Here is a 114,115-nt window from a genome sequence, read left to right as displayed (position 1 = left end):
CTGTGGGCCGTAGCTGACCGGCCTCGGTCCCGGGACCGGAAGGCTGGCTGTGATGTCAGGCTGGGGCACCTGTGGCAGCTAAACCACTGGTGGCCACCTGTGGCAGCTAGACCAGGAGCCCCGCGAGACAGCAGTCCCTCCCCCACTGCGCTCAGGGGGGCCACCCCAGTGCCTGGCCTGTGCTGGGCACTCATTTGACATTTACCAGGTGAAGGGAGGGAGGGAGACAGGAGTGGAGTGAGGACAATAAACGCTTCTCCAAAGCAGGCTTCATCCGGCCGTGTGGCTCCCCTGCCTAGATCTCACCCGCTCCTCCCCGTCCTGGGGTCGAGGCCTTGGCTGGCCCCTGCGAGGCCTCTGGTGCCCGTGCTTGTCTCTGCCTGGAACCCGCGCGCCCGGGCCCTCCAACCTGTGCTTGCCGGCTCCTTCCTATCCCCGCCCAAGCACCACCATCTCAGACACCATCTTCCCGTTTACCGAACCCGAGGACAGTGGTTTCGTCTCTTCTAGCCCCTTGTCCCTCCCCCACCCCTACCGCACCTGACGGTGACTCAGGGCCTGTGCTCCTCTTCTGGTTTCGTATTTCTATCCTATTTCTAGCAGAGGTGGTTCTGAGCCCAGGGCTGTCCCTGTGCTTTATAAATAAATGCTCAGTTAATCTTCATCACAACCATCACAAAGAACAGGTGCTGTTTTACAGGTGGGGAAGCAGAGGCACAGAGTGGCTCAGTAGCCTGCCCAAGGCCACACAGCCTGCAGTGGAGGAGCAGATCTGAGCCTGAGCTCGGAGCAGGAGGGGCCTGTGGGACTGGACCACAGCTGGGATGACCACAGGAGGAGTCAGCCCGGGCCCGGGCCACTCGGCCGTGAGCACCTTGATGCCCCCCATTCCCCACGTCCCAGGTCCCTCCCCAGCACCCGCTGGAGTGTCTCTGCCCAGCCTGGCCTCCCCCTCCCGCCCCAACCTGGCCCCCCTCTTACCCTTGGGTGCCTGGGAGGAGAGTCGGGAAGAAAGGGGTGGGAAGGAGGGAGGGGTGGGAGATGGGAGGGGGGAAACTGGCGGGGGAGGGGGGCCCTGGGGAGACAGACGCAGGAGCAGCTGGGCCTGGCATGGGCCGGAGCCCGGCTGGAGGAGGCGTGTGAGCAGCACTGCCCAGAGGTGGGAGGGTCCTGGAGTCTGGTGGGGCCCTCGACGCCACGTGCTCTCTGCTGGCCTGGGCCACGTGGACACTCAGAGTGACCACGGAGTGACTGCCCGAATCGAGCGGAAGGAAGCAAGGTGGCTGGGTGGCTCCAGCCTGCCTGGCCTCTACCTGGCGTCCCTGCTGGCTGGACTTCTCCATCGGCCGCCCGTTGATTGCCCCACGTGACCTTCCTCAAATCAAAGCCCCATTCGCCACTGCTGCTCTGAAACCCCAGAAGGCTCCCTCCTGCCAAAGACAGAACCTAAATCCCAAGCCCTACATGTTAATAGGACACCAACCCACTCCCCCTGCCACGTGGGCCATGTGACCCCCCCCCCACAAGCACCTCCTTTGCAAGAACAACCCCCACCCCAACCCTGGGACCTGCCTTTGCTCCCGTCCCACCTGCCCTGAGACCTGCTGGGTTTTCCCAGCTCCACGCCTTTGTGTGCCATTCCCTCTGCTGCGATTCCTCTTCTTTCCTCAACATCTGGCAAACTCTTATGCATGTTTCAAGCCCCAGCTCAAATGCCCCTTCCTCTGCAAGGCCTGACCTGAACTTCCCAGGCAGAAGTGGACTGTTTCCACTGAGCACCTGTCTCTTTGAGCGGCTGTCCGTTTATGAGTCTGTCTCCCTACCAGGCTGTGAGCCCCTGGGGGCACAGACTGCCTTGCTCACATCTTTTTCTTCCTTTTCCAAGCTGATAGAAGACAGTACATTCTGGGTGCTCAATTATATGTTGAATAAATGAATGAGTCAGATGGTGACAGCCTGTCATGGGGAGCCGTGGGCTGCAGCAGGACTCAGAAGAGCCTGTGTCGTTTCCATCCTGTCTCCCCACCAAGATGGGATCCATCTGAAACTTGAGTTCCATGCAGCCTCCGACATCCTGCCCAGCCCTGCCCCACCCCCGCGTGGACTGTCTGGCAGCAGGGAGCAAAGCAATCGCGTAAGATGCGCAAATCACCAAACACCAGCACGGCGTGTGAGATGCGCAAATCACCAAGCACCGGCACAGCGTGTGCCTTGGGCAGAGCCGGCCCCTCGAGGGGGGAGCAGGCTGGACTGCCAGACCCCCAGCCTCTGTGAGGGTGACAGTGCCCCGCGCTGCTCTCCCCAGTGCTCATCCAGATTTCTACATGCCAGACTCTGGGCTTTCCAGCTCTGTGGTGACCGGTGCACACTGAGGGGTCAGAGGCGAGTTCCGGGGCGACAGGGGGCACGCAGGGGGTGGGTCTGTCTTCGCCCCTCCTCTGGCCCCCAGCCTCCTGGGGTACCCGGGGGATGGAGCCTGCTCTCTGGGAACACTCGGGCCACCCCAGCTTCTCCCTTGCATGGGTGCCAGTACCCCCTGCCCGGGTCGCTCACAAGTGCTTGAACTCCAGCAGCCGCAGGGGGGATTTTCCCCCACCCTGAAGCCTGCTTGTCCCTCGCCGCCATGTTCACCTCTGGATTCCACCAGTGCAGCGTCCGTCCGTAACACCCTCCTCCCCCCTCCCCCGCCACTGAGCAGGTCGCACCACCTCCCAGGTATTGGCACCCTCTGCCCTCCAGCCACACGCAGCTCACACCATTTCCCCAAGAGCGCCCTCCCGCCCCCGGTCCTCTGTCCCTCTCCTGCCTCCGCCAGAAGCCTTCCCAGGCCGTGCGGGCTCTGTGTCCTCCCCATGGCAAGGGGCATCCCCAGCTCGCTCGGACCTCTGGATCCTTTGTCCCTGGTCCCCAGACCAGAGCACACTGGCAACACCACAGGCACCTGAGCTCTCCTAAGAATCGCCCTTTAAGCCCTGGTCACCCACTAATGTCTGACCCCAACTGCGATGGACCCTGTCACCTCTATCCCAGGGTCCCTGAGCCTCCATTTCCCCACCTCCTCAGGCCCAGCCTCAGGCCTCTGTTTCCCCATCTCCCCTCTCTTCCTCCTCCCAGGACGCCTCCATCCAGGCTGGTTGAGGGCTCGGGGCAGAGCTCTCTGGGGGAAGGGCGGATGTGGCCTTGGAAGGGGGCTGTGCTGAGTAGCCCCTCGGGGCTGTGCTGGGCAGCAGGGCCCTGGGTGGAGACTTGGCAGGGGGCACTTCCTAACTCTCGTCCAGGAAGGGGTCGTGTTGTTTCTGCCTCAGTGACCCCCTCTGCCCAGCACTAGGGCTGCACCCCTTGGTGTAGACCCCCTGCGCTGAACCTGCCACTGGGCAACTTGCTTTGCCCTAAAAGGGGCTGCTCCCACCCCCCACCTGCCGTGGTGCTCAGAGCTTCGAAACAGAGGCCCCCAGTGCCCACGTATCACCAGGGCCCTCAGCTCAGCCCCTCCCCCTCAGCGGCCTCTGTTGCCATGGAAATGGCACCAGCCTCCAGGAGCCCCACGGACGGAGGTGCTGATTCAGATCTGGGGCCTCTGAGGACCATGCATCCTCCAGGGTCACGTAGCCCCAGTGTGGCCTGGTGGGTCCAGCTCCACCCCGCTGGGATCTGAGGGGTATCAGGGGTCTTTACAGGTCCCCCCGTTACACACCGCCGGGGCCCATTCTGGTACCTCTTCCAGTGGCAAATGGTCCTGCCACAAGCCCAAAGGGTTTGCAGGGACCGGGAGACGCCCGTGTGTCCCTCCAGTGCCCCAGAGCCTGGACTGGGCTGTGTCAGGGTCGTCTGTCCTCCCCCAAATACCCACAGAGGCCAGAGCGACCCTGCGGGACCTCGTCTGAGAGCATCGGGCAGGGCCGAAGCCTCCAATGTGTCCCCACGTCGCTGCCACTCCCAGGAGGCCTGGTGCTGTGGGCCCTCCCTCTATAGTGGCTTTCTGGCTGCAGGGAGACTGGCCAGCTGCCCGCGCCCCCCGCTCTCCCCGAGCCCCGGGGTCCACCTCTCCAAGGTGCTGTTGGCATGGGGGCACTTATGGTAGAAACTCCCCCAAGTGATCGTCTTGTGGGCTTGCCCCCTGGGTTCCTCGGGGACCTTGCTGGCGGCTGCGGGGCCCCGAGAGCCGGGGTCACTCTTCTCGCCTCCCTTCTTCGTCCCCCCACCTGCCCAAGCCTCAAGCCACCTGCGGGCCCACCCCAGTCCAGCCCTCTGTCCGCGGGTGGGCGGGGGCCCTGTTTTATCTCAACGGTGTGTGGCTCTGAGGTTTCCTCAGCCCCAGGAATCGGGGAGCCACGCTGCCGGGCAGAGATTCCCTCCAAAGCATCCCAGACGCCAGCTGGAAACCTGCGACCCCCTCTCTGAATGGGCAGGGCGTCCCGGAGGAGTTATCCCTTCAGACTGCTACAAGAAAGAAAGGCGACAGGGCACAGACCCTGCTGCGGAGCTGCCCTGTGCTGGGGTGTGGGGCAGGGAGGAGGGTTTCCTACAATTTTTCAGATCCCTGGAGGGGTTGGGGGGCCCAGGCAGGGATGGGCTGCTACCCAGATGCCCCGCCCCAGGAGGGAGGAAGCAGCTGGTGTAGCCACGCCCCCAGCTGCGCTCCGGGGTGTGACCGGTGGAGGCGCCAGTCTTGCGGGGAGTACTAGCCGGGTCTGGCCAGGTTCCTGCTCTCCTGGTGGCTGAGAGCCAAGGCTGAGGTCAGGGAGGCAAGGGGGGGACCACACACTCTGGAAGGAACCCGCGAGCCCAAACCCATGGAATGAATGCAGGCGGGCAGCACCCAGCGCTGGTGGTGGGGACATGCGCCGGGCCCTGCCTGCTGGCTGGCGGGAGGGAGTGGGCGCGGGAATCCGGAGAGCGGAGCCTGGGGCGGCAGGGCCTGTCCTCGGGCCGCCACCGTCTCAGGGAACTGTCTGTGCCCGGATCGGATCATTCTGGGCCCCAGAGAAGCAAATTCAGGGCCACGCACCTGAAGGACCCCTCAACTGTCACTGGCAGCGGTTGGAGGATGGAATTCTTAGGCAGGGTGGCCTTTGGGAAGCAGGAACTGTGGCTTCAGGAGCCCTGGGACAGGACTCGACTCACAGAGGGGTCTTTCGGGAGGTACCCACCCTACCTATGCCAGCCCCCCCCATCCCCCGCCGCCTGCCCCCTTCTGGGCTCCCAGCGTCCCCAGACCCCCCCACCGCCAGGTGCCCATTCAGCTGCTTTGCTCAGAGAGTGACACCTGCCTGCCACCATTGGCGACATTGACCATGACGTTGGTCTGCCCACTTCAGTTGTCCTCAGTGGGCCCTCCTGACCTCAGAATGACCTTGAGAACCTGCACACACTGCTCCTGGTCGGGGCTGCTGGGTCTTGGGACCCTGTGGCTTGTTTCTGCCCCCACCCTGTGAACTCATAAAAGTCCTCAAAACCTCCTGCCTTGGCCGTCATCAGCCGGGCTTTCTCCGAATACCTTCCTCGCTGCTCTGCCGGCTGCCAGCGTCAAGTGGAAGCCGCAGCCACGTGGACCCAGGCCAACCCGCAGGGTCCTGAGTGACCTCGGGCACAGCCGCCTCCTCTCAGATGTCCACAGGGTGGGCAGCACGTTTACCACCGGCCAGAGGGGCTGGGGTCCTGCCCCCTCCAACCTCTCCCGCCACACCAGCCCCTCCGCGGCCTGAGCCCGGCATCGAGTCCTGAGCCCTCTCCATCTTCTCAGGACCCTTAAGGCTGCCAGGCCCTCTGGACCTCAGAGCTGGGCAGAGCCCCGTGCCAACTCCCCCTCTGGCCCCCTGCCCAGCCCGTCCCCAGGACCTAAGGTAGTGTCTGCTGACGTTTTTCTTTTTTTGCTTAAACCTCACGTCATCTTTGGTCTTAAATAAGTATTTTTCTTTTTCTCATAAGGGTAATCCATTCTCATTGCAGACAAGTTGGAATTTGAAAAGGGTACAGGAAGAAAAATCCCCCCACTCCCAACACCCAGAGATAACTCTTAATTTTAAATTAGAATCGTATGGTTTTTCATTCCACGTGGGATCCACCTCGTTCATCTTCAGAAACAGGATTTTGAACCACTGCCTCTTCCTCCTGTATTTTTGCACATGCGTGGCTATTTTAAACCAGAGAAGAATCCTTGAGTAGTGAATTTTGTATGGAATTCTCATTCATTCCATTGATTGAATTCCCAGAAGTGGGATTCTCGGCCAACTAGTGTGTGCTCCTGGGGGGGTCTTATCAGAGACTCCCCTCTGGGGGAGGCTGTTGTCTTTTATAACCTTTTAAACAATCATTACATTTGAATAGCACCTTCTGTAAGTGATTTCTGCGCTTGCCTGGAGCTCATTTCTGAGTCCAGGGTTGAGTCCTTCTCAACCCTGGAGGCACCTGACCTCCAGGCACCTGACCTGAGGCACCTGAGGCACCTGACCCTCGTGTTTGGGGATACTCTTCCCTGCTGTGAACGTAAAGCTTCAGGGAGACAGACTGAAGGCCCACCCTAAAGGGGGATAAAGGGAACCCCAGGCTTGGAAGGATGGGGAGGACGGGGGGTGGGGGGCACACAAGGGGCAGAAGGGCAGGAATGTTCCGGGCATTAGCACAGCTTGTGCAAAGGCCCCGTGGCAGTGGGAGTGGCAGGGCTGAGTGCAGGAATGGAAAAGAAGGCCTTTGTGGCCTTTGTGGGCGGGCCCTGGGGGCCAGCAGTGGCCAAGGCGGCAGGATGGGCAGGCTCCATGGGGCTGCGGCGGTTCCCTCCCTTTGACGGCAGAGGGAAGCAGGTGGAAAAGGAGGAGGATAGTGTTGGTGGGACCTCAGAGCAGCGGAGCTCGAGGCGCCCGCGCTCTCCCCTCCGCCATCTGCTTTACCAGCGGACCTCTGCTCTCCGGCCAAATTATCCTCTCTGGGGTTCAGTTACCCTGGGCCACCCTAACATTACCTCCTTGGGTTCACCGTCCCCTTTGCTGACTTGGGTCTTACCTCCGCAGACTCTTGCCCACTGTGACTTCCACCCCAGGTGTGGAATGGATGACAAGGGCCTATCCATCCTCCATGAAGGCGGTTTGGGGAACCAGTTTGCAGAAGGGGGGGTCCAACCTCCGGAGAAAACTGTCTCCTCTAAATAGGGCAACAGCCCCCCAGCCAAAGCCAAGAGCCGGTGTGCGTGGAGGCGGGCGCTTCTGTGGGCATGGCCGCTGAGGGGGCACCGCTAAGAGTCACACGAGAGTGGGGACCGCTGGGTGGGCAACAGGGCCGAGGGAGGCGTGGACGCTGCCACTGAGGGGGAAAGGGCCAGCTCAGGGGCGGTGGGGAGAGAGGAGGGTGGGGCAGGGCCTGGCACCTGGTGGGGCTCGGAGTGTGAACCCGGAAGGGACAGGGCCCTGGAGGGTCTGGACAGGAAGGGCGGGCCAGAGGTGTGGGTTCGGAGGGTGGGGCTGGGATGAGGGGAGAGAGGTGGGAGGGGAGGGAGACCTGTGAGGCTGCAGGAGTCCTGAGATGCAGGTTGGGCGCATTGAACTGGGGGTCCCAAGGACGAGGGTGGGCCCCACCCACCCAGGGCGCCGGGCTGGGCGGGGCAGCGTGCAGGGGTAGGTGCCAGGCGTTCTTCTGGGCGTCCTTTGGGAGGGAGGGAGGGAGCCGGAGCGTGGGCCGTGCGCACTCAGCTAGTGGGGGGCCTGGAGGGAGGTGCTGAGAAGAACGAGGCTGGGGCACTGGAGCTGAGAGGTCAGGGCCAAGAATGAATGGGATGGCGGCATCAGGGGGCATCAGGGTCTCCTGGGGGCCTGGGGAGAGACAGCGCAGTGGGATGGGCTGAATGGGCAGTTTCGGGGAGTCCTTAGGAATTACGGCTGGAAGGGAAGCGGAGGGAGCGGGGGTGGGGTGGTGGGTCGGGGCGGCTGGTGGTCACGGAGATGCCGCCTCCCAGGGGAGGAGCTGTGCTGTCGGGGCCCTGAGGGAGGTACACCTACCGGGTCTGCAGCCACTACCTGGGTCCAGGTCAGCGAGGGACCTGTGGGGCCTCCTCAGCCACCCGAGACGGGCAGCATCTTGTTAGAAACGCAGATTCTGGCCTGGCCCAGACCTGCCAGGCCGGAAGGGGCAGCGGAAAATAAACGCCTGCCACCCGTCATGCTGGGAAGCGCAGTGGAAGCGTGGGCGGGGAGGGAGTCCCAGCGGCCCCCAGGGGTCGGCACTGGGGTTGGCACCGTCTCCCAGGGCAGGTGACCTGTCCACCCGGGCCCAGACACCCGGGCGCAGTCTGGAGGTGGGGCGGGCTGGGCACCTGGGCTCTGGCCAGCGGGTCCTGTAGAGGCTCTGCTGAGCTCCTCGGGCCGGCCCTCAGCCCCCGTGCCTGGCGGCCCCTGTGGTGGCCACGCCTGAGCTGTGGGTCTAGGCGTGAGGGGCAGGTGGCCACTGCCATGTGGACTCCAGACTTGGAATCACGGAGCCGCTGGGGAAGGGAGCCTGCGGGGCCGGCTGGGGCCGAGGGGCCTTGGAGGACGGGCAGCGTGAGGGAGGAGCTCGAATGTCAGCCTGAGTTAGGAAACAACTCCTTGTCCTTCCCCAGGTCCCCTGGAGGCCACGGAGCCGCTGACGGACTGTGACGGCCTGGTAGGTCGGGGTGAGGACCCTGTGGCGGGAGGCTGGCAGGTCGGGATGGCTGACTGAGGTGGGGGACCAGGTGGGCTGGCCCTTTTCCGGCAGGTGTGAGCGATGTCGCCCACCCTCTGTCATCCCAGGACCCGTCCCCCAGGAGGGGCCGCTCTCGATGGCAGCCACCCCGGCGACGGCTTCCACCGCCCCCCTGGCGGTCCTACCGCCTCTCGCCCGAGAAGCCAGAGCTGGACACTGGTGACAGGGCTGGGCGGGGCCCCGGGAGGCCCGCTGAGCTGTCTCTGGGCAGCGCTGCCCAGCCCCCGGGGCTCCGAGCGGATCCCCTCTTCTGGGTCTTGGTTCCCATCACCATGGCTAAGCATTAGCTCTGTTCACACCCTCCCCTCCGGGATTCTCTCCCGACACTTTGTGGGGGAGCGGCAGACAGAAACTTCTGGAAGGGCTTCAGTGATCACCAGGGACCAGCCTTACAAGGCAGGCGAGGTCCCCCCCGTCACCCTTGAGCCCAGCAAAGGGCCACAGCTGTCCCTGCACCCAGGAGGTGAGCCCAGGGGCCTGTCGCCCGGGCTGCGAGGCACCTGGTCCCCCCTCCGTGCCGCCCTTCCTCTCCCCTGTGAGGGAGGCACAGGACAGTTACCCATCACCCTTCGAACTCTGGGGGCACAGACCCTCCCCAAGAGCCAGGTAAACACGAGCCTTTTGCATTTGTTTGGGGCTCCAGGGCCTGGCAGCTCAGTGCCAGCAGGGAGGCCACCTAACAAGCGCCCCTGCAATGTGACGTGGCCCTGGCTGTGGGTGGCAGCTGGGGCCTTCCCAGAGCAGACCGCCGCCTGGGCCAGCACGAGCCCAAGGCGATGGGGCTGGCTGGGGAAGCGTGGGGCCCTGCAGAAGGTGGGCGACACTCGCACCTGGCCACAGGTGGTACCTGAGAGGGCGGGGCCCGTGTTGCACCTGACCACCTGACTTGTTTCCATTCCCAGCGGGACACTGGCTTCACAGCCCTGTTTTTTTTTTTTTTTTTTTGGATCAAAGAAATATTGATTATCTTTGTGAAAGTGAGGGACAATTAGAAACCCGTCCTCACCGTTATAGAGCTTCCAGGCTTTCTTCTGTCCATGAGAGAGGAATCCTATCAGCTGAGTGGTCTGAACATGCTTTTTATTTGCATTTGAGAACGGTTGCTAAATTATCTTCCAAACGAATGGTTCCTCCTCCCACCCCCAGCCGCATGAGGCGGTCTGTCTTCACACTGGTTCATCTTTGTCTCGCTGACAAGAAAAGAGCCTCTCTCCTCATTCCAGTTTGTGTTTCTTTCCTCACTGGTGAGGGGACCCCCTTTTGGTTTAATTATTGGCCAGCAGGATTTCTTCTGGAAGCGTCCTCTCCATCCCCTTTGCCTGAGTTTGAAATGATGGTGCAAATCCTTACCAACTGAGAGATAGGAGCCTTTTATAGATTGGTAGTAACCCTTTGTTATAGATGTCACAAACATTTTTTCAGTGTTTAACCAGTAAACACTGAATATAAGGCTTGCTTGGGCCCCAAGTTCACGTCGCCAGCTCTACAAGTTCCTTCCCTTCGGTTTCTGCCTTTGCGCCATATTTAGAAAGCCTTTCTCTATCCCAGGATTCAGAGATACAAACCCCTCGGTCTCCTCTGAACATTCACGGTTGTAGTTCGGAAATTCAGATATCAGGACGGTCTGCTGTTTACTTTGGTGCGAGGAGCAGGGTTGGGATCCAGGTTAATTTGGGCCCCAAATGATTAGCAAGTCCTTGGCACCCCCTTCTCCCCTTCATCGGAGGTTCTGAGTTCCTGCCCTGCACCGTGTCCCCCTTTCCTGGACTGGGTGCTGGTTCGGCACCGCGCCTCCTGATTGAGTCTCAGCGTCTGGGGAGGCGTGGGCCCTCTGATGCTGTGTTTAGAGTTTCCTGGCTACATTCACAGCAGATGCCTTGTGCACCAAGCTGGGCTGCTGTGACTTGGGGCTCCAGCTGGAGCTGGAGCCGGGAGGCCTGGCTCCTCCTCGGTGCCCCCAGCACTGCCGCTCTGCTTCTCTGGGCTCTGCAGACCACTTGGGCAGCGTGACTCTGCACAGGCCCCTGAGCGGCAGCCCGCCCGGGGAGGAAGCCCTCGTCAACGAGATCAGGACCCGGTCAGCCGTGGAGAGGAGCTGGTGTCGGAGTGCATCCTCTGCTGCGTCCAGCAGCGCGGCCAGGTGGGCCGCTGAGAGAGGCCTGTGCCCTCGCGGAGGCTCACACCCCCCCCTCTGCCACTGAGGGTGGGGTCTTCTGGGCCTCAGGGTCCACTCCGCCCCTTGGCTACCACTGGCCTCGGTAGTCCCTGAAGCCCCTGACCTCCTGGCACATGCAGGGGAAGGTTCCCCAAGGCAGGAGGAGTCAGGGCACGAGTGGAGGGCAGGTGGGCACACGACCCCACACGTCAGTGCCCATCAGCCGGGCGAGGGCCTGGGCGCCACCTGGAGCCAGGGCCCCGGGGCCCTGGGGGCTCCCGACGACTGGGCGGCACTGGCCCACCTCTGCAGCGCGCAGGAGACTCCTCGGCTCGGGCCTCCTGCGGCTGCTCTCAGACCGACGCGAGGGGACGCCGCCCGCGCTCCGGCCCTCTGTCCAGCGTGAAGGCCTGGGCTGCCACCGGACTTCATTCCTGTCCCAGATTCTCTGGGGGTCTGGGGCTGATGGACAGGACCAATGGGGAGGGGTCACAGCAGGGCACGTGTGCTTACAGAGGGGGACAGGCTCCAAGCATAGCTCGGCTCTGCCTCAGGGGAACCTGGCTGACGGCTGACCCAGGCACAGGAGATCTGGCTCGGGGTGGGGAGAGCTGTCCAGCCATGGGAACAGCCTGTGCAAAGGCCGTGAGGCTCGAGACAGCAGCACAGAGAGGGGGAGTACTCTCTGCAGATACTGCAGGGCCAGGCCGGTCTCACCAGCCACATCAAGGGACTGGGCCTCCGTCCTATGGGTAGCTGGCTGCCAGGGGTCAGGCAGGGGTGGGCATGGCCAGAATCCACTTAGAATGAGCGCCCTGGAGGGTTGCTGGAGGGGTAGCATCCTGGCCCTCGCCTTACCCGTTCTGGGAACAAGTTGTGTGTTCTTTGCCTGCCCAGGGGTGACTGCTGGCCCTGGAGATTCCCAGCGGACTTGGCCTCCAGCTCCCTGTCTCAGTCCTGGTGGGGCCCTGGCTGCCCTGTGCACTCTGGTCTCTGTCCCGCCAGCCTTGGGGGTGGGGGGTCTGAGCACTGCGCTCTGCCTGCAGCTCATCAGGAGGGAGAAGGTTCTAGATGCCAGCATCCAGGAGCTCCTGGAGCCCTTGAACCTGGACTTCAAGTCTCCTTTGGAGAAGGTCGGTGCCCAGGTGGGGCTGCCAGGGCTTCCCACGGGTGTGGCTCGGAGACCCCTGGGGGGCTGTGACTGCACAGATCACCCCCCCGTTCCCAAATGCCAAGCCCGGCCCGGAAAGTGCTGGAAAGAGAACGGAGAGGCGTTGCTCATACCTTGGCAGCTCCAGGACACCCAGACCCAACCAGCGGGGCAGGCCACCACTTTCTTTGACGTTCAGATCTGTGAAAACAAAGCCAGCCAGCCATAAACCCTGCTCTGGCCTTCCCCATCCTAGGAGCCCCCATCACTGAGAGACAGCAGATGGGGAGGCAGCCAAGCAGGCACCTGGGCTGGGCCCCTGGGAGCAGACTGTGAGCTGGGAGGCCGGTGTAGATGTTAGAAGACAGGTGGGGTCCCAGGAGAAGTGGGCCACCTCTGGCCCTGGGGACACTCAACTGGGGCATTGTCCAGCCCCTGAGCTGACCAATCACTGGCTATGGCTCCCTCGGTAAAGGGGCATAATACTGAAGGGCAAGTCCGAGCTGTCGGCAGCCAGGAGTGGGTGCCTGGATCCTGGAGGGGGCCTGGGCCAGCACGCACGTTCACCCGTGTGTCTAACTGGAGCCAGTCCTGGCGCATCGGAGGAAGGGCCACGGGACGTGACACTGGGCAGGCACTGGTTTTGGTTTTTTAACAGATTTGACAGTTGAGGTATAACTGGCATACCAAAAACTGGACATATTTGAAACGTACAATTTCACACGTTTTGACCTATCACTGTGAAATTATCACCCAAATCAAGATAATGAGCAGATCCATGACCCCCAAAACTTCCTTGTGCCACTGTGGAACCCCTCCTCCTCCCCCCCTCGCCAGTGAAACCACTATCTGATTGCTGTCACTATAGATCAGCTTGCATTTTATAGAAGCCTGTACTAATGGAATCGCACACACACAGTTACCCTTGCCTGGGGTCTTCTTACTCGGCACAATGAATTTGAGATTCGTCCACGTTGCACGTGCATCAATATCGATAGTTCACTCCTTTTATTGCTGAGCAGTATTTGATTTCATGGCTTTACCACCATTTGCCGATCCACTCGCTGGATCATGGGCGTTGGTTTTGCTCCCAGTTTGGGGCTGTTACACACAACGCTGCCGTGGGATTCATGTAAGGTCTCTGTAGAGACATATGTTTTCACCTTTGTTGGGTGAGTCCCTAGGGGTGAAATGGCTGGGTCATTTCAACCAGTTGCCAAGTGTCCTCCCACCCCTCAGGAGCGAGACTTCCTGCAGCTCCAAATCCTCACAGAGACGCGGTAAGGTGGGTCTTTTAAATTTGAGCCGTTCTAATGGGCTTGTAGTGGTGTCTCGTTGTGGTTTAAATTTTCATTTCTCTACTGACTAACTTGGGGAGCATCTTTCCATGTGCGTTTTATGTCCTCTCTGCTGAGGTGTTTGTTCAAATTTTATGCCTAAGTTTTAAGTCGCTTTATTTGTTTGGCTATAATCTCTACGTGAGCCCTAATCAGTTATGTGATTTGAAAGTATTTTCTCCCAATTAGTGGCTTGTCTTTTTATTCTCTCACTGTCTCCTCTGAAGAGCAGAAGTTCTTAATTTTGAGGAAGTTCAATTCATCTATTTTGGTTTTTGGTATCGTACAGTTGACCCTCTGCATCCATGGGTTCCACATCTGCAGATTCAACCAAACTCAGATAGAAAATATTTGGGGAAAAAAATTCCATAAAGTTCCAATAAGCAAAACTTGAATTCGCCAGGCTGGCAACTATTTCTATAGCATTTACACAGCATTAGGTTACTTATTACTTATAAGTAATCTAGAGACGATGTCCAGTGTATGAGAGGATGTTCATAAGTTGTGTGCAAATCCTGCACCATTTTATACACTAAGGGACCTGAGCATCTGCGGGGGTCCTAGAACCAATCTCCCACAGATACCAAGGGATGAATCTATCTAGGAAATCTTTGCTGAACCCAAGACGAGAGATTTTCTCTATATTTTCTAAACTACGTTTTCTTCTACAAGTTTTGTAGTTTTAGGTTTAACACTTAGGTCCGTGATCTGTTTTTTTTTTTTTTTTTGCGGTACGCGGGCCTCTCACTGTTGTGGCCTCTCCGCTGCGGAGCACAGGCTCCGGACGCGCAGGCTCAGCGGCCATGGCTCACAGGCCCAGCCGCTCCGCGGCCTGTGGGATCTTCCCGGACCGGGGCTCAAACCCGCGTCCCCTGCATCGGCAGGCGGACTCCCAACCACTGCGCCACCAGGGAAGCCCCCGTGATCTGTTTTGAATTAGTTTTTATATGGTATATGGTATGGGTTGAGGATGAATTTTTTGCCCGTGGATACCTAGTTGTTCCAGAAACCCACTTCTCTATTGAATTAACTCTGCACCTGTGTCAAAAATCAATTGACCACATGTCTGGTTCTGTTTCTGACCTCTTTATTCCGTTCCACTGATCTAGAACTGTCTTTATGCCAACACCACATTGTCTGCTCATGGCAGCTTTATGATAAGTCTTGGAAGTTGAGCGCTATGAGTCCTTCAACTTTGTTCATCTTTTTCAAAGCCCCTTCTGCTATTGTAGGTTCCTTGCGTTTCCATATGAATGAGAATCAGCAGACTGGCCGCTACTGAACAGCATGCTGGAATTCTGTTTCATCTCTAGATCAGTTTGGGGATAACTGACATCTCAACATTGTTTTACCTTGTGCTCTGTGACCTCTATCCACCTCTCCAGTTACTCAGGCTTCTTTAATTCCTCCAGACCATGCTTCTCATTTCTTGCATATCTTTTGTCAGATCTTTCCAACGTATTTCATGCTTTTTAGACTTTGCTGATGATATTTAAAGTTTTTATTTTCCATAAAAATTAAAAAAAGAAGAAATATTTTAATTTCCAGTTGTGCCCTGTTGGTATATACAAATGCAATTGATTTTTGTATATTGATCTTGTACCTTCCTGCAACCTTGCTCAACTCACTTATTAGCTTTTTGGATTTCCTGTAGATTCCATAGGATTTGATGCATGACTTCTGTGCATAAAGGCAGTTTTATTTAATAAAGTCTTCCTCTCCAATCTCAGTGCCTTTTCTGTCTCATTCTTAACTTCCTGCACACGCTAGAACCTCGAGCACAGTGCTGGCCAGCAGTGGTGAGAGCAGACCTCCCATCTTGCTCCTGATCCGATGGAGAAGGCACCTGTCTTTCCGCTCAAGCATCTGCTAGTTGTGGTTTGTGGTGGGTTTTTAGAAGCTCCTCGTCAGGTTGAAAAACTTCCCTTCTGTTCTTAATTTGCGGAGAGCGTTTATGAGGGTGGAGGTTGGACTTTGTCAAATGCTTTTGCTGTATCTACTGTGATGATCGATTTTGATATGTTGTACTTTCCTTTTCACTTAGTTCAAAATACTTTCTAAATTCAGTTTAGATTTTTAAAAATTTGTTCTATGACTTATTTAGAAGTACGTTAATTAGGTTCTAGTTTAATTCCTTTTTTTGTCAAAGAAAACACTTTATACAAGTGTGAATCTTTTAAAATGTATTAGCCCAGACTACAGCCTGTGTCGGTAAACATGCTGGGCAGGCTGACAAAGGCGATGCCTCCCACTCTCCCTGAGGCGAGCCCACGAGAACGCCAGCCAGGTGAAGGCGGGGGTAGCGCTGTTTAAATCTTCTGTGTACTCACCAGTTTTGTCTCTTCTATCGGTGACTGAAAGGGGTGTGGAAATCCCAGTACAACTGTAGATTGTCTCTTTCCTGTAGCGGCATCAGGTTTGCTCCATTTACTTTGAAGCTCTGTTCCACAGGTGTCTTAGGACACCTGTCCTCTTGGAGTAGGGACCCCAGAACCACCATCCTCACTACGGGTCTGTTCTTTGCTCTGGAGTCGACTTTGTCTAGTGTTAATGTAGCTTCTGATGGTGTGAGCATCACAGGCCTTTTTCCTTTTAACCTATCTGTGTCTTAGAGTGGGTTTTTTTTCATGGGAAGCATAGAGTTGGGTCTTTGCTCTTCGGATGAACTGCCCATAGGGGGAGGGGAAAGAGGGTCCTCCTGTGATCAGGAGGTGCTGGAGAGGAGGTGGCCCTCCCCTGAGGAGCACTGCCTCCCAGGGACAGAGGTGTGAGCCCCACAGCACCCTGGCAGCATGGACTCAGCGGGAGAGGCTGAGGGCTTTGCAGAGCGAAGACCAGTCAGGTTGTTCCCAACTCAGCAAGGAGGGAGAGGCCAGGCTTGGGAATGGGGCCTGTCTTAGCCAGCTTGGGTTGCCGTAATGAACCACCACAGATATTGCCACTGAGATCCAGACCTCGGCAGGGCTGGTTCGCCTGAGGCCTCTCTCTTTGGCGTGTAGACAGCCATCTCCTCCCTGTGTCCTCACGTGGTCATCTCTCTGTGCGTGTCTGTGCCCTGATCTCCTCTTCTTATAAGGGCACTAGTCATACTGGATTAGGGCCGCTCTCATGACCTTGCTTTAACTTAATCACCTATTTAAAGACCTTTTCTCCAAATACATTCATATCCCGAAGTACCGGGGGTTAGGACTTCAACACACAGGTCTTGGCGACACAATTCTGCCCATCACGGAGATGCAGGGACTCTCTAAAGGGGTCGTGAGTCCAGGGCCCGTGGCTGTTGGGGACTGGTGAGTGAAGGGCCAGCACTCTTTCCTTGGGCGCCCGTCCCCTGGACCTTGAGAGAGGCCGTCGGGGTTGGGAAGGAAGTCTCCGTGGCCAGGGCGCCACTAGCCTCTCTGGAATCTTCCTGTGAATCGGAACAGGATACCCACGGGGCTTGGGGAGTGCAGACGGTCATCGGGGCACCGCTTCCACCCTCGCGAGCACAGCTGCGAGTGGGGTGCTTGCCGGGCCCGGGGCCTCAGGCAGGGCCAGGGGGCACGTGGGCCCCCGCCCGATGCCGACCCCATCTCCCCTCCCCCCCGGGTGGAAAGCAACTGCAGCAGCTACCACCAGTTTCTCATGCAGGCGCTGGTGCCCCTGGACAGCCCCGACAGGCGCCTGAAGCTCACGGCCATGCAGCTCATCGGTAGGTGCCGGCCGTCACCCCGCCTACGTGGCAGCCACACTTCTGGGCCCTGGGGTCCACTCCAGCGGGCGGTCCCGTCAGCCAAACACCAGCCTCCTGTCCGTGCCCGGCTCGCCTGCAGGGGCACCACACCTCCACCCTCCCTCCCCGCGGGGGGAATCCTGCAGGACTGCTTCACCGATCTCTGCTTCTGCCTGAAGAAGGGTGACGTGAAGACCCTCAAGAAACGTAAGCACGGGGCCACCCTGAGCCGGGCTGGGACCCCACACAGGGCCTCTCGTCTGACGCTGGGGGGCCTCTGCTGGCTTGTGTCCAGCCTCAGCCTCTCCCGCGGGCAGGCCAGCATCTTGTCCTTGAGAACTGCTTCCGGGACAGGCCGTGACCATCCCCCGACACACACACCCCACGTGGGCCCGGGGACAGGCCGGGACTCCCCCATGGACCCCTGAGACAGAGCCCCCTGGAAGGGCAGTGTCTGCACAGACCGAGGTTTCCCGTCCCTCCATCCGTGCCTGCCCTCGGCACCACAGCAGGCCGCGCTGCGGCGGGAGTGGCCGTGCAGTTGGGCACTTGGGTCTCCACTGCAGACTTTGAGATGCTCGAGCAGGACCCAGGCTCCGTGAGCCGTAAATTCTATAAGAGCTTCTTCGAAGACATCGTTGAACCGTCCCAGCATGTGCTGATCTTCTGAGTCCGTGGCTGCTGATGGCTGCGGTTGATTGCGTTGTGTTTTTTGGTTCGGTATTAAATGTGACAAATTCCCTCCGGCCTCCCCGGGCTCTTCCCCCGCACCCTCCTGCTGCCCCTTCCTCAGCCAGGCCCTGGCGGCCTCCCTCCAGACCCAGACACTAACTGGCCCTGGGGCCCAAAGGGCCTTGCGACACAGGGTCCTCAGCAGCTCGGCTGGGTGTTTCCTTTGGTCGCATGAGCCAGGGTCCCACCCGCGGGCACTGGGCCCAGAGCCTTGGGGGTCATCGTTGGCACCCATTCCCTGCCCCTCCCCGGCCTTTCCAGATCCAGGGATGCTTTCTCCCAACTGCTAGAATCTTCCCACATGCTTCACGTTGGTCCAGGGCCACGAGCCTCCTGCCCTGCGCCCATGCATTTCTAAATGCATGTCCCACCCCACGCCTGTCCTGCCCTCAGGGTCCTGTTTGACTCTGGAGCGTGGCCCTGGGACCCTTGGCGATCTGGTGCCCGCCTTCCACTGCCTTCTGGCCTGAGGTCTTCTCCCTGCCTCCCCAGTGCCCAGTGGGCAGTGCTTGGCCCTTTCCAGAGCGGTCCTGCTGCCCGACCTAGGCTCCACCACTTCCAGTTCGGGGTCTTCCCTCCTGCCCCAGGCCCAGGTGGGGTGCCCTCGAGCAGTGCCCCACGGCCCCTGAGCTCCCCAAGGCTGGTCTGGGAATGGCATCTACAGCTGCTCCGAAAGCTCCTGGCCCGAGGTCATCCCTCAGTGAACGCGAATCCAATGAACGAGTGAAGACGGTGCCCGGGACGCGGTTCGTGTCTGCACGGGGCACCACAGCCCTTTTGGGGAGAAGCACAGACGCGCCCCGGACAGCTGTGGGGAATGGACCGTGTCGAGGCCCCGGCATCCCCAGAGACTTCCACATCCAGCCAGGGCAGGGAGGGAGCTCGGTGGGAAGGGCCTGCTGTCCCCGGCCTGGAGGAGGTCCACACTGAGGGACAGGGGGTGCTGGAAGGCGCTGAGCTGGGAGCCCGTCTGGGCAGAAGGTGCTGCTTGAGGGGAGGGGAGGGTGGATTGTGGGAGTCCGGCCGGAAGGGCAGGCTGGGGCCAGGCTGGCAGCTGAGGGTGCCCGCCTGGGGGGTCTGGACCTGCGTCTGCTGAGGATGTGGGCCCGCGCGGGCACTGGGCGGGAGAAAATCCCCCCACGGCCCTTCCCCGACGGAGGCCAGAGCGCTCCTCCTAACAGTGCTGGTCCTTGGGTGCTCGGCCGGCCCCACTGCGGCATCCAAGCTCCGTGTGAAGGTGGTGCTGAGGGGCGGGGGCACCAGTGCACCTGGCCGGGCAGAGAAGCTGAGGGCAGCAGGTGTGGGCCTGGCGAGGGAGCTGTGGAGAGGCGCCTGCAGCACCAGTGCACCTGGGCCCCAAGGAGAAGCAGGCCGGCCAGCATCTGAGGAATTCCTGCTTGTCAGGGCTGGATGGAGGAGAGCAGCCCAGCGGGGACGCTGCCTGAGAGAGGAGGGAGCGGGGCAGCGTGGGGCCTCAGGAGCCGCTAACGGACGCATCTTCAGCCAGACGGGGGGCGGGCTGTGCGGAGCGCTCCCGAGGCTGGGGATGAGGAAGGCGAAAGGGCTGAGCTCTTCCCGAGGTCACTTCGGGCTCAGCAGGTGGGGACAGAAGTTTCCCACCTCCGCGGTGCACAGACTAGATGCTCTGAAGATGCCTCCCACCAAAATACAGCCAGATCTTGGATAAAGTACAGTAACTGTACTTTTTAATGTATTGCTGCCTCTCAGAAACACTGGTGTGGGCAAGTGGAGAGCAATCTGACCCCTAGACCAAACTAAGAATACACGTATCTGATGACCCAGGGATCCCACTTCTGAGTTTACAAAACAAAGCAATCCCTGTCCAAGTCCAAAAGGGGCTCGTTGTGAGGATATACAGCACAGCAGTGCTGGTGATGGTGAAGCGTTTGAGAAGCGGACAGACGGAACACAGGGAAAGCGTGCCACGTAGATCCCCGCCCGAGACAGTAAGAAATAATGGACGAGGGCTTCCCTGGTGGCGCAGTGGTTGAGAGTCCGCCTGCCGATGCAGGGGACACAGGTTCGTGCCCCGGTCCGGGAAGATCCCACATGCCGCGGAGCGGCTGGGCCCGTGAGCCATGGCTGCTGGGCCTGCGTGTCCAGAGCCTGTGCTCCGCAACGGGAGAGGCCACAACAGTGAGAGGCCCGCGTACCGCAAAAAAAAAAAAAAAAAAAAAAGAAATAATGGACGAGAACCAGCCCCGATCTGGGCAAGAGGGGATGAGCGCCCTCCACACTGCTGTCCTGTGAACGCAGCTAAAATTCCTGGACCACGTGCACGGAGCAGCTCCCTGAGGACTTTGCAAAGTAAATACCAGCATGTGGATTGTGGAGCTCCAAGTACCGCTGAACTGGTGATAAATGTCCTGCTTTATCCTCTGGTATTGCCAGACCTGGATGCGTTCACCAGGTGTAGACAGAAAGAGCTTCAAGAGAAACCCTCGAGGTCTGGTCCAAAGAGCTGGAAATTGGGTTCCTACGTGGCAGGGGAAGAGGTGGGGGCGTGTCAGGCTTCTGCTTGTTTTCTGTTCTCTGCCCCACAGGCCCCAGGAAATCTGCAGTGAGGCGTGGCTGTGCCCGAGCCTCTGGCAGCACAGGCACCTAAAAGCGAGTGTGGGGAGGGAGGGCCCATTGCTTTTCTGTTTTGCTCTTTCTATTGTCTTGGCACTTGGTGTGGGAGAAAGAACCACTCGCAGAAGGTGCACAGCAGGGCGGGAAGCTGAAAGCCCAACTTTCTAACCAGAAGGCCAGGATGGGGGTGGGGGGGTCCCCTAAGAGCCAGAAAGTATAGGGAAATCACACAGAGGGTGGAGTTCAGGGGAGCAAACACACGAAGTCGCATGTGCACCCTTGGGCTCCCCCGATCTCACTGTTTGCATCCGACCCTAAACAACATACCATAGCCTTTCAGAATTGATCTAAAGGGTAGACCACTGCTCAGGTCCCAGACTTGCCAGTGGGTGGTGCACACATAAGACACATCTGAGTAGATCTGGAAACCTCTCTGACCTGAAAGCGGGACAGCAGCTCACAGAAATTGGGACCAGCAGCTGATTGCCCACAAAAACAAACCCCCAAATCAACATTCTTCATGGAATCTGAACAAGACCCAGAGTCTCACAACCAAATATTTACAATGTCCAGGATGCAGTCCAAAATTACTAGGCATATGAAAAACCAAGAACATCTCAACTGCAAGAGAAAAGGCGTGCAACAGATACCAACTAAGAGATGACACGGACGTTGAAATTGTCAAAGACTTTAAAGCAACTGTTGTAACCATGATCTAAAAAGCAGTGCCGCGAACAGAAACCTAGAACAGAGAAATGGAAGACAGACGAGAGTAAAATGCCAAGACTGTGGCATTGGCGAAAGAATCCACACATGGGTCAATAGAACAGAACAGAGGGCCCAGAAACAGACCCACCCAATTACACTCAGCGGATACTCGATAAAGGGGAAAAGTCAGTTCAACAGAAAAATGATAGTCTTTTCAATAAATTGTGCTGGAACAATTGGACATCCATAGCAAAAAAAAGAAAAGAATCCAGACACAGCCATTCACAAAAATGAACTCAAGTGGATCTTGGAGCTAAATGTAAAATACAAAACTATAAAACTTCTAGAAGTTTACATAGAGAAAATCTGGATGACCTTGGACATGACAATGAGTTTTTAGGAAGAACACGAGAAGCACAATCCATGAAAGAAAAAAATGATGTTAGAGTTGGTTTTAAAATTAAAAAATCCTGCTCTGCAAAAGATACTGCTGGAAGATTGAAGAGACCAGCCAGGGACTGGGAGAAAATACCGGCAAAACATATATCTGATGAAGAGTGTTGCCCAAAATATACGAGGAACTCAAACTCAACAATGAGAAAACGGACGCTTCCGGGCCCCACTTGTGTGAAGGTTATGAGTGTCTCCCTCTAGACCCCACCCCAGTCCTACTGGCTGCGAGAGTTATACGTTGTCAAAACTCATCAAATCCTTAAAATGGGTGAAGCTTCTTATATATACATTGTACCTCAACGAAGCTGAATAAAAAAATGTAAAATTCAAGGATATACATCAGCATTCGTTATTATGCACAGAGAATGCCGTTACGTACAGCTCCATGTAATCTGTGCTACACGTTTGGCAGGATTTTTTATTAAAAGAAACTATGTCAAGAAAAAAAAGAAAAAGAAATAACAGATCAGATGCACACATAGCAACCCAGATGGATCTTTAAGAAAAAAAGTGCTTAGTGGAAAAAAAGTAAAAACCAGAATGAGATATATAATTTAGATAAATTTAAAATATATCCCCTTGGTCATTGTACTGTGGTTATAGAAGATGCTCACATTAGACGAAGATTGCGAAGGGTGTAAGGAAACTCTCTATACTATCTCTGCAACTCTTCTTTTTTTTTGGTTAAAGAAGAATAGTTTTTAATATTAATTAATTAATTAATTTTGCTGCATTGGGTCTTTGTTGCTGCGCGCGGGCTTTCTCTAGTTGCGGCGAGTGGGGGCTACTCTTCGTTGTGGTGCGTGGGCTTCTCATCGTGGTGGCTTCTCTTGTTGCGGAGCACGGGCTCTAGGCACGTGGGCTTTAGTAGTTGTGGCGCATGGGCTCAGTAGTTGTGGCGCATGGGTTTTGTTGTTCCACAGCATGTGGGATCTTCCCGGACCAGGGCTCGAACCTGTGTCCCCTGCATTGGCAGGCAGATTCTAAACCACTGCACCACCAGGGAAGTCCTATCTCTGCAACTCTTCTGTAAGCTAAGATCATTTCAGAATAAAAAACTTTCAGAAAACACTTCTTTTTTTTCCCCAAGAGCACTTACAAACCAAAAAAGGCACATTAACTAAATTAGGATAGTTGCTTATAGGTTGGTGGGAGGATTACGGGGATAAAAGAGAATAAATAAACACATAAATAAGCCGGAATGGGACACGCGTGGGCCAACGGTGATAACGTGCCAGACTCCAGTCCTCTACTTGCGGAAAGAAGAGAGCGTTTACCATCAACAGACTGAAGGACTCAGAAAAATGCACTTCAGGAAGAAGGAAGGAGGCATGAGATGTATCAATAAGATGACGTGCTGTGATACGGTGATTTATAGTAAGAAACATATATTTGGTCTTCCTCCTTTTCCTGGCACAGAGTTCCCCAAACCCTTGGAAATTACTAAGTGATGACAGCTTAGAGGAGTCTTTCGTATGCTAAAGAGGTGACTTTTGGACCACCAGAGGATGGGGCTGGTTGCCAGGAGAACTAACCTTGGTATCAGAGGGCTGGAACTTTCAATCCCACCCCCACCTCGGGAAGGGAGAGGGGCTGGAGGTTGAATCTTCTGCCAAAGGCCAGAGAGTTAATCAGTCGTGTCTCTGTAATGAAGCCTCCACACAAACCCAAAAGGATGGGATTTGGAGAGCTTCCACGCTGGTGAACACGTGGAGATTTGGGAAGAGCAGGTGTTGAGAGAGACCTTGAGAGCTCCAGGCCCTTTTCCCGTGCTTTTCCTCTGCATCTTCCAGCTGGCTGTTCCTGAGCCTTTCCCTTTTATCACAAACCAGTGATCCAGCAAGTGAAATGTTTCTCTGAGTCCTGAGAGCTGCTCTAGCCCATTAATCAAACCCGAGGTGGGGGCGTGGCAACCCTCAACCTGTAGCCGGTGGTCAGAAGCACAGGTGATGCCCTGGACTTGAGATGGGCGCCTGAAGTGTGGGTTGAGGGGGCAGCCTTGTGGGCCTGGGCCCTTAACCTGTGGGAGCTGGTGCTATCCCAGATAGATGGTCAGAACTGAGTTGAATCAGGACACCCAGCTGCTGTCTGGAGCATAGCTTGTTGGTGGTGTGGGGAAACACCCCCCTACACACCCACAAATCGGAACTGGGTGCAGAACCCGGTTAAATGGTGAGCAAAGAAACTGTTACACACATAAGTAAATATAACCAAATGTTGCTTATTGTTTTACAAAGATGATAATAGTGTCTAACTGATGGCAGTAAAAAAAAAAATACAGGACGAAAATCATAGAAAATGTTACCATGTAAGCCCCAAGAAAATTATTTAAATGTTCTGAGGTCCTTGTATTGTATGAAAGGGGGTAATATATTGATAAATTTTAGTCCTTGTTAAGTTATATAACTGGTTAAATTTCAAAGGTAAGCTGAAAGGGAATAGAAAGAATCTGTACAGTTTACTGACCAATAAAAAAGTGAATTCAAACTAAATATTTTAAAAATGTAATCACTTCAAAAAAATCAAGAAAGAGGATTTTTTTTAAAAAAAGGTAGAATGAGAGCAGGGCCAATATAGAGCACTAAAGTAGATGGGACACAAGCCCAAAGAGGTCCGTGATTATAAAAAAATAAGTGAAACACCAAGCCCAGAGTTTGTGCTTTATAACTGAAAAACAAGAACAAAAGAAAAGAGAGGGCGAAGGTGCGATTCAGACAACGAGGGGTGACAAAGGGGACCCAACTACAGACACGTCAGAATCAAAAAGCAACGGGAATATTATGGGCAATTTAATTCCAATACATTTGAAAACTTAGTTGAAATAGATGAATTTCTAAAAATACCTGCCTTACTAAAAGTGACTCAGGAAGAACCAGAAAGCCTGAATAGTTCTGCAATTAAATGCTGATGAGCAGGACTAGTTAAGGGAGACGGAGAAGAGAGAGGGGGAGGGGGAGGGGAGGGAGAGGGAGGAGGAGGGGGAGGGGGAGGGAGAGGGAGGGGAGGGAGGGGAGGGTGGGGAGGGAGAAAGAGAGAGAGGGAGGGGAGAGAGAGGGAGGGAGGGGGAGAGAGAAAGAGAGGGAGAGAGAGGGAGGGAGAGAGAGGGAGGGAGAGAGAGAGGGGGACAGAGGGAGGGAGAGAGGGAGAGTCAAGAGAGGCAAATCCCTGGTGTAAAGGGCAGACAGGCGGAGTGGAGGGCGTCCGGGCACGGGCACGGGGAGGGGTGCGGGGAGGGGTGCGGGGAGGGGTGCGGGGAGGGGTGTGGGGAGGGGTGCGGGGTGGGCAGGTGGAGTGAAGAGAAGCTGCTGTTGCCCTCCGGCCTGAGACCCGCATCAGGGCCAGGCTTGGGTGCAGGCGAAATGCACGTTCAGTTGTGCCCAGATGGCCAGCACAGTGTTGTCACTCCACTACCTGCAGGCCAGTCTTCTGTGAAGGCGGATGATAGGAGCAGCATGTGCCCCGCTGCCACCACCCCTCAGTCCCAACAGACGGTCCTGTGATGGCTCTGGTCCTCGTTGAGGTCCACCCGCTCCAGGAGCCTCTGCCAGGAGCCCTGCACCCACCGTCACCGCCCCTGCAGGCCTGGCGCACAGCAGGCACCGCGTCGATGGGCCAGTGAGACCAGCGGAGCAATTTGCCTGGACTGAGGCTGCCTTGGCTTCGAATGTCCGGAGCAGCCCATGCCCTGGAGGCCTGGACGCCGGCCTCTGCCTGTCCTGCCTCACTCTGCTGTCCCCCTCCTCTGGCGCACGCCTGGAGGCAAGTAAAGGTGGTCTGGGGACCCTCCCCAGCAGGCTCCAGGGGCTGCTCCCCCAGGTCCTCTCAGGCCCCCGCAGCTGTCTGGAGAGTGGATCCCGGCTGCCTGCTGGGGTTTGGGTTGGCCCCTGTCCCAAGGGGGACCGGACGCCCAGGCCAAAGCCTGATGCAACACGCGGGACTCTGGAGAGACTCAGGACCAGGGAGGGGCAAGGACGGGAAACTCCAGCGAGACTGGGCCAGGAGAGCCTCTGGCAGCCGAGGGCGGAGACTGCTGGGGGCTGGCCCGCCCTCCCGGCGTGGGGACGGGACTCGGTGTTTCTGGGGCTGGCCGAGCAGCAGTCCTGGACCCAGCGTGTGACCCAGGCCACACCTCCCTCTTAGCCACTAGGTGGTGACCTGGGATGGGCCCCAGAAGGCTCCTCATTCCCCAAGGGCCGGGGTCCAAGAGTGGACTTTCTGTCCTCCCAAGTGCTTGCACCCACCAGCGGGCCCCAAGTCTGTGTTCAGGCGGCCCACCTGGGTGTCCAGCTCCCGCCCCACCGTGCTGCGGGCTCAGCCTGTCCCGTCCTCCAGGAAGCCTTGGTGGCTCACGTCCCTGTCCTGGCTGCCCCCGCCGGCTCTCAGGGTCCCATCACCAGCCGGCCTCCCCTTCCTCTCCTCTGAAGAATCGGCACCCCAGCACCTCTCCGTCCCTCCTCTTTCCTGTCCGGGACCCCTGCCCCCCCCACCCCCCTCTGGCGCAGAGGCTGCCTTTAGGAGAGACTGGGGTGGAGTCTGTCAGCTGCTTCCCCTCTACGGGTTGGGGGACGCTTAGCCTGGAAAGGATCTAGCAGGACACAGGAGGTAAGGCGTGGGGATGGCAGATGAGGACAACTGCGAGGGGACGGGGCCCCTGAGGCCACCACCACCCACCATCTGCCACCCAAGGAACTCGCAGTGGCGGAGGGAGGAGGGAGCTGCCGGAGGAGGAGGGAGCTGTCGGGGCGCTGTCTTCTGCCTCAGGCTGACTCCTGTTGGGGCGGGGTCCACATAGCTCCCGGAAAGCATTCTGAGCAACACCTCCTCCGCCTTCCTGGGCCGGCTGGGCCCCACTCCCCCGCGGCGGGCTGTCTCCATCCCTAGTCGGGGTCCCTGCTGGCTGGGAGGGCGGCTGGGGCTGTGGGTGTGGGGAGGGGGCAGGAGAGGGGCCCTCCTGTCCCCTGAGCTGGGGGGAGGGGTCTGAACTTGATGGTGCTAAGATTCCACAGTGTAAAGGCAGGTTTCCAGACCATTCAATGTAGGTTCTGTGTTTTAAATTCCGGGAGCCAGTGCTTTTTCATCAAGCAGTGGTGCCCAGCCCAGGCAGCCTCTGGGCATCCAGCCTGAGCCCGACTTCCAGGACCCCTGGGCCGCACCCCGCCCCAGGCCTGACTGCCTTCTGGGAGAGCCCTGGGGCTGGCATCCCTGGGAGGAAGTTTCTGGAGCTGCACAGCTGGGAGCTGACGTGAGCAGTGCCAGCTGGGGGCTCGCTTCCGACTCTGCTGAGGCCTTATTTGGAGGTGCTTCCGCTCCGAGTGGGGCAGCGACTGGCACAGTCAGGAGTGTTCAGAGACACCCCTCCTCTCCTGGTTATTCTTAGGGCCTGACAAAATAACTCGGGAGCTGCTGCTACCCACGCGCGGAGACGCATGGAGTCAGACTGCGGGCCCGGAGGGGTCTCAGCAGCTCAGCCCTGCTCCCCACACCGCTGCGGGGGAGACCGGCCTCTCTGAGCAGACCCGGCCAGGGGAACGGACGCCCCAGTGGGCAGCGGTGCAGCAAGCGGGACGCATCGGAGGACGTCCTGCAGGGGCCAGACTCACCCCCACCATCTCCTATGGGTCTGCAGGGAGGGGGCTGCGGAATCCCCGCTCTGCGGGGCGTGAGAGACCTCCCCGGCCGCAGACAGCAGGTGGCAGAGCTGAACCCTCACTTCCCTGACTGGTGCACTCTGAGGTCTGGGGGCAGCTCCAGGCAGGGCCTTGATGCCCTCCCCAGGGCCTGGGAGTGAAAGGATAAAGCCTTGAGCCAGGACACTTGTTGGGGCCTGGGAAGGATGGCAGGCAGCTCAGGCCTCCAATCTTACGTTTATCAGAAAGAGCGGCCTGGTCGCCTCCCAGGGCGGCAGATGGCCGAGATGTGGCACTTTCCGGGCTTCTTCAGTGGGACCCCAGCTGCCTTGTCACCTCGGGGTGTCACACAGCGAAGGTGCAGGGAGGTGGCAGCTCTCCCAGCCCTACATTCTCCGACACAGGGCCTGGTTTCAGGAGGTCACGGTGAGCTGGGGACGGATGGAGCAGGGCTGGGAAGGACACTCCCAGCTAGTGGAAGATTCTGGAACAAGTCCTGGAACATGAAGCGCACGGTGGATTTGCTGTGGGAAGCCTGGGGGGTTCCGTCTTTCCTCTTGAATGAGACCTAGAGGAGCCAGCAGAGGCTGTGGGGTGCCCTACTGGTGGTCACGGAGCAGCCCAGACGGCACTGAGGGACTGGTTGCCAGGCTGCAGGGAGGGTGAGAACTGAGTGCATGTCATCTAATGCGGACACGAAGCTTTCCCACTGCGGCATGAATTTAGACACAGGAAGGACTTCCCGACAGAGAGTGTGTTTGTGACTGCGTGAGGCCAGGAAGTAGGCGCGGAGAGGCGGGTGACCAGGTTTGGCCAGATAATGTCTCTACCTGCCTGGAGGGAGGGCCGCCCCAGGGAAGGGGGGGGACTTCTTGGGTCTCCCTCTGCTCCTGCACTGTTGGCGTCGGTGACACGAAAGGGAGTGAGCAGGTGGAAGCCAGGTGAGGAGCTGCCTCCCGTCTCAGGAGTGTGGGTGCTGATGGAATGCCAGCACCTGGCAGCTGCCACTCCTGGTGGCTCCACCCCCAGGTGACTCAGAGGCTCTAGGCACTGTCCTTATGCATCCCTCCTTCCACCTACCAACCCATTCACCCTCCACATGCTCCCAGTCTGTGGGCGTTGGGGACAAGGTGACCTGGTGAGATCCTATTTTCAATCCCAGAAGCCTCACCATCAGCAACATAGATCATGGTGGCTGCCATCTTAGGCATAATCAGCACCAAGATCACTCAGCACCATCAGTACTTCCATCTGCAGCTCCACCAGCACCATCAGCACCACCAGCACCACCACCACCATCACCACCACCACCATCACCATTACCACCATCACCACCACCACCACCATCACCACCACCATCACCACCACCTTCACCACCATGACCACCACCACCATCACCACCACCTTCACCACCACGACCACCACGACCACCACCACCAATACCACCACCACCATCACCATCACCATCATCACCACCACCACCACCACCACCACCACCATCACCACCACCACCATCACCATTACCACCATCACCACCACCACCACCACCACCTTCACCACCACCACCACCACCATCACCACCACCATCACCACCACCTTCACCACCATGACCACCACCACCATCACCACCACCTTCACCACCACGACCACCACGACCACCACCACCACGACCACCACCACCATCACCATCACCATCACCACCACCACCACCACCACCACCACCACCACCACCACGACCACCACCACCATCACCACCACCATCACCACCACCTTCACCACCACGACCACCACCACATCACCACCATCACCATCACCATCATCACCACCACCACCACCATCACCACCACCATCACCACCACCTTCACCACCACGACCACCACCACCATCACCACCACCTTCACCACCACGACCACCACGACCACCACCACCAATACCACCACCACCATCACCATCACCATCATCACCACCACCACCACCACCACCACCACCACCATCACCACCACCACCATCACCATTACCACCATCACCACCACCACCATCACCACCACCTTCACCACCACCACCACCACCATCACCACCACCTTCACCACCATGACCACCACCACCATCACCACCACCTTCACCACCATGACCACCACGACCACCACCACCAATACCACCACCACCATCACCATCACCATCATCACCACCACCACCACCACCACCACCACCACCATCACCATCACCATCATCACCACCACCACCACCATCACCACCACCACCACCACCACCACCACCACCACCACCACCACCATCACCACCACCATCACCACCACCTTCACCACCACGACCACCACCACATCACCACCATCACCACCACCATCACCACCACCACCACCATCACCACCACCACCACCACCACCACCACCACCACCACCATCACCACCACCATCACCACCACCTTCACCACCACGACCACCACCACATCACCACCATCACCATCAGCAGCATCACCACCACCAGCATGACCACCAAGACCTGCAGCTCCATCCACAGAACTGTTACCACCACCCTGGACTGCACATGTCCCTGCTCGTCATGGTAACCACACCACACTCAGCCCCCACCCCCCCTTGGGCATGGTGGTGCTGCTGATGGCAGATGAAGGGTAGCAGAGGACGTGTTCTCAGCTTCACCAGTGACAGGTGGCGTGGCTGCCCTTGGGTAGTCTACCCATTGAGGGGAGGATCCAGGAATTAGAACCAGGAGAGCTGGGTTCAGACGCAGTCCCACCCTCACTACACGTGAAGCACCGGCAGCATCCCCTCGCCGCCATGAGTTTCAGCTTTCCCATCTGCAGATCCATCAGGACCAATGCCCTTGTCCTGCGTCGGGAGCCCAGCAGTCTGAACAGCTGGATGAATACAGAGGCAAACCTCAACCTGCAGTGGTCCCTGCCCCAGTTCTGAGCACCTCACTGTCTCTGGCCCGAAATGCTGCCCAGCACAGGGCTCACCACCAGAAGGTGATGGAGGACCCGAGGCAGGGCCCGAGGGTTTTGGCAAGTCTTGTGGGAACATCCCTGGCAGGCTTCTTGCAGTGAGAGCAAGAGAGCAGAGAGCAACTTCTGTGACTGGTCACCATGCCAGGCTGTCACAGAGCATTGAACCGCTGTGAACGTGGGGCCCAGGCAGAACAAAGTGTGTGGCCTATCTCAGAAAGACACAGTCTTCTTGCAAAGAGGACCTAGGATGGAGGGGAAATTGGAGTCTGGTCACAGAATGATTCTGACCTGGTCACACCCTGAGCCCTGACCCTGGTCACATGCTGACACTGACTTTTGTTCCATGCTGAGCCCTGACCCTGGTCACATGCTGAGCCTGACCTTTGTTCCACGGTGAGCCCTGACCCTGGTCACATACTGACCCCTGAGCCTGGCCTCTCACTAAATCCTGAGGCTGGTCCCACGCCAAAGCCCTGACACCAGCGGTTCACACCACCAGAGTCACTCCTTTTGGAGGCAGGGAGTGTGTGGTTTGGGTGCCTCTTGTCTTTTTTGTTTTTCTTTCCGTTTTTCTTTTGCACGTGGTGCTGGGCATGAACAGGGCAAGGGAGGTCAGGGAGCTGGCAAGACCTCGCACTGGTCACTCCGCAAGGACGGTGGCGAGCCCTCTGCAGGGAGCCAGCCTCGCAGACCCTGGCCTGGTGCTCTGTGCTACCTTAGCAGAGGGCATCGCTGGGGGCTTGGGACATCGTCCTGGACCCTCTGCTCCTAGGTACCCTCTGGCTTCCTTCTGTAACAGCCAGAGGACGAGGAAGCCAGCGCAGGCCACGGCCCTCATCTGAATACCCCAGACCAGATGGGCTTGGGTTTAGAGCTAGTACAGCGCATGTGTGAGATTTCACCGAACACCCCGGGGGGAACACGCTAAAATGTGCATGCGTGCGTTTAGTGGTTCAGATGAGCTGTAACAAGCTTCAGTTGGGGTCAGGTCTTGCTGCCAAATCTCACCGATTTTGGCTTTTTGAAGTGTTGAGAATCGGACTCAGACACCATGTGCCCTCGTGAAGCGCTGGTTCCCGAGCGCTGGCCGCGTGACCGGAGGGCTTAGCATCACGTCCTCCTGCTGCTGCTGCTGTGGCCACACTTCCCTCCCTCGCTGTTGTCCACTCATGTAGGGCCACTTGTGGTCACGGTCACTCAGCCCCTCCCAGGCACGCGTGGTCACCAGTGTCTCTCTCCATCCTCGGTCATTCGTGATCACCCGCGGGCACTGTGGTCACTCACGCAGGAGGCAGCACCCAGCGGGCCCCTCCCCATCCCATCGTCACCTGCTGGTGAGGACTCTGGATGGGGGGTGGGTCACAGGCGCATCCACGCCCGGTGAGATTCCCTCAAGCTGAGCCCTGAATGGGGAGAGCAAGGCCGCCATGGGAACCCTGTGCTAGGCAGTGCCCCCGGCCTTTCTGCTGGGCCTGCCATCGGTTTCATCTTGGATCACATGGTTGGGGGCCCATAATCTCGGGGTGCTGGGCCTCCAGATGGCCCACCTGCACACCTCCTCTTTGGACAGGCGGCCTCTGTCTGTTGCCTCTCGGAGCCCAGGGGTTCTGTCTGGCTTCCCGGGGCGGGGTGCACAGCCTGAGGGGAGGGGATCTGCATAGCCGCCCTCCACCCCCAAGCCTGGAAGTTCTCCAGCCAGCTCCCTGCGGCGGCTCCGGCTGCCCCCTGCTGGAAGCACGGAGGAGAGGTGGGATCCCGCACTTGCACTCTCGGCGAGCATTTCAGAGCTCAGGCTCAGAAATGGGCCTGACCGCAGGCGGGGCGCAGTGCCCACTAGGCCTCCCCAGCCCCCCCGGACCCAGGGACCGAGGTCAGCAAAGACTACCCCCAGCCCGCCAGGGTGCTGGCTTGCGTGCTGGACAGAGGAGGGCCACACAGTGAGGACGTGGGTTTTTAATTCTTTTTATTGAAGAAAAGAAAAGGAGAGAAAAAATAGATTCCCCACCCCTGCTTCTTCCCGGAGTGGGCTTCTGGTCCTGCCCCTGGGGTGGTGTAGGTGGGAGGGCTGTGCTCTCCGCCTGGGTCTGGGGAGGGGCCCCTGGGCCCTGGAAGGGTGCGGGGGGGCTGGCTGCTTCCCGAGGGGTGGGGGGGTCTAAAAAACGGTGCCAGGCTGGCCAGGCCAAGCAGGCTGGTCCTCTGCTGCAGCAGCTCAGGTGGGCACCCCAGGGATGCTGGCCGCACCCGGCCTGGCCATTGTCCACGGCGGCCTGCCCGCCCGCCGGGGCTGGGCCGGAGGAGGGCAGAGTCTGAGGCACCTTTGGGCCTCTGGAGCCCTGTGCCCACCGGAGCCGCCGCCTCCTGTCCCGTCTGGCTCTGGTCCCAGCACTGCGGGCCTCTGCCTGGCCGCCGTCCGAGCGCCCTGAGGCCGGGGCGCGGGTCTTGCCCGCCGCCCGTGAGCGTGTCTGTGCCCGTCCTGTGGCAGGAGCGGGCAGAGCAGCATCCCTCCTCCGTGGCCCGGTGCGTGGCCGCCGCCCGCCCGCTCAGACCTCGGTCTGGAGGTCAATGATGTCCTGACCCACCAGCGGGATGGTGGCGCCTGACTTCTCCCACTCCACGCTCCGCAGCTCTAGCGGTGATGGCGGCAGCGGCTCCAGCTCTTTCTTCACCCAGGCGGGGGGCCCGTGCGCTTTTCGGAGACTCTCCCAGGGCCGCTTGTTGGGCGTCTGCTGCTTTTCTGGCTGCTGGCCGGTGGGCAGCGGAGGGGGTGAGGGCCCCGACGTAGAGACACAGAGCAGAACAGATGGGGAGTGGAGAAAAGAAGGCGAATAGTGAGGAAGGGACCAGACAGGTAGGTGCGGGCGGCAAGGAGACCCCGGCACGGACGGGTGAGCGCGGGCGCAGAGCCCTTCCTGGACCGCGCGAGGGTCGCGACCCCTGCCGTTGGGTGAGTCGGGCTGGCCTGCAGGGAAGGGCAGCTGGAGGCCGCCTCCCACCCAGCACCCCTCGCTTGGCTCTGAGTCCAGCTTACCCAGGCTCCCCCAGCCCAGCCACAACCCAGCTTCTAGATGGCCCCTGGGACAGACCCATCCACCTGCCCTGTCCCTCTAGGGTCTAGCATGGGCTGGGTCAGGCCAGTCCTTGGGAAGGGTTGAGTGAAGGAACAAATGAATGAACGAAGTAGGGCCGGAGGAAGGAGAGAAGAGCTTACCTAAGGGCTGTCCCACAGCCCCGCCCAGGCTCCGCCCCTGAGACCCTGCCCCCCACCCCTCCCCACCCTCAGCCCCGCCCTCCAGACCTTGCTGTCCGGGCCCAGCGGCGCATCCTTGTCCTTCTCCGCGGCGTGCTGCAACTTCCGGTTCAGGTCCTGGAACATGTCCTGGTGCCGCTTCCGGGTGTGCATGATTTTCTGCAGGGGGAGGAGGGGCGGCGGTCCTGAGCCAGGAGAGAGGCTGCCCTGCCCCGCCCCCGAGCAGCGTAGGCTCCTGGGGACTGGCCTCCCCGTCAGGGCAGGGTCCTCCTCCCCAGCCCCTCCCTGCTTGTTGGAAGGCCTGGGCCCAGGTAATCCGGACAGGGCACACCAGGACCCACCTCGAAGTCCAGTTCCGCATAGCGCGATTTCCGCCGCTGTGGGGAGAAGGGTTCATGCACGCTCGCAAGCAGTTCCCCAAATCCCCCAGCCCACAAGCTCCTGCCTGAGGATGAGGGAGGCCAGGGCCCCCTCACCCCCGCCCACCCTTGGTCCTGGCAGACACACCTCTGACTACACTGAAGCTATCGGTCTCAGTGCCCAAGCCCCCTGTAGGCCAGCCCTGCCCGGAGACACCGGGAGCCCAGCCGGGGGCCCTGGAGGAAGAGGGTGGATAGAAAGAAGGGCCACTGGACGTAAGGAAACAGAAGCCCAAGGACCCAGAAGGCAGGGGCACCCTGTGGGCGAACCCTCATTCACCTTCTGTGCCACCCTGAGGCCAGTGCCAGGGCTGGGCAAGGGTGTCCAGCTCAGGCGGCCCAGGACACGCTCCCAGGCACAAGGAGACCTGGACAGAGGGCCGTGGCACTGCTGGCCGGCCACAGAACTGGTACCCGGGGCTGCATTCACCAGAGGCCATGAGCCAGGAGGTGGGAGCCCAGCCTGGGGAGGGTGGGGCTCCCCGAGGGTGCTGGGCCTGGCTGCTCCCCACCCCGCCGTCTCCGAGCCCCTGTCCTACAGGCTGAGCAGGGCTCGGGGGTCAACTGCAGGTTTTAGGTTGGTCTAAGGGAGCCTTGCTGCCGCTGAGTGCCCAGCCATGGAAGGAACTAGACTCAAGCCGCTTCAAGTGTAGCTCAGTGTCCAGGCCGAAAGCTCTCGAGCCCTTAAGTGATGGCTGAGACCAGCACCGAGGGCAACCACCTGACAAGTGGCCATTTCAGCACAGGCGCAAGCTCCCAGTCACGGTGGCCCAGCAGGCCCGGCGGTGCGGGGAGCGTGGCTGGAGAACAGGTAGATGCTGCCCCCTCCAGGCAGAGCCCTGCCACTCGCCCGCAGGGGAAGGGGAAGGGGAAGGGGAAGGGAAGGGATGGGGAAGGGGAAGGGAAGGGATGGGGAAGGGATGGGGAAGGGGAAGGGGAAGGGGAGGGGGAGGGGGAGGGGGAGGGGGAGGGGGAGGGGGCGGGGAGGCAAGTCCTCCCCTACACAGGCCTCAGGTTCCCTTCCTGCCAACAGGACTCATTCCAACAGGGGTGATGCCGGCCCCGGGCTTCCCAGGCCTGGGCTCCTTGAGGGTGGCTGCCAGCCCCACCTGTGGAGCCACCGCCCAAACCCGCAGTGCCCACAACGCACCTGTCCCTTGTCCACTAGCCCCCAAGGCTGCCCTTACCTCCAGGGAGCTCGCGGACAAGGTGGAGACGTTCTCATTCTTCGTCCCGGCCCCCGTGCTGGGCCCCGGGTGGGCAGCGGGGTCCCCAGCCTCCCCCAGGCTGGGGGGCGCTGACTCCAGGGCGGGGGGCGGGGGCAGGGGCTGCTGAGGGGGCGGGGGCGGCGGGGGCGGGGGCGGGGGGGGCTGGGTGGGGGGCGCCTCAGGGGGCTGGCGGGAGGGCGGGCTGCGGGCGGGGAGGCCGGCGTCGGGCGCCATGTTGAGGTGGATGAGGCGCGTCTGGGGCATCTGGTCGATGTGGATGCTGTACTTGGGCTCCTCCTGGGGCTTGGGCCGCAGCACGGCTGTCGCCGTGGGCAGGATCACGTAGCTCGTGTCCAGGGCCTTCTCCTGGGCTCGGCTCAGCTCCGAGTCCAGCTTCTTGAAGATGTCCCCATCGCCGACAAAGGACGACTTGGGCACCCTGTCCTTCTTGAGGGTCAGCGAGTGGTTGGGGAAGTCGGGCAGCGGGCCGCCCGGGCAGCGGGGCGAGCCGTGCAGGTGCAGCTTGGACACGTTGGCCGGCAGGCTGTTGAAGTTGGGGGGCGCCTTGGCGTGGGCTAGCTTCAGCTTCTCTTCCTCGGGCACAGATGGTCGCTTGAGCGTGCCCGTGATGGTGGCGGTGCGGCAGGCTGCAATGTCTTTGTTCAGCACTGTAGGGACAGGCGAGGGGGGTCAGGGCGGCCGGAGGCGGAGGGGCTCCGGGTCCCGCTGGGTCTGACCTGCTGGCAGCTCTGGGCACCCGCCCTGTGCTCGGTGCTGCCGCAGCTTCTCTGTCCTTTCAAACAAGGCTGGGACGCAGGGGCGCCTCTCTGTCCTCTCCACAATCCACAAGAGGACAGATGACCTCCACCCGCAGTAGCTGGGAAGGGCAAGTGAGAGGCGGCCCGAGCCACCTGGAAGTGTGGGGACCCAGCCCCTCACTGTGGGCGGGACAGCCGTTCCCAGGGGCCAGCCTCTCTTCTGTTCAGCAGTGGGGACCAGGCTGCCTGGACCTCCGACCTGGGCTCAGGCTTGCCAACCGCCCGGCTCGCCCCTGCCAGTCAGTGCAGCCTGCACTGGCCCACAGAGGGCCCAGAGCTGCAGTCCACAGCCCACTCGGGGCTGATCCTCTGGAAACCCTCTCACGCTGGCACTGCTGGGTGGACAGGCCCCCACGTCACACCCTCGCCCGGCCTCCAGAGCTCACCAGCTGCTCCCCGCGGCCCACCTCCTCAGCACACACCCTCCGAGCTGCCCAGGCCGCTGGTCACTTGCCCGCCCTGGTCCTCCTCCTCCGCCTCCCCGATGGCCAGAGGTCTCGGGCCCCTTCTCTTCTCCACCCTCCGGATGCCAACACCAGCACCCAGGTCTGCAGTCCTGCTCTGCCCCCAGTCCCCGTGGCCCAACGAACCTACCATCTTCCCTGCCAAACCTGCTTCCCACCCCTCGCATCAGGGTCAGGGTCAGGGTCAGAAAAGGCTCCCTCCCTCGCTGCCTCTCCCGTGTGTGTCCCTTCCCGCCGGCTGTCTAAGTCGGAGCCAGTGTCGAGCCCCGTGGGCCTTCCCTGCTCAGATCCAGCTGCAGGAGGCCTCCTGTGCGCTCGCCGGGGCCCCCAGCTGCCCTGTGCCGGTCCCTGCCTTCTCTCCACCCAGCACCACCCACCCACAGCTGCAGGCCGCTCACTCCTCTCGAGCCCAAGGGCCAGGCTGGGCCATGTTACTAATGACGAAGGAACTGGAGGCTCAGAGAGGCCGGTACTACAAAGGGCTGTGCCCAAGCCCCCAAAGGCCCCTAAGTCTTGGGGTCACCTCTCCTCTCAGGGAGGTTGGCTGGAGCACACAAGACTAAGATGGGGCAGGAAGGATGCTCTGTTCACCTCCTGTCCAGCCCAAGCCAGAGGTCACCTCCTCAACGAAGGCTTCCTGGGGTCCACCTGGCAGCAGCAGACACTCCCCACCCAGGGCTGTAAGCCCCTCCCCACGGCTATCTCTAGGAAAGATGCTCCACAAATATCTGACAGAGCAGAGGAACCCAAACCAGCTAGTCGTCCACAGCCCCAGACACGGCCTTCCACTGCCGCAAACGCCAAAACCAGTTAGTCGTCTACAGCCCCAGACACGGCCTTCCACTGCCGCAAACGCCAAAACCAGCTAGTCGTCCGCAGCCCCAGACACGGCCTTCCTCTGCCGCAAACGCCTGACTCATAAGAAACGACGCCTGCCAGCTTCCTGCTATTAGGCAGTTGATTCCCTTTTTGCACTTTCTTCCAAGAAGCTGATGGCTAGCCTGGGGCTCAGCAGCGGGTCCTTCTCACTGCTCTCCTCCTGCTTCCACTAACGGCCCCCAATCTGAAAGCTCGACCAAACCCTCTTCCATGGCTGGAGTAACAGTGAAGAAAAGGAGGCAACACAGAACATGGGCCCTTGAGGGAGGGCAGGCAGGGTGGGGGAGGCGGGGCAGGGGGCAGGGCAGCTCCGGGACTCACAGAGCTGGCCCAGCCTCACTGTCCCTACAAGGAGGCTGGTGGGCTGAGGGCTGGGGCGTGCTGAGGGAGAGGAGAGGGCCAGGGCTGGGGCGGGGGAGGCCCCAGGTGGTTCCTTCCAGCGCTAAGGGCTCCACCACCACTGGATGGGCCGCGCACCTGCCAGGCCTGAGCCCCAGGACAGTCTTCTGCTCCTGCCCCCACAGACCTGCCGGCAGCCTCAGGGGAGCGGCTGGGGGATGGGAGGCATGGAGGTGGTTGGCGGGGGTGGGATGAGGACAGACAAGCAGACAGACGCACAGAGAAAAGAAAAGGCAGGGGGCCCGGGGAAGGGCCACCTGTCGCTCTCACCTGTCAGGCGCTCACCTGATCTACAGGCCAGATCCACATCCTTCTCGAAGTCGGTCTGCAAGGCAGAGACGGGGCAGAGTGAGTCCGAAGGCGAGTGGGCAGGGCTGGGCTGCTGCCCCGCACACCGCGCTGCCTGTGGGCTGCGGGCAAGGGCCGCCCTGGAGCTGCAGCCACGCCTCGGAGCGGCGCGTATGATGCCGTGTGTGGGCGCGCGCGCGCACGCTCCTGAGGGCCGAGGGTGCCCACGGGCTGACGTGTTCACCCACAGCGAAGCCCCGTGCGCCGCGTGTGCACAGCTGTGGGCGTGTGAACGTGAACGCACGTGTGAGCACGTGCTCCCTCCAGTGCATTCGTGGATTAGGCAGAGCTCACTCATGCCCTTGGCCTCGAGTCCCTCCAATGGGACGGGGCACACAGAGGGCCCCACGCCAGAGGCCCTGCTGCCCAGGCCACCACCACCCACTGATGTGCCGGGAGGGGGGGCCTGTCCCACATCACCCCTTTGGTCCTCACCACAGACCTGGGGACGAGGAAATGGAGACCAGCTGGCCCAGCAGAGGCAGAGTGGGGTTGGGACGCAAGTGTCCAGTGCCAGGGTGGGACCAGCTACCCCTGGAGCAGTGGCTGCAGTGCCTGCTGCAGCACCTGCCCCGTCCCAGGCTAGGAGCTGGGGGAGGCGGAAGTGGGTGACCTTGGCCCCGCCCTCAGGGAGCTCGGCCGGTTGGGGAACCCAGCTCGGGCCACCCCAGGCTGGAAGGTGGCCTTCTCCAGGGACTGTGGGGCCTCAGGGGATGGTGGGGCCCTCAGTCAAGCCTGGAAGTTCCTTCCTGGCAAACGCAGACGTCAGGTTGTCGGGAAGATCACAAGATCTTTGCCCAGAGGTCAGGGATCAGGCCAGGAGAAGTGTCAGGAGGTCCAGAACCTGGCTTCCTCCCACCGTGGGCCCCCGCCTCACCCTTGAAAACGCCTCCCTGAGCCTGGCTGCCGGCTTCTGCCAAGGCCCTGCCTGTGACCCTCACAACTGTCATGAGGTGGCCAGCAACCTAAAGACCGAAGGAGCACCTCCCACCTGTCAGGGGGCACCCAGCGGGCCGCAGGCAACAATGACAGCACAGGGAATTCCCCCAGCACGTTACCAACGTCTGAACAGGTGGCCTGATGGGGGTCAGGGAGGGCTGCCTGGAGGAGGTGACACCTACAAAGTGGGCAGCAGGAACAGACAAGGGTGTGCAGTGCCTGGGGCTGGACAGTGTGTGTAATGCCAGAAGACCAGGGAGTCAGGTCCTTAGAGGATCTGGTTGAGGACGAGGCCATGGTGGGGTGGGGAGTGAGTGGACAGGCTAGGGCCCGTCCCGGGTGGAGCGCAATGAGAAGTCTGGAAGACGTACAGAGTGGGGCAGGAGCCGAGATGAGGGCCGGACACCCAGAGAGTGGTGTCTGGCCAAAGGGCACAGCTGGTACCAGGGGGTAAGCTTGGGTGGACGCCAGCCCCGCCCAGATCCCTCGTCACCTGCACCCTGCCCATCCTCAAACCCTGGACTGGGGACTTCACCTCGGCGAGCCTCCGTTTCCCCAACCTTAAACTGGGCTTGGAGGTCCTCCTAATTGGGCTGCTGGGGCCTGGTGGAGACGCCCAGTGGGGGTGCCAAGCAGGGGCAGCCTGCGTCCCGGCCCCGAGCCCTACCATGAGCTGGGCGTGGCCATTCTGGAAGGAGCCCCCCGAGTCCCCGTTGCCCTCCTCCTGGCGATCCACCACGCGGCACTTCACAGCGTCCTGGACCTGCGGAGCAGAGCAGAGGCGGTCGATGGGCAGCCCGCCCCCCGCGACCGCGACGGCAGGAAGGGGAGGCTGAGTCCCACCAGGGCAGCATTTCAGCGAGGGGCAGCCCTGCCCCCCGGACGCACACGGGCCCACGTGCCGTGGGGAAGGGCCTGCAGTGTGGGAGGGGGTGCTCCCAAGAGCACAGGCTCATCAGCGAGCTGGAAAAGGGACAGCGGCTCGGGGCAGCCTTGCCAGCAGCCAGCCTTGGGGCCCAGCCTCTCCTCTGACCTTTGACACCTTCTCTATGCCCGTTTTGGGTGAAAACTCAAAATCATGGAGCTCTGGGCCCCTGATAATACGCTGCAGGCCCTCCTAGCCGGAATCTGCCGTTAAGAGCCCACTGTTGGCCTAAGTGGGTCACCTGGTGTCCAGACCTGTCCTGAGTCACCGTGACCTGCACATCCCTGAATGTCCGGGGCAAGCTGGGGTCAGGCCCCCATTCCCTTATCCCTGAGACCAGTGTGCTCCACCAGAGGGAAATGAACAATTACGGCCTCGGACTTTTCAGAGGGGATGGTAAGGGAGGCTCCAAGCGAGGGGCCGCGCAAGCAGCCAGCCCAGAGCTGGTCAACAGAAAGGAGCTGCCAGAGGAGGAGGAGGAGGCCCGTGTATCCAGGGACGCTGCCGGTCAATGCGGGCAAGAGCCACGGGTGGCACCTCCACCTGCCATGGAAGGCGCCGGGCACTGGGGGCAGCAGTGAGCAAAGTGCCCGTTCTCAGGGAGCCGATGCTTCAGAGGTCACCGAGGGAAGCAAAGGGAATAAACGAAGGGGCAGCTTGCTCAAGCACGGAGGGTGGGGTGGGCTGAGCACAGAGGGCTTCCTGGAGGAGGCGTCCCGAGTGAAGGTGGGGAGAGCTGAGAGGAGGGCTCCCAGTAGACCCACCATGGACCCCCGGACTTGGTCCCACTCACCCCGGCCACTGAGCCTGTGCTGCTGTGAGGGACTTGGTCAGAGGCAGGGCCAGGGTCTTGCCGGCCTCAGAGCTCCGGACACTCAGAGCAAACCCACCACAGGTGTGCCTTCCTCCCATCCTCGCACTTGCTGACCCGGCTGACAAACACCTGCTAAGCCCTGCCACGCGCCCAGCAGGGGTGGGCCTGCACCCAGGGGACGGCAGACGTGAGAGCACGTCCTACGCTGGCCTGAACAGCAGTTGGGGTTCCCCGATGCCTAGCGTCCCCACTCTGCCCCCCTCAGGACATCCAGGCTCTGCTGGCGCAGACGAGGACCCTGCTTGTCCACCTGCTGGAACGCTCCATGCCCCCGGGGCCGGCCTCTGTCTGCCCCTCCTGGCCCATCTTCCCCGGCATGGCCGAGCTGGCCCAGGCGGCAGGGCCCCTGAGCGTGGCCCCTGCACACAGGACCCTAGAGCTCACAGAGGGCAGACAGAGAAGTCTGGCCCGCGTGTCCTCTGGCCCAGCCCCCGCGGGCGTGCTTGGGGTCTTTATCCCGACCCCACCTTCTCGTTTCCCGATGGAGCGGCCCGGTGCTCCAGACACCCCCGCGTCCGTGCTGGCACCCGGCAAGCCCTCCCTCTGCACCTCCTGTTCTCGCTCGGGGCTCCTTCACCCGACCCCACCTTCTCATCACTTTCCGTTTTCCACCTTCCCTCCTTTCAGGGACACGGCCCCTGTCTGCCCCGTCTACTGAGCATTTCCATTCCTGCTCTTGTAATTCCTACAGGCTCTCTTTCCGTTCTCGGGGTGTCCTTTCGTCCCAGCTGTGGGCCTTGCTTCACAGAAGCGAGGCAGCTGAGAACCACGAGCCTGGGTCAGCCCCCCTCCCGCCCCGTCTGTCCAAGGGGAGCAGGCAGTAGCTGCTTTGGGGGGCTGTCCTGAGACTCCCTAATGCGAGGAGGTCGGGGGCCGGGGGCACGAGGGCGTCAACGTGGGTCTGTGAGGTCGCCTCCTCCTGGGCTGTCTCCGTGGCTCCAGTGCTGGCGGATCCGCGGCTTTCCCGGGGAGACTCTCCTCAGGCCCTCAGGACTTGAGAGTGGACGCTCGGGACCGGCTGGACATTCGCAGGTGGTGGAAACGCCGTTTCCACATGAGAAACGTCAGGTCTTCACTCCTCCTGTCTTTCCTGCAATGGGAGCCCCTGGAGAGGGGTGGCCCGTCTCCCCCAGGTGTGAGCTGGGGGGACACTCAGCTGTTCCCAGCGTGGCATCCCCATCTTCAGCTGTGCAGGCCCCCAGGCCAGGGCCCTGGTGTCCACCCCCTGGACAGGAAGTTCCAGGCAGGGGAGGCTGGGTGGGCAGCGCTGCCTCAGCAGACAGATGCCCAGTCGTCCACTCCAGACTCTCCCTTGGCATCCGGGGACGCTCCGGCCTCATGCCCCTCGGCTGCCCTGTGCTGCCCACTGCTCTCCCCACGACCCTGAAGCGGGCTCCCACGCGCCGACGTCCAGAGGCGTGGTTTTTCACATTCCCACCCGCCTCACATAGGGGCTCATCCCGAGCCATTGCTACCGGTCAGGGAGCAGTCGGGATGGTTTGGTAAAAACCTTCTCTTGAACCTCCTGGAGAAGCCCAGAAAACGCCAGAACGGGAGTCTCAGGTGCCACAAGAGCTGTTCCCACCTCTGGCGGCTCCCATGCTCCTGGGCCCCGGGAGGACAGAGCCCACCCGCTACCTTGGTCTGAGCCAGCGCGGGGCACCAGGGCGTCTTCTAGAAGAAGCTGTCACCTTAATGAGTGACCATTCCTGGCAGCCGTGGCCGCGTGCTGGGCCCAAGTCCAGCCTTGCGGAAGAGTCTGGGCCAAGGAAGCAGCCCCTCCCCACTAGCGGGCCTCCTCCCAGAACCTTCCCGCTGCAGCACGTGGGGAGGTGGCGCCTGGAAAAGGCTGACTGCCCGCCCGTCGGCCCACCTCTCTCCGCAGGATGCAGTGCACCATCACGATGACGAAGCCCTCCAGTGAGTCAAAGACGGCAAAGAGGATCTGGAAGAGGGCGGATCGGCGGTCGGTGACAGCGAGCACGGCCGACATCCAGGTCAGCGCCAGCAGCGGCAGCACCACGCAGGAGCTCCACAGCGAGGCCCTGCGGACGGGGCGGCGGGCGGGCGGCATGAGGGCTGCCCTGGGCCCTGCCACCCACGCCGTGCCCCTGGGAGGGGCCACCCAGGCCGGGACCCGGCCTCAGCCCGACTCCCTCACCAGGGCCGGGGCCGGGGCCGGGGCCAGGGCCAGGCTGCCCGTCCCACCTGGGGCACATCTCCCTTGGGGCCCCACTGGGCCTTCCCTGCCCTGGGCTGCATCCTCTCCTCCCCATCCCCTTAGAGACCCTCTCCTACTCAGTCCTGCTGCCGCCTCTCCTGGGGAGCAGAGTTCTGCCCCAACACCCCCAGCTCGAGGGCTCCCAGGGCGGCTGGGGACTCAGGACGGTGGTCCCAATGGGCTGGGCAACAGTGAGGGTGGGGGTGAGATCTCTGGAAGACGAAGGTTCCTGACTGTCCAGGAGGCCCCAGGGAGCGAGGCACACTGGAGGGAGGGGGGACAGCTGGGGGAAGGGGGAAGAGGTTTCTCCTCCCAGAGCCCTCAGGCCCCCAGCCAGGGGTCCAGGTCCAGAACTGCAAGATGGCCACAGGGGAGGGCGTTTGGTGAGGCCTCTGAGCTCTGGACAGAGAGAAGCGGGGTGGGGGGTGGGGGGAAACCAGAGAACTCCTCAGGGAGAAGGAAGGAAGAAACCTGTGAGGAAAGAAGACAGATGACAGACAGACAGGGCCAGGCAGGGAGGGCATGGGGCGGACAGACAGACAGACAGGAACAGAGACGACAGGCGCTTCCTCCTCTTGGCGGGCCCTGCTCTGCCCTCCCCAGGGGAGGACCTGCCTTTGCTCCGAAGCCTTTGCCCCTTCTTCCAAGTAGTGCTCCAGGAGCACCCCCAAGGCAGGCATGGCCCTCTGCAGTCGGCCCCTCCCTGCACCGCCTACACACATGGCCACTCTGAGCCTGTCTCCTGGTCCGCACAGCAGGGACACTACACCAGCCAAAGGGCTGCGTGGGGACAGAAAGCGCACCCGCAGGATGCCTGAAGTACAGTGTCGGGAACCTGCCTGACCCACCCCAACCCCATCCCCGCCGCTACCACCAGTCTCAGGGCCACTGCGGCCTGAGGACCATAGCCAGGGTCAGCTCTGCCCCCCGGGCCGGCGACTGCCTGCAGGGGCTCCCGGCGTTCCTGCCACTATCACCAGGGGGGGGCATCGGGACCCCCTCCTCCCTCATAGATCACCCTGGTCAAAAGGAGAGGCAGGAACAGGTGGGACAGAACCTCAGGGAGGCCACCAGGAAGGAGCTGGGGGCACCGGGACTGGGGGGAGACAGGCTGGTATCCGGCCAGGTCAAGGACCCCCAAACCAGCGGGGCCTTGACCGGGGCGGGGGCAGAGGTCCCCCCCAGACTGTACACTCTGTTTCTCCACCCTCTCCAGCCTGGCTCAGCCACTGAAGCCGTGTCACCCCTGCAACTGGACCTGCAAGGGGCCCAGCCCCATGGGGAACTTCTGCCCTCCCGCCCCTAGGCAGGGCCCTGGGCCTCCACGTCCGCCTCAGCTCGTCTCTGTGACCCGGGTCCCCCGTCCCAGGGCCAGCCCCGTATCTCCTCCAGGACGCAGCCTCTAACCCTGCCCCTCCCAAGGCCTGCCCCAGCTCAGGGGACAGCTCTCCAGCCCCTGCCCGGCGGCTCAGGCCAGAGCCACCGCTCACCTTGAGGCACCCACGCCTCTTCCCTGGGCACAGCACGGGCCCCAGAACTAGACCGCGGACCGCTCTCCTCGCCTCCCCTTCCAGGGCCCTGCTGCCCCCCGGCACTGAGGACAGGCGATCCAGGCGGAGGCCTCCGGGGCGGGGTACCTGCACCTGCGGGCGTTCTCCCCTCCATACCTGCTGTGCCGCACCTGGCACAGGGCCTGAGAGAAGGGGGCCTTCCCGTGACGGCAGCCTGGCCTCAGTGTGCCCACCACGGCGGGTGGGGCGCTGCAGTCTGTCTCCTCCCTTCCAAAGCAGGCCTGCTCGAGCCAGAGCCCTGGACACGGCTCCTCGTGTTCTGAGCAAGAGGCGCAGACCCCCCCCCCACCCACCGAAACTTCCCATCCCACCGTGAGTCATCTTCCCTTGGGCCTGAGGCCTGGCATTTACTGCCTGATGCTGCAGCAGGCTGGCAGATGGCCGGGGCTTGGGGACCGTAAATTATTCAAATTCTTGCAGCCCAGCCTCTGCAGTTTCTGAAACATTTCTGCAGAGAGCCTTGTGGAGGGGTCACGCAGGTCCAGGCGTGACTGCTGGGGAGGACAGGAGGCGGGTGGGGGAGAGGCCCGGCAGCTGCACCACCCGCCCCCCTTTGGAAACTCAGATGCCTCTGGGGGAGGGGCTTTGAGTGTGGATGGGGGCAGGGGGGCGGGCAGGGCCGCTGGGAGGCTGTGTCCTCCACCCCACAGGCCTGCGTGTGTAACAAAGGAGACCCAGGGCGTCTGGGCCGTGGACCCCAGCACGGAGGAGCAGCCCGCCCTCCCGGAGGTTTCTGGCTCCACCGGACAAGTCCCCACCCCGGAACCGTGTCCACCTCTGCTCACTCGCTCCCCGCGGCCAGAATGCCCTCTCCACGGGGCCCCTGAATCCCAGGAAGCAAACAGGAGGGTCCCAGGGGACCTGTGTGTCTGGGGACAAGACGACCACTCTCGGGTCATCTGAGCCAAGGTCCCTCCGGATTTGGCATCCACCCTGGACCCCAGGTCGCACTGGCCCTGCCCTGCTCACAGACCCCTGGTGGCGGCCCGGGCTCAGCGAACAAGCCAGCTGCCCCAGCACGTCCTGTTTCCAAGGTCACGCCTGCCTCTCGCGCTCCCATTCAAATTCGTGACCGACACGCACACGCACACACGCCGCACCCCTGCACACTCATGCAGAGCGCTGCGACCCCAGCGTGACCACACGCTGATGACGGCCACCAGCTGACCGTGTTCTCACGGCCCGAGGCCTGGCCCAGCTCCCTGCCCTCCGGTCAGTCTGATACCGCGAGGCCCCGGAGGATGGACGGGGGGAGCCTGGCCGGGGAGGGGTGGGGGCAGGGCAGGAAACGAGGTGCCAGAGCATGGGGAGGGTGGGCAGGGGCTGCCTAGGCCCCCTGGGGTGGACGGCAGAGATGACAGAAATGACAGAAAAAGCTTAAAACAAACAAAATGTAACTGAGGCGAGCAGAGCCCGGCGGGCGGGCGGACGGGCGGGCGATGAGCGGCACTAACATGGCGTTACTGGCGGCTTCGGAGGTGGCGGCGGCCGCAGAGAGGGCTCCACACTCGGCACATTTGAGGGCGCGCCCGAGGGGGGCCCGGGGCAGCTGACTGCAAGTGAAATTAAAAGACTGAAACGAAAGCAAAACTGTTCTCGCAGACATGGGGTGGGGCGGGGGGCGGGGACAGCAAAAGCAACCAGATGGCGTCCAGCCCGAGCCTCCCCCGGCGGGGACAGGGTCCCGGGGCGCTGTGGGCGGGGACGGGGTCCTCGGGCCTCTTTCCACCTGACGCACCCGGAGCCCGGCGGGGGCAGGGGTGGAGAGCGGGGCGCCAGCTCTGTGGCTGGACGCGGCTGGCCTGAGGGCAGGGCAGGGCTGGGACCGTGCGCGTCCACGTCCAGCGGGAGGGTGACACTATCCGCCCACATTCACACAAAAAAGCAGGACATCTGGGCGCAGCCACTGTCCCTTCCCTCTGGTCGGCCCACATCTGGTCTGACCAGGCACTGCCCCCGCCAAGGAGCGAGGGGTTCGCCAGACGGTCAACGGGGGCGTCTGTGAGCTACCTGGGCAGTGGCCTCCCTGCCAGCCCTGAGCGTGTGCCTGTGCGCGTGGGCACAGAGAGCACGGGGTGCCTCCTGTCTGGGTGGGAGCAGGGCTGCTGCGGCCTCACGGGCGGGTCCGCGCGAGCTTCCGCGCCGTGGCACCGCTGCACCTGGGGACGGGGCCCAACGGGGCAGGGGGCCGCCCGGACACACTGGGCTCTGATTCAGCGCCCAGTCCTGCTCCACCAGCCGCTCCCAGGCCTCAGCCTCCGTCTGCTCGGCTGTGAGTGGGCACAAGACAGCAGACCCTGCCTCAAGAGTTACCGCAGGGAGCAAATGAGACGGTGCTGCGGGGTGGGCGCGCCGCGCCTCACTGGCGCCCTGACCCCCTGCGCACCCCGGGGCCTCCTCCGTGTGTGACCCACTGTTCTGGGAGCACGTGTGGGTGGCAGTGTGCGCTGGGCTGGGGGGGTGGTGAGCCTGCCAATCCCCACTTCACAGACTCAGAGAAGAGGCCCAGAGAGTGTAGGACCCAGGCCCACAGACGGCCAGGACAGGCTCCCAGCCACCGCAGGCTCTCCAGGGTCACACTCCTCCCCCAAAGCAAGTTTCTAACCAGGACAGAACCCACCAGGGACCCAAGGGGAAGGATTCCAGAAGCTCTCGTTCCCGGGGAAAAGCAAGAGCAGGAAGACAGGGGGAGGGAGAGAGACAATGAGAGACAGAGACCAAGCAGGACTGGCACGGAGGGGTGGTGGAGGAGGGGGTGGGGACCCCCATGCAGACACCAGTCAGGGCAGAGGGACAGACAGAGCAGCGGGCAGAGGCGAGGTGAGGACGGCTCAGTGCTGGGGCAGGAGAGAGGGGGCCTGTCCCAGCCCACAGTTGGCCCCACCCGTGATGGCAGGGCCGCCGAGACCAGGGTGCTCCTGTCCCCCGGCAGCCGGAGGAGAAGCGCCCTTCCAAGCTTGCTCCTCCCCCAGGGCTGGGCACCACAGCCACTCAGGACCGCCCACCTGCAGTGCTGTGCGCCCTCTGGCCAGGCACTGCCCTCTCTGAGCTCAGCCTCCCAGGTGGGAGGAACATCCGGCCCGGCCCCTGCACTGTCCCCATGCTGAAGGCATCACAAGGATGGGCAGGCCACGTCCTGGTTCAGGGTCATCCAACCCCACGGTGGGGAAGGGAGAAGCCCGGGGCACCCTCCCCCTACTCTGGTGGGCCTGGGGTCTCCAAAAGTGATCAGTTCCACCGTTTCTGAGAACTTACGGAGGCCCTGCTCTGTCATGGGGCAGATGGGGAAAGTGAGGCACAGAGCAAGGTGGGGCTGGCCACGCAACCCTCCGCGCCTCCGTTTCCTACTTGCTTGGGAGGGGGGTGGGGCTCGAGGGTGGCTGGGCTCTGGGTCCTTTCGACTGCAGGTGGGGCGTGGCGCGGCGGCCCCGTCCTACCCTGCTCTCTCCTTCAGCTTCTTGTCAGTGATGCCGTCCTTGGACACGAGCTTGTTAAACACCAGGATGCCGATGACCATGTTCACCTGCGGGGCAGGGAGGGGCGGCTGTGGGGGGCCCCCGGGTCAGGAGAGGGACCATGTTCACCTGCGGGGCAGGGGGGGGCGGCTGTGGGGGGCCCCCGGGTCAGGAGAGGGACCATGTTCACCTGCGGGGCAGGGAGGGGCGGCTGTGGGGGGCCCCCGGGTCAGGAGAGGGACCATGTTCACCTGCGGGGCGGGGAGGGGCGGCTGTGGGGGGCCCCCGGGTCAGGAGAGGGACCATGTTCACCTGCGGGGCAGGGAGGGGCGGCTGTGGGGGGCCCCAGGTCAGGAGAGGGACCATGTTCACCTGCAGGGCAGGGAGGGGCGGCTGTGGGGGGCCCCCAGGTCAGGAGAGGGACCATGTTCACCTGCGGGGCAGGGAGGGGCGGCTGTGGGGGGGCCCTCACGCTGTCGTCCCTTTACCCCGCCGTCTCCTCCCACAGCCCCAGCCGCTAGGTGGGGTTCTCCGTGCCACACGGTCCCCCCCCACCCCGCCCAGGGCTGGGCACCGCGGCTCGAGCCTCCCACATGACGGGTCCCCAGGCCCATGGCCATCGCCACTGGGGTCGGCAGTTTATGAAGCTGGGATTCCATCAGGGATGGAGTCCAGAGGTCAGAGGTCGGGCTGGGGTCACGGTGAGGCTGTCCCTGCCCGGAGCGGGACTGACCAGAGCAGTCAAACAGGCGAGCGGGCTGGCCGAACCACGCTGCTGGGGCACTTGTCCCACTCAGACCACAGAAGGGACCTCAGGGGACCTCCAGTCCAGCCGCCGCCCACGCCCAGGCTCGCCCCGCGTCCCCTCCTTAGCGCCCCTCGTGCGCCTTCCACACACGAGCTCACCCAGCTCAAGCGGGACCTGACGCCTCGGGACACCTCCTGTCTGGCTCTGCCGGGGCCACACTGCTCTCCGCACCGCGCAGCCCTTTCGGGACCTTAAGCCAGGGCTGCCACCCCACAGGCGTCTTCCCTCAATCCCCCACCGCGGGGCATCCGGCCCTGGAGGTGCTTCTGGGTGTTGAGGCTACTCTCCTACTGCCCCCCAGACTGCCGCCTAGACAGAGAAGCTGCCCCAGCGTCCCAGCCATCCAGCTCCTCCACGGCCTGCAGGCCCTGGTCTCCCCTCCCCTCTGGCCTCCTCGCCTGCGTGGAGGGGGCTCCCAGCGCACATCCTCACTCCCCTAGGGCTTCCACTCTGCACAGAGGCTGCCTGACCCCCAGCCACGTTCCTGCGTCTCAGGCGGGGACGGGGACTCCATGGGTCCCTGGACCCAGAGGTCTGGGGAGGCCGACTCCCCGCAGCCCCCCAGAGCCAAGCTCGTGGCCGCACACACACCCCAGCCCTGCCTCCTGGCCGTCTGGGTGAAAGCAGCTTTCCCGGGTGGCAGCGCTGGGGCGGGAGAGGGCAGGACACCAGTGGCCGCCGCCCCGCCTGCAGCAGGCTCTGTGCCTGCCTTTCCCTGCATGTCCCCGTGTTACGGGAGGAGCCCCGGGCAGGAGCACACGGCGGGTCAGGACCGGCCCTGCCTTCCAGATGCTTTGTGGGAAGGGACCTGGGGGGCTCCTGCCTCTGACATCCCCCCTCCTGCCCCTCCTGGGGCGCCTGCCCTTAGAAGGCCTGGCCCACTGCCTAGTGGCATTCAAATGCCCGGCCCACTGCCGCTTCCCTGCCCGCCGTCTTCTAGGAATAAAGGAGCTGGTTCCGGCTGGGGCTGGCCCACGGATTCTGCCCACTAACGCCACCCCCACCCGGCTCCCCCAACTCATGCCCCCTGCAGGCTCAGCCTCCCCTGGGTGCCCTGGGCTTCACTTTCCTCTGCCCTGTCCAGCCTGCGCCCAAGCCTGGCTCGGATATAGCAACAAGGAGGTGTGGCCCTGCCCGGACAGCAGGACTCTGCAGATGTGATGCCCTTTCCTGGGGGCAGGCAGCAGGGGAGGGCGAGATGGGCTCTGAGCCAGGCCTGGCAGAAGCCATCGATCTCGGGATACCCCCCAGCCTCGCCCTGCTCATCCGTAACCGGGTGACAATAACCCCGTGTGCGTGTGGCACCGTCTCTCAACCCTCGCTGAGCGGACGTGGGCACAGCAGAAAAAAACACCCACTGAGGGTCAAGCAAGGGGAGGTGCTTCCCTCCTCCGGGGGCGACGGGCTCCCCATCGAGGGAGAAGTCCCAGGCCCAGCCGCGCCCTGCGGCCCCGGTCGTCCGCCTGTCCGCCTTCCCCGCCCTACGGTCACTCGCTCATCAAATCCGGAAGGCCTCCTGGCAGGTACACCGCCGGGGTCCAGCCCTCAGGCAGAACGTGCTCAGAGAAGCACAAGGCTGCCAGCCCAGCCGCGCCTCCGCACCCCTGCGGCAGGTCGGGGGCGATCTGTGGACACCACCCACCCCTGGTGACCAGGGCAACCCTGATGGGGCAGCAGGTAAAACCCAAGTCCGACCCAGGGGGAGGCGAGGGGCTCAGCCTGGGATGTCGGGACGGGGGTCAGTACCAGCACGACGGCCGCGGCCGGTCCCACGAAGGCATACAGCAGTCCCCCCTCCAGGGAGAGCCAGCAGCTGGGGAGGGAGACAGGCTGGTTAGCGGCCAGGCGTGAGCCCCCATCCAGTCACACCCTGGGCACCACCAGCTTCCCAGGAGGGCGGCGTGACGCTGAGAAGGGGCAGGAGGAAGCCAGGTGACCGCACGTTCTTTAGCTTCAGAACCCACGGGAGCCCCCAGGCAGCTGACAGACGAAGTTTACGGATGAAGAAGCAGGTCCAGAGCAGGGGACCACACAGCAGAGGGCCAGGCCGCCAGAGGAAGGGACCCTGACCGTCCCCCTCCCCCGACTCTCCCCCCAGGCCTGGGCTCCCCAACTTGCCTCACAGACCCTCCCCGATCTCACGTGCAGACCCTCTTTCCTGACGTGATGCCAAAATGTTGGGCTGGGTCCCCGGCCTGGACTTCCACCCACCCACTCAACCCAGGCCCTCTGCATCAGGGCCCCTGCTCACACCATGACCTGGGCCCTCCACCAGACTCGGTCACCAGCCCCAGCCTTACTTCCCCAAATCTCCTGGGCACCACCCAGGGCGTCCACAGGAGCCCTGAGCCCAGTGAAGGCTGCTCGGTTTCCTGCACGGCCACACCACGTGCCAAGTGCACAGCTCTCCACCCTTCAGAACCCGGCTGCGACACCCCGCCTCCTCCCGATGCACCCCTGAGCCCGGCAGGCTGGGTGCTCCTTCCTGTCAGCCCTGGGGACGGTGTTCGTACTTCCTTCCCAGTACTCACCCCACGGGTCCTCATTCGAGTGCAGGGGGCGCCTCAGGGCCTGGTCACGTCCTGTCCCCCTGGGGCTCTGCAGTGGGCCAGGCCTGCGCAGCCCTGCCGGCCCCTCCTCCTGGCTCTCGCTGCCCGTTTTTCCCCACATCCACAGCCATGGCCCCCTAGGCTTTGGCTCCTTTCCCCCCCGTCTTGGGAAGCCACACGGCCTCCAGGATAACCCTGAGCTTCCTGGCTTGGCATTCGAGGCCCCTGGAACTGACCCAGCCGACCCTTCAGGGCCTCAGTGACTTCATCTGTGAAACGGGCACCCCCACCTGCCCCGCCTGCCCAGGGGCCATACAGCCCCCCTTATCCCCACACCGGCGCAGGGGCGCATCCCCTATCGTGCGGATGGGGAAGCTGAGGCTCTGAGAGGCTAAGGCATCTGTCCAAGGCCATGGAAGGAGGAAATGAGGCTCCAACCGCCCCAAGCCCTGTTTCTCTTCACCCCGCTGCCCACTGCCGGGACGAGCTGGCTGATGGGAGGCAGGTGCCTCCCCAGGGCCCGGCCTCCAGCTCCCGGGGCCCTCACTCTCGCCCAACCTTGACTCTCTCATCTGTGAGATGGGCGCCCAGCCAGCCCTCACCTCCTAGGGCAGGGGGAGGGTCTGGGGGAGCCGTGCGGCCTCCACCACGTCCCCACCGCCCCGACTCACTAGTTCATCGTGCTGTACCCTCTGGCCTTGGTAAATCCCACGGAAATGGCCACGACCAGCGCAGGAAGCCCTAGGGGAGGAGCAGAAAGAAAGGGTCGGTCTCCCCACTGCCCAAGGCCCCGCCCGTCTCAGGAAGGGGAACAAAACGCACCTCTGAAGCCCCTGAACAGAGGGTGACACTGAGCATGTGAGAAAGGGGACAGGAGGTGGACAGGATGAGGACCCACAGAAATGGGGGGGGCGCCGGATCAGCAAGTAAGATGGGACGCCTGGCCGCGTCTGAATTTCAGATAAAAAATGGGAAAACTTTCTATCAGAAGTATAGCCCCAATACTGGATGGGGCGTCCTCATACCACAGAGTTATTGCCTCACCTGACATTCAGACACAACGAGGCAACCCCTTGGAGTGGAGGCCTGGAGGGAAGCTCAGAGGAGAGAGAGCTGCCAGGGGCCAGGAGGAGGGCCGGGTCAGAGAGGGGGGCCCCGCCGCCCGTGGGCCCTGTGGCGCTCACCCCAGCCCAGGCACAGGAAGCGCTTGCGGACCAGGCGGTTCCGGAGGCGGCCCGTCACGGCCATGTAGGACTGCCAGGCCTCGGTGAGCACCCAGCAGAAGGAGGACAGAAAGAAGAAGTGCAGGAAGGCGGCCACCAGCGTGCACACCACCTGAGCGGCGGGAGAGGCGGAGAGGTGCTCGCTCACCCGACCCCGCCTGCCCCGGCGACCCCGCCTGCCCCGGCGAGGGCCCAAGTCCAGCGTCCGCACAGTGACCAAATCAACTCCCCAGGTAGGACGCCAGCCAGCGCTCACCCGCTCCACCACCCTGCGACGGGCTGTGGTACATCGCGGTCCTGGTGGGTGCTTGCGCGACTCCACCCACCAATGCCAGGGACAGACACCCCTCTCCCCGGCTTCCTCACCCACTCACACATGCACCGAATGCCGCAGGAGCCCACCCAAAAGCCCCGGTGTGAGCCCACCCGCTCAGCAGCTGGTCCCCCGGAGGCCACACGGCGACAGCCTGGTACCGATGGTGGGCCGGGGCCGGGGCTTGAGCGGGCTCGTGTCAAAGCGCCAGTCCAGCTGGAGGCTACAGACACCGAGTCCCCACCCCTGGCCAGGTGACGGGCCCCTCCGGACTGAGCCACGCGGCTGCTGCGGCCAAAGGACAGCAAAGGGGTCCGCACGGCTGTGGCACCCTCCTCCCTAAGCTTCCGCGTGGAGGCTCACGTCACCGCCACCGGCGCCCCCCAACCTGGGACGCGGGGCGCGCGCGGCACAGCACAGGCCGCTTACCTTATTGCGGGTCTGGGTCTGCCCGATGAGGATGAGAGCGTTGGAGGAGATGATGGACAGGCAGAAGTTGATGAGGATGACGGACCGCTCTGAGCGGATGTACCTGTGCGAGAGGGTGGGCGGCCATGATCGGCGCCCGGAAGGGTCTCAGCTTCACAAGAACCGGGGTGCTGTGGCCACTAAGGCCAGCGCCCCCTCCTCCCTGCAGGCACCGCTGCCAGTACCAGCACCGTCATCCCCACCATCTCCAGCTCCACCACCACCACGTTCCCTCTCAGGGTCGCCGACTCCACGGGGTCCCGAACACAGCTCACAGGGAAGGAGGTGTTTGAAGACCGTGGGCCAAAACCTCAGAACCACAGCTGCCTCGGGGGAGGGGCTGGGCCAGGGGGCCAAGCACGCCTCCAGGGGATTCAGGACGGATGGTCTGGGCAGGGGCTGGTGGGGGGGGCACTGGATGTTTCCGGGTCGCTGACCCTCTGGTGCCTCTGACCTTGGGCAGGATGGGGTGGTGGGGGGCAGGAAAGCAGAGGCCACCCCTCCCCCAATGGCCACATCGACCCCTCCTCGCTGGCCTCTGGCTGACATCGTGCTGCCCTTGGAGCTGACACACTGGGAATCCGGCTGGGCCCAGCGGGTGGCTGCTGGGCGGGTGACCTTGGCTTGACCCTCCCTGTCCTACTGTCCCAAACCCCTGCTCCTCCGGGCCCAAAGTGGGACGCTTGGGGGAAGGGAGTCTGTGCACACGTGTCCCTTGCCCCAGGGCTGGCGACCGGCAGCGACGGGGTCGCCCCACACCCCAGGGGCCAACACTGGTCAGACAGCACCCAGGGCACAGGGGTCTGTGAAGAGGCCTTGTGGCCTGGGGGAAAGGGTGTGGGGCAGGCGGCCCAGCAGAGACCCCCATCCTGACACTTGACCCCGGGCTTGGGGAGTGACCCTGCACATCCACATGACAGAACAGACAACAGGCAGGGAAGTCATGATCTTGGGGTCCCCGTGGTCACGGGGCAGGGTGCTCAGCTGGGGAGTGGGCTTGGGGCGCACCTGCCAGCCCCTGTGAGCGGTGGTGCGGGCCCAGCGCCATGCAGGAGCAGGCAGGCCTGGCATCCCTGGCCTGCACCTGTGCCCCCGCCATCAGCGCCACGCAGCCTCCACGGAGCAGCCACCAGGGCGGGCGGGGTGGTGGCGACGACGGAGTGACAGGTGCTGCTAACTGGGAAGCTGGGGAGGAAGGATGCTGGGTCCCCGCCCCCCACGGCTGCCCTTGATGGGAGAAGGGATGCGACTCGACCCCAGTCAGCCCCTTCCTGGGAAGTGCCTGCACCGCCCGCTCCCCTCCCCCTCCGCTCCCCTCCCCCCTCCCCCCTCCCCTGGCCCGCCGGAAGCAGCACCTCCACACGGACACGTAGATGATGATGAGCATGAGCAGGGTCAGGGACGACACGCCGCAGCCCACGATGAGCGCCACCGACGGCACGATCGCCTTCTCCATGTTCTGGTGGGTTCCGGAGCCGGGGACAGAGAACAGGGTGAGGGGGCCCAGGCAGACATGCAGACTGAGGGTCCTGCAGGCCGTGGGGGACGCCGGGGGAGCCTTCCCCCTCCACCCCTGCATCCTCCGCAGGCGCCCCTGCCCAGCAGCCCTCGGCTGCCCTCCTGCAGCGCTCTGAGCCCCCCCCAACGCCAGCACCTTCTGGCCTGGGCTGTCCCCGGCGAGGGGTCTCATCCCCTGCTGAGGGCAGGGTCTTTGTCTGTGCCCCGCCCCGGCCCCACTGGTAGAATGAGTCGTGTGCCCAGCCTGGCAATACGCCCCCCTACCAATCCCAGGGAAGGACTCCCCCACCCTGAGTCACAGGTGAGGTCACGGAGGCAGCAGGCCCAGCGCCCCGCCACGGACAGCTCTCCCCGGCTCCGTGGCTCTGCAGTTCTGGCCGCGGGCAGAAGCCACCGCTCTCTGAAAGGGGCCCAGAGCTCCAGCTGCATCTAACGGGGCACTCAGCGCCCACCCCTCCAGACCTGGCCCCTCCCTGACAGCCGCTCCACCCACAGCCTGCACCAGGCGCTCATCCACCTCCTCCCTCCAGTGGGCCCCTTCCGTCTGGGCTGGGCCTCTGCCCTCCATGCCCCCAGGCCAGCCCCCGGGCTCTTCCCCAAGCAGGAGCCAGTCTCAGAGTCTCCCATGCCACCCCACCACGGCCCAAGCTGTGTCCGAAGGTCCCAAAGGCCACCAGGTCTGGCCCTGCCCCCCTTCAGCTCTTGAGACCAGCCCCCCGCACTGGGCTGCCCCCTCGTTCCCACTCCGCGCCTGGCTCAGCCATGCCCTCTGCCAGGAAGCCCTGCCCAGCCGTTGCGTGGCAGTGCCTCGGGCCATTCTGGTCTTGTCCCCTCTCAGAGGGGCCAATGGACCCCACTGCTCCCCACCACGTGGCCCAGCGCAGCCCTAAGCACCGGCTGGTCCTTGCTTACGCATCCCTGTGTGCCCCCCGACGTGACCGCGTGAACCACGGCCACACCACAGCCCAGTGCCCGACACACACGGCAGGCGGACCGCGTGTGCTTGCCGAGGAATGACCCAGGTCCCTCTGTGTCCAAAACCCGAAGACAAATGGAGGGACTGGAGAGAGCGAGTGCCCACCGCTTCCAGGGCTGGAGATGACGGGAAAGCTCGGCCAGGGGACAAGGGGCTGCTCGTGGGCTTCCCCACCCCAGAGCTGACACCTTCCTGCCCGTCCCAAGTCTAACTTGGCCGACACCCTTCAGACCCCCTGCTGACCCCAGCACGTGGCAGAGCGAGACTCCCACCCACTTCCTAAAGCCACGGTGGTCCTTTCCGCCCTCAGATGCGACCTTCCACCTTCCTTGGGAGCCTAAGGTCCCGGGGCTCCTGCACAGGGCACCCCAGGGCCCACCCCACTTGACACAGCTGCCTCCCCCCCCCCCCACGGTGACCGTGCTGTGCTCCCCATCCGAGGCCTGGGCTGCCCTTCCCCACACCGGAGGTACCACCTCCCGCCCCCAGGTCCCTCTGCTGTCCCTCTGTCCCAGCCGTGTCCCATGGCTGGGGGTGCCTGTCTGTCCCTGCAGCCCCGCCTCCTCATGTCTGTGAGCCCCCCGTGGGCAGGCCTGGCGTGGACGCTCGGTCAGTGTGACTGGCTGGATGAATGGAGACCAGGAAGGCAGCGGCTCCGGGAAAATCGAGAAAGTCGTTCAAGGTCACCCAGGCATCCGCGATCCCTGGGGGCCTGGCCCGGGTGAGGCGCCAGCACAAACTTCTGCGTTTCCATACAGGCAGCTGGAGGGCGCCGGGTTGCGGCCAGCACCCCTGCACTCACCCGGTAACCTCAGAGGCCCGGCCAGCCACGCAAGTCATGGGTGGCCGAGTAAGTGGCTCAGGCCTGCTTCGTGGCTGGCTCCGGCCCCGACCTCCGTGGCCATCTGCCTCCATCTGCCCTCATTAGGCCTGGCAGCCGCACGCCCGCCAGCTCGCCCACCTGCCCTCCTGTGCCCTCCTCCTCCTCTCCGCCTGGCTCATCCATCACTCCTGATAGCCCTAGCCCTGCAGGTTCTCAACAATGTGGACAGGGGTGTCAGGGATCTCAAGGTCTTGTTCGGAGGGCTGGACCGGAGACCTTAAGGGTGAGAGACTGGTCCCAGTCCACACAGAGATCAGGCAGAAGCAGGCCGGCCTCCTGCTGGAGACTGGCTCCCCAGTCAGGCTCCGAGCCACCCCAGGGCCTTTGCACATGCTGGTCCCGCCACCCAGCGCTCTTCCCCTGACCTTCACACGGCTGGCACTTCTCTCGCCTTGGCTGTCACCTCCGCACACAGGCTCTCGCTGGACATTCAAGCTGAGCCAGCCCCTCATCTCTCTGCCCGCCCCCTTGTCTTGAGTCTCTTCAGGGCACCAGCCCCCCCCCCCTTTACTTGTTTGTCATTTACGTGGTTGTTGTCAGTTTCCACCACGTGAATTCCCTACCTGCAATCTTCTCCCAACTCTTACATGTCTCATGTGCCCTAAACACTGATTTCCTTCCTATGGTGCTGTCTTTATCCCGTCTCCGCTCCAACACCACACGTGGCTCACAGCTACCCACGCGAACGAGCCCTACTCCACACTGCCTGACCCCTGATCCCGGGCACACGCTGAGCCTTGATTCTGGTCAGATTAGCAGCCCAGTTTGGGGCACATCACAGAAGCGATGCCTCCAACAACTACGCCTTACAGACTGTTTACTACACGCCAGGCTGTGTGGATGCTGTAAATACCTCACCAGGTTCGGTCCCCACCAGGCTGAGGCAGGTGGCCTCGCCCCCTCAGATGTGACTCAGAGCAGTTACTCAACCCTCCGTGGTCACAGGCCTGCAGCGGCACAGCGGGACCTGACACCCCGGCTGCACGCAAGCGGGGGCTGCCTAGGCCTCATCTTCCTGCACTCCGTGCCCCCGGGTCTAGCCCTTCCCTGGCTCCTGGGCTGTGACCACAGCACCCCTTCCCTTCCGTCCTCTCTGGGGGCCTTGCTCTGGACTCCCGTCCCGAGACCACTCCATACCCCGAGATGCCAGCGGCCTCTGCCTGCTCAGACTGAATCCCCACGCCCCGCGCACACACCCGACTCTGCGGGTGGAGACGGGCAGCATCCGCCCCCACCCACAGCCCAGCTCTCTGCTGCCACCACCCCACCTGCTGGTGGGTTATTCTGCCCTCACGCCTGCTGGGATCCCTCCAGGACCCAAGCCCACCACCTCCCAGCCACCCAGCTCCCCGGACCTCGGGCTGAAGCTCTAGCTCGCCGGGCCCCCGCCCTGCCTGCCCGCCGAGCTCCACCCGATCTTCCGCTTGCTTCTTCGCCCCGTCCCTGGGGCGACCATCCCTCCTCCCCGCCAAGCCTGCTGGGAACTCCTGCTCACCCCTCAGGGCCCTACTCCACACCTCCTGCTCGTGCCCGTCTCCCAAGCTACCCCTGGAAGGAAGGAGGCTGGCGCTGAGCCCCCAGAGCACCTCCTCCCTCCAGCCTGGGCTTGTCTCCCCGTCAGGCCCCGTGCCCCTCGAGGGCCCAGCTGCAGGCACTCAGAGGGGTCGGCACAGCGTGATGGGCTGCAGGCCAGCAGTCTCTCTCTCCCTCTCAGCCCTTGCCCGCTCAGCATCTCTGGGGCCAGAGCTGGCTGGGAGAAGAGAGGAAGGTGGCGATGGCTCTGAGAGCAGGTGAGCACAGGCGAGCAACCCAGCACAGGCCAAGCCCCCCCCCGCCCCGCGCCCTCCCAGCATGCTCCTCTGAGCCACGCCCAGGCCTTCAGGGGGTCACAGGGTCAGCCAGAGCCCACTACTGTGCCATCGCACAGAGGAGGAAACCGAGACTCCCAGCGGCCAGGCAGCCTGCCCTTGGTCCCAGGGCCAGTGGGTGGCTCTGTGGCCACTGACGGCTCCCGAACCCTCAGACTCAGCTGCCTCTTCTGGGATGTGGGGATGGGGTGCCCCGACCTGCCAGCCTGCGTCTCACCCTCCCGTGCAGATCAGGCTGACACCAGATGCCCCTCTGACTGCAGCTACTGAGCGCCCTGCCAAGCAAAGCCTTGAACCCTTCAGAGACCAAAGCTCTGCCGGCCCATCCTGGCACAGGGCTCCCGTCCGCGTACCCTCAGAGGCACCGCTACAGGTCAGCCCTTCCGAGAAAGGCCCCCTGGGCATCCCACTCCTCCACCCCCGAGTTCCACCAGCGTCAGCTGCTCACCCCTCACCCAACACGCTCTCCATGCCAGGTGGCCCTGGGCTCAGCCCCCGAGCGGGATGCCACCTCTCGAGGATGCAGTGGCCCTGCCACGCTCCAGGCCCCGTCCAGGAGGGTCCCTGTCAACCGGCGAAGCCCTCGCAGCCACCCGGAGCAGCATGGGGCCATTTCCATTTTACAGGTGAAGAAACCGAGGCTCAGAGAGACTGAAGGCCAGTCTAGGGTCACCGTGTGTAAGGGACAAGCCTGCATTTCAAGATTCGACTGGCACTGACCTCCTACAGGCCAGACCCTGGGTTGGGAGAGGGGATCTGGGCATGTGTCCCGCTCTGGAGCCCCCCTGCCCCCCAAGGAAGGGCAGCCCCCAAGGCGGGCCCTGCCCTGCTTGCTCCGGCCTCGCAGGGGACCCAGGAAGTCCCAGCCCCACTGGTTGCTCCCCTGTGCAGAAAGCCATCTCCTCTGGGGAGCCCCCAGCCTGGCCCCGGCTGCTGCCTTCAGGGGCGGGTTCCCAGAATCAGTAACACCGACAGTCCTGTCACAGGGACAGCCTGAGGGGGAGGGCACACTGGGATCTGGGCCAAGACCACAGACCCCTCCAGCAGAGTCACCCCAAGACTCTGAGCAAGCCCCCCACCCCAAGCCTCGATTTCCCTGCCTGTCGATAGAAGGGTTAGTGGCAATGACCTCTAAGGTCCTGTCCAGCTCTGACCCTCCAGGGGATCCTGGCTGACAATATCGCTCTCTCCCCCCACGTCTCAGAGGACAAAGGAGGGGGGCAAACTGTTCTCAGAGAGGCCTGGGACCATCTTCCACATGGAAACTGGGGTTCCATGAGCAGAGAGCTGCGCTACCCCCATCTGACGAGGGCCAGCCACCCCAAACACCCCCAGATCGGTGTCCCACTCCCAGTCCGCCCTCCATATCTGCCGCCTGAGGACACTTCCACACCAGGCCGGGGCCAGGGGCCTCAATGAGCAAAGACCCCTACCCTTTCCCTCCTCGGGGGGCCTAGTGACCCGGCTGGGGGATCCGGCTTTCCTAGATCCAGCGAGTGCAGCTTGGCCCTGGGCAGGAGCGCCCACCAGCCCCAGTTGGCCGGCCCCGGCCAGCAAGCTGGCCCCAGATGCTGTCGCCATAGAAACTGGCAGCCCCCACAAGAATCACGAGAACAAAAAGGAGGCCCCTGAGATGATGGGGCCTTCCTGGGGAGGGCTGCCAACCTGGGCCAAGCCCAGCACCCTCTCCACCCCCGGGACCCGTACTTGGGGACGCAGCTGCCTCCAGAGCCCACGGTCCACTTGGGGTGGGTGGGGAAGGACTCCAAGGAAGGTGGCAGCTCCTCCCCCTCCGTGTCCCAGGCAGGCCAGGAGCCTGCAGCCAGCTGGGGGAAGGAAGCCCACTAAGTGAAGGTGTCTACCCGCCTCTGCCAGGCCAAGCCTTCCTCCAGCCCCTAGGGCCGGGGGCCCAGACTGCCCGGCTCCCCTGAGGATCGGCTTCCTCCAGGGTCCTAGGCCCCCAAAGAGATTGGGTGGGGGACTCACTCACCCATCAGTCACTCTCTGGGCCCCGGCCTGGCTCCTCCCAGGTCAGTCCCCAACTCCACATCGCCACCCACTCAGCTCCCACCCGCCCTCTCTAGAGGCCCGGGTCCCGCCGGCCAGGCCACGGGGGGCGGCGGGGCGCAGCCGCCCTTCCCCACGCCGACCCCGGAGGCGACAGTCGGCCCCGGAAGCCCCCGCCCCGCGCGCCCCCGCCCCGTCCGCCCGCCCGCCGCGCGCCCGGCTGGGGTCTCACCGCGTCGGCGCTGAGCTGGGCTAAGATGGCGAAGGTGGAGAGCCGGTCACAGAGGCAGCGCGTCCGGAGGGCATCGAGGGGCACCGTGCGGCAGCCGCGCCACGACCAGGGCCCGAGCTGCGGGGGGGCGGGGGAGGAGGGTCTGGGGGGCGGGACACACGGGGGGAGGGGAGACAGGGGCGGCGTGAGCGGCTGCCGGCCGCGCCCGGGCCCCGCGTCCCCGGCCCGCGTCCGCACCTGCGCCCGCCGCCGCGCGCGCCCCGCCGGCCCTCGGAGCCCTGCGCCCCATGGCCGCCGCCGAGCCACGGGAGAGCGACTCGCGGGAGCGCGGGCCTGCGGGGCCGGCGGGGTGCCGAGCCCTGGCCCCGCGCCCGGAGAGCGCCCCGCCCCAGCGCTGGGCCGGGAGGGGCGCGTGGGCGCACGTGGAGCCGGGCGCCAGCTGGGGGGCGCGGCAGCCTGCGGTGCGCGCGCGGGCCGGGGCGGGATGAGGGGCGCCTCTGCGCCTCCGCCCCCGTCCCCCGCGTCGCGCTGGTGACCTTGGGACCACCCCGCTCCCACAGCCACCTCCCCCGGCCCCGATCGGCCTTCTTCCCGCTCCCCCCCCACCCCGGGGGTTCGGGGAAGCAGCCTGAGCGTGCCCCCTGCCGTCTGACCCAGGGCCCTCCTGCTGTTTGCCGCTGGGGTGGCTCTGGTTCCCTTGAAACCAGCGCTTTTTAGGGCCTCAGTGCGCCGGACTGAACTACTCTGCGAACCAGTCGCTGTTGATCTAAGTCCCCCACCCCCATGCCGGCCCACTTGTCTGGCAGCGTCCAGCCAGGCGCGCCCGCAGAAGGTGCCCATGGAGTGCCCTCCCCAGGGCCCTGGGCCTGCAGGCTGGAGGGCTCCAGGCTGGAGACTGAAACCGCTGTTCGGGAGCCACAGCTGGGAGTGGTCTCCTTCTGACCCCAGGGCCGAAAAAGCCCCCTCAGCCCCCAAATAACTCAGACCCGGTGTCTGCCCCGGGACTTTGGGGGGGAAATTCCAGGTCTCTGCGGCAAGGGTCCACCCCCCGCCCGCCCTAGATCCCTCAGCCCCAGCCCCAGAAGGAGGGAGCTGTCAGCCTGTCTCCCCCATCCCAGGCCCTCTGTATGGAAGGCGGGCTGGGGGTGTGCACTCCCAGGGGAGCCCTGACCCCCACACTCTGAGCGGGCGTCTGCTCAACACCTGGATTTGCAAGCAACCATCCTGGGCTACCTCCTGGCTGTGTCACCTGGCAAGTCTGCTACCGGCCCTAGCTTCAGTTTCCTCATCTCTAAAATGGGGAGGAGACGGTCGGGAGGTTGACGGTGGGACACCGTAAAGGCCCCCCTGCCCCCCAGCCCAGCACCTGCAAGAACGTCTTTAGGAAAGCTTAGGGTCTCAGCTCTGGGCATCCCAGAACCCAGAGCTGCTTCTGTTGAATTTGGGATGTTATACAATCTCCTCTCTGAGCTTCAGGCCCCAGGGGAGAAGGGACACACTCTGGGCCGGTCGAGTCTGCTTTTCTCTCTTCATTTTCCCCCCAAGGGAAGGGCCTGCCCCTGTGTTACAGAGGAGAACTGAGGCCCAAGGTGACAGCTAGGCAGAGGCTAGGCCCTGGCTCCGTGGGGTGCATCAGGGCTCTGTGGCATCCCTCTCACTAGCACTGGCCCCTGAGCCCATGGGGGCCAGGGTTTGGGGGGCCCAAACCTCAACCATCGTAGGGGCCCTCATAAAGAATGCCACGGGAGGGCCCCCGGGGCTTCCACCTCTTCGGCTCCCGACCATGCCTCCACCTGAGCCTTCCCACCTTGGCCCACCTGAACCCGTGCTGGCCCCGGGAGGAGCCGAGGTGTGCCTGACTACACAGCACAGCAGTGCCCAGGCAGGCCCAGGGCCAAGGCCACAGCCTTGACCGCAGCCCCTGGGATGGAGGCCAGGGGCTCGGCTGCCTGTGTGGTCCCACCTCCTGGGCCGCCATCCCGCACACCCGGCGTCCCTGGCGTGGAGTGGAGCAGAAGTCAAAAGCTATTAAGGGCCCGGTAGAGACCTCTTCTCCCCTTCCTTCCTCTAGAAAAGAAGACCCCAATGACCACAGAACCAGAAACAAGACCTGGGGGATGGAAGGATCAGGAAAGGGAGTGCGGGGCCCTGGAGAGTCCTGGGAGATCCAGCGTGGTCCCCCCGCACCCTCAGCTGTGCTGCGCACATCGCACTCCTGTCTCCCCTCATCCCCCAGCACTACGCAGAATGGGCACAGAGTGCTGAGCCCCAGCTGCCCTTGGTCCCTCCCGGCCCCAGAGCACCCCATTCTCACTCCTGGGGTGCGCGTGCAAGCCACTGACCAGACGCCAAGATGGCCAAGGAAGTGCAGGCCAGGAGTCCCCAAGACCCAGGACGCTCCGGGGAGGAGGCCTGTGGGCTGTTCCGGCCTGGAGACAGCGCCTCCCTCTCTCTCAGGCTTGTCCACGACATTGGCCACGTGCCCGCTCCTAAGAGCAGGAGTCTGTGGCCGGCCGGTCCTGGGTTCAAATCTCAGCTCTAGTGTTCTCACAGTCCAGCCACGACGCTGCCTCAGCCCTCCTACTCTGAGTGGGGGGGGGGACCCCGAACCCATCTTTTCCGCCTGCTGAAGGCTGCTGGGAGGGTTGGGAAGGGACAGCACCCCAAGGGCCGGGGTGAGGGGAGCCAGGCTGGCTGGGGCCGGTAGGCTGGCAGGTTCCCAGGCAGTGCTGGCGGGTCTGCAGGGCGCCAGGCTGACGGCTGCTGGCCACCTCCTGGGAGAAGTCCAGCCCAGCCTGCTGGTTCGCCCCACAGGACTCCTGCTATGGGCACCAATTAGCTTATCAGTCTCCCAGGGGAGGCGACAACAAGGAGCAGGGCCCACCCTGCTAACGGGTTCGCCGGGGCCTGCCCCTGCAGCCTCAGGCCACGGAGGGCACGAGGAGGCGTCCGCCCCTGGTCCAGAGGACCAACTGCTGGGGCTGGCAGCCTGGGAGGTGGGCAGCTCCTGGGCTCACCCAGACCCTGCAGGACCTCTGCAAGCTCCCTGGCCTTGGCCCCTCCCCACTCCATGGTCCCCCTGGCTCTGGCAGGCCATTGACACGCGACACAGGGACAGGGACCCTCTCCTCGTCCCCTCCCCCACCTCACCTCAATATTAATCGCTTCCTGTGCATTTTATCATTTAATCTTTGCAATAATCCTCAACTCAGCTGTGTAGATAGAGAAACTGAGGCTCTGAGAAGTGGTGTGATTGCCCGAGGCCATGCAGCAAGACAGCAGGAGAGCCAGGATTCCAGTTTTTTATCTGTCTGACCAACCTACAAGGCCTACAGTATTTGAGCCACTGAACTCTGCGGAGCAAATCTGAAAGGGACCCTCAAGGATGGCCCAAGGCCCAGACCAGGCGGAGGGGGGGGGCCTGCCTCAGGCCCATCCCACACCAGGGCAGAGCTCGGTCAATGGAGCTCTCCCAGGCCATTAGCTGTGCTTTCTGTGTTGCGCTGGGCATCAGTTGAGGGCTGGCTGGAGCAGGACGGGTGGTCCCTGACCCGTGGACCCTCGCTTGCATCGTAGGCACACCCTGAACTGGGAGAGGTCGGGGACCCTCAGCCCTCTTTCTTCAACAAAACCTCTAGGACGTATCCTCTTATACCCACAACATCTGGAAGTTCTTCACCGTGTCTGACCGAAATCCCTTCTGCTGCAGGTGACACCTGTTACCATCTCTGCAACACAGGCAGGCTGTTCCCTCCTCACACACACTCCCACATGTGGGAGACCATTGGTCGCCTCTCAACTGAGCTTCAGAAACTTGGAATATCTGGGGCACAGAGCCACGCCCCCTCCCAGGCCCAGGCCCGAGGAATCTGGGTCAGTGACACCCACCTGCGCCTCCCCACCCCCAGGTCCAGGGCGAGAGAAGGAGCTGGAGCCGGGGCCCCTGCCAGCACGAGGAGGGCGGGAGCCCCTCCCTGCCTGAGTTGACGGGAGGTTGCAGGGGGCCCTGGGCCCCTCAGGTCAGAGCTCCCAGAGAAAGCCTGTGCCTCCCCCATCGACCAGGGCCCCCAGGAAGGTCCAGCCATCACCCACCCCTCTGCAGGCCACCAGTTCCTCACCACAGGCTCCTCCCACCCTGCTCCTAGCAAAGCCCCCGAGTCACCAAACCCAAGGGACAATTTCCCGTCCCTTTTGCTCCACTTCTGAGCTCTGAGCTGGCACCCCTCCACACGGGCCCCCACTGTGCGTCCTGACCCCGAGCTGAGACCTGAGTTTCCTCTGCCGCCCCCGACCCCTTGGACGCCTTGGGGTCAGTCCTGAACACACGGTGCATCCTCCCTCCACCACCACGCCACCCTCACCCACCCACCTCGCTCCCTGGGCAGCTGCCTCCTGCCCCGGCCTCCCCGGCCCCAAGTGCTCCTTGAGAAAGCGTTAGGCCAGTCACCGCCACGGTGAGCACGGCCCCTCCGGTGGCTGTCCGTGCCCTGCACACCGGCCAGCTGGGCCCGGCCTGGACGGCTCCGCCTCCACGGCCACAGCCACGGGCCAGCGCCCTGGCTCTCACGGCGAGGCCGTCCCTGACCCGTGGCCTCCATCCGTGGGTCCTGCCGCCTCGGCCCGGTTCTCCCGCCACGTGTGATGGCCTGATGCTCCCACCTGCATCCTCCTCTGGGAGGGCAGGACTGGGGCCTGGCTGGCTCACCCCGCTGCCCGCACCCCAGTGGGGTCGGGGTGCTCAGCCAGGACTTGCTATGGGTGGACAAGCAAGGCCCCTCTTTACCGCTCCAACCTGGCGGCCGCCTCCAGGACCCTCCCTCCCTCCTTCCTTCTCATACCTACAGACCCATCTGCAACTGACCTTCTTTGCACGATGCACTGAGAGTCTCACTTCTGCTCCCCACGCTGTGGCTGCCACCCTGGTGGGACCCACCACTGCCAGCCTCCGCCCTGCCCTCCACCGCCTGTCCCCGCGCCACCATTTGAAATATCCCAGGACGTGTCATCCTCTACTCAAGACCTTCCCCCGGCTCCCTCCTCACTCAGGGACCCACAGCCCCTGGGGACTGGCCACCCCCTCCCTGAGCCTCCCCGCTCTCCCCCTTGAGCCTCCCCTCCAGCCACGCTCAGACCGCGAAGCCCAGCTCCCCGCAACTTGCGCCCAGTGCAGACCCGCCTCACGCAGCGCCTGTCCCAGAGCCACAGCCGTAACCTGGTGCCCAGGTGAGTGGCTCAGAGCAGGCAGCCGGGCCCCCGCCCCGCGCAGGAGACCCCGCAGGGACCTCCCCTGGGGCCCAGGCTGGGTGGGGGCCAGGGCATGTCGGAGGCCCTGGGAGGAGGCTCGGCCTATGGTGCCCCTCCGTCCCGGTCCCTGCCGTGCCCGGACGTGCTCGTCCATCCCCGCCCCGGGAGGAGGAACTGGGCACCTGAGGCCTTTTCCCACCTCTGGGCCAATTCCCTACCGGCCACTCAGAGCTGAGCTGCCTCCCCTATGAAGTGGGCATAAATCCTCCCCCACATGCTGTCCAGGGAGACCACAGGGACACAATGCCCAGCACAGGCCCCAGCACACTCGTGGGACATCAGGGGACAGTAACAGAGGGTGCGTGGAGAGCCCCCCGCCGGCCCGCTGAGCCAGGGCCTCCGCTGCATTCAGGATGCCTCCTGTCGGCCCACGAAGCAGGTGCTATTATGGGACTGTGTGCATCAGGGTCCCCTGGGGTTTGATGGGCTAATTCACACTGGAGTGTGAGTGACTCAGGTGTCCCCCCACACAGCAGAGAGAAGCCAGAGTGGGCACAGCTCACCCCAATGAGGGAACAGGGAGTGGGCAAGGTGTCTCTGCAGGCAGGGGCTTCTAGGAGCCCCTGAAAACTCCTCAGACTGGCCGTTGTGCTCCCCAAACCATGCATTCCAGGCACAAGCCCTGCTGAATCACACTTCACACATCCAGGGTGCCTACCTCCCACCTCTGCCTACTGACCTCTGACCCACAGACCAAGGCTTGTGCTGAGCCTCCTCTTCCAGGGAGCCTGCCTGGATAAGCCGTGAGTTCCTGAGTGCTGCACCTGGCTCCTCCAACAGGTCCTACCCTGCCGCCGTGCTGGGGCTCCCTTCTTGGGTCCTACCTCACCCAGCGGCTGGAGCTCATCATGACTCCCAAGCACCCCCTCACCCCCACTATCCCAGCCCTGGCAGCCCTGCCTCCATGCGCCAGCCCAGAGGAACCACCGGTGACTCAGAACGCAGGCGCCCTCTCCTGCCTCCAGGCCTTGATCTTGACCAGTCCCTCTGACCACACACCCGCCTGCCCCCTGGCTGACTCAGCCTTGTCCTTCGGGGCTCCCCCGGGGCATTGCCATCTCCAGGAAGTCTCCTCAACCTCCTGCTCTGTGCCCAACCCCCTGAGCTGAGACCTGAGTTTCCTCTGCCGCCCCCGACCCCTTGGACGCCTTGGGGTCAGTCCTGAATACACGGTGCATCCTCCCTCCACCACCACGCCACCCTCACCCACCCACCTCGCTCCCTGGGCAGCCAGAGTGGGCACAGCTCACCCCAAGGTGAGCTGGTCACTGGCCTGTGAGAACCCCCAGGGCAAGCCCAGGTCAGCTCCATCCCCTCTTGGCTCAGGGCCCGGGGGCAATGCCTGTGGCCCTGGGGATGCCGGGGGATGGATATCCACCTGCCCTGGGTCTTGCTGAGTGCATCGCCAGGTGAGACCCATGCCCCCGCAGGCCTGCGTCCCTGCGCATGTGGGGCTGGCTCTCGCGGCGCTGATAGTGTCTCAGGCTGGCTCAGCATCTGTGGCGCTGTGACCAGGGCCTCCAGGGCTTCTCACGTTCCCCACGATGCCAATCTCCTGGCTCCCCCCTGGCACCAGCCACGCTCTGAGTCAGGGCTTCCGGCCGCAGGCCTGCCCCCAGGCTAGCAACCTGGCCATCCTCAGGGCTCAGCGGCTCTTCGCCTGGCCCACCCCACCCACCTGGGCAAGGCCCCTGGGGCCCCTGAGCTCCCCAGCCTCGCAAGGAAGTCATCTGGCCTGGGAGGGCCAGGGTCCCGCTAAACCCCAGCCTACCTGCCACCTCCTCCCATCTCAGAGCCCGGCACCCCAGGAACCCTCCCTGAGCCCTCTGCCCCTCACTCAGACCTTCGCCTGGTGCACCTCTGGCCCAGCTCTGTCCAGCCTGTCACCTACCCCACCAGCTGAGGGGCCAGCGCCTCGACACCCCACCCCCTCACGCTCCAGCCGCTGGTGCAGCTGGGGCTCAGGCTGGTCCATCACTCACTCATTCAGCAAGCGCGTCCCTCGCCCGCCTGCTCAGGCCCTGTGCTGGGCACTGGGCACCTCCACAGGCACTTCCCTGGCTCCAGGAGACCCCAAACCTCACCACCCTCAGCTGGCCCAGCTTTGCCTCCTCCAAGACACCCTCCCAGACTGCGTGGCCTCGCGAGCACTCCCCTCTACCCTCCACCCCGCCCTCTCATCTCCTCGGGCTGGCGTCTGACCCTGTCTGCTGCAGTCTACCTCCGAAACTGTGCCATGGGAGCGTCCTGGTTCCCATGGGGGGGCTTCAAATCCCCCAAAGAGCTGAGACCACCACCACCTTAACTGTCACCACAACCTCCACCCTCATGGCTCTCACTGAAACTACCACCAACATCAATAACATCACCATCACCATCACCACCACCATCAACATCAATACCAGCACCACGTACCAGAGAAACGCAAATCGAAACTACAGTGAGGTATCACCTCACACCAGTCCGAATGGCCACCATCAAAAAATCCACAAACAATGCTGGAGAGGGTGTGGAGAAAAGGGAGCCCTCTTGCACTGCTGGTGGGAATGTGAATTGATACAGCCACTGTGGAGAACAGTATGGAGGTTCCTTAAAAAACTAAAAATAGAGTTACCATATGACCCAGCAATCCCACTACTGGGCATATACCCTGAGAAAATCATAATTCAAAAAGAGTCATGCACCCTAATATTCACTGCAGCACGATTTACAATAGCCAGGACATGGAAGCAACCTAAGTGTCCATCGACAGAGGAATGGATAAAGAAGATGTGGCACATGTATACAATGGAATATTACTCAGCCATAGAAAGGAACAAAATAGGGCCATTTGCATGGGCTTCCCTGGTGGCGCAGTGGTTGAGAGTCCGCCTGCCGATGCAGGGGACGCGGGTTCGTGTCCCGGTCCGGGAAGATCCCACATGCCGCGGAGCGGCTGGGCCCGTGAGCCATGGCCGCTGAACCTGCGCGTCCGGAGCCTGTGCTCCGCAACGGGAGAGGCCACAACAGTGAGAGGCCCGCGTACCGCAAAAAAAAAAAAAAAAAAGAAAGAAAAAAAATAATAAAATAAAATAAATAGGGCCGTTTACAGACATGTGTACGGACCTAGAGACTGTCATACAGAGTGAAGTAAGTCAGAAAGAGAAAAACAAATATCATATAATATTGCTTGTATGTGGAATCTAGGAAATTGGTACAAATGAACTTATTTGCAAAAACAGAAGTAGAGACACAGATGTCCAGAACAAATTTATGGAAACCAAGGGGGAAAGAGGGGGTGGGATGAATTGAGAGATTGGGATTGACATACACACACTACTATGTATAAAATAGATAACTAATGAGAACCTACTGTATGGCACAGGAAACTCTACTCAGTGCTCTGTGGTGACCTAAATGGGAAGGAAATCTAAAAAACAGGGGATATATGTATACGTGTAACTGATTCACTTTGCTGTACAGCAGAAACTAACACAACAGTATAAGCAGCTATACTCCAATAAAAATTAATAAAAAAATACAATTACTACATTGAAAAAGAAACAGCATTACATTATCAACAGCCCCACCACCAGCATCAAGAATGACACAATAATACCACCACCATCCACATCATCAGACCATCATTACCACTGCGTCACCACCATTGCCACTACCAACACCACCAATATCATCAATACCACCACCACTTCCACTCCATCGCCACCATCCCCACTACCAACACCACCACCATCACCACCACCAACACCATCAGCACCACCATTACCACCATGTCACCACCATCAGCAACATCATTAACACCGCCACCACCACCAACAGCACAATCATTACTACCACCACCACCACCACCAATGTCATCAGTACTGTCATTACCACACATCACTGCCATCGCCACTCCCAACACGATCAACTTCAACACCACTATTATATTATCAACAGCACCACCATCGTCAGCATCAAGAACGACACAGTCATACTACGACCATCACCATCATCACCATCACCATCATCACCATCACCACCATCATCACTAAGACAGTCATTACTCCCACCATCACCATCATCACCATCACCAACATCACCACAGTCATTACTCCCACCATCACCATCATCACCATCACCACCACCATCACTACAGTCATTACTCCCACCATCACCATCATCACCATCACCATCACCACCACCACCAACATCACTACAGTCATTACTCCCACCATCACCATCACCACCACCACCAACATCACCACAGTCATTACTCCCACCATCACCATCACCATCACCATCAATATCATCATAAGTACCGCTACCATTTCCACTCCATCTCCACTATCCCCACTACCAGCAACACCATCACCACCACCACCACCACCATTATGTTATCAATAGCATCATCATTACTACCACCCTCACCATCATCTCCACTACCAACGCTAACAGCAGCAACAATAACACAACCATTATTACCACCATTGCCACCACCACCACCAATCACACCATCAGCAGCGACACTACCATTGCACCAACATTATCATCACCACCACCGTCATCATCTTCACTACCATCAACAACACACCATTTCCAATGCCGTCACTCTCACCACCAATACTACCACCACCAACAGCACAATCATCACTGCCATGTCACCACCATTTCTCCATCTTTTTGGTCACCACAATTACATGATCACCATGGTCACCAGCCTCACCTCCGCTGTTAGCAATACTACTCTGACTGCCATCACCTCTGAACCGGCACCATGTCTGTGGACCAGCACTAGGGTGATGGTAACCCCCATCACCAACACTCAACCCGCCACGTCCAGGGCACCGTGTAGGCGGGACCCGTCTTGCAGGAGGCCTCACCACCAGCCCCATCAACCATGATGGGCTGAACCCAGGCAACCACGCCATTGCCATTATCCATCCCACCCGTGACCACACCCCACCCTCCAGGCATCTCCTAGCTCACCTGCCTCCCAGGATGAACCTCAAGTTTGTTTCATCATCCCCCATTTCCAGGTGCCTCTGCACCAAGGCCAAGACACCCACGGTCACCCTGCCCTCTCTGCCAAGTTTTCCTGTGTCTACCCCACATCTTGCCCTCCCGCATCCCTAGTCAGCTCCCTGCAGAGATGAGGACATTAGTCCCTGCCCTCCCAATACCACACCAGCAAACCACTGAGCCGCCTGGCAAGCTGGTTTTTTTTTTTTTTTTTGCAGTACGCGGGCCTCTCACTGCTGTGGCCTCTCCCTGTTGCGGAGCACAGGCTCCAGACGCGCAGGCTCAGCGGCCATGGCTCACGGGCCCAGCCGCTCCACGGCATGTGGGATCCTCCCGGACCGGGGCACGAACTCGTGTCCCCTGCATCGGCAGGCGGACTCTCAACCACTGCGCCACCAGGGAGGCCCCAAGCTGGGGTTTTGATTAAGACTTTCCTGCCTCAGGAAACTAGCAACTGCACACCCCGAGCAGAGGGGAGAAAGTGTCTCGAGGGAGGAGGGTCACCGTGCGCCCTCCAGGCCCGCCCCAGTGGCAGGGACCCTGCAGTCCCCCAGCCCTGTCCTCACCAGGCCTCTTCAAGATCACTGGGGCCATCCGGGTTCAGGGCTTTGCAGGGTCAGGACCCGCAGGCTGGCTGTGGGACCCGCGCAAGCCTCCCGAGCACTCTGAACCTCAGGCCTCTTGCGTGAGGTCTGGGGCCTGGTCTGAACTTGGAGTGAACTTTTGGCAGAAGGACCAGGCCCAGAGCAGGTGCCCAGGAAGTGTCACTCTGTCCTTCCAAAACCCAGTCCCATTCTGCCTGTGCTTGATTACCTCAAGGCCAGAGAGCTCACCCCTCTCTGCTCCTAAAAAGAGGAGCTGGCGGAGGCCTCCAGGCCCCCTCTCACTGGACCACTTGTACCCCAGCACCCCAAATGCTCTGCCTCGGTGCCTTTGCACATACTGCGCCTTGGGCATGGGGGCCCTCTACCACCCTCCTGCCCCGGGACTCCAGCTCACCCTTCACCATCAGCCCAAGCTCCCCCTCCCCAGGAAGCCCATTCCTAGAGGTGGCCCCTTATTCCCAGCACGTGGGGCAGCCGTGCCCCTCCCCCCCGCCCCCGAGGGCACGTGCTTTGCCTGAGTGGCTCACTGCTGTCCCCCCGCAGGCTTCTTGGAACGGGGCTGGGGGGGGGGGTGGTAACGACAGCGTCTACTTGCTGAGCATTTCCTGGTCCAGCTCCTTAACACAACAGCTCATCAAGGAATCGCAGCCGCCCCTTGGACAGATGCAGAAACTGAGGCTCAAGGAGGCTAAAGGGCTCGCCCACAGTCACCCGTCAGTGAGAACAGGGCCAGGACTGGCGTCCAGGCTGGAGGTTAGAGCTCTGCCCCGCACCTCCCATCTGACACAACCGCGCAAGGAGCGGATGGAATGACCCTGGGACACTGTGGGAAGAGCGGGGGCCAAGGCCTGGCAGCCCGGGCGTGCGGGGGACTCCGGGAGGATGCGAGGCAGACGGGGGCCCTGCGGGAGGTGGCAGGGTCTGGGCAGGGGCAGCCCCTGCACTGACCCCTCCTCCTGGGAGGACGAAGGGGGCCCAAGTGCTGGGCGTGGGTGAGTGCTCAACCGAGGGCTGACTATGAAGACACGGAGCTCGGGAACATCGAAAACAGAAGGACAGACAGACAGATGAAATCCCTGCCAGGAGCAGCCTCAAGTACCTCTGTCTCCAGCCAGGCCTGGTTCTTCCCGGAGAGGCCCCTGCTCTGTCCTCACCTGCGCCCTCCCTGCACCAAGTGGCCCAACAGGCAGCTGTCCCCCTCCCCCTAGGCGGCCCCTCTTGGAGCCCCCAGGTCTCAGTGGAGGAGGGAACTGAGCAACCTCCCCACTTCCTGGCACTGCCCCGTGCGCTCAGGGCCCGGCACTGACCTCCCTGTGGGCGCCCCCTCCTCCCTGAGGGCAACGCCAGGCTCTCCTCCTTGTCTCCCCAGCGCCGCCATCACCAGTGCGGGCACAGGAGGCAAGGAGGAGGCGAGGCCTTGAAGGGGCCCCGCCCAGCCCCAGGCCCCGGCGGTGCCACACTCCGCTGACCCCTCGGCCACTTGACCAGGGAAGACAACGTGGTTGACTCAACCTGCCCCCACCCGCAGCTGCCTGGGGCACCCTGGCACCCTCCCAACCCCGAGCCACCCAGCACTGCCCGGCGTGGCCCCTGCTCCCATCCAGCAGCCCCCGGGAGCTCAGGGCTGGCCACATCCTGTGCCTCCCCTGACCCATCAGCCCTGGCGCCTCACCCTCGAGTCTCCATGGACACCACACTCATAGGGGCGCACACCCACACCACTGACACAGGGGCACCCAGACACACGGGGCCCCGCATTGGTGGGAAAGCACAGGGATGGGACGCAGCTGGACACGCCTAGCAGGAGACTCGTGGGCCCTGACTCCGCCCCGGAAAGCCCCCCACACTCAGGATTCCCCCGCCCCCGAACCTCGAGCACACGTCTGTGATGCTCCCAGCCTTCTCCTGGCACCGGACCCTGCCCCCCTCCCCAGACGCGCCTCACCAGGGCGCCACTGGCCCAGCAGTGCTCTTTCCAGCAGGAAGAAGAAGAGGGCGAGGGCAGGGGCCGTTAGAATGAGCCCTCCCGAGGGCTTCCTGTGTGCCCGCTGGGCGGAGGAGGTGGCCGGCTGCATGAGGAGACCCAGGCCCTGCGCGCGGCGGGCCTCACACTCTGCGGATACACGGAGTTGCTGCAAATGGGGGTCAGAGCTGGGAGGAAGGGGACAGGGCTGGGGATGCAGAAAAACAGGCAGAAAGGCCTCCAGGAGCAGGTGGCTTTTGAGGCCGGAGAAGAGCGCACGGGGACCACGGACAAAGGCGCCAAGTGTTCCAGCGGCACCAAAGCGGGGAGTGGCGAGGGGGCCCATGGGGCGGCCGGCGGTGGCTGCGGAGCTGGGCTGCCAGCAAGGCAGTGGGGACGCTCACTGCCCCAGGTTCAGAGCACAGCTGCTGTCCCTGGGCCGTGACCTCATGGCTGTCTGTCCCTTCCAGCTCCCAAACCCGGCAGGGAACACGCAGGCCCGGGGCTCAGACGCCCCTCGAAGAGAGGGCAGGCCCACCGTGGGCCTCTGCCAGCCTCCCTGCTCCCCAAGGACGAAGTAGGGGACGGCTCAGAGAAGGGACAGGCACTGGGGAAGGGGCTGGGCTGAGTCCAGAGCAGAGGCTAGGACGGGTGGGTGGTCTCGCCTCTGGGAGCAGCTCTGCACCCCTCCCCCAGCCCCAGCCCCCATCCAGGTGGGGGGAGCAGAGCACATCCCCCCACCTCCCTCCCGTGCTCACTGGTGACGTGGATCCCGAGGCCCTACCCAGGCCACCAGGGAGGCCTTCTGTGTCGAGCCGTCTCCTACCCCATCCCCCTCCGTGTCCCCCTCTGCCGGCCTCCTCTGCCCCCATCAGGAACCAGCCGGCGTGGGAGAAATTGGGCTGGGAACCGGCTGCTGACAGCGACCTGGGGACCCTGCCAAGACTCCCTTCCGCTTGCCCCCCTCGGCCTGGCCCCTCACCGCCCTCTCCAAGGAAACCAAGGATGGGGGAGGGGCAAGGTTCTTAAAGGGACCAGGACACGTACTTGGGCAAGGACCCCGGGGAGGGGGCTGGGCCTGGGTCCTCAGCGTCCCCCAGGACAGCTGCACCCAGCAGGGCTGGGGGTCGGCACGGGCAGGGAGAGGGCGACCCTGGGCTTGTCACTCTGAGCCCCGGTCCTCAGCCGGACAGAAAGCTTGTGTGAGTAAATGAGAGGGTTCCGAAGGTGCCTGGAGTGGGCTCAGGTTTCGGGAAAGGACCCCACAGACTCTGCGGGAACATCACGCCCTCCACCAGCCTGTCCCAGCGTCTGCTCTGCCGGCTCAAGTTACAGAGTAAGGGTGCCAAGCGCCCCACCCGACTGAAGAGGCTGTTGCAGGACTTCTCAGAGCCTTCATAGCTGACTTGAGTGTGGGCCCGGGAGCCCAAGACACAGTGGGCATAGGACCCTGCCCTCCCTGGAGCCCACGCGGGACTGGTATCGGGCGAAACACCTCCCGAAAGAAACGCTGGCGTAGCAGGACGAGCACCGTGGAGCGCGTGTGGCCCAGGCCTGGCCTGTCCTGACGTCCCCACACCGGGCCTCAGCTACACCATTTTCAAGCGAGGGCAGAGCAAATGATTTGAGGATCTTGCCAGCTCTGACTTTTATGCTCTATGTAACACTTGGCTGTTTTTAAAAAGGAAACTGCAAAACATTTGCAGCTTCTACCAGTGAGAGATCCAGGGAGCTGTCCTTTCAGAACCACAGAACTTAACTCCAGGGATGTGCTCCTGCCCTTCATCAACCCCCGTCACCACCAGCCCACCCTCCCTGCACCCATCCTCCATCCACCCACCCATCCACCCTCCATCCATCCATCCACCTACCGACGCCCCCATCCTCCACCCCCCCATCCACCCCTCCATCCCCCTAAACATTTGAGAATTCTGCAAAGTCCCCCTTTCCCTCCTTAACAGCCCTGCTCCCAAGGCCCTCATTGCCACAGGTCAGGCTGGCGTAGGGGTGTGGGGGTGGGGAGGGGTGGCCTTGAGCCTCGCTGTGAGCAGTCGCCTCGGCTGTAAATGTTGTCTGTGTGTGTGTACAGCTGGGGGCGAGGTAGGAGGGGGTCTGCCCTGTGGGTGGAAGCCTCTGACTCAGACTTTCCAAGACGACTGTGTCACATGCTGGACTGTTACGTGTGGCTGGAAGAGGAGGCAGCCCTCCACGCACATGACACGTGAATGACTACACGTGAACATGCGTGATGACTCCAGATGAGACACAGGGTAGGGCTCAGCGTGGGACCAGGGTCAGGGATCAGAGTGTGACCAGGATCAGGGCTCAGCGTGGGACCAGGGTCAGGGATCAGAGTGTGACCAGGATCAGGGCTCAGTGTGGGACCAGGGGTCAGGGCTCAGTGTGGGACCAGGCTCAGGGCTGAGAGTGTGACCAGGGTCAGGGCTGAGTGTGACCAGGGCCAGGGCTCACAGTGGGACCAGAGCCAGGGCTCACAGTGGGACCAGGCTCAGGGCTCAGAGTGTGACCAGGGTCAGGGCTCAGCGTGTGACCAGGATCAGGGCTGAGAGTGTGACCAGGGTCAGGGCTCAGCGTGGAACCAGGGTCAGGGCTCAGAGTGTGACCAGGGTCAGGGCTCAGAGTGTGACCAGGGTCAGGGCTCAGAGTGTGACCAGGGCCAGGGCTCAGAGTGTGACCAGGCTCAGGGCTCAGCGTGGGACCAGGTTCAGGGCTCAGAGTGTGACCAGGGTCAGGGCTGAGAGTGTGACCAGGGTCAGGGCTGAGAGTGTGACCAGGCTCAGGGCTCAGCGTGGGACCAGGGTCAGGGCTCAGCGTGTGACCAGGGCCAGGGCTCAGTGTGACCAGGGTCAGGGCTCAGAGTGTGACCAGGTTCAGGGCTCAGAGTGTGACCAGGGTCAGGGCTCAGCGTGGGACCAGGTTCAGGGCTCAGAGTGTGACCAGGGTCAGGGCTCAGAGTGTGACCAGGCTCAGGGCTCAGCGTGGGACCAGGGTCAGGGCTCAGCGTGTGACCAGGGCCAGGGCTCAGTGTGACCAGGATCAGGGCTCAGCGTGGGACCAGGACAAGGGCTCAGCCTGGGATTGGGAAACTAGGCTCCTTCAGTGACCGGGGCCCAGTCATGGGTCAGAGATCACTACTTCTCAGCTGATGGTCACTGACGGCTCTCACCCCCCACTGGCACGCCCCCCACACACAGAATTCTGCAGACACGTGAGACCCTTTCTCATCCAAACACACACAAACACAAGCCCACACCAGCACAGACCTGATCCCTGGGCACACTGGTGGAAACAGACCTGGGGCCCTGTCCCTGGTCCCCATTTCAGGTCACCTGGGAAACCCTTGGCTCCTTTGAGCCCATTTATGTGAGAAGGGGCCCCGCCCTGTGGTGGAAGGAGGTGCTGTCCCGCACAGAGCAGGGGGGAGGGCGGGGGAGGGGACAGGGCCAGCCCCCCTCTCCCGTGGCCCCCCTCCCCCACTGTCAGCCTCTGGGTCCCAGGCTGTCCAGTCTGCATCAGATGCCTCGTCCCCACTCTGAGCTGGACCACAGTCCTTCTGGAGCCTCAGATTCCCCAGCGGTAACAGGAACAGTCAGCAGGGCTCCCAGGGCTGCACCCAGAACTGAACAGGGAGCTTGTGGGCAAAATGCACTTCAGGGGGCTTCAAACACAGCACAGCTGTTGTCACCTTCCCACTGTCCTCGGGGCCCTGGAGCGAGGTGCAGAGAGCTTAACAATCCCATCTATCCAGAGGTGACCAGCGGTGAGCAAAGCAGGCCTGGGGCAGTGGGTGGGCTCCCCACACCTGAGGGAGGAAGGGCAAGTGGAGGCCACGGCCAGGGGTGAGCACCCCACGGACCTGGCCACTGTCCTTTCCCCCACTCTGCTCTCACACGCAAGCAGGCAGACTCCGCCATGGGGATGGAAGGCTGAGGCTTCTGGAGGGTGGAATCTGCCCCAGACTATGCAGCCCCAAAGGACAGTGAACTTGACACTGGGCTGGCCAGACCTCTCACGACCTGCTGCCCTGGGAGAGCAAAGGGGACGGGTCCACCTCTCTGGAAAGCAACTTACTACCAAGACCCTGAAATGGTCTGGGGGACTCAAAGCCAAGGAAAAAACCAGAAATGTGAGCAGCGCTGTGCAAGCGAGGATGCTGGGCCGCTGGGTGAACCGGGCACCGCCGGGGAGCTGCAGGCAGCCTTTGAACAGCCTGTTGGGAGGGTTTCTGGGCTGTGGGGAGGGGCTTGTGCTGACATCAGGGATGGACTGCAGCCGCTGCACAACCTCCCACGATGGCCAGGGGGTCCAGCCTGGGTACTGTGAGAACGTGGGCCCTCTTTCTTGTTTTTTCTTTTTTCACCCTTTTCTGATACCCCATCTTGTACAAAGAGTTTATGCCGCTTGCGAAATCCAGAGAAAAACAGTCGACGACAACAAAAGCCAGAGGGCCAGTTTCCCAGGGTTCCAGGGTCCGCCCCAGCTCTCCCCCAGCCCAGCTCCCGGCCCCAGATCCTGTCCTCACACCCTCAGAGCCAGAGTGGGAAAGGGCAGCGCAGTCTGCCCTATGGCCTGCACACTCCCTGCACACACGGGGCCTTTGCACTGCCTGTTCCTTCTGCCAAAATGCTTGTCCCCAGACACCCATGTGTACAGTGCTGTGTCAGGCCTCTGCTCAAACACCACCCTAGAGAGGTTTCCGTGAACCTGCTCTGAAAGGCACCTCACCCCACCTGCCACTAGATCTACTGCCTCCAGTTCTTGGCACGTGGCACGCCCTGACAGTTTCACAGGGATCTATACGTTCCTAATTTCCTGTTCCTACTCATCAGGCACAGGAGGAGGCTGAGGGCCAGGACCTTGTAGAGGAGTGCCTTCTCAGTGGTCAGTAATCACTGGGGGATAGGTGGGTGGGTGGGTGGGTAGATGGGTAGATTGGTGGGTGGGTGGGTGGATGGATGGGTGGATAGATGGATGGGTGGATGGATGGATGGATGGGGGGGTGGATGGGTGGATGGATGGGGGGGTGGATGGGTGGGTGGATGGATGGATGGGTGGATGGATGGGGGGGTGGATGGATGGGTGGATGGATGGGGGGGTGGATGGGTGGATGAGTGAGTGGGTGGGTGGATGGATGGGGGGGTGGATGGGTGGATGAGTGAGTGGGTGGGTGGATGGATGGGGGGGTGGATGGGTGGATGGATGGGGGTTGGATGGGTGGATGGATGGGGGGGTGGATGGGTGGATGGATGGGGGGTGGATGGGTGGATGAGTGAGTGGATAGGTAGATACGTGGGTGGGAGGATAGGTAAGTGGGTAGATAGACGGATAGAAGGGTGGGTGGGTGGATGGATAGATGAATGGGGGATGGGTGGATGGATGGGTGGGTGGAGGATGGATGGATACATGATGATCACATCCCTCCCCAACAGTTCCCATAGTTCCTGACACACTGCCCCTACAAACTGGCCCCATGGCCCTTGCAGCCTCCCTGCAGCCCTGCACCTCTCTAACTGCCTGTTCTTCCTGGCCACGCTCCATGTTCCCCCTGTACCTTCCGACCTCCACACTTCTGCTCAAACTGTGCTTCTGCCCGAGACCCCTCCCTCACGTTCTTTTCAGGGAAAAGGTGTCCTCCTTGAGTGTCAGCCACTCCGGGAGCCCCCCCTGACCTCCTGGGACGCACCTCCGTCACTGCACTGCCCATAGTACGAGGGACTCGCCGCATGTACCCCCTGGCCCGGGTGCTGGCCTGGGGACTGGCGGTGCCAGGGCTGAGGGAGGCGGGTGGTAACAATGACACGCAGCTCTCTGACTACCCCTTGGGGGGAAGGCCCAGCCCTCCCCAGGCCCACCTGGCCCATCAGGAGCCTGACGTTAAGCTCTCTCCTGCCTGGTCTCCCCAGATTCTGACCCTCCTCCCCTCTGAGGGCCGCCCCCACTTTAGGGCCTTTGCAAACTCTTCCCTGTGAGTACACGAGACCCCACCCACCTTTCCCTTTGCCTCCTTGTGTCTGGGAGGACACCCTGCGATGGGTGCCCACACGGCCCCGTGACCCGAATCACAGCCCGGCCAGTCCAGACCGATGCCCCGCACCCACCTGTGCTCTCCGCACCGCGCGCAGGCCTGCGCCACGTGCCGCACAGGAAACTGGGCCCGGGACCCCAGAAGCCCCCGCCTCTGCTTCCTCTCTGACCCCTCTGGGTGTCACCCAGCTGCCCTGGTCAGTGGCGGCGCTCCTGGTCCGGGGGACTTCCACACCCCTCGGGACCCCTGACCGTGGACTTCCCTGGGAAGAGTGTGAGGCCGGCTGGGTGGGCCCCCTGCTGCCTCAGAGCCTGAACTAGGCGGGGAGAGACCGTGCTTGACAGACGGGGTCGCGGGGACGGTCGGAAGCCCGGAACCCGAAGCCCGTGTCCCTCCCCTACTGGGTCAGCCTCCTCCCCCATCCGCCCACCGAGTCGGGCCGAGGCCACAAAGCCCAGATGAACTTACACATCCGTCTCATCCCACAGGATACAGGTCTGGTTGGTGGTGCCCTGGAGAGAGGGGAGGGGTCAGGCCACCTGCCGCCCTATGAGCCGCACCCGAGGGTCACTGTGGGGTCCACCCGTGGGCGTGCCAGGCGCCCTCCCTCCGCTGTTCCCCAGAGACAGAGTTTTAGGAGGAGGAACTGAGGCCCAGAGCAGGGAAGGGACTGGCTCAGCCCCTAGCCCTGCTGTGTGGCTTTGGGTATCTTCTGTCCCCTCTCTGAGCAGAGCTGGGCAGCAGCGGCCGAAGCCCCACTCTAGACGCCCCACTGACCAGTCCAGCTGAACGCAAAACGGGCTAACGCAGAAAGCCTGGGGCCGGGGGCACAGGTGGGGCTCAGCAGACACCCCCATCCCGAGGGCTGCGGTGCGGTAACAGCAGGGTTCCCACTTGTAAGGGAGGGAAGCCAAGGCACAGAGAGGCTGAGCAAAGCCCCAAGGCCTCACAGCGGGAAAGGCAGGCCCGGCTCTTCCCACAACCTGGCCCGGCGCTGCCCTGTCCTGGCTGGGTAACCGGGGCGGCTCCCGGCGCTCGGCTGGTCCCAGGGCTTCGTGGCGCCGGCTGCTCTGAGGCCCGAGGGAAAGCCCCAAGGAGCAGGGTGTAGAGGGTCCGTGAGGCCGGGGCAGGTGCGTTTCTCAGCAGAGGACGACTCTCTCTTTCCCGAGGGAACGGCCAGGCCGACGGGGCTGGGTTGAGCTCCCACACGGCCCTGCTGGGTGACCCTGGGCAAGTCCCCGCAGCTCTGCCAGCCTGCATCCCCACCTGTCACTTGGGCGTAAAGGAGCTCTCCCTCAAGGCTGATGCGAGGTGGGGACGTGTGAGCACGCACCACACGTGGGATCAGGCAGAGGGGCACGCGCACGCAGACGTGCACACGGAGGGCACTCACGTTGTACATGTGGGCGAACTCGATCTCCAGGGGTGTGAGCAGGGAGCGGGGAGGGGGCTTCACGGTCACCGAGATGACCTTGGAGTTCAGGACGGTCGTGTTCCTGGGGGAGAGCCGGCGGGCCGTGTCGGGGTCGGGAGCCCTGCGCCCTCACCTCCCCCAGGCCTGGCCTCCCTGACCCCCACCCCGCGTGCCCGCGGTGCCCACCTCTGCAGCGCCAGGAAGCTGCCCAGGTTTCTGTAGAGCACGGTGCCCACCACGAACACGGACGAGTCATCAGCCTCTGGAAGAGAGCACCGCGGTCACCCTCCTCCCGGCCACCCACAAACCGGGACCCTGCTTGGGCAAGGGGAGTGTGTTTCCCCCCACCGACTGCGGACGCAGCACTGCCTGGAGCTGGGGGGACTGCCTGGGTCCCCCTGAGTGACTCCTGAGACCCGGGGGCTGGCAGGGCACAGTTCATCTTCCTGGGAACCAGAGTCACCTTCTGTGTGACCCAGGCAAGACCCTCTCCCTCCCTGTGGTGAGGGCGTCCATTGGTCCATTCAGCCAAGATTGCCTGGGAGTCTCCCAACACAGGGAGGGCAGGGAGGGCTTCCTGGAGGAGGGGGCAACCTGGGGAACACTGAGAAGAAACGGACGCCACCCTAGCTCTTGAAGCAGCAGGCCAGACTCCAGAAGGAACTTCCTGGGGGGTAGCCTCGGACCCTGGGGGGCCCCTCCCACACCCCGAGGCTCCTCACCTGCCAGCCCCGTGGAGAAGACACTCTTGGACACAGTGACCCTGTCCTCTGGCACCTTGGCCCAGTCGCCCGTGGCCCGCCAGCCCTTCATAGGGAAGCTGATGTCCGTGGCTCCACTGGCCGGGAGCTTGTGGATGCTGAGAACTGGGGTTCGGGAGGGAGTGAGAGACGACAGAGACGAAGGGAGACAGAGACAGTGAGACGCAAAGCCGGTTCACGAGAGGAGCCTCGGCCCTGGAACGGGGAGGGGGCCCTGGAGCCCAGGACCATGACACGGGGGTGCTCCTGGCTCAGAGTGGGTGCAGCGCACATGGGGCCACCCAGCCAGGCGGGAGCCTGACGCCAGCCTCCCCATGAGGTCCAGGGCCCAGGCGGCTTCCTGGTTCCTTCCAAGCCCTCAAATGACACTCCCACCCCAGCAGGAGCCCTATGGCCCTTATGAGGACCCAGGCCTGGACCCAGTCCCCGTGGCCCCAGAGGTGCCAGAGACGGGTTCTGCGGGCAGGTCTGCGGCCACAGAGGGACCCACAGGGCGTGGTGTCCACCTTGGTGCCCCTCCCTGGGACACTGGAGCCCAGCCCTCCCCCTTTGGGCTCTGCTCTGTAACAGGGACAGGGACAGATCCCCCCTCACAGGGCCGGGACTGTAAAGGGGCCAACAGATGGACCAAGGTGGAGTGGGGACCCGAGAAGGAAGGTGCTGGGTGTGGGGAAGGGCTCCACTCAGGGTGGAGGGGGACGGGCTGCGGGGACACAGCACGTATGGGGAGAGGCCAGGGCAGGGAGAGCTGGCAGCATGTAGCTGTTTCTCCCGAGCTCTCCCTGTGGGCGCCTGGCAGGCCTCCTGAAGACACCAGCCCCAGTGGGCTCTGTCCAGCCCGCCCCAGGCTTCCCAGAGGTGGAGCGGCAGACGGGCCTGGGAGGACAGGAGCGGGTGGGGTGGGGTCCCATCGTCTCTGAGCCCCTTCATTCCAGGCACACTCACTCCAGGCAGACACTGCTCCCCTCACCCAGCACCCACGGCCTGGGTTGGGGTCTGCACCGGGGCGGCCTTAGATGTAGGGGGAAGGGGTAGGGGCTTAGGAACCAACAGCCTCACCTGCCCAGCTGTCACCTGGCCTTCCCCCAACCCTGGGCTCTCTTCCCCAGCAAAACCCCACTGACCAGCTGATGCCCACCTCCATACCTTTGCTTGTGCAGCGCCTGCCCGCACTCCTGTACCCCTCCAGGCCTGGCTTACCCGGACGTGCCCCCCTCCCCCACTGGCCATGCCCTCCCTGCACCTGTGTGGTCAGCTCTGGGGCCCAGGGCACCTTCCCTGCAAGAGGGACGGGCGCCCCTCTCTGGGCGCCCAGCCCAGCACATGGCTGGCCCTCTGTGGCTGAGGCCCTCACCAAGGACAGAACGAATAAGCAAATTCATCCGCGCCACACGCTTCCGAACCCCAACCATGTGCCTGGGACTGTTCTAACGCTGAGGATGCAGAGGAAAGCGAGACCCTCTCCCAGAGCTGACAGGGAGCGGAGGAAACAGACAGTGACCCAAGTAGGGAAGAAATAGATGGACTGTGGTCTGTTGGGCAGTGATGACCCCTGGGTGGGGCACTTCCAAACAAGATGGTCAGGAAGTCCTCCCTGAGGAGGTGGCCTCCGGAGGACCCTGGAGGAAGTTAGGCTGCTTGGATTCCTGGGGCAGGTGTTCCAGCAGCAGGGCGTAGGGAGTGTATGATGTGTAGGGCGCATGGGGTGTACAGGGCGTATGGGTGTGCAGGGTGCGTGGGGTGTACAGGGCGTATGGGTGTGCAGGGTGCGTGGGGTGTACAGGGTGTATGGGTGCATAGGGTACATGGGGTGTGTGAGTATATGCGTGGGGTATAGGGGGTGAATGGGGGTGCATGGAGTGCACGGTGTGCGGGGTGCGTGGGGCGCACGGGGTGTAGGGTACACGGGTATGTGAGTATATGACGGGTGTAGGGGGTGAATTGGGGGTGTAGGGTACACAGGGTGCATGGGGTGCATGGGTAATGTGTAGGGTGTGTAGGCGTGTGGGGTACATGGGTGTGTGAGTATATGGGGGGGCTAGGGGGTGATCGGGGGTGTGAGGGTGCGTGGGGTGGGATGGCTAGTGAGGACTAATGGGAAGGACTCCAGGGCCTCCTCTGGTGACAAAGGGTGGGCCCTGAGCGCCCCTCCAGGGACCACGGGCGGGGCTGGGCGGCTGGGGAACCAGACTCCACAGTGAGGTCCTGGGCCAGGGGGGCTGAGAGCTGCAGTAGCCACCCGGTCCCATGCCCGCTCACGCAAGGCTGCATGAAAGCCCTCCCCTCTCTGGGCCACTCCCATCTCACCGTGAAGAAAGGCCCAGTCAGCCCAGCGAGGAAGGGAAGGAAGGCAAGGAAGTCCCAGCCGGCCTGGTGCCACCACTGATCCCACCTGCCAGGTGACCTCCATTAGCACCTGACCCCCCAGGCCCAAGTCTCCCCACCTGCGAGATGACGGCTGTCCCTGATCCCCTGGCCTCAGAGGTCTCCCCAGCTCTGGGGTCCTGAGCTCTAAGGCAGAAAGGCAGGGCCAGCCAGCACTCTGGGAACCTGCAGTTTAGCAAACGTTTGTCCCGGCCCAGGCAGGTCCCCAGGTGTGTGCTAAGGCAGCACAGCTGAGCTAGGATATGTCACTAGAGGCCCGAGTGTCTCTGCAAGGGATGCGACAATCTCCCTCCTTGGTGCTGTCAGGACCACAGCCGGGTCCAGCGCCCACTCCTGGGTTCCCCACCGTGAGGAGGAACCCTGACAATGGAGACTGTCGGGGGAGGCACCCCAAAACAGGGAGGACTTGACAAATGAGGCCCAAAAGAGCTATTTAAGAGGACGCGGATGACAATCGTTAAATGTAACTGCTCTAGTATTTGTGCCGACGGTCGCCACCGAGCTCTCAGGTCCCGGCCCACTTACTGCTCCTTCGGACCCACAAGGCCAGCGCCCCTGCCTTCCCATCAGAGAGAGTCGCTCAGTGCCACGGAGCTGGGTGGAGCCAGGCCCCTGTGACGAGGCACTTCGGGGAGCGGAGGACCACGGAGTCCTGCCTTCAAGGTCCCTGCACTGGGGGCCCCGGGGCGGGGTGGGGACAAGTACAAGTGGGCCCCCAGCCCCAGGGAGGTGGAAGCAAGGGACTGGCTGTGGCTGGGACTTCCTGGTGTGTCCCACGATTCGAGCTCTCCAGGACCTTGTATGGGTCTGAGAGCCCCTACACCGACCCCCTCCCGGGGTCACATCAGACCATCATCAGAAGACTCGGGTCTGTGCACCTGAGGATACAGAGGTCATCTTAGAACCCGGCCCGGGGGTCCTGCAGGAGGCACCTGGCGCTGCTTGTTTATAGACAAGGAGACTGACCGAACCGCCCTGCCCATGACTGCGGGGCAGGGGCCTGGAGGTCGGCGCAGCGAGGGCTGGGCTTACCCAGGTTGTCTGTCACCTGGTACGCGTCCCGCAAGTCCTTCATGCGGAAGCCGATGACGTCCACGAAGTCCTCTACCAGCCGGAACAGCTCCTTGGCGTTGGGGCCCATCTGGAGGGGAGGCGGGGGTCAGGGACATAGCGGGGAGCAGCTGCGCCGAGAACGCCGACAACCGGAGCTCAGGGTCCCCAAAGACCCCTGTGCCCCAGCAGGGACACGCCCTCTCACTGCTCTGCCTCCGCCGGCCTCCTTCCCTCGTCTGTTCCCTCCTCATCAGGGTCCTGTCGGTCACTCCCTAGCCCCGCAGGGCTCTGGACCTGACTTGGGAAGCAGACGGGGACCTGAGTCTCCATCGCCACTGTGTGCACGGGAACCCTGAGCCCAGAGAGGCCGCTGCGCTCCAGCCCGGTGGCCAGGGGTCCAGCTGGGAGGAGAGCGGAGGGTCTCCGGCCACTGCGGTCCCCACTCCGGGTGCTGCCCTGGGCACAGGAGTATTGGCAGGTTCCAGGTCAGCCTGGGAGGAAGGGAGGCGGACCAATTTCTCCAGATGAGAAAACGCCACGTCCCGGTGTGTACCCCACGGCCAACACGTTTTCTCATGCCCCTCCCCAAGCCCCGCGTGGTGCGTCCTCTGACGGGCGGGGAAGCCGAGGCCAGGAAGGATAAGTGACGTCCTCAAAGTCACGAGACTGGCAGAGGCTGTGCTGGGATTTGAACCCAAGACCCCACCCTGAGCTGGCCTGGGGCTCAGGGAGCCACCAGAGAGGCCCGCGCCCATCCTGCTGCTCTGGCCGCAAGGGTCCCGGACTGGCATCCCTACCAGCTGGGCCTCCTCCCACTTGTCCCGGTTCTCCTCCGCCAGCAGATTGCTGATGATCTGGACAAAGTTCTGAAAGGAAGAGGGAGAAAGGCCAGTGAGCAGAGGATGAGGCACAGAATCACGGCCCAGACGTGACCAGGGTCAGGGCTCCATCTGCGGTCAGGGCTCGGTCTAACGCTGCGGGGGAGGACCGCCCTCCTCGGCGCCCACCTGTACATCCCCCGGGGTGGGGCTGTAGTACGCCCTCCGGAAGATCTCTGTCATGTTCCTCAGGACATCGATGGTGGAGAGCAGGTCCCCGCTGTAGCTGGTCCCGTCCTGGGAGATCTCTACCAGTGTCTGGATGACCTCGGAGACCCCCTCTCCGGGCAGCCCGCGCTGAGCCTTTGCCAGGTGCTCCCGGGTCTGGGGAGGTGGAGGGTATGAGTGCCATGATTCTGCAGGTACCAAGGACCTCCCATGCCCAGAGGGTCCTCTGCAGCCCGCAGCCAGTGGCCGTGGCTGACTCACGTCCACAGGGTGTGCCACTGGGGACACAGGGCTATGTCTGAGGACGGAGGGCAGAGGCGAGCCCTGGAGTGACGGGTGGGGCGGGAGACCCCGGGGCCGGCCTCACCATCATCTGGATGTTCCGGTAGTCGATGGAGACACAGCGGATGTAGGTGGGGGGCTCCCAGTAGGCGATGCCCACCTCGTCCAGCTCACAGCGTCGCAGGATGAGGCCTGCGGAGACGGGGGGTCAGCTCCATCTCCCACTTCTCTGGTAGATGCCCGTGTCCCGGGTGGGAGGCCCACCCCGGCTCCCAGGCACAAGCCCCTCTGGATGAGACCCTGCAGCCCTAGGGGCAGGGACTCGCCTGTGGCCTCATTCCAAGAGCAGAGCTGGCGTGGGGGCCAGGCATCCCTTAGTCTCTTTCACTCAAAACATTTCTTTTTTTAAGTGTTTGTTTGTTTGTTGCTTTGTTTTGTTTTGTTTGGCCGTGTGGCTTGTGGGATTTTAGCTTCCCAACCAGGGATTGAACCCCGGCTCTCAGCAACGAGAGCTCGGAGTCCTAACCACTGGACCGCCAGGGAATTCCCTCACTCGAAGCATTTCTGAGCAGACGCCACAGGCCAAGCACTGGCACCTGGCAGGAGCCAAACCTGCAGGCATCCCACCGGCGTGGAGGCAGAGCCCTGGGCCGAGTGAGGGGCTTCAGTGTCCAGCCCAGGGCCTCTCCTCGGGCCCCTTCCTATCCAGAGCCCCAGGGAGAACCCAACGGCCCGGCCCCTGCCTAGCTCCACCCCTGGGATCAGGGAGCCCCCGATGGCCCGGTGTGCTGCGGACACTGGGCAGCCTCGGGGCTGACTGGCATCAGGTGTCGACGGCCTGGAACACAGGCACAGCCTATGACTCAGAACTTACTCCCAGGGAGCCAGGCACAGCTGTGCACACACAGCGGTGATGACCTTAGGGAACTGCCACAACCCTGTCACCCAACAGGAGCCACGGGGCAGGACAGGACACCACACCTGCTGCACAGCATGGCGCAGAGTCCAGACGAGAGGTCGCACATGCAGACAAGAGGCCAGGGGAGTCACACCAGTCCGTGACGTGTATTTATTCATTTGGCTTCCCTGTATTTGTAAGACGCTACCCAGAACATGTATTATTCTGGGTAGGGGGGCTACAACCACAGCTGGAAATACACAGCCTCTACCACGTGGACCAGCCCTGTCGGGTGGTGGGGAACTCACAACACACTTGTTTTACAGAAGGAAAACCAAAGTTCAGAGAGGTTTAGTCACTTCCTGGATGTCACACAGCAAACAGGGGTACAAAACTGCATGCACTCCTCAGATAAGAGGGGCAAAGAAAACCAAGCCAAGCTTGATGCGTCCGGCCCCTTCTGGGAGCCCACCCTGCTTCTTCCACACCTCCCATCACTCCACAGGGCTGCACGGGGATTAAGATGACCGTGTTCAAAGCCAATTTCCTACTTAATGGCCCCCAAGCCCAGGGCAAGTGTGTTAATTCCTCTGTGCCTCAGTTTCCCACGTGTAAATGGGTGACTTTGTGGGACATCGCACTAAAGGGCTTCATGCTGGCGCTGGCTCCTGGTGAGCTCTCAGGACGCGGCGGCCCCGGACCCCCGCCTGTACTGTGCCAGCCTCTGTGTGCACAGGGCTGCCTGGGCAGGGTCTGGGCCACGTGCCCTGAGCTGACAGCTCCGTGGGCGGGCCTGAAGGGGCATCTCGGTGCCTCCCCTGCACCTCTGTGAGGAGAGGACAAGAGCCCCGCACAACACCTGCCCCACCGGCCCTCACCTGTGGCGTTGCGAGGACACCGCACTGCAGCCACCTCTCCGGCCGGGGTCTCCTTCCAGATCACAGCGCCCAAGCTGTCCTCAGCGCAGATCTCATGCGGCTCTGCCAAGGGGCTAGACACGTGAGTGGGGGTGGGGCACGGGGGGCGGGCTGAGACCTGGCAACAGGGTCAGGAAGGCCAAGGCCCTTGCGAGACATCTACCCTCACGAGGGGGAGTCCTTCCCCAGCAGAACTAAGCTCCAAGCTCCCTCCCCCGCCACTCAGGAGGCCCCTCCCCAGAGTCCAGCGGTGGGGTGGGAGTGCGGGACGCTCACCGGGACACCGCTGGGCACTGCACTGCCGGTATTCATCTTGTGGGCCCCGGCAGGCTGCTCCCCCGAAGAAGGGCCCCAAGCAGGCGCGCTCCCGCCGCTGCGTGCCACCTCCACACGTGACGCTGCAGCCGCCCCACGGCGTCCAGGCCTGCCACTTCCCGTCCACTGTGGGACACGGCCATGCACAGAGCCACGAGGATGGGGGTGAGGAGGGTGCGGACACAGGGACGCAGGGGCAGGAAGCCACGAGGAGAAAGAAGTCGAGACCCAGGGCGGGGAAGCCAGAGCCCAGACTGATACAGGATCAGACAAATGCCTCCTGTGCACTGGTCCCTCACGGTCACCCCCCCGCCCCCCACACCCCCAGGGCCGTGTACAAGGGCCCACCAGGAGCCCCCCGAGGTCTCACCCCTCCCGAGTGGCTCACGCCCACCAGATCCCCCCACCCGCAGGCCCTGGAGCATGGCCCTGACCTGGACACTGCTGCAGGAAGCAGTCTCGCGTTTCCACCCAGTGGCCCTGGCACTCGGCGCCCCCGTACGAAGGCCCGTTGCACTCGCGCGTGCGCTGCTGCCGGCCCTGAGAGCAGCTGGCGGAGCACGAGCTCCAGCTTGACCACTCATTCCAGTTTCCATCCACTGCCCGGCCCAGGGGAGGAAGGGGACAGGAAGGCAGCGTGAACACCCAGGGCCCACACCCAGCCTGGGGCACAGGTGTGAACACCCCACAGGTGTGCCCCCCCCCACGAAGTCTGAGGCATGGGTGTGACACCCAAGAGGGCCCATCACCCCAACGCCCACGGTACGCGAGTGAGAACGCCCCAAGGTCTCCAACCTTCAGCCTGATCACAGCCTGAGCTTCCAACCTGAGCCCCCTAGCAGGTGGGTCTGAGCGGGCAAAGCGGGGCTCCCAGGGCAGGGCTGGCCGGTGGCCCACTGGGCCCTTCCCTTCCCTTCCCGCCCCTGTCCCACCTCACCCAGCGCCCTCCCTCTCACCTACCAGGGCACAGAGCGATGTTGCAGAACTTGGTTTGCTTCTCCGGGCCCTCACAGGGGTTGCCTCCAAACTGGGGTGGCCTGCAGGTGCGCGTGCGGTCCCGGAAGCCGCGGCCGCAGGTGCTGGAGCACAGGCTCCAAGGCGACCACTCGTCCCAGGCGCCATGCACTACGGAAGGAACAAAGCACTCTGCGACCCCTGTCTGCCCGAGCCCGCAGCCCGGTCACCCGCCCCTGATGCCCCGCCCTCTGACCCGGACGCCCCGCCCCCTGCTCCTGTTATTCCCCCGCCCCCCACGGCGCGCCGCCCACCTGGACACACAGCGGAGTTGTTGCACAGCCGCTGCTCCCGCAGGGGCCCGCTGCACTGCGTGCTGTAGGAGGACGACACACAGAAGCGCGTGCGAGTCTGCCAGCCCTCACCGCAGGTGCTGGAGCACACGCTCCACGGGGACCACTCCTCGGCCGCGGGGTCACCTGTGGGCCCAGACCTACAGCATCACAGGCCTGCTGCTGCCCCTGCACCCGAGCTACGGTCAGACCGTCAGGCGGCCGCAGCAAAGCCCTTGAGCACCCCACCCGTTTTTTATTCTCGACAGTCCCCTTCTCCTCACACCACTTCCCCTAAATCCAGTGTGCCTGGAGACAAGAGCCTGGCACCTGAGAGGTTAGTCTAATTATGGAAAATTATTACAGTCATTACTTAGAAGCAACAGCAATTAATAACGTATAGTACTTGCCCAAAGACCTAGTCCCCTGAAACCAACTTTCCCCACTTCCCAGGGTTTTAGTGCATTTGCGTTGTCAGCCCCGCCCAGCCGCTGCCACTCACCTGTCTGCGGGGCAGGAAACCCAAACTGCTGCAGCTCGTCTCCCAGCTCCTCGCGCCGCCGGGCATCCGTGGACCGCAGGGACTGGCTCCGGGAGTTGGTGCGCCCGGCGGCTGCAGGGCGGGTTCAGGTAAGCGTCCAGGCCGTGGCCTGCAGCCCCCGCCCTGCAGCTCTAGAGGGGCGCTCTCGGCCCTTGGTCCCTCGGTCCCCAGCCGCAGCGGGGTCCGGGCTTGTCAGCACCAGGGCCACTTGGCCGCACCGGACAGGTGGGAAACTCGGGACCAGGGCACCCTGGCCTGGCGCCAATCCCTGTCTGGTCCAGTCTCCCCTGCCCTGCGCCCCTCCCTCTCTTCCTCCGGGGCCCGCAGGAGTCACCTGCGGGTCAGCACGTCTGAATGGCTACTGCTCTCCGCTGCTGAGCATCCCGGCAGCGATCCTGCCCCCCGCGGCCCAGCCCCGACACCCCAGGGCCCTCTCCAGGCTTCGGAGATGAGCTCCTCTCCCCAGGAAAGTTCGTCGGGGAAAAAACAACCCGAAGAATGACAATCTCATTATAACTTGATTTAATTTTATGGAAGCAGCTAAAATATGCATGAGGTCATTAGAGAGCCTTATTAAAGAAATACATCCTGGAGGCAGCATCCGGCTGGGACAGTCGGGTCTGGCCAGGGCTAGGGATGGCGGTGGCGGAACAAGCCCCTCAGCCGGCTTTCCACGTGCACCCCAGAATTCCCAATCCACAGTTGCTAAGAAAGGCCCATCCAGTCCTAACACCGGGTCCCACCCTTCCTCCTGGGCCCTTACTTCTACTGGTCCCGCCCCTGGAAGGCTCCACCCTCTGACCCCGCCCCTGTCCCAGGTCCCGCCCCTCGTAGCCCAGGCCTTGCCTGGCCCGGCCCCGCCCCGAGCGCCCTCCCTCCCTCCCTCACCTGGCCAGGCCCTGCCCGCCCCTCCCCGCCCTTTTCCCCGCCCGGCCCGGCCCAGTCCTGGTTCCTGCCTCCACCTGACCCCGCCCCGAGCCCCTCCCTCCCCCGGCTCCGCCCGGGACCCGCCTGTCCGCGCACTCACGGCCGCAGGCCTTGCGGTTGCACAGGCGGCCCTCCTCCAGCACCCCCTCGCAGCCGCCGCCTTCAATGCCCGGTGCGGGCAGGCAGGTGCGCGTCCGCGTCTGCAGGCCTCCCCCGCAGTCCCGCGTGCACTCGCCCCACAGGGACCACAGCTTCCAGCCGCCTGGTGGGGACCAGAGGGCAGGGGTCAGGGCCAGGGGCAAAGGGCTGCGGTGTCTTTCGGGGAGTGACCTCTAGGGGTCTCCCAGGCAGGGATCTGGGGCACAGCAGCCCCTGCGAAGAGGCCTCCGCGTCGGAACCAGCATAGCACCCTGGAGGGTCAGCTAGGAGGCAAGTGTGGGCCTGGACGGGGTTGGTGATGGAGTGTGAAGCAGAGGCCGACAGGGCCGGGAGGGGCAGAGGTGCCAGGCAAGTTGTGGTCCGGGGCCCACCCCACTTCTCTCTGGAGTCTCTGTGCTCTCCGGCTCTGTCTACAGGCACCTGGGCCAGGGTCTCCACTGGCTTTGAATCCAGGTCCCCAGTGTGGGGCTGGACACAGAGCTGGAGCCCCAGGTGGGTCTGGAGAATGAATGAATGGATGAATGAATGACACCCCTGCCCACCCCAAGGGCTGCCTTATATCGAGGGCCGGGTGATGGGCTGGGGGCAGAGGGGCTCTCCTGCCTGGCACCGAGCCTCGCGCCCTGCTGAACCCCCTCCCCATGGTCCTCAGTCCAGTATCCTCTGAGCCTCAGTTTGCTCATCCCCCCATCCCCTGCCATGACCCATGTGCTCATTCCCCCAGCTCCCGCAGGGACACCAGAGGTGACCGAGGTCCCACCCCTGGTAGCCGAGTGGGGTCTCACACCCAGGGCCCCGCCAGACGGAGCGTCCCCCAGACCCAGCAGACACTGGCTGCTGAGGGCCTCCAGGCCCCTATGGCCACCCTCCTTCAGCCCTCTCAAGGGTCTTCTCCATCCCGGCCCCGTCCCCCCAACCATCATGACCTCGTGCCCCTGAAGTTCTGAGCCCCTTGGTGGCCCCAGTGCCACCAAGGACACTAAGAGGGACAGCCTCAAAGTACTGGGGAGCCATTGAGGGGTGAGAAGCAGGGAGGCCACACATCTTGGGCCAGAGCTGGAGGCTGCACTGATTCGCTCAGGAAGGGGCCGCTTCATCCAGGCTTTCTGTTCAAAGGCCACACTTAAGGTGCCCAGATCACTCCTGCCTCGAGGGACTCTGGTGCCGCCACCCCATTTGTCCTGGAGAACCCCAGGGCCCCTACACTCCCAGCATAGCAGGGTCAGGGCAGACTCAACAAGGGCACGCAGCCTCACCGAGCACCTACTTTGCGCCGGGCACCCTGCACACAGCCAGCCCCCCCGACACGGCACCCATGTATGAGGAGGCGAGGAGATGGCATTGCCAAGGCCCAGCACTGGGAGCTGCACTAGAGCTGGGCCACTGCCCCATGCTGCCTGCTCACCCGGGGCTGGAGCAGGGGAGCCAGGCTGGCCGAGGGCAGGTCACACCTGGCCCAGCAGGAGCGTCCCTGATGCCTCCTGGAGGCTGGCTTATCTGGGGAGCACATAGGGTGGGAATGAGGACTGTGCAGATCCTGGAGGGTGGGCACTGGAGCCGAAAGGCCAGGTTCACATGGTGGCCCCAGCACCCACGACCATGGGATGGTTAAGTCCACCCTGCCCTGGCCTCACACCCCTCGCCAGAGGACGAGGGCACTACTTCCTAGGACTTACACCTGTGAGGGTAAATGGCAAGAAATGGCTGGGCGACGACAGGTGTGGGCGTCACTGGGGTCGGAGTCGATCCCAGAGAACTCTGATTGGCAGCAACTTGGGCGTCCAGGTGCTCTGGTCTGTGGAGGGCCGCTTGAAAGGTGCCAGAGCCCCTCCCAGTGGTCCCTGCGCCTGTGCTGAGAACCGACCAGCAGGGGGCGCCGGAAGCAAATGAACGGGAGGCGGGGGAGGGAGCCCAATTTCCCCGGTTTGGAAGGCGGGGCTCATTTCTCCCTCCACGCCCCCAAGCCCTTGAGGAATCTTCTCTCCCCTTGCAGAACCCACCCTCCCATACGTCTCACTTCCCCCTGAGCCCAGAGACGAAGAGCATCAACGGGCCAAGGGCACACAGAAGTCAAGCCTCCTGTCCTCCAGACTTGCCATGCTGGTGGGTCACGCAGGTGGGTGGGGCAGGTGGGCGGGCCGACGCACCCAGACAGGGACCCGTAGCGGGGGCCGGCTCGGACCTTAATCGCTGTCGTCTGGGGGTGGGCGTGGACCCGGCTCTGCCCCTCGCGCACGCGCAGTAACACTTGGTTCCTAGCCGTGCAGCGGCGGCCCAGGGAGGAGCTTCTCACTCTGTGGGAGCCCGACTGAGCTTTGCAGGGACCCTCGCTTCAGGGGGCCGAGGGGCCCGGTTCTGAGCCCCTTCCTGGGTCTGGGCGTGACGGCTTGTGCTCCCACAAGGGAGGCCTCTCTGCTCCCATTGTTCAGATGGGAAGATCGAGGCCTGCCCTAGTGACGGGATGCGCGTACTCCCCCAGTTACGAGGGGGCCGAGCAGGAATCGCCCAGGTTGTTGGACCCGGCCCATACACCCTTCAAGGACGGTTGCTTCCCTCAAGGCCGGCTCTCAGGGCGGCATCCTGGGCAGGCGAGTACTGACTCCCCCACCCCTGTCTCCCCCACTCCGTGCCAGATGCCTCAGGAACCTCGAGTCCCAGTCCACCCAGGAACCAAGTGCTCACCCCACTTACAGCAGAGCAAACTGAGGCTCAAAGAGGGGTGGTCCAGACAGTCAGGGGCTGGCGATTCCCCCCCCGCCCCCGGAAGGAGGATCTGCCCTAGAGTTGAGGAGGCATGGAGGCCCGAGCCTCAGAAGACAGGCGCCAGGGTCCCCAGGGCTGAGTAAGAACCAGAAGTATGGAGGACGCTACACAAATACGACTTCCTTGTGGACAGAAATGTCCATGCCCTGGGGGTGAGAGACAAACAGGCCAGGGCCCCGGGGGAGGGGGTGGGGAGCCCCCAGGTGCACACGGCAGGACTGGTGGGCAGGACTGGTGAGCGGCTCGGCCCTGAGGCTGCGCAGATATGGGGCCCTCACTGCTGCCACTCTAGGCGCCTTCACTCTGGGGACCATCAGCCCCGCAACCACGCTCACCTGGCAGGTGCAGACAGGGAGGCCAAGTTACCCACCGGACGGACAAGGAGAGGAGCTGGGACTGGACCCATGATCAGATTCCAAGCGCTCCCCCTACACTGCCCCCCAGGCAGAGGCTGCCCGCCAGGACCACCCCCAGCCTGGCACTCCAGGCCTCAGTGGTCTCACCTGCTGAAGCCACCCTGTCCCGTCATACTGAGACAAAGGAACAGGGAGGCCTGGAGTCCAGGGAGACAGGCCTGCCGGCAGGGACAAAGTGGACACGTCCTGCCTGGCCCCCCTTGCTGCCCCAGCCCAGCCCCCGCGCGGAAGCCTGAGTGACGCGGAAGCTGGAAGTGGGTGGGAGAGAGAGGGTGTCCATGCTGGCTAATCGCGGGATGCCACTTGGTTCCCATGGCAACTGCCGCAGAGCTCAGTCTTTCAGGATAGACTCAGGTTAGGCCTCCGCTGCCAAAACACCCACAATTTCAGGGCTGGTTACCTTGGTGACCCAGGGGGTGGGGATGTGGTGGGGGGAGGGGGAGGAGAGGAGGGGTCATATCGGGAGAGGCCAGGCAGGGGGTCCACTGGCTCAGAGCACAGACTGCCCCCCAGGCCTAGCCCTGACCCTGACCACACACTGGGCCTTAATCCTCTTCACAGATTGCCTTCTGATCCTGGACACAGGATCCCTGATCCCCTGTCACATACTGAGCCCTGATCCCAGTCACGGACCGATCCGACCTTGGCCGCACTCCCACCACCGATGAACACTCGGTTAATGGTAGCTGCTATCTTTGTTATCATTTTTATTTTTAACGTGTGTCCCCCCCACGGCTGACACCTGATAAATGTTTGTCAAGCAAATGCAGCCACGACCAGGGAATTACCCAGGCAGGGCTCCTGGGGCCCGCAGAGCTGGGCACAGGGGAACTCAGGCCACCCTTTCCTGGGTGGCCGCGGTGCTCCTGGGCCGGGTGGGCTTTGAGGGGGCAGCAGAGGAGTGGGCAAGGCTGGGGGGTGGGCTGCCCCTCCAGGCCCGGAAAGAAGCCGCCATTCTTCCCGGGCTCAATGCCCCCTCTGTCTGGAAGCCTCATTTCCATCTCATTAAGGGATGAATAGAGCCAATTAATGGCCGCCAGGCAGCCTTGGCCGCCCAGGAGAGAGAGCACACGGAGAGGGGGGCTCCTGGCCCCCTTCCCACCCCGGTGCCCCAGCCTTCAGGCCATGGCCTCCCTGGTCCCTGCGCCCTCAGTCAGCTGGGATGAGGGCGCTGGGGGGGAGGCCCTCTTCCCGCTGGGCCTTCCCGCCTCCTGGGTCCCCTTTGGAGGAGGGGAGCGGTGCACTTCCCGTCTCCTCCAGCAGAGGTCTCCCCAGTCTAGCAGGTCAGGCAGCACCCGGCTGGGGGGTCAGCCCCTGCCCATTCCCGCCCCGCCCCTTCCCCGACCGTCAGGCCGGGTTCCGTGCACATCCACCTCGGCGAAGTCCAGCCCCTGTGCGGACCCCTACCCCCCACCGAGTGAAGGTGTGTACTGCGGCATGCAGGCTCCTCCTCTCAGCCCCCTACATGGATGTGCAAATGAGGACCACAGGGAAACTGGACAGCTCCCTGAAGCCCCTCTCCAACCCAATCCCCAGTCCACAGCGCCCCTGGCTCCACAGGTCCAGACCTGGTGCATCCTTCACCAAGGCCTGCAGCTCCCACTATCGGGGCCCGAGTGACCAGCAGTCTGCCCAGCTGCCGCAGGCACCCCTGGATCTCAGGACGGGCTGAGAGCCGTGCCCACTGCCCACGGGGCCACTTGCCAGAGAAGGAGGACAAGGGGGTCTCCTCCAAGCGTGGCAGAGGCGCCAAGACCCTATGAGCAGGAGCTGTGCCATCCCTGTTTTCACAGAAGGGAAGCTGAGGGGCGACTTGGCCCCGTCTGCGGGGTTGCTCACTTTCTCAATGCTGCTTTCCCTGAGCCAGGCAGGTGCCCCCTAAGAAGGGTGCCCGTTACAAGCTCGAAGGGCTGGGTCCCACCTGGCTTTGCCCTTCGGCGCTGGATGACCTGGGCAGGTCTCTTCTCCTCCCTCAGCCTTGGCTATACGGCCGACAGCGCTTCTCCCCACCTTTTAGGGAAGTGGGACCCCAGCAGGGCCACAGCTTGCAGTCTCCCTGGCCACCGGGTGGTGTGGGGTGAGCTCTGGCCGCTCGTGGCAGTTCCTCTGTGGGTGATGCCCCGTGCGTACTTATTGTTTTCATGGGGTCACATCTTGCTATTTCCATCTGGAATGGGGGCTGTCTACAATGGAGCCTGAAACCTTGTTTTCCAGATTTTTCTAAATTGCCCCTTGTGCAAAAGCGCAGCTCCCCTGGCTGGGATGACAAACCCAGTCCTGGCAGGGAGGCCCTAACCCTTCCTACTCCCACCCCGACCCTGCTCCCCACCCCCAAGCACCCAGTTGCCCCCAAACTCCAGAGACACGCCCTTCCCCCTGGGATTCCCCACTCGTCCCTCCCCCCAGCCCAGCTCCCCTCCACAACCTGCAGGCCCCAGAGAGGGCTCGCAGCCTCCCCCTGAGGGAAGTTGTGGGGCATTTAGGGTTGGAAAGACTCCAAATCCCTTGGGGGGGGGTTTTCAGGGCAGGGGCGCCCCAGCTGAGAGGCGAGGGGCCTGGAGGAGGCGGGTGGAGCGCTCGGCATCTCCCCTGGCGTGTGGCCTTGGGCAGGTCACGGCCCCCAGGCCGGCATCGCGGCCCAGCACATGCCCGGGATGTCACACACTCACACGCTCAGGCTCCAGCCCACCCCCCACCCCCCGCCCCATGCAGGCATATGGAGGGGGCACATGGGCACACACACACAGGGACACACACACAAGGAGACACACGCACGCTCACCCCCAGCCCTCAGGATGCGGCTTCTTCATTATCTTACATGTCACTTCTGCAATAAAATTCTTTAATTAAAACGTGAATATTTAAAACAACCCTTGAGAGAAACGGCACATCTCACCAGAGGCAGAAAAACGCAGAGAGACTCTGGGAGGGGGAAGGAGGGACAGCCCGAGAGCACGCGGGAGCAGGCAGGCAGCGCAGAGGGGCAGCCGGCGGGGCAGGGGAGAGGGAACAGTTGCTCTGGCCTGAGGAACGCTTGCCAGTCGGATGCGTGACGTGGCCATGTGGCATTTGGACAGGCCGGGCGGGGGCAGGGCTGAAAATGGGCCACGGGCTGGCCTGGGCCTCCTGCTTGCTCCGGCTCCGGCTCCGTGGCTATGGAGGGACGCGCCTGACCCAGCCTCCCCTGGCATGCGTGAGGGGACGCAGCTCCCTGGGCACAGGCTCGGCAGGCAAGATACGGGGTCTGGATCTGCTGTGTGTCTTCTGAATTACTGCTGGACCTCTCTGGTCCGTATACCACCCCACCCCTACGCACACATGAACACACACACACACACCCTCTCCTTCTTGCAGGAGAAGCCCCAGGCAGGACCACCAGGTGACCAAGAGCTGGCTCTGCTCTCTGTCTCCCCCTTACAAGCTGTGTGACCCTGGCTGCTGCCTTAACGTCTCTGTGCCTCCTTCCACTCAACAAGAATTAATCAAGGGCCTGCTGTGTGCCAGGTACTGGTCCACACACGGGGCTTCGTCAGAGAGCAGGGCAAACTCCCCTGCCCTGTGGTGGGTACATCCTGGCAGGGGCGGAGAATAAGGACACAGGAAATTCTCCAGTGCTCACAGGTGATACCGTGTGGGAAGAGAGAGAAAGAGGGAGAGGGAGAGAGAGTGAGGCGACAGCAGGGCTGCGGCTGCTGCCGCTTTCCGCAGCAGGGCCAGGGCGTCTTGAGAAGGTGCTATCCGGGCAAGCACTCGAGGGAGGGGCCCTGCGGGCACGCGGGGAGGGCGTTCCAGGCCAGGGAGCAGCCCACGCAAAGGCCTTGGGCAGGGAGGCAGGTGCCTCGCTGGGGAGCCATCTCTGGGCAACTGGCAAGAGCTAACTGGTTGAGATGTGGGTGCTTCCTGCACAAAGGAAAACGCAGAACGCGGCTACTGCCACTACTAAGGTCAGGTTTACTCCCAAGGTCTCAGAAGCATCAGGACCTTCTGAGTCCAGGGCATGGGCACGGGGTCTGAGCTGCCTGTGGGCCTGGGCGACCATGTCCCGTGCCCCCCGCCCCGCAGAGTCGAGCTCCTCGCTTCATGGTGGCAGCCCCAGCCCTCATGCCCTCCGAACTGTCTTCCACGAGACTGCCAGCCCTGCCTCGTAGCCTGGACTTCCGCTTTGTCAGGATTGCTGAAATCGGCTCGCACAGAGCCAGCCTAACACACACACACACACAGCAAGTACATACCACAAGTGCACACCTGCACACGCTCACATGCACACGCGCACAAACACGACGCACTGCACACAGGCACGCACACATGTATACACCAACCATACACTCATGCACAGACTCACACACATGCCCGATGCACTGCACACACGCACACACACACCGTGCACGCACAGCACACATACTGGCAACGTGCATGTGAACACATAATACATGCCGCGTGTACACACGCACGCACGCATACGTGTACACATGGATGCACGAACACACACATGCTCACGTAACACACGGCACACACCCATGCACATGGGCGCATGAGCACATGCACACACACACGCACGCCTGCCCACCCCTTTCCAGCACCAGTTCCAAACATGCCCATTCTCAGAATCTCTGTGCAAGCCCGAAGCACCCAGCTGTGGTCTCCAAACAGCTCCGCTCCTCCAGTCTGCCTCTTTGCCCCCCAAGCCCTCCAGATCCTCTACCTCATAGTAAACACAGATAGTGGCATTGCGTCACTGCCGTTGCTTCTGCTTAGAAACACTTTCACCCCAGTTCTCATTCCTCATAACAATCAAGAAAAGAAGACTTTTTACTCTTTCCATTTGAAAGACAAGGCCCGGGGACACAGCGAGTGTGGGGCGGGCTGGGATTTGAACCTGACCTGGTCCTATCCTGGGGCGCCAGGTCCCAGGCTCCCTCTCAAACGACATTCCCACCAGATGACCCACGGGCCTGTCACGGTCAGGTCCCGCTCTGTCCTCTGGATCTTCCACCCCAGCCCGGTCCTCCCCGCCACTTCCCCACCTCGGCCGAGGTCCTCACTCCTGGCCAGAAACCTGGGAGGGGTCCAGCCGTCTCCTGCCTCCACGCCCACATCATTTGCATCAGCAAGTCCGTCAGCTCCACCCCCCCCAAGATCCTCCCGCTTCCTCCCACCCAGGCCAGCGTCTGCTCCCTCCTGGATGCCTGCAGTGCCCTGTCCCTGCCCCGGATTCCCCCTCTGAGCCAGACATTGCATGTACAGCCCCAGCGATGTCACCCTTCTGCTTAAAGCCCCCCATGGCCCTTCAGCTCTCATGATAACATGCAAACTCCGGCCAGGAGGCCTGTCCACCACCGTACCCGACTCCAGCAGCAGGGCCTGCTCCCTCCAGCACCAACGTCACAGCACCACAAGCTCCTGCCACTTGCCACACATGTATCACACCAGCCCCGTCCCCTTGACCTTCTCCCGCAAGCTCCACACGGCTCCAGCTGTACCAGGTATCTACCCGGCACGGTCACTGCCCCGAGATGCTAACAGAGAGCAGCTCTTGCGCTTTGGTTTCCAGTGTGGGCCAGGCCCCAGGGCAATCAGGTCTGAGGTGACTGAAGAGTCCCTCAAAGCACTCAGCACTCTGCCAGCGAAGACGCTGAGGCTCAGGGGCAGGTGACCACTGGGGAGTGGCTGAGCGACATGTCCGGCCAGGCCGCTGCCCCACTGGTCCTCCTGTATCCGCCCACCTCCCAAACTAGCCGCCGGCCCGGCATCTCTGCTCCATCCTCCTCCCTGCCACATCCTGAGGACCACTCCCACCACCACGCTGCGGGGTCTGCCCACGCCAAGGTCACAGTGACCTCTACCTTGCCCAGCCCGAAGGTCAGCCCTCCCAGCCTCCCACGCCATCGCTGGGGGCCCTGACACAACTGATGGAAGATGGGGCTTTTCTGCCGGCTTCCTGGACACCACACCGCCTCCACCTCCCGGGGCGCTGCCCGCCTCTTCCCTCCTCTCCTGATCCCCTCCAGCTATGCTCACCGCTCCACGGAGGTTTCTAATCTGGGATCCATGGCCCGGGGCCCATGAATAGAACCATGTTCCAGGATAGCTGGTTTCCTCTGTAACCCCACGTAGCTTCTCTGATGCCTTTACAGACGTCACTCGGAGGAATCCATCGGCCTTACTGGCTCCGGAGACACCAAGAGCCCTGGACCATGTCACCTGGTCTCATGGTGACCTGCCCGCATGAACGCCCAGCCCAGCCTGGCCCCGGACGCCTGGCACGCTGTCTGGTGTCTCAAACTCCACGTTCGGTGAAGAGCTGTCCCCTGACGCGGCCCCAGCCTCCCGAGACACCCTGGGCGTCCCGCTCCAAGCACGCACAGGGTCTCCCTCCTGCCCGATGCCAGGGGGCCCGCTCGGTGTCCCATTCCACTGATGGCGCCCTCCTGTGCAGGTGGCCGTCTCACCGAGGAACCCAAACTGCTAAGAAGGTGGGACCAGCTGAGCACACGCCCAACCCCACCTTTGCCCTGCCCTGCCCTCTGACCCGCACGGGGCTCACCCGCACCCCTCCCAGAACCTCGAACATGGCCCCCGACCTCCAGGTGACATGCAGCCCCGCCACCAGGGTCCCTCCCCCTGCGGTGTCTTCATCACCACCTGACGTGCCTGTTTCTTGTGCTTTGCCGTTTAACACCGCCCAGACCCAGAAGGCAGCTCCACGAGAGCGAGAGCGAGAGCGAGAGCGGGGCTTTTGTTTTGTTTTGTTTTGTTTTTGTTGTTTCTTGTCTTCCTTGCGTGTCCCCGGCGCCTAGAACACCTCACAGGCGCTGGGTAACTAGCTGCTGCTTGACGGTTTGCATGGCTGTAACCAAGTGCAAGCCCCACACTGCATCTCCTTGACCACATGAGTCCACTCTGCTCACTTTTCCCCCGTGTCCCAGGAGGCCCCTGCAGACCCCGGCCACAGGCCACAGCAGCCTGCTGGCCCATGAGAATGGTCCTGCCTGCGAAAAGGGAGGGACCGGGAGGGACCCTCCCCGCAGCCAGGAATCTAAAACTCCCTCATCCTGGGAGAAATGAGACCCGCTCTTCCTTCCTTCCCTCCCTCCCTCCATCCCTCCCTCCCTTCCCTGAGCACTTAGCAAGCACCACCCATGAGGCAGGCACCCCAGCACCCTGGGGGCCAGAGGCAAGCACCCAGCCTGCCCATTCTCAGCGAGCCTGCAGAGAACTTCTCTCTTTGCACTTGGCTTCCCCGAAGTGCTCGGGGGATCGGTGGCCAGGGCAGCCCTGCAGAGAAGACCCTTCCCACCCACCGTATGCCCAGAGAGCCACCCCAGGGCCTCTCCTAGCCGTCACTCACCTGGAGCGCCATCCCCGCCCCGGTCCTGGGTCAGGCTGGTGAGGCAGTTCTCGGGGCCACCAGCCACGCCGTCCCTCAGGCAGACATCCCCGCGAGGCACCAGGGAGCCGGAGGCAGGGTCGCCGGTGTCCCCGCCCAGGCAGGCACAGGGGGTCTGCATGATGCCACAGGGGTGTGAGCTGCGGCTGCCAGCCAGACAGGCGTCCAGCCAGCGGCACAGCATCTGGCAGGCGGCCCGGCTGGGGTTGCGGTTGCCCACGACCAGGTACTCCACAGAGAAGTCGTCGCTGGGACCGGGGGGCCCGTCCTGGGGCGCGGGGCCGTCGTCCTGCGGCGGCCGCTGCCGCTGCATCTGCAGAAACTGCTTGCTGGCCTGCAGGAAGGCCAGGGGCGCCGAGGGGTCGCAGAGCCTCAGCACCTCGTCGAAGCTCTCCACGCCCAGGTAGGTGCGTGTGGACTCCAGGAAGGAGTCGAACTGGTAGGTGCGGACGCGGCTGGGGCCGCTGCAGGAGGGCGCCTTGGCCACCTTCACGTAGAGCGTGTAGCGGCGCGGGTCCGGGTTGCGCAGCGTCCAGGAGCAGCGCGAGGCGTTGGCCGGGAACACGGCGGCTGCCGAGAAGTACCCGAAGAACTTGCCCTGCACCAGCGTGGCGCACGGCTCGGCCCCGGGCCCCGCGTCTGTCCCCGCGGCCGTGCCCGCCTGGTGCCCCAGCAGCAGCAGCAGTGGCCCGAGGATCCAGAGGGCGCCCGGGGCGGCGGCCTGGCCCCTCATCCTAGCTCGCGGGGCCGCCAGGGTTCCGCCGGCTGGGCAGGCAGGCGCGAGCCAGGCCTTGACATGCCAGGGTCCAGCAGCAGCGAGCGGAGCGGGCCGGGGCCGGGGGCAGGGCCTTCAAGCGAGGGCAGGAGGAGGAGACGGCTTCAGGCGACTGAGTGGGCAGGGGCGGCTCCTAACGTCCGGGGCCCCAGTGCCTGCCTGTGGCCGCCAGCAGCAGCTGGAAGAGAAAGAGCAGAGAGGGTTCGTGTGAGCCCCCGGGGGAGGCTGGGACTTGGCACGCTGGGGGCAGTGCCCGCCCCGGGCTCTGGGCCCCCGACATAGGCCCTGGCCTCGCTCTCAGGCACCTGCTCTGCCCACCTGTCTGTCTGCCACCTGCCAGCATGTCCACCTGCAGGGGCAGGAGCCAGGGGCCGGGGCCCCTCCTCCCCCACCAAGCCTGAGCAGGAAGCGGTGGGCTGCCCTGGCCAGGGCCGCAGGCCACAGGGGCCTCGGCTGTGCCCGTCTGGCTGGGCAGCCTGGCGTGGCTCCACGGTCTCTGGGCCCGACCGCCTGCCGTGGGGTGGCCACGGAGGCCATTCTGCCCCTGGGCCTCTGTGGCCTCTCAGACCGTACCCCTCTCCAGCCCTCTTTCAGGGAAGCATCTGCAAACCCAGCCAGAGGGGATGCAGGGCAGGGGAGCAGAGGAGACAGGTCATTCCTGCCGTTGCCCAGCTTCCCTGCAGCCCCGCCCCTCTGGGCCTTGCCCGGTGCAGGTGCAGAGACCCCTCCCACTTCTGCTTCGTCACAGCAGGAGTGACCAGTTTTTGGGGGGTGAGGGTAGGATTGGTGCCCCGTCTCTGGGTCTCTGGCTGTGACTGTGACATCCACCCACCTCCTATTGCCCCCCCTTCCTGCTCACACAGCCACTCAGGTGCCCCCTTTGGCCCACCAGCCATGTTCCTGCCAGGGAGCCTCCCTCTCCCCGCCCCGGAGTCACCTGCCGCCACCGGGACCAGGCTTCGGCCTGCCCCTCCCCACTTAGCCAGGCCGCTCCCTGCCTCCCATCTCACGATGAGGAAATCAAGGCTCAGACGGGGTCACAGGCAGGGGGCGGCAGTACCCACACTTGAACACCCCCAGATTGACCCCAACCTTGTGGCCCTGGGGTCACCTGCGCTGCACCAGGAGTGGGCACTGGCTGCGTGCCGCCGGCTCACACCTGGGGTGGGGGCAGCTCCCGGGCCAGGTCAGCAGGGACACAGCGGAGCCGTCCCGGGCCCGGGGAGCCAACGCTGCCCGTCCTGATGCGCCTCCACGTGGACCCTGCAAAGCTCCTTCTGCCTAAACCTCAGCTTCCCCACCCTCCCCCCAGAGCCCCTGCTGGGCGTCGTCCGGGCAGCAGCAGCTGAGCATGTGGGCAAAGGGGGGGGAGCCACGGCAGCCCCCCGCAGCCCGCCTGGCCTGGTGCCGGCGCCTCGGCTCCGCCGACCGTGCGCACGCCAGCCGCCTGCCCACAGGGACTCGCTGCTTCTCGCTGCCTGGGCCCAGCTAGCCGGCGACACAAGGTCGGTCACTGCTCTGCAGTCCCCTCCTGGCGTCCTTCCTGGCAGGCCTCGTCGGCAGAGCAGGGAGCTGGGCGTGGGCGGCCTCGGGCTGGCCAGGATGGCTGGACACGGGCTGCCCCGCTCATGGCAGCGTGGACTCGGCCAAGGCCCTCACTTCCCAGCCTCATTCTCCCAGCATGAGGTCAGCGCTGGACCTGCGGGTTTACCCAGAGATGGGGCAGCAGGCACCCGCGGCAGGGGCTCCGGATCACCAGGGGCGGCCCTGTGGGGCTCTTCAGTGGCCAACGCTCAGGTCCCCTGAGGAAAGGACTTGCAGACCCCTCATGCAGACCCTGCACTTGGCCCCTGCCTCCAGGAAGCCCCTCTTCTGGTCGCGCCTCTAGGCCATCCGGGGGCCAGCCTCGGACGCCAGCATAGCACAGCCGCCTGCCCTGGCCACCCACTGCCATGTGTGGGAACCGAGAGGCTGGGGCCAGGGTCCCACAGTCAATCCCAGACCTAGGAGGCTGCCTGCAGGGGTGGCCATGGCATCCGAAATCTCACCTGAACCCCAGCCCCGGCTGCAGCGCCCCCTCCCTTGGTCCCAGGCTGGGACCTAATGCAGCCACCAGGCCCCCAGCTGGGGCCCCAGCCCCGGGACAAACCCTCTCCGATGCCCCGGAGAATCCCAGGTGGAAGTCGGCAAAGCCCAGCAGAAACCCTGATCACAGTCGGGCGTTTCCCCAGCACCACCCTGACCCCCGCCACGCGACAGCTGACTCCTTCTGACTCATCCCCCTTGACCTGGGGTCAAGGCCACCCCAAAACACAGCACCTTCCCCCAGAGGGGCCTGCCCGGTCCTGAGATGGCCCAGGCCGGGCCCGCACTCTCCCCTCCCCACCCCAGCCCCTGGCGGCCCACGCCACAGCCCTCCCGTGTGGAATGTGGGTACAGCCTGGCGCACACACCTGGCCTCAGGTGTCTCAGACACTCAGCCTCAAGGCTGCACAGCTGCCTCCACCACCCTGTGGGCTCGCAGGCCTGGAGGGGCGTCCCAGCCAGGCCCAGCGTGGAGGGAAAGCACAGGAGAAGCAGGGCTCGTGGCGGGGAGGGGACCAATGTTGGGCTCGATCCTGCGCGGGGCACTCTGTCTCCGTAGGAGCAATCCTGGGGCCCCTGCTATGGCGCGGTTGTGCGGACGGGCACGTGGGGGCCACAGACGAACAACCTTGGTGGGGGCTTGCTGGTGCTGGGCGCCTGAGGCAGGGTCTGGGCCCAGGTCTGCCGCACAAAGCCCCTGCCCTCTGAGAGCTGGCACTGCCCTAGGCCCGGCAGAACCGGCCCTGATCCTGCCCCTGTCCCAGGGCCCGCGGGAGCTGGGCCGAGCCGGGGCCCTCCTAGCATCCCTGCTGGCTGGCCCTCATCCACGCCAGCTCACTCGGCTCCTTGAGGGCCTGTCAGGGGAGCGAGGCCCAGCCCAGGGTCCCGCACAGCGGGCGAGAGGGAGAAGCGAGGATGAGGTGCGGGGCAGCGCCCCGTTCAGAACTGCCCCGTAGAAGGGCGGCAGCACAGGGCTTGGCCTGGGGGCGAGGAAGGAGGCAGGGCAAGGATGTGCAGGACGCAGAAGAGAGCGGCCCCGGCCCCGGCTGGGCGCTGCGATGTGGAGGCGACGCTGCTGGCCTGGACCCTGGGGAGGCGCCCATGGGGACAGGGGCTAAGTGGCAGCTCAGGACGCCTCACCCCCGGGACTGAGGCTCAGCTATGAGCCTTCGACAGGCTCCTGGGGCCAGGAGACGGCCTAGCAGGGCCCGCCCATGGGGTGTTCACACAGGGTTCCACAGCGCCGACCACTGGGGCCACCAGGGGCCAGGCCTCCTCTACGCCTCCCGGGCCTTGGGCAGGGCTCTGCTGGCCAGAACGCTGCCCCAGCTCCGAGTCTGAGTGCCACAGAACTGGCCTGGCCCTGCCTCTTCTGGCTGGGTCTCGGGGCAGAGCTGGGCAGGAGGCCCAGGCCGTCAGCACGGACAGCTCCCGTGCCTGCCAGCGGTCACTCACCCTCCACCTGCCCGCACCCCACACCCTGCCCTCCGCCCCGCCCCCAACAGACCCACAGGTGCTTTCCAGAGGCTGAGGCCTCTCCACCCCCATTAACTGCCTGCCTGAAACCCTCCAACAAGGCCTTGGATAAACGGCTCAGAGGTCCCCTCTAGCCTTGGTCCGGGGGACGCCCGTGTCAGGCCCCAGGTCACACAGCCGTGGTGGAGGCCGCCCAGTTGAATCCATCCCAGGCCCGGGCAAGCAGAGCTGAGATGGGGTGGGGAGTGCAGGGGAGCCCCTGACCCCACCTGGCACCCAGGGATAGTGTCCTGGAGGGGGCAGTGCTGGGGAAGGGTCCCGGGATGAGGGGGACAGCGTCGACCTTCACTGGGGGATTCCTCTGATGGGGGAGGGGGCACAGGCAGGGAGAGCCGGGGGGAGGCTTGTGTGGTGTCTGGGCTGGGAGGGTGGTCAGAGGACAAACAGGGTCATGGAGGTGACCAGGCCTGTAGCTTGAGCATGTGGGCCATAGGCGGTGGGGACCCTCGCTGAGCTGGGGGGAGTAGACGTGTGCCCGTACATGTGCACGCACGTGCGTGTGCAAACACCTACGTCTCTGTGGGCGCACATGTGTGTGCGTGCCTGCACTGTGTCTGCACACACGCACACGTGTAGTAGCACGCTTGTGCAAGGCTCCCAGCAGGAGGAAGGCTCAGTGTTTAATCATGGGACGTGCAGGGCAGTGGGACAGGGACTGGGGCTGGGAGAGGAGTGCTTGCCTGGAGGGGGAGCCCATGGCCAGGACGGAGCCCCACGGAGGCCAAGGCAGGGCCTCAGAGAAGGGCCAGGCCGGCAGAAGGCCGGCTCCACACTGGGTGCAGGTGACTGGGGCTGTGGCTCCCCCGGGCTGGCTCACGCCTGCTCCCCTCGGCCACACCCAGCGCCCAGGCCTCCGCTGGGGGTCAAACTCTACAAGCCTGGCGACCACAGGTGAGGGGCCTGGAGGAGGCTCCTGGCCTCGGGGCCAGGGTCCAGCGAGGCTGCGGGTCGCTCCTCTCCAGAGGTGCTCACGGGGGGACTGTCTCCCTGGGGCTGCAGGCCCCCTGTCTGGTCCTCGGGTTCCCATATCCCAACCTGGGTCATTGCGGCATCCATCACCCCCTGCCCATCTTGGGGTCCCAAGGACGGTGGCCAATTAGCACCCAAGCCCCCTCAGGCCCCCGCCTCTCCCATCACCTTCTCAGGGCCAAACTGCCCTGCTGCAGGGAAACCCTCCTGGTGTCTGGCCCCCACCCCTTTGGCCAGCCTCTGCCCCGAACCTACCACGCGGCCTCTCAGAGCCTGCAGGGTGGCCTCGGGGTGAGGGGTGGGGGACCCCAGAGAGCCGACCACGGCAGGCGGAGGACGGGGATCTGGAGTCACGGCGACGAGAGAGGGAGACGGTGGCTGGTTACTGAGCGCTGACCGCACACGGGACCCCAGGAGGCAGGAGCAGCAGCGGCCCCACTTCACAGCTGGCAGGGTCGCCGCCCGCTGAGGGGTGACGCGCCCTCCTCCCACCACCGTCCCAGACGTATCTGCGCACGGGGGACCATCCAGCCCCTGGCCTCGATCAGAAGCCCTGGGCGCCTCAGGGGCGTGGGCTGGATGCCCACCCATCAGCCTCCAGAAGCCTCCAGCCTCACCTCAGTCCGTGGGATTCCCCCCCCACCACCACCCCACCACCACCCCACCGCAACTGTCCAACACACAGGCCTGACCCAGGCCCTGCCTCCATCCCTCCCCACCCACCCCAGGCCGCCAATGGCATCCCCCGACACCAGCCACAAAAGGCGCTCTGTTGTCCCGCCCGGCACTCTGAACAGTGCCCGCCTGTGTGTCCTGGGGAAGGCTGCACTGGGGGAGGGGCGCGTGGGCATCCGCGGCTCGGAGCCGGCGGCCGGGTGGGGCTGGGAGAACACGCAGGGGAGGCCCCCCGGGGGCACCTGACCGCCCAGCGGGGGCCGCCCTCCTGGGCCGTGGCAGGTCAGGCCGACAGGCAGAGCCTCCGTTCATGAGCAGAGCTGGGGGTGCCGCTCGGAGATCCTGCCCCCAGCCCTCCTGACTGGCGTGTGGCGCACCCCAGGCCTCCCCCAAGGAGGCCCCGGCCATGTTCCACTCACAGCAGAAAGGTGGAGCTTGACAGTGAGGTATCCCCCGGGGCGGGAGGGGCCGCCTGGGCGGGGCGGGGCTGCCGGCAGGGAGGCCTCCTTCCCCTGCCTACCTGCCTGCCTGGGCACAGGGGCTGCCAGGGGAATCTGGCCGGAGGCCAGGCAGAGCTCCCCAGGAGGAAAAAGAAAGGTGCCCTGGAAGGTCCACTGCTGGGGGGTGGAGGGAGGGCCCTCTGGCTCTGCTCCAGGCCTCCCCGTGCACACCCTCACCCTCATCACACCTCTTCTTGCCCAGGAGCCTGTTACCCCAAACCACCTGTAGGCCTTGAAGACACCCCGTGCCCTCAAGCTCCCGGGCTGCCCCCGCTGCCCTGGCCCCTGCCCAGCAGACACCCACCTGTCCTTCAGGACACGGGCCAGATGGCTGTCCTAGAAGCCTTACCTGAGCCTGCCGGACCCCTCCCGCTCTGAGCTCCACTGCGTCCTGCGCCCCGGGCATGCACACACGTGGTTGCATACACACGCACACGATGCCCTCGCGTGCACACAGACACGCTCTCTGGAGAGTCCCAGGCGGGGACAGTGAGAGCGTCTGCCCCATCAACTGGGGCAACCCCCGGAGTGGGGAACTCTCCTGAGGAGGGGAGGCTCCTAAAATTCTGGGTGTGACATACGTCACTGCCCTCTCCCCTCTGTGTCCCCCTGCTCGGTACCCAGATTAAGCCCCTGTTCCCAGAGAGGGAGACACACCTTCCACGCCCGCTCAGCGGCTGGCCTACAAGTGATGCCCACCCACACCCCACGCCAGGATCCGTGCCTGAGGTTCCCAGGAAGGGGGGCTCATCCAAGGTCACCTGTCCAAGGCCACACGGGGAGGGTGTGAGGACGGTGACAAGATCGGAAGAGGCGGTCAGGAAGGGCCCTGGCGGCTGGCAGACAACACTGAGGTCCCAGGGACGTCCCGGATAGGCCTGGCCAGGTGGGGACGCAGAGGTCCTGACAGCATGGAGTGGGGAGAGGGGGGATGACAACAGAGGAAGGGGGTGCTTAGCCTGGACGTGCTTCAGGAAACCCAGGTCTCTTGGCTCCTGACGTCCCCTGTACCCACCCTAATGGTGCCAGCAGCTGTGGCAGGACTGGCCGTCCCAAGACGTACCTTGGTACCTGGTGCCCAGAGGTATCAAGGCTCCGGACCTGGGCCTCCCCGAGACCCACGGGGCGCCCTCTCCCCTCTCTCCAGGACGGCCGAGGTGAGCGAGGGTGGCAGAGGGCGGGCCCGGAGGAGAAAGGGCAAGCCAACCTGCAGCCCACGGTGAGCGCCGGGGAGGTGGACCCCAAGACCGGGACAGGACTGCGGAGGGACCAGTGTGCGTGCGCGGGGGCACCTATGCACACGCGTGTGCAGTGCGTGAGGGAGCGTGTGCGCGGCAGCAGGGAGGGTCGCCGTGTACGGGGTGAATGTGTGCAGGTGTGCACGTGTGTGCGTGGAAGGCTTTCCGGAGGCGCCCCTGCGCGCTGGGACCCAAACGGTCAGGGCTCTGGCGGGGAGCAGGGACAGCGCTCTCTGTGTTCTGAAGGCACTCGCATCCCTCTGGGACAACTGGGCCCTCCCCGAGACCTGCACTGGCAGCCCCGCCCCCCAGGGCGGCACCCTCCCGCCCGCGGTGTGCTTTCCCCGGCGGCACCCGTCCTCCCCTACCCTGGGAGCCAGGAGGACACTGGGACGCAGGGACGGCTCCCTAAGAGATCTGAACCCAGGGGTTTACACTCAGCTGAGGCCACAGGCCCTGGGGTCTCCCTACGAAGCCCCGCCCTGCAGGGGGCGGGCCTTGTGCCTCTGTCGCCTGCAGCTGCGCGGAGGCAAAGGCCTGGAATCAAAGTTCCAATGGGAAGCTCTTCCCCTCTCTGGCCTTACTTTTCCAACAACCGTAAATGGGCAGTGGGTGGGAAGAGGGGCTCTCCCGGTGCCCTGCAGCCCCAGGGTCCTCGGAGCGACACCATGTCCCCGGACATGAATGTCCACCTCGGGGCCCAGACTCCAGGGCAGCGCACGCTCGCGTTCTGTGCTGTGCTGTGGGCTGTTTGTGGTGCGCACTGATGGGGCTCTCGGGTGGTATCAGGGTGATGGCCGTTCTGTGGTGACAAGTGAAGTCTGGAGTCCAGCGCAGTTGTGGGCGGGGCAGCCCCATGCAACCTGGCTGCCCCTAGGAGCACCCGCTATCTTTGGCGTGTCCATCAGGCCAAGTGATCACCTCTGTTTACACCCCCCCGTGGCCCCCACCACTCCCAGGACATAGCCCGAGGCCTACAGGGATCTGCGGTCTGGCCCCGCTCCCTCTGAAGCCCTGGTCCTGCCATTCACCTCTTTTCCAGCTCCTGTCTACGCCTCACACCTGCCACAGGGCCTTTGCATGGCTGGTCCCATACTGAGACCCTCCTCATCGTCACCACCACCACTGCTCTTCTCCCAGCTTAGCTGCCACTTCCCCGTGGAGGGTTCTCGGGGAGCCCCACCTCTGGGCTCCTGCAGGCTGCTGCCTTCCACCCCCAGGGTCCATTCACTGAGCCGAGCAGGGTCTCCTTCCTCCCGTATTCCCACCAGCCTTCACACCGGGTGGGGGGCATGCCCTCTTCCTCGTCGGGGCTGCACCACTAGTGCGAGTGTGTACACGTGGGCACCCACACATACAGTATGTGTGTGCGTGCAAGCTGTGCACAAGGGTATCCAGGCCGTGTGTGTTTACACAGAAATCACAGCTCTGACCGATGGCGCAGCTGCAGCCGTGGAGGCTGGAGGCCAGAGGGTTCCAGAGGACAATGGGATAGTGTGGGTTTGCTGGCTCGGATAGAGTTAACAAAACCCTCCAGGTTTGAGGTTTGGGGGGCGGGGTTAGAGCTTTACTCCCAAGGGTCCACCTCTTGCACACAGCCAGTTACAGGACCTGCCACAGGTAAAATGTGGTGCGGTTAAATACTGCCATCCAGGGCGCACATCCACACAGACCCGCTCCGCGCCACACACACACACGTGGCAGTTTGCGTGCCTGCCCACACATGCCGCCAGCCTGCCGGCCGGACACACACCTGCACGCGTAGCACACATGTACACAAACATGCTCCTCACGCCCGTGCACAGGGCACGGAGGTCCGGGGGCCAGGCGAGCGTGGAGAGACACAGGTCACAGCGCTCCCGCCCAGACGCGGGAGCGGAGGGACCGGCGGCACCGGCGAGAGGGCGGGGGCGGCCAGGGCTGCCCAGGATGGGGCGGGCGCCTGGGCCACGGAAGAGACGGAAGGGGCGGGCAGGCGGCCGGCGGCGCGGGCGCCCTCTCTCGGCCGAACGCGACAGCGCGCCGCCCTCCGCCACCGCCACCGCAGCCCTGCGCCCGCCGCCCCTGCCTGAGCTGGAGGCGTCCCCAGGGGGCGGGCTTGGGCCCCAGGACTCGTTCCGGAGGCGGGGCCGGACCGGGCGGGCCGGCCAGGGGGGCGAGGACTCCACGGGAGGTTGCTCGAGCCCCGCTGCTCGTCTGGCTTTGCCGGGTCCGCCTCGTGCCCGTCCCCGCGGCCGCGCGTCCGCAGGCGCCCAGCTGCCTCCGGACCCGGCCGGTCGGGACGCCGCAGACCCAGCACGCTGCGGGCCCAGCACGCTGGACATCGGGACGAGCGCCGAGGGCCTGAGCCGGAAGGGCTCCGAGACCCCCACCCTGGCCCCCATTTCACGGACGCGGCCACAGAGGTCCGAGAGGGGCCGGAGCCGGACAAGGGAGGGCTCGACAACTTGGCTGCGTCCCCTCCCGGCCCAGGGTCTGGAGGAGACCGGCGTTATGCCGAGGGCGACGAATCGTCTTTTCCGCCCCCGCGCGGGAGCGTGGCGGGGACAAGCGCCCTTCTCCGGGATCGGAGGCGGCAAACTCCCTGCTCGAGCCTCCGCGCCGCGCCCGCCCGCGGAGCCGCGCGCCGCCCTGGCGCATTCCCGCCGGCCTCGCGCTCGGCCCCCCGCCGCCCGGGCTCCGGTGATCCCAGGCCGGCCCCCCCCCGTCCCCCGCATCCAGGAGCAACAAGTCTGAAAGCAGCGCCGAGCGCCAGCAAGCTAGCCGGGAGGAAGGGCACCGGGCCGGGCGCGGGGCGCTCCGGGATCCCGGAACGCGCGCAACGTCCGCCTCCGGGGACCGGGCGCGGGCAGCGGGCTCTCGGGGCTGACTCGGTGGGCGGCCCACACCCCCTCCCAAGGCCCCGACTCTGCACGGGCGGGGGCGCGCCCAGGAGCCCCCGCCCCTTCCTTCGCCTGCTTGACCTTGCTCGGGTACTCAAAGCAGGACCCGGCGGCACCCGGGCGTCGGGACGCAGAGTTTCGCTGCCGCCTGCGGTAGTGAGGGAGCGGCTCTCTCCCTCGACCTCCCTCGCTGCCTCCGCGGCGGCGGGGGTCGCCAAGAAATGGAAGGCTTCGGGTTCTAGGAGACGCTCTGGCCGCCTCCTCAGACCCCAGATACACCGTATGCCACCTCCGGATGTGAAAAGGGACCCCAGCCTCCCGTTTGCCCTCTCCACCCCGCCCGCGCGGCCGCTGCTCGTAGGGGGCGTGTGTCTGTGTAGTGGCGGAAGGCACTGGGGGTCCCCGTAGGTCCCGAAGGTGGGTTGGGAGCGCAGACCTCCCGGCTCCCTCCCCACCACGTTTGCCAATCCGCTCCTCTGGGGCGTGGGTGCGCGCCCCCTGCCCACCCACACACCTGCACACCTTTCAACTCCTCGGTAGTTGCCGCTAAGGAATCCTCGACCCAGACCCGGGGGAATGGGACGTGTTGGGGAGCGCGCGGAGGGAAAGGGTGCTGAAGGAGGGGCGGGTTAGGACTCGTCCGGTCCCATCCTGCCTCCCTGCGCTCCAAGAAACTTGGAAGCCGAAAATAAAAGTGGGGAGGGTAAGGTGCCCAGCGGGCCGGGGTTTGGGTGCCTGAACGGGCGCTTTCTCTAGGCTGCCTGGGAAGTGACCCCAGCAGGAGCCGCCGCGGCCCGGCAGAGGTACTGGGGCTGGGAGCCGCATCCTCTGACGAGCCTTCCTGGCCACCTTGCTTCGCGGCGATTTTCAGCTCCGCCGCCCCCTCCCGAGGCAGGCCCGAGACGCGTTCTGCCCTGCCCAGGGGGCCGCGGAGACTAGTGGGAGAGGGCACCCGGCCGGGCCCAGAGCCCCAGCCTGCCCGGGAGGGGGCGGGGGCCAGGCTCATTCCTCGAGGCAGCTCCGCGCGGCTCCAAGCGAGCGCGGCGGCCGCGGAGGGCCGGCGGCCTCCGCCCGCTGGGAATGGGGACCGAGGAGTGCCCGGCGCCTGGCCTCCCCGCTTCCCGCGGAGAGGGCACAGGGCCGACCCAAAGTTCGGAGCGGCTTATCCGCGCGGCCTGTCCGAGCGAGCGGAAAAGAAGCCGAGAACGGAACG

General features: G+C 63.3%; 1 protein-coding gene and 1 long non-coding RNA gene across 2 annotated transcripts; one reads left to right on the top strand and one right to left on the bottom strand.

Moving 5' to 3' along the window:
• Window positions 1-3,556: 3,556 nt before the first annotated feature.
• LOC141276913 (uncharacterized) lies at window positions 3,557-17,039 on the top strand. Its single transcript, XR_012327273.1, has 3 exons — window positions 3,557-3,624; window positions 8,588-8,631; window positions 16,985-17,039. It is a non-coding gene; the product is annotated as an uncharacterized lncRNA (long non-coding RNA).
• A 15,074-nt stretch (window positions 17,040-32,113) lies between these two features.
• ADGRB1 (adhesion G protein-coupled receptor B1) lies at window positions 32,114-103,175 on the bottom strand. Its single transcript, XM_073794863.1, has 30 exons — window positions 102,204-103,175; window positions 91,618-91,779; window positions 90,552-90,662; window positions 90,032-90,196; window positions 89,724-89,888; window positions 89,198-89,362; window positions 88,725-88,889; window positions 88,410-88,511; window positions 86,719-86,825; window positions 86,313-86,507; window positions 86,103-86,171; window positions 85,285-85,393; window positions 81,829-81,972; window positions 81,293-81,368; window positions 81,086-81,188; window positions 80,161-80,204; window positions 60,774-60,915; window positions 54,645-54,748; window positions 53,251-53,353; window positions 52,470-52,620; window positions 51,957-52,026; window positions 50,483-50,549; window positions 47,911-47,996; window positions 42,555-42,726; window positions 39,550-39,645; window positions 37,881-37,920; window positions 35,015-35,703; window positions 33,750-33,785; window positions 33,457-33,567; window positions 32,114-32,899 (listed from the first exon to the last, which is right to left on the bottom strand). Exons 1-30 carry the CDS (start codon window positions 102,973-102,975, stop codon window positions 32,702-32,704), a joined length of 4,719 nt encoding a protein of 1,572 aa, XP_073650964.1. The 5' UTR covers window positions 102,976-103,175; the 3' UTR covers window positions 32,114-32,701.
• Window positions 103,176-114,115: the final 10,940 nt, after the last annotated feature.

The sequence above is a fragment of the Tursiops truncatus genome, chromosome 17 (assembly GCF_011762595.2).
Source record: "Tursiops truncatus isolate mTurTru1 chromosome 17, mTurTru1.mat.Y, whole genome shotgun sequence".
Taxonomy (NCBI): Eukaryota; Metazoa; Chordata; class Mammalia; order Artiodactyla; family Delphinidae; genus Tursiops; species Tursiops truncatus.
The sequence above is the reverse complement of the archived record's forward strand: the minus strand, read 5'-3'. Positions and strand labels throughout refer to the sequence as shown.

Coding starts and splice junctions, on each gene's coding strand:
- ADGRB1 (XM_073794863.1), bottom strand. CDS start 102,975: ATGAGGGGCCAGGCCGCCGCCCCGGGCGCCCTCTGGATCCTCGGGCCA. Junction 88,512..88,724: donor CAGTGCCCAGCGGTGTCCCG/GTGAGCGTCCCG, acceptor GCCCCTTGGCAG/AGCCGCATGAGATCTGCGCT. Junction 39,646..42,554: donor ACTGCATCCTGCGGAGAGAG/GTGGGCCGACGG, acceptor TCTGCTCCGCAG/GTCCAGGACGCTGTGAAGTG.